At 48.0% G+C, this 125719-nt stretch overlaps 1 protein-coding gene and 1 pseudogene across 1 annotated transcript; both read right to left on the bottom strand.

The window, feature by feature from the left end:
* Positions 1 to 8971: 8971 nt before the first annotated feature.
* On the bottom strand, positions 8972 to 88052 carry LOC142591590 (inactive serine/threonine-protein kinase TEX14-like). Its single transcript, XM_075703899.1, has 13 exons — positions 87790 to 88052; positions 72559 to 72673; positions 61608 to 61799; positions 59848 to 60052; positions 56360 to 56484; positions 53762 to 54181; positions 46922 to 47085; positions 39393 to 39589; positions 25263 to 25417; positions 24103 to 24339; positions 19272 to 19332; positions 14648 to 14804; positions 8972 to 8985 (listed from the first exon to the last, which is right to left on the bottom strand). The coding sequence occupies exons 1-13, from the start codon at positions 87863 to 87865 to the stop codon at positions 8972 to 8974; spliced, it is 2118 nt and encodes a 705-aa protein (XP_075560014.1). The 5' UTR covers positions 87866 to 88052.
* Positions 88053 to 107127: 19075 nt separating this feature from the next.
* LOC142591635 (uncharacterized) lies at positions 107128 to 108382 on the bottom strand (annotated as a pseudogene).
* Positions 108383 to 125719: the final 17337 nt, after the last annotated feature.

Below are 125719 nucleotides of genomic sequence, written 5' to 3'. Positions count from 1 at the left end.
AACTTGGGTCACTGGGTATGTGCTGCCTTCCATCAAAATCACTATGTAAAACATATTGTCGCAGGTCACAAAGCGCAGGGGCTTTATTGTGGCAAGTAGCAGTACCACGTCGTACTCGAGAAGGACATGCAGGATGCAGGCCAGCACAAAAGAATGTTTTTCTTTTCTTCTTTACGGTGCTCGTACTCTCAAGTGACCTGGCCGTCGTCTCTGTCATCGTCGGGGTGTAGTTGGCACAAACAGTGACGCGGCATTACCCTCCCTCCAACGCGAGCATCATCCCGATACTCATCAAATGGTAGTCGTTTGACACGATAAACAGCTTGTCGGTGTCCACATCATTCAGAAACATACGGCTTCATGTGCACCACGTGCACTACCTCAGGCACCTGTTGACGGCATAGAGTTTCTCACTATAACACCTAGTGGGAAATCTGGCGCCATCGTCTCTGGAAATTCTTAAGGGGCGCCGTGCCATCATGGGAATGACGGTATGTGTTTGCGAGGCTGGTGTTGGCTGGTGTTGTAAGAGGCTTAGTCTAGAATGTGGATTTGGGAGCACAAATAATGCATTCTTAAAGTAATATCTTCATGAAATGTTTCAATTCACACATATTACATCTTTACTCACCTACAATGTATGACCAAGTGAAGAAAAGCAAGAACAAACGACAAACTGTTTCAAAGCGAGCGCGAATCTTGTCATCTGTTGTCCAACTTTAGCGGCCCGCTGCTACTTTTTACGTTTTATACAATTGTACATGCAATAACAATTCCTCATAGTTACATGTTTTTGTGCAATAATAAAGCTAAAACCGCTTTTTACATGCAGTTTTAGTAGAAAATGAATCATTGTGACAGACGGAATGGTGCTTGCCTGGCTCTCTGAGAACGATGCCAATCCGAAGTCACAATATACCGGCATTCCCATGCGTACCACAGCGCAGCAGCACCAGATTTCCCTCTAGGTAACATAGTAAGAAACTCTATGATTGACGGCGATTGGAGCAGCATGAATCGTCAGCCACGACCTCATAATTCCCATCACTAATATGTCACAGAACCTTGTATAGTACGAAGTATTGGCGTAGAAGTTTCTCAGAGAGGCTTCGGCATCGTACCGGATATCAAACCCAGCCTCTTTCACCGGATGTATAAACGACGAATTGGTGGTGGAGATGGTATAGTCAGGCATCACATTCTTGCTGTGTAGTTATCCTCACGTGTGCGACCTGTCAAGCTTCCCCGGTGCGCTCAGTGAATTCTGCGGCATCTTTGTGTGAATCATTATAGTCATAAGGCAGCATAGCATCAAGCATCGTAGTGACTTCGTGACCATGGATCAAGCCAAACGGTGTCATTCTGGTTGTTTCCTGGCGTGCCGTACTGTATGCGAATGTGACGTATGGCAATATTTTGACCCAGTTCTTGTGCTCCACATCGACGTACATGCAAAGCAAGTCTGCAATAGTCTTGTTGAGGCATTCTGTAAGCCCATTCGTTTGTGGGTGACAGGCTGTCGTCTTCCCATGCGCTGTGCCACTGAGCGTGAGCACAATGCACAAAAGCTCAGCTGTGAATGTGGTTCTTTTGTCGGTTATGACGACCACCGAAGCACCGTGTCTCAGGAAAATGTTCTCGATAAAGAATCGTGCCGCTTCAGCTGCAGTGCCACTGGGAATCGCCTTGGTTTCCACGTATCAAGTGAGATAGTCCATCACGACTATGACCCATCTGTTGCCGCTGTCAGATATTGGAAAGTGGCCAAGAAGATTCATTACAATTTGAGCAAACGGCATTTCCGGTACTGCAACGGTTGCGATAGCCCAGCGGGTTTAGTCGGAGGCACTTTGCGTCGCTGGCACGCAAGACAAGTTCTAACGTAATGTTTCACCTCTGCTGTGAGCCTGGGCCAGTAATACCTTTCTTTGATTTGTTCCAATGTTTGCATGTAACCAAGGTGGCCCAAGGTGGCTTCGTCATGGCAGGCTTGCAAGATTTCATGGCGGAGATTTTCGGGAACTACTAGCAGATAGTACTTCCCTGTTGAAGAGAAGTTCTTCCTGTAGAGAAATCCATTACGCAGACAGAATGATGGTAGACTCCTTGAAAATAATCTTGACACATTCGTAGCTCGCCTTTTCAAGAACTCTATGAGTGAGTTGAGCTCCCAGTCATCTTCCTGTTGCCGAGAGATGGCAGCAGCATCAACAACTTCTAAAAAACCTGCGTATTCATCTGCGTCGGCACTCGGCAGGTCAATCGGTGACTTCGAGAGGCAGTTGGCATCTAAATCCTGCCTTCACGATTTGTAGACTATTGTCAAGCCATAACCTCAAGCATGCCAAACGTCCAGAAGGCTCTTTCATATTGGTCAACCAACAAAAGAAATGGTGGTCGCTTATGACTTGAAAAGCATGGCCGTATAAGTACAGACAAAACATCGCGACTGTCCATATGACAGCTAGACATTCCTTCTCCGTGGCTGATTAGATGGACTCAGCACGTGACAATGCTCTGCTCGCATAGGCAACTACTCTCTCAGCACCGTCTTGCCACTGAACGAGAACAGCACCAAGACCAACGTTGCTTGCACCTGTGTGGATCATTGTTGATGCATCCTCATCAAAGTGGGCGAGCACAAGCGGAGTTGGTAGATGCTGCCATGAATTGTTGAATGCTGCTTCTTGCTCCTCTCCCCATACAAATGCAACGTCTTCTTTGTGAGGCGGATGAGTGGAAAGGCGAGGTTCGTAAAATCCGCGATAAATCGCCGGTAGTAGGCGCAGAGACCCAGGAAGCATCTGACTGACATCTTATACGTAGAAATTTTGCAATGGCTGCAATTTTATCCAGGTCAGGCCTAACATAGTCTTGACTGATGACATGACCTAGGAACTGAAGTTCTTCAAATCCAAAGTGACATTTCTATGGTTTCAGTGTAAGCCCCGTTGACTGCATGGCTTGAAGAACTGACAGCAGCCATTTTAGATGTTCTTCTAAACTGGCAGAAAAAACAATCGCGTCGTCGAGGTAAACCAGGCAAGTCTTCCACTTTAGATTGTATAGGACAGTGTCCATGAACCATGGAAACGTGGCTGGGGCCGAGCATAAGCTGAAAGGCAGAACCTTAAATTCATAAAGCCCATTGGACATCACAAAAGCAGTCTTCTCTCGATCACACTCATCCACCTCTATTTGCCAGTATCCACTTCTAAGGTTCAGAGAGGAGAAGTAATGTGCATGCTGTAGCCTGTCCAAAGAGTCATTGATCTGGGGCAGTGGATAAACATCTTCCTTTGTAACGTGATTCAACTTGCAATAATCAATGCAGAACCTCAACGTACCATCTTTCTTTTTTATAAGCACTACAGGTGATGCCCAAGGGCTCTTTGATGGCTGGATTTCATCATCCTGCGGCATCTTCTCGACCTGCTGCTGCACTGCCGCACATTCTTTCTGAGCCACACGATACGGGTTCCGTTGAATGGGTCTTGCCGTCTCCTTCGTGATGATGTGGTGCTTTGTCAGCGGCGTTTGACCTACTCGCGATGTAGAGGAGAAGCAGTCCTTAAACTCTTTGAGCAGTTCCATAAGATGGTGTTGTTCCGTTGGCGTTAAGCCCGGACCAATGTCAACAGCGGGTGTACATGGCGTTGTGTGAGCCTGGGCTTCTTCTTGCATGGAAAAACAGTCTTGAGCACGGACAATTTCATCTAGGTATGCGACAGTGGTGCCTTTACTGATGTGCCGACGTTCGTTTGTGAAATGAATCAAAAGCACCTCCGCACGCTGCTCTACTAAGCTGATCATACCACAGGCGATGGCAACACCTTGGCGGAATAGAAGGGCAGTTACGTGTGCCGCTACTGCGTCTTCTTTATATTGTTACGTAGGAAGACGCAGACGAAAAGCTATGTACAAGTATACCGTATTTACCCGCGTATAACCCGCCCCTGCGTATAACCCGCACCCCTAACTTTGAACTCGGCGGAAAAAAAAAACAAAAAAAACTCGCGTATAACCCGCACGTTTACCTGAAAAAAAAAAATGAGCGCTAGAAAGATGCAACTCACACTCAGTGATCATTTCGTTTTCAGAACATTTATTCAAACGACCGCCACCACGTCACTGGTTATCCGATTCTTAATCGTCGCCGCTCTCACTACTGCCATCCGAGGCTTCATCGCCACTCTCAAAGACGTAGTCGTCCTCGGAACCATCCAGACTATTACTGATCGCACATTTTTTAAAGCTTTTGCGCACCAAATCGGCCGGTATCGCTTTCCACGCATCCACGATCCACTGGCACAGCAATGGAATATCAGGCCTTCGCACGCGTCCCGTCGGTGTGAGGGCGTACATGCCGTCGGCCATCCACTGGGCATACAGCCGCTTCACGTGTGCCTTGAACGGCTTGTTCAGGCACACGTCGAGTGGCTGTAGCATGGACGTCATGCCGCCAGGTATTATGACGAGGTCGGTGCTGGTCTCGGCAAGGCGAGCCTTCACCGCATCAGTGCAGTGGCCTCTGAAGGAATCTAGTACAAGCATCGACCGGCGTGCCAGCAAGGCACCTGGTCTTCGCTCCCAGATTACTCGAAGCCAGTCACCGACTAGGCCACTGTTCATCCACGAATTTTCTTCTGCACGCACAACGATTCCTGGGGGCAGTGGAATGCTAGGCAGCGTCTTGCGTTTGAAAATCACATACGGGCGCAGTTTCGTGCCGTCAGCCAAAGCGCATAGCATGACTGTGCAGCGCAGCTTGGCATTTCCGCCGGTCAGCACGCTGACTGATTTGGAGCCCTTTTTTTCCATGGTCGTGTCCATCGGCATCTCAAAGTACACAGGTGTTTGATCAGCATTTCCCACCTGAGACAGCAAATAGCTGTGCTCCTTCCGAAGTGCGATCACATATCGTTGAAAGTTCAACAACTTTTCCTCGTAGGCTTCAGGAAGCCGCTGGCACATGGTTGTTCGCCGCCGCATAGAAAATCCATGTCTTCGCATGAAGCGCTGAAGCCATCCACGGCTTGCACGAAACTCACGTGGAATGTTCAATTCCCGGGCCAACTTCAGGGCTTCCATTTGCGCCATCTCAGTTGAAACAGCGTGGCCACGACTTCTCTGCTCCTCAATGAACTTCGCAAGCTGCGTCTCGAGGTGGGGGTACGCGCCAGTCTTCGGACCCCGAAACGCTCGCCTGTTCCGGTTCGTTGCTTCGAGACTCTCTTTTTTCTTCCTCCAGTCGCGAATGCACGACTCGTCGACGTCATGCTGTCTTGCAGCAGCTCTGTTGCCGATTTCTTCGGCAGCGGCTATAATCTTTAGCTTCTCTTTCGCTGTGAAACACTGCCGTCGAGTCGCACTCATGATGCCAAAACAAAGCAGGCAAACAGTGCAAACTGGGGTAAGTACACTAAACAGCGCCTAACGCGAGGCTCAACAATGCTGGCCTTTCGTTGGCCCTTCATCGGCTTGACAAGCGTCGATGACGATGGGGATGGCGGACTACACGGGGAGGCCGCCGCACATTGCGGTGAAGCCGACCCCCCCCCCCCCTCCCAAGGAAAAAATTCGCAGATAACCCGCACCCCCACTTTTTAAACGCGTTTTTTCACATTTTGGTGCGGGTTATACGCGAATAAATACGGTATTTACAAGAAAATACGCTGCGCTTGGCCAAGAGGCAACAGCCCGCGCTAGCTTCTAATCGTAGTCGTCGTCTTCTTACTGCTCGGCTCTTCGTCATTGGAAATACTATCCTGTAGCACTACCCCCGGCGGCAAAAGCACCGTCCCGGAGCGACTAAAGGCTGGAGTCTGAAGCAGTGTAGTAGGTCTTGAGTCTACTGACGTGCACGACATCACTAGATGCCAGAGTAGATGATGAGGTTGAGCTCACAGGAGCAATTTCGTACGTCACAGGCGTCACCTGGCGCAGAGCGTGGTAGGGCCCTGTGTATCGCGAAAGGAGCTTTTCTGAAGGTCCGACGTGATGAGAGGGTGACCACAGGAGCACGATTGCACCAGGCGAAAGTTGTACATCACGGTGGCGGGCATTGTACTGACGCTGCTGCGTGGTTTGCGAGTCCGTAAGTTGAGCACGGGCAAGCTGGCGTGCATGGTTGGCGAGGGCGACGGCGTCACGCGTATACTCGGTTGTTGAGATCGCAGCAGGAGGAAGTACCGTGTCAAGGGGCAAGGCCGGTTCGCGACCGTAGAGTAGATAAAATGGAGAAAATCCGGCGGTGTCGTGCCGGGAAGAATTATAAGCAAATGTGACGTAAGGAAAGGCAACGTCCCAATCGTGGTGGTCCCTCGAAACGTACCTGGACAGCATGTCGGTAAGAGTACAGTTTAACTGCTCTGTCAGGCCATTGGTTTGAGGATGGTATGAGGTAGTCAGCTTGTGTTGAATAGAGCAGGAACGCACAATGTCGGCGATAACTTTCGAGAGAAAGTTACGACCACGGTCAGTAAGCAGCTGTCGCGGGGCGCCATGCACCAAGATAATGTCACGCAAGAGAAAGTCCGCGACGTCAGTGGCGCAACTGGTAGGGAGAGCCCGCGTGATAGCTTATCGGGTGGCGTAATCAGTTGCGACAGCTACCCATTTGTTCCCAAAGGATGACGTGGGAAAGGGACCAAGGAGGTCTAATCCAACACGACAGAACAGTTCCACAGGGACGGTGATCGGCTGGAGATGACCGGAGGGTAGCACCTGAGGTGTTTTCCGATGCTGGCAGGGATCACAGGCAGCAACATAGCGTCGTCGGAGCAAGCGAGACCAGGCCAATAGAAGCGGCGGCGGACGCGGTCATACGTGCGGGTTACCCTAAGATGTCCTGCAGTGGGTGCGTCATGCATCTCAAAGAGCACAGTCTGTCGTAGATGTTTTGGCACGACAAGAAGATCAGGGCCATCAGGGAGGAAGTTCCTTTGGTACAGAATGCCGCCCTGGAGGACATATCGGCGAACGGATGCGTCGGTAGGTGTAGAGCGCAGACGCTCGATGAGCAATTGCAGCGATAGGTCTCGGTACTGCTCATCGGCGATGTTAGCGAAGGCAGACACAGAGAAAATGCTGTCGGCGGTACTACTGTCGGTGTCGTCAGGCTCATCTACCGGGTAGCGAGACAGGCAGTCAGCGTCCTTGTGTAGTCGGCCAGATTTGTAGGTGACAGAGAACGAATATTCTTGATGGTGTAAGGCCCAGTGACCAAGTCTCCCTGTAGGGTCTTTCAATGAGTATAACCAGCAAAGCGCGTGATGGTCTGTGACAACGGAAAAGGGTCGGCCATATAAGTATGGGCGGAACTTCACAACCGCCCAAACTAGGGCCAGACACTCATGCTCAGTGATGGAATAGTTGCGCTCCGCGGGCAAGAGGAGCCTGCTGGCGTAAGCGATAACACGGTCGTGGCCACTCTGGCGTTGTGCCAGCACTGCGCCAATTCCGTAACTGCTGGCATCAGTACGGACTTCGGTAGGTGCAGAAGGATCGAAATGGGCCAGAACGGGAGGTGTTGTGAGAAGGTCGATTAGAAGCAAGAATGCAGAGGCCTCGTTATCGCCCCACTGGAAAGGGGCGTCTTTTTTCAAAAGCTCGGTTAGTGGTCGAGATGGCCGCGAAATTTTTCACGAAACAGCAGAAGTACGAGCAAAAGCCGATGAAGCTGCGCACATCCTTGACACAGTTTGGAACAGGGAAGTGCATAACAGCATGAATCTTGCCTGGGTCCGGTTGCACTCCGTTCGCATCAACGAGATGTCCAAGGACGGTAATATGGCGGCAGCCGAATTGGCACTTCGATGCATTGAGCTGCAGACCGGCTCGCCGAAAAACGTCCAGGACTGCTGAGAGGCGCTTGAGGTGCGTAGCGAATGTTGGGGAGAATACTATAACGTCGTCCAAGTAGCACAGGCACGTGGACCATTTGAAACCGTGAAGAAAGGAGTCCATCATGCGTTCAAAAGTGGCAGGAGCGTTACATAGACCGAACGGCATCACTTTGAATTGATAAAGACCGTCGGGTGTTGCAAAGGCAGTCTTCTCGCGGTTGAGATCGTCCACGGCAACCTGCCAATAGCCGGAGCGAAGGTCAATAGAGGAGAAACAGCGAGCACCGTGAAGGCAGTCAAGGGCATCATCAATACGAGGTAGGGGATACACGTCCTTTTTGGTAACCCTGTTAAGGTGCCGATAATCCATGCAAAAGCGCCATGAGCCATCCTTCTTTTTTACCAGCACAACAGGTGATGCCCATGGACTACAGACGGTTCAATAATGTTCTTCACAAGCATATTGCGAACTTCGGTGTGAATAACTTGACGCTCAGCCGGTGATACTCGATACGGGCGGCGATGAATAGGAGGGGCATCGTCGGTATTAATGCGATGTTTGACAGCTGTTGTTTGGGCCAAAGGACGATCGTTAAAGTAAAGAATATCTTGGTAGGAAATCAGAACGCGGCAGAGCGCACGAGCATGCTTGGAAGGCATGCCGGGTGCAATCATTTTCTGTAAGTCGGCGATGGTACAAGTTGCCGACTGCGACGGTAGAGGAGGATCGGTTGAATTGTCGTCTACTGAAATTGATGCTACAGAGTGATCCTCGAATGAGCAAAGTTGGGCCAGAGACATCCCGCGTGGCAGCACTTGTGTCGTCAAGCCAAAATTGACCACTGGCAGGCAGACGCAATTCGCCGTAATAGATAAAACTGTGTGAGGTACTGTGATCCCGTGTGTAAGGAGGACGTCTTGCATAGGAGCCGCGATGTAGTGACCGTCGGGGACTGGTGGGGATGACACGAAGTCAACGTAAGTCAGTGCCGAAGGTGGCAAGCGAACGAAGTCGACGGAACTGAGGCGAGTAGGGTGTTGTTCAGTGGGATCCAGAACAGGCAGGTCGAGGCAGAGAGTACTGGCGGAGCAATCGATGAGAGCAGAATGTGCAGAGAGGAAGTCTAAGCCGAGGATGACGTCGTGGGGACAGTGAGCGATGACTGTGAATAGCACGATTGTTGAGCGATCGGCGAAGGAGACGCGGGCGGTACACATACCAATTACGGGGGCTGTTCCGCCATCGGCGACACGGACAACAGGCGTCGTGGCGGGCGTGATAATTTTCTTGAGCCGGTTACGAAGGTCAGCGCTCATTACGGACAAATGCACCCCAGTGTCTATGAGTGCAGACACAGAAACACCGTCGACTTGCACGTCAAGAAGGCTCAGATGAGTGGGCAACGTCAGTAGAGGATTTGGCGGCGTAGGGAGCAATGCAGCGTCACCTCGAGGCGCTGCATCGTCTAGTTTTCCGGCTGGGAGCGGCGTCCGAAGGGAGTCGGCGAATAGGAGCGACGGGGCTGGGGAGAGCGAGATTGTTGTTGGGGCGAAGGCGAACGAGAATAGGAGCGGTTCGGTGTAGGAGAATCAGCGGCGGCGTTATAGGGACAAGAAGGGCCACCTGGGGGGCGAGAGTAGGCGGTATAAGTAGACCGGGTCGGGGAACTCCAGCGACTGCGACAGTGCCGAGAAATATGCCCGATTTGATGGCAGTGGAAACAAATGGGCTTGTCGTCAGCAGTGCGCCATTCAGATGGGTTGCGGAAACGTGGTGGGTAAGAAGATGCGGGACGGGGCGGAATCGAAGAAGCCGGGCGGGTATCAGGACGATGGGCTGAGCAGATGGTGTGAAGACCCATGTTTTCGAACTCTTGGCGGACAACTGCCTGGATCAGTGAGACCGTGACTGCAAATGTGTTGGTGGGACTGGAGTCGAAGGCAGCCGGATAGGCGGCCTCAATCTCGCGCCGGACGATCCCGGTAACATCGACAGTGTTGTTGGGACGAGGAGTGTCGCCACAGGAAGATGTCGCTGGGGTGTTGGGCAGACGGGCAGAATGCTGGTCAATACGTCGGCTTTTAGCGAGTTCCAGGCGGCGGCACTCTTTTATAACAGCATCCACCGTCGCTACGCTGTTGCAAACGAGCAAGTTGAAGGCGTCATCGGCAATGCCTTTGAGGATGCGGGCAACCTTGTCGGACTCAGTCATGTGGGTGTCAACTTTGCGGCACAGAGCCAAAACGTCCTGAATGTATGTGACATAGGGCTCTGTTGACGTCTGCACACGGCCGGAAAGCGCCTTCTGCGCGGCAAGTTGGTGACCGTAGGGGTTGCCGAACAAGTCTCGAAGCTGTGTCTTAAGTGAATCCCAACTAGCGAGCTCATCTTCGTGCGTGCGATACCAAACTCTAGGTGTGCCACCGAGGTATAAGACTACGTTGGCGAGCATAATAGTAGGGTCCCACCGGTTATTGCGGCTGACGTGTTCATACAGGCTGATCCAGTCATTGACGTCTTCCCCATCTTTGCCCGAGAATACGCCAGGATCCCGGGGAGCGGGGAGAGTGATGTAGGTCGTCGAGGTGGCAGCAGGTGACGGAGCCGGCGGAGTCGGGTTGTCGTCGCCGGGAGCCATGAAGGAAGGCTCGACGTACCGTCCACTGTGAAGCTCTGTGACGAGGTACAGGGAACGTCCACCTCCACCAGATATGTTACGTAGGAAGACACAGACAAAAAGCTATGTACAAGTATATTTACAAGAAAATACGCTGCGCTTGGCCAAGAGGCAACAGCCCGCGCTAGCTTCTAATCATCGTCGTCGTCTTCTTACTGCTCGGCTCTTCGTCATTGGAAATACTATCCCGTAGCAATATTGTGCGCCGCAACTGACGGAAACAAGTCTGCTTGATAGCGGCGGTATGCACATGTCATCGTCAATAACACGTAAGGCTTGGCGATGGCTGTCTTCGAAGGATTCACATTTTCATCAAACAGGCGGCGTGCAGTGGCATGTGGACTTCCCTGGTAGCCAGCTGGACGATGAGGACAAGAACTATAAATGTGTCCTGGCTCTCCACAATTATAACACAGTGGTCACCGATCTTCAGTGCGCCATATATCGGTCTTGCATAGCTGGGGACACCTTACAAGTTCCCGTTGGGCCCAGGCTGCGACAGGAGGCTCAACGGTACTGCGACGGTACTGTGGTGCCGGTATGGAAAACAAGGGGCGACAAGCAGTGTCGGCATAGCTGTATGCGTTCGGCTGGTATGGCAGCTCGGAAGGCAATGGACGACGAACTGCATCGGCGTAGGTGTAGGCGTTAGGCTGGTATGACATCTTAAGACATGGCTTGGAAGGGTCAAACACCTGTAGGAGTTCCTGGCGCACAACTTCAGTGACGGAGGCAACCGTGAACTCCTGTGGCGGCGGTGCATGTGCTGATGGTGCGTGCCTCGCGTTCTACTTTGCAATTTCCTTGTGCACAATCTGTTGGATCAGTTAGCGTAAGCAGGTCTTAACGCCATGGCGAGTGCTGCGGCTCATTGTCAGTGCCCCAGCGACCAAGCGATCGTACTGTTGGTACCGTTGCTGCAGCGCCTGCTCAATTGCCGTGGCCTACTTAATGAGCTCGTCCATGGTTGTTGGCAAATTGCGCACAAGGCCAGCGAACAGCTGTTCTTTGACATCTCGCATGAGATGGCTCACCTTCTTTGCCTCGGACATGTTGGGATCTGCGCGGCGAATGCCATATCTTCTGCAAACATGGCGACACCTTCATTTGGCTGTTGGATACGTGACTCAAGCAGGCGTTGTGCATTTTCACGTCATTTGTCTTCCCAAATGCATTGAGTAACCAATGGGAAAACTCGTCCCACATCGTCAAACTTCCCTCGGAGTTTTGAAACCAAGTCCTTGCACTGCCTTCAAGGGTGAAATAGACGGTGAAAAGCTTCTGGTCGGGGCACCAGTGATTACATCTAGCTATCCGTTCATATTGCTCAAGCCAGTCTTTTGCATCTTCATGCATGTCACTGTGAAAAGGGTCGGGAACCCGAAGATTTGGGACCGTTACTTGTGTTGGGCTGCCTGATAGTGCCGTTTCTGGAGTTGGGGTGGCCATTGACAGAGCTGATCCTTGTAAGAGAACAAATTCTTGGCTCAAATGTAGCAGGCGGCTGTTCGTGCGGTGTACAGGTGTCTCGACGTGTGAGTGTCTTGTAGGGCTGGATGCAGGGCTGCTTGAAGGAGTACCGATCATGAGGCGATGGTACCCAGCACCTTCACCAGTGTCGCAGGTCATAAAGCACAGGGGCTTTATTGCGGCAAGTAGCAGTACCGCACTGTACTCGAGAAGGATGTGGGGGATGCAGGCCAGCACAAAAGAACGTCTCTTTTCTATTCTTTATCGTGCTCGTACTCTTGAGCTACCCGGTTGTAGTCTTTGTCGTCGTCAGGGTGTAGTTGGTCCAAATAGTGATGCAGCAATATCAACAATTACACAGTAACCAGCAGATTGTCTGCTAATAGCTATATATTTGCTAATCATCTCTAAAGGATAGATGCGCCGACAATTTTATTTCATTCATTCCAGCAGTTCATTTCAGTTGGACGTTAGCACTGTTTTTAGCTTTTGTGGTTCAAATTGCAGCACTTTGCTCACACACAACGTCCAAGGAGGTTGTCCGAAATGAGCTATGTGGTGTCAAATGTGCGCAAAATAATGAGACTGGTGCCGTTAAATAATGCTTATACCTGGCAGGATCAGTGGAAGATCCAAAGTTATTTGATTTTTCATATTAGCGGGGGTTATATTAATGTGCCTATAAAATGTGCCTGCACAGGGTAATTGGGGATCACTGCGAGAGGCATTCATCGAGCAGTTGACGAGCATTAAGATAATGGCAGCAAGAGATGTGAGAAGGCACCCTTCCAAAGTAGGGCAATACTCCAGATGATGCACGCCTAGTAAACTTGGAACAGCTTCATAGAGTGCAAATTTCAGGGACATTTGGACAAAACAGCTCATTTTCAACCTAGCCCTTTCCAGAAGTTGTACCCATTTGACCACACACATTTGCAACCAAAAGAGAATGGACAGCGCACGCTAAGACAAGTTTCTTAGCAGCAGTCTAGGCATACAGTCTGTAATTTGCTGTGCAAGCACTAAAGGGCACACGTCCCCATATGCCATTTAGACAGCAGGCCTCGGTTGCGAGTGTGCTTATTCCTGCATCAGCAGTTTATCAGCAAACAGAGGTAATCTCTCCCTTCAGAGCTTCACTGACAAGGATAATACAAACAGGACTAAGCAGGGGGGGGGCGCTGAGAAGGCGATGAATCAAGTGCTCTGTCTTCCTGTGCATTTAGTACTGGAGGTTCCATAATCTCAAATTTCTGATACGCTCGTTGAAGCAAAAGGCAGATGAAGCATTTGCTCCCCACTGCTTGCGCTTTTCATGATAGCGTTTTCCCAGTGTAGTTGACACCATCAGCCACGGGGGCGGAGTGGATGCGAAACGTGGCTATCTTTACTTCGTACCACCATGAAGGTGTCGTCCAGGCAACGTGAAATCGTATCTGTCGTCGCGTACTCTCTAATTCAACAAAAATTTTACTCATCTGAATTTGCTTTTTCTTATAGCTGATAATTCGGAAAATCTTGCAGGCCCTTCTGTGTAAGAAAAATCCCAAGGCATACAGTTTACGCTTGTTACGACGGACCCACGTACAACAGAGTTTCGAATATAACGGACCATATTTCAAACTTAGTTTGGTCTGCCCATTTTATTAATGCAACGAAGTTTGCTTTTAACAGACCGTGCTACAATGGACGATTGACTACAGCGGATGAAATTAGCGGCAATTTTTGTGAGATTCGGGCATATAAAATGGCGTTTTGCCATGTCTGCACGGGCTATCAACTGATTTGCGAGGGTCAGCTGATGATTGCGGCTCAATATCTTGCGCGCGAGGGAGGAAAGCAAGGTGGAAGTGTGCCGTCTGTCACAAGCGAGGTACGGGGAAAGAGTGGGGGGGTCTACTCCGGTGGCTGCTGTTAATGGCACGGCCGCGTGGGTGCCGTATCTTGAAAGCGATCTGCGATGTGGACAACATGCACCCAGTGCCGGTAGCTTCGCATGTGCTGTGCTTTCGACGTTTAGTTTGCGTTGAGGTGAGAGACAGCACGAAGGTAAATTCGCCCGCTACTGCTGCTGCGCTTATCTTGCCTAATTTGCTACCGCAATCGATGCTTTGCCTTTCGGGCAAAACTGCGACATTTTTGTTTGTTTTTTACTTCGGACGTTCATCACTCACTCTTTGCGATAAAGTTGTTAGACATCGCGACGAAAGTTTTGGAACTGAGGCGTCTCGGATATTACGGACTTCGTATAAAACGGACATTTTTTGTCCAATTATCAGGGTCCATTGCAACGAGAGTCGACTGTATAATGAAACAAATGGCCCATTTTGCCAACTTTGTTACACTGATGTTTAACCATATACAAAGCAATTATTTCATAGGAAGCCGTGCAGATCAACCACTGCACTTCAGAACGCTGTCTCTGTGACCACACCACTCGCATAGCTCCCACAGCATTGCCCGGCATGTGTGAAACTGAGTGCAGAATACAGGGACAAGCATGTTTTTTTTTTCTTTTTTTTTTACTCCTTGGGTGCAGTTCTGGGTCCCGTGCAATGTGACACTTTAGTCCATATGCACTAGCTTCATTTTCTAAGCTGTGTGTGGGGTAACGTTCACCGTGTACCTTGTTCTGCACGCTCCCAACCCTCACCTTGGCGGGCACTTCTTCCGCGCCGAGCAGCAGGTTATCCGAGAACTGCGACGAAGCCCTCAGGTTGCCAACCGATGTCGGTCTGGTTCCGGGCACAAAGCCCCTGGTGCGTGGTCGCAGTGTCGGCGGGGTCTCTGGATCTGTCTGAGTGCATGCCTGTGAACACATGACTAGCTCAGTTTGTGCTGTCCTGCCATCTGTTGATGACCAAGTGCCATCAGTTGGGCTGTATGGCAGAGCAGCATGCTAACAAATTCACAGTGTAAAAAGACGAATGCAGAGAAGGAGAGAGAGAAAATAGAGCAAGGATAGGAAAAGGCAGAGAGGCCAATAAGACAGGTATTTGGTTTGCTACCCTACAACAGAATAATGCAAAGGGAGAAATAGAAAAAAGAGCACGGAGGAGGGTGCGCAGGACTGCAAATGGCCATTCATGCCGGTGCACTTCAAAGGCTATACTAGTGCACAAATAACCTTATGCACCAGCAACAGACATGGTCATAATAGTTGGATGAAAGACACGAAAAGTACCGACTCCTAATTGGGGTGCGAATAACTCGTACTCCTTCCTGCATCCGCTTTTTAAGCCTCCTATTGTAACCACAGTTGATTCAGTACCACTCGGGAGCTCCTGTGCCCTCTGCCATGTGGTGTACGCTGGCTTGTGTGTGTGCCCAAATCAATATACCTGGGATTGTGCAACATACACAACCAGCACTGCTTTAGTAGCCATCAAAAACACAGGTGAAGAGAGACGGAAGCAGGCAAAGTAAATCTTTGGGCAGTGCTCCTAAAGGTACTTGTTGCATTGCCAGAGACCGAGCAGATGCCAATTGCACTCAACCCGTGCTGCGCAGGAACTTCCCTTATTCCAATGTATCGTATGTACATATAGTACAGTTAGAATTAGTGCCACCTCTTGGTAAATGTTTGAGGTGGATTATGGCGAGGGCACCTAGTGTTAGTATGGGTTACTACAGTCTAGCCCATATCACAAACATGTGCATTGCTTTCTTATAAAGGTTAGCCTTTTAGCATCATCTTCATCACCGTATGTCCTCGTGCGTCATATTCACCAGCACTGTGCATGTGCACGTGGCTTGAGGCAGGGAGCGTGCTTTCGTTCTCGATCAGGCTGGCTGCCACAGCCGCCTTACTCGCCACTTTGCCTTCGCTCTTCCTTTAATAAATGTGGGGACGACGGCACAGCTTGTCAGCTGCCGTCATGTCATCCTTGCAGTTTACGTCCTCACATAAGCTAAGCACCAGCGCAGTCTCTCTCTCACACCGCTATTCTGTTCGCACTCACATTTTGCCGTCCATGACACAAACCGAATTGCATAACAGTCTACTTGGGGGATCTGAAATGCTTCGAAGGCCATAACTTGAAAGACAACATAGTGTCGGATGTGGCTGCAATGCCTCCCGTGCAAGTTCGTGTCTCGTGGCATATACTGCACAGGACTGTGACCATTATTTATGCCACAAATTGGATTAAATGCATGGCCCACAGTATATGTAGACGCAGCTATGGAAAGCACGCTTCTAGAGTGCTGCTTGTGCACTGTGGTCCAATTTTCGCTGAGCAACACAACAAAATATCTTAGTCATTCTTTGTCAAGAGCTTAAAGGCCAATTGCAACAAAATTTCACTTTAGCCAAATACGTTATAATGAGTACCATGTGCCACTGAATGAATCTTGGCAAAGCCCCGCAGTGCTCATAATTATATATATTGTCTATATATACATATAGAGAGAGATATGTCTATATATAATATAGAGAGAGTACCCTTTAATCAAAGGCAGAGATTTTAGCCGGCATACAGACATCACTGACATGCTGCTCTGCATGGGCAAGGGAATTGGGGAAAGAAAAGGAGGAGAGAGGGCAAAAAAAAAAAAAAGTAAAAGAAAATGGGCACTGAGTTTTCCGACTCGTGGGCAACGGCGTGCTACGGTAAAGTCCTTCAGTGTATGCACTGTCCCACAATGAGGTGACAGAATTAGCTGCGTGAAAGGTACATAAGGGTGACAGAGTAGAACTAAAGTTTGTCAAGTTGACCAATGTTTTATAAGCATGTGAATAAAAAGTTCATCACACGCCTCTGTCGTGTGAGGCAGGTTAAAGGGCCTAAGATACAGTCAAACGACAAAGGTCTCTGCGTAAGCGGATGCATGCAATGTTCATAGATTGCAAGCTCGTCGGCACACGCTCGACACTCAAACAGGATATGCTACACGGTTTCCTTTTAGCCACAGTTGTTGCAGTGTCGACTTGTGACTTGACCGAAGCGGTACCGTAACCCATTTCCATAGGCGGTGTTCAGGCAAACACTATGATATAGAGTTTCCAAATGGCAAGGAATGTTGGATGGGAGTCTGGATCTGAGATTTGGGTCGATTGAGTAAAGGAAAGGGTAATGCTGGGTTGGCAAGCTCCACAGCTGGTCCTTTTCTTTGGAAGGAAATCTTTTAGCTAGTCGGGAAGCTTAAGATCTAGTGAAATAAACCCGCTTATAGTTTTGGTGTTGAAGACCTTTGCGTGCCGCTTCACCTGCTTTTTCGTTGGCCGGAATACCTCAATGATCAGGTGTCCATTGAAATTTGATACAGTGGCCTGATGCAATGGCCAAGGGATGTAAGTACGCAATGTCGAAAGAAACAGGCTGATGATTGTTTTTTTTTTTTTAACAGACTGCACGATGTTTGTAGTGCTCCCTTAGAGTCAGTGAAAATCGCCCATTGATCAAGCGCTTGGCACAGTATATAGAGGACAGCTTCTTTGATACCGTGAAGCTTTGCTGTCGTTGAGGATGTCCTCCGTAGCAGCCGCTAAGAAAGCATTTGTCCTGTTGAGGGCACGTAAAGACCACGGGAGGAAGTCTCCCGAATGGTTGAGGCATCAGTGTTCAAACACACACACACACACACACACACACACACACACACACACACACACACACACACACACACACACACACACACACACACACACATACATGTATGTATACACATATAGTCTTCTTATTAGAAGCCTTCAAAGAACACCTAAGCAGACAATGGGTGCACCTAGGGGTTGCTGCCAATATTACACAAGTCCTAGCATGCCATCTTTGAGACTTTTCAGCGAATCACAGGCACTGGCCTCGCACCACCGTGCCTGGAAAATGACAGAGACCAATCAGAGTTCGTAGTTATCCGAACGTCTCGACAGCGCTTCGAAGCAGCTGCAGTATTTATGCTAGGCAGCAGACGCAGGTACATGCGATTGCGCACAGCTGTACTGGACTATGCACTCACGCTCAGTCTGACCGTGTTGCGTTGTGCAAGGCTTTGTGCTGCACAGGCTTGACTGACGGACAGTAGCCAAATACAGATTGCGTATTTTGAAGCACTGTCAATAGCAAATGTGTGGTATGGACTTATTTAGGAGGTCATGCCGAGGATCTGCATGTTAGGTCATACGTCACTTTCGGCAAGCGGTAAGGACTGTGTGGTTTCAGCTTCAGTGTCAAAAATGGCTACTTTTGCTGGCATTTTCGGGACACTTCCGCTCGTATATTAAACATAAAATCTTGCAAAGAGGCTCTTCTATACCTACATTATCTTAAACTACATTTCTTACTCTGCCCAAATTTCATTGAAGTTGGCCTTTAAAGCCGGGTGCACATTCACTTGCTAGCTGTGTTTAATGTCCATAAGGACATAAACATGACAAACAGGCACAATAAAATGGCAGCAATAATAAAGACACTCAAGGCAATCTTTTTCACTAGTGGCTCTGGCAGCTTTGGTTTGTTGGCGCACGTCTCCTTTTCGAGCCTGGCCACGGCTGTGCATCGCTGTCAGCGTGGCAAAGCATATATACACAGACTTAGCCCCGTGTCTTGGAGGTAATTTGCTGCATGCATGCCAAGGGTGGGCATGCCAAGATGGCGTGGCATCGTGCGCACTGTCTTTATGCATATTTACTACCGGAGACTGCGTAATCTCAAGTTTCGGACATGCACTGAAGTGAAAGGCAGAAAAAAAAATTAGCTTCTCACTGCTGCGCTTTTCATGACGGCGTTGTCCCACTATTGGAACCACTATCACCACTATCAGTCGCAGGAACAGAGTGGATGCGAAAGCGTGGCTGGCTTTGCTTCGAACTGTGATGGGAGGATACCGTCTACACGGCACAAAACTGTACCTTTCATTGCCAACTAAAATTCAACAAAATTGATTTTTTTTAATGATAATTAGGACAATTTTGCAGCCGCTTCTGTGTAAGCAAAATTGATTGGCGACTGTACTTATTAGCGTGAAAGGTGGAATTCTAATATATAAAGAAATTTGAGATAAAGCGAATCGATGATTTTATTGGCTTCATCATATCGAGGTTTAATTGCAGCTGCAACTAACAAAAAACGAGCCCCTCAGTTCACGTTCTCATTCATTATCAGTACAAATATCAGCTAAAGTATTTACGAGTTAAGTTATTACAAAAATGCGAGACTTACAAATTTACACGACAAAAATCAAGATAATTCCACCACTGCACCCTCCATTACGAACTACAATTGAGGAAAACAGACAGTGGAGTTTATGATTCAGGGACACTGCAAACAATAAGGCAGACCTCATAGGAGGGCTTGTCCACAGGCCTTGACGAGAATGTGGGCACCTTGGGCAAGTCCGTACTGCAAGGCAGAAAAAAAATTAGATCGCACTCTCGCAGCGCAATTCCACATTATACAGTCAAACCCGCTTTGAACCGAGAGGCTTACGGGATAAAAATAGCAGCTAATTCCGTGTGCCCAAATTCGCCCTCAACAAACTTTTGCGATGTGGTCGTTATATATGAATTTGTTCTCCAGTCAAGGAAAGAAGCAAGGAAGGATTTCTTCACTGCAAAAGGGAATCAATAAGCCTATCCACCTGACACACACCAGCACATGTGGGAAAACTACAGTTAAACCTCAATATAACGAAATTCTTGAGCGTTTAACTTTTCATAACCTCTTGCCCATAAAACACCATGTATTTAGAATTTCAATATAACTTAGTGTGTTTGTATGCGATTTCAATGTAACGAAATTTCACTGCCGCCGCAAAGGAATGAGGAGACAATAAATGGAGACTTCTGTGGATGCAGATGGTCATATGGTTGAATTTCAAGTGGCTGCTTGCAAACGCACCTCTGAAATTGTGTGCCACGTGACAAGAGCGACTGCCGAAGTGGAGCCACATCATGTTTCGTGTAAAGTCCAAGTGCGATAAGATCCTTTCATGCTCCACACACTGTATGCTTTAGGTGAGAGTGAAAGTGTGTGAGGGTGAGACAAGATGGTGGCTTCATGAATGCCGCCTTCCGCAGCGAGCAAAGAGAAAGAGAGGGGTGGAGCTCGTTTGCAGTAATTGATAAAGCACACTTAAGGGGGCGGGGACTAAGTTCTCGCACATATTAATTTCTTGCAGGGCGTTTCGGCCCTGGCTGTGCATGGCTTAAGCGCGGATGCCCGCATACGCAGCCGTGCACCCTGCTTTAGAGGTAATCTGCTGCGTGTCCGAAGAGTGGGCGTGCCGAGACGGCGTGGCATCATGTAAGCTATCTTCGCATGCATTTAACATGGGAGATTGCGTAATATCTAGTTTCGGTGACCCGTTCCAATGAGAGGCAGACAAAGCATTCGCTCCCCACTGCCGGTGCTTTTCGCGACAGCGTCGTCCCAGTGCGGGCAACGCCACCAGCCACAGAGGCAGAGTGCACAAGAAAGCGTGGCCGGCTTCGCTAAATTCGTACCACCGAAAAGATATTGTCGACGTGCATGGCTTGACACCGTACCATTCGTCGCCGACTCCCAAATTTATCAAAATGAATTGTTTTCTCGTTCAAATTTGCTTTTTTACGATTGCCCGATAATTCGGAAAATTCTGCGGCCCCTTTCCATGCAAGAAAAATTGATTGGTGACTGTACTTATTAGCGTAAAAGATCAAATTTCAATGCAATGAAATTTCCAATTCTACCGACTTCGTTATATTAAGGCTTAACCGTAGTTGCACACGTGCAAGTGACCCAACGGCACCTCAATTCAATACGCTTACGATACACTTCTGGCAAGAGTCTGAGCCTTCATCTTGGTAGACAGGCACAGCACAAGATGACACACAAGAGTGCACAACAACAATCTTGCCCTGTCACATGTGCTGTCCACTAGTTCTTATGTGTTGTCTTATTGTGTGCCATTTCCACCATGATGAACCTGTACCAACTAAGCCAGTAACAAGTCCTATACAGAGGATTCGCTCGTGAATGCTCGAAATAAATGCATAAAGAAATAATAAATAATAAATCTCACGAATGCTGCATTTCCAGTATGCAGTAGCTCTGTGATGGTGTCAGCAGATTGCCAGAGTCGATGTATCTACTGTCCAGTTCGTTATGAAGAACTAATATTACATTACAGCCGGCTTCCGTTAATTCGATCCCGATGGGACCGACAAAACTGGTCGAATTAAGCGGCAGGTCAAATTAACCAAAAGGCAAAAAGAAAAAAGAAGAAGCCGTTAACTCAGCAGTATTTCCCTTTCAAATTACCGTATTTACCCGAATGTAACGCGACCCCAAATGTAACGCGAGGGTCGACATTGCGAGGGCGAAACCAGGAAAAAAAAGAACACGATTGTAACGCGAGGGTTGACTTTGCGAACGCACAAGATCAAAGAAGCAAAAACGTGAATGTAACGCAATAAACCGAAGCTATAGAACATGAATGTAACGCAGGAAACAAACTATAGGAAAAGTCGAGAGCAGCTTTATTGAAGTACCTGCAAACTATGCCTAATCTTCATCCTCACTGATGTCGCCGTCGTACTCACAGCTGAACTCCACTTTGTCACTAGTTGTTTCCCACAGCAGATTGTCCTTACTTCCGTCGAGGGCATTTAAAATAGAACTCTTCTTAAAAGCGCGGTAGACTGTTTCATGAGACAGCCCGTACCAAGCAGGTGAAACCCACTGGGCAACAGCAGATGCACTCGGGCGTTTCAGTCTCCCTGCAGGTGTTGAGGTAGATCCACATTCAATCCAGTCCCCATACAGCTGCCGCAAGCGATCCTTAAATGGCTTGTTCAAGCAAACATCCAAGGGCTGAAGAATGGACATCATTCCAGCCGGTATAACAACCAAATGCGTTTGGTCACGCTGCAGCTTTTCTTTCACGCCGGGTGTGGGCTAGGTGACCTCGAAAAGAATCCAGCGCCAATATTGATTCTGGATGCAGCAATGCACCTGTCCTTCGGTCCCAAATGCTGGAAATCCGATCTACGACGAGTTCCGAGTCCATCCAGCCTTTTTCATGGCAGCGTACGACAACATTGTTCAGAAATGTTTCTTTTGGGATAGTCTTCCGGCGAGAAATTATGAAGGGAGGGAGCTTGCGACCATCAGCCAAACATGCGAGCATAACTGTTATCCTATTCTTTTCGTTTCCAGTGCTTCTAATTCGAAGTTCGTGTTCACCAGACTTGTGCACTGTCCTAACCATCGGCATATCAAGGTACACGGGGGTTTGGTCCGTATTCTCGATGCGTCCAAGTGGCATGTTGGTAGAACAGCGGAGATCAATGACATACTGCTGAAACGCGAGAAGTGTCGACTCGAAGTCCTCAGGTAGTTTTTGACAAATTGAGGTAGTGCGTCAAAGGGAAAAACTGGCCCTTCACATGAACGTCTGTATCCAGCTGCGTGATGCCTTGAATTGGTTTGGCGCCAAACCCGCGTCTTGTGCAAGTTCATGTGCTTTGCACTGAAACATTTCAATGCTTACACTAAGAAGCCGGGAGCGTTGTTCACCAACGAAGTCCGTAAGACGACGCTCCAAATCCAGGAACTGGCCTTTTTTGGGCCCACAGAAACCTTATGTATGACTGTTGCAATTGAACAACTCCTGGCGATGCTTCCTCCACCCCATCATGGTCGATTCGTTGATGTCCAGGCTTTTTGTGGCCGCTTAGTTACCAACTTTTTCGGCGAGTAGAATAGCATTGCGTTTGAAGCCAGCAGTATACTGAGTGCGAGAGCACGCCATTTTGGATGTAGGCACATTAAGCAGGCAGGAACAGACCAACATGCCGAAGCGCTGAACAGACAATGCGGCTATGCACTGCCTGAGGAGTCGGTGGCGTAGGTCCTGTGGTACTATCGTGGAAACAAGTGCCCAGGACCCGCTGCCAGTGGCCCAAATGAATCGCTACGTCACTAGAATCACCTAGTGGTGAGAAAAAGGCCCATCCATTTCGCGCACCAATCATTCGACACTCACGCAGGCGTTTGGTCCCTCCAAGGTGACTCGTCCCTGGCGCGCTCTCGTTGGTGTCGTTTGCTCTGCCTTTTTCGCGACTCACCCTGGCCCTGATTCACGTATTGGTTGACCGCTGAATTTGGAGCGCGCGATTTTGAAGGAGCAGGTCAATCGACATACATGTAAATGCGGCACATTAAGCGAGCTTAATAATGAGTGTTTGGTGCCATTCTTAGCATTTTTATACCTGGTATTCGAACGCGGGATTGACTTTTCACTTTTATTTTTGGTAAAAAAACTCGTATTACGTTCAAGTAAATATGGTAGTTACGCCGCAGTAGAGCCATGAATGAAGCATACCAAGTGGGAAAGTTGCCACTGTTACGGGACATAGCATGTGTTCCTCAATTTAGAGACGCACATGCACCATCCCAGGTTACAGTACAAGTACAAGATGCCTAATAAGTTTGCTGGCATGCCTTCAGAGCTTTAGACAGACCTCCATTCTTTTGTTGGCTTTAAGTATCCCCTTGCCTTTCAATATTTTACATCTTACCACCTCCTTTTCCCTAACTTTCCAGAAACATGGATGGCCTTTCTCCACTTCTCGATGCACTGCACCTGCGTATAATTAAGGAACGCATACTATGTCTTGCAACAGTGGCCCTTTTCTATTCTTGATATGCTTCACCGCATAACATGCTGTATTGAGGCAAAGCTGACCAGTTAATTAGAATGATCTTCCACAGACTGATTTTAAGATGGAAATAACGGAAGCTTGGGTCTGTAGAAATGCATGAGCAGCAGCCGGAATCTACGGTCAAGATCGAATTAACCGTAAAAATCAAATCTGCCGGAGTCGAATTAATGGAAATCTACCGTAGTACTGTCGGTCAGTAAGTTTTGCGCTTTCGATATAAAGGATAATTTGCTTTAACTAGGTTCATTATATTCGGGTTAGACTAAGACATTTGGTCACGGATGTAACTGCGTTCCAGAGCAAGCAAGTGCAATAAGTTTTGCCACAATACATCAGTGTTATGCAGCAAATAATAAGGATGCTGCAAACGCAGTTATATCGATCCACATGTTTTACCAAGGTTCAACTGTAAATAATTCTAAGCTGGAGAGCATCATTCAAGCCAGAGCCTTTTTTTCTCTCTCACGCAAAGTCCATTGGGTCCAGGCTGGAGGAGAGCGATATCTGGTCAAACTTGCTGCCCAGCAAGTCCGCCTGAGCCGACGCCGCAGTGGCAGTAAAGCCTCCCCGCGGTGGCTGCGACCGACTGGGCCGCCGGGGTGGAGTGCGGTGCAGGGGGGCCGCTCTCTCCTCATCCGCAAGGGAGATCAGCTCCTCCACAGTGTCCGACACGTCATCTGCAACGGTGGAGGGCGCACGCAGCCTGCAAGCAATGCACACACTGTTAACACATCGTGTTATGTGCAGTGCTGCACCGCACTGTACTGTGAAGTTGCTGCAACATTGCTTTCTGCAGCGATTATTAAACAGTACTTTGTTTCGCTATGTTTGCAAAGTCACGCTGCCATTTACAACTGTACCCACCATCCACAAGACCCCGAAGAGAGCTTACATTATGATAAGTAAGATTATTTCAGTGGAATATTGTTAGTTCTAACTGTGAGAATTCTGAAGTTTGGTTAAAATAAAGTGAGGTTCCAACTAACAGCAGCTCTTTCAAAGTCTTTGACACAGTTTGTGGGTTAATTACCGCATAACAATCCTGTCAGATGTGCTTGAACACACACAGGCAGAGGCTGCTACAATAAGACACATGATGGCCTTAGCACATTGTGGAAAATTCACCCTTAAAAAATTTGATGTTTAGCAAGGAAAAAAAATTTGTACTGATTGACAATAATTTGTGCGAAACAGGCACTAGCACTGGAAGGCCAAATGTGATAATAATAGCGCACCATGTACAGGGCTGTCCAGTGTCGGCGTAAAAATGTGTAACATGCCGCTTGTGCTGAGCAATTTGCGAGTCATAAGCACTGCGTAGCACAGACTCGGTGCACTGTGAAAGCACGAACAGCAGCACAAGTGGAGCTTGCGCCAAGTATGCTAGGGTCCAGTACTTTGCAATTTGTGAAATCCTCAGTCATCGTCATTGAGATTTTCATTTTCTGGCACCCATTCTGTAATTTGACACAAAGGATAAAAAGGGAGTACTGAGGCAAAGCCACCACTCTGAATGCTTGTCCCACGACATTCTTGTCACGTGCTTTTATGTTGTTCCCACTGTTGTTCAACAACATATTCTACCGAAGCCATTTGGCGGGCCTTCTCTTCTAGCTGCGCATTCACCTTATCGTGGTCGGCCGGTGAACTAAGGTGGCATGCTCCACTTCGACGGTCGACGCCTGGCGCGACGGAAGTGGCTTGCCAGGCGTCGACTTGATCCGGCATGTGTCGCCTACCTGCTCCAACCGCCCGACGGCAAAGCCCATGTTGCCTTGGCCCTGCATAACACATGCCATGCCAAAGCAAACACCGAGTTTACTAACACGCATACTTCCAATGGACCAAGCAGCAAATTAAAGAGATTGTGCATCGAAAGCTTCCGGGCACTGATCGTACATTGTGCATTGTGACTGGATGAACGCACCATGCTGCAGAAATACAAGCAAATTGTCTCTAATGCCCAACAATCAGATTCCGGGGAATTCGAGCTTTTGTCTCTCCCAGCACTGCATCCGGTCACTTACTTTGTTTTTCCCCATAATGTACATGTTTGAGATTCTACGAGAAGGAGAATGTGTTCCACAGCTACAAAATATCCATCCGTTCACTTTGAAGATTCAAGTTGAAGTATTAAAGACGAAAATTTCAGTTATGACCGCATTTATTTTTGTAAAGTGGTTATCAGTAGCAATTTTGCACGATCTCTGAACCTGAACTGCAAAATATCCATCCGTTCACTTTGAAAAGATTCAAGTTGAAGTATTAAAGGCGAAAATTTCAATTATGACCGCATTTATTTTTGTAACGTGGTTATCAGTAGCAATTTTGCACGACCTCTGAACCTGAACTGCAATATATCCATCCGTTCACTTTGAAAAGATTCAAGTTGAAGAATTAAAGACGAAAATTTCAGTTATGACCGCATTTATTTGTGTAACTTGGTTATCAGTAGCAATTTTGCACTACCTCTGAATGTACTGCTGAATACCGTGCGTCAAAAACCCAAACTTTCAGTTTGAGTTGTGTCATTTTTTTCATACCTACATAAACACTTTCTTTTTCAGTGATATGTTTTAGTACACTCTTAAAAACATGTAATCTTTACCTTGCTGATATATTTGGACAGATTATAAAGAAAAAAGCAAGCTTGAACTTGTAATACCTTTGACTTTACATCGCCACGGATATCAAATCAGCATGTGGCTCGACGCAAGTAACGCAAATGCAGGGTAAAGGGTAATTACTGTGCGAAAGCGACATGAAGCGTGCTTCATTGGTGTGTCTTTTCAACTTATGTTTGGTTGACCATGGCCCAAATACGTATATACTAGGCGGTTGCGTACTGAAATTTAGAGCTGTGCTTCCGACTACTATTCATGCTACGCTTGCTTGCCTTGCAGAGCGCTTATAGAAATGTCCCGAGGGCAACGTTTTGGTCGTTCACTTTCAGACATGTTTGCATTGCTTGGTTTCTAGCACACGTCCTCAAGTGTCAGAGATATTTCTTTTTTGCAATGGTTATCTCGAAACTCTCTAGCGGCATTATGTTTTTGGCACTTTCGTGGTGCGAGAAGCTGCCTGAGCAATTTACCTATCAAGATGAGCAGTCCATCTCGAGATTCTGCTTGTGTGGATTTTCTTTTAGTAAATATATTTAAAGGCAGCTAGAAAGTACTTGCTTTCTATCTTGAATCTCCTGGCCCCAAAAGCAGGTTCTGGCATGCATAGGTCAGCATTGTGGGAGAATACTCACTCACTCGCCATAATTTTTCCAGGCCCTGCACTCACTAGCGTTCACACTCCCCTCCGCTCACGCCTTTCAAATGAGTGCGAGCGAATGCGATGAGTGTGCTGCCCTCTGCCGCGCGCAATTCAGACTGAAGCTTCCAGTTTAGCCCCTACTACATCTGTAGTGCGAGAAGGCACTGTCTTCGGGCCAGTTTTATTTTTAATATACATAAACGATTTGTCTTCCCAATTACATGGTAACATCCATCTATTCACTAATGATTATTTTTCGTACCGTGAAATTAATTCCAGCGATGATTACCGTATACAAAATTCTACATTTCTTGGTGTCAGGAGTGGCAGATGACTCTAGATGCCCAAAGTAATGCTAACAGTAAGTAAAAAGAAAGATTTCTGATTTTACTTACGTTATTAATGACACACCTCTCACTTGTGTATTTCAGGGCAAATATTTAGGTGTCACTTTAACATGCACTCTGCGATGGGAAACCCATGTTAACAACATAACCTCAAGTGGAAATCAATGTATATGCTGAGCACCAAAGCGACTCATCTTTCTGAGAAGATGCCGTCGTCTTGCGCCAGGAGATAATCTGCTCGTCTACAAAATGCTTGTTTGACCAGTGCTGGAGTATGCATGTGTTGTTTGATTTACGTATACAAATTAACTCATAAGAGGGGATGCAGAGGAAGGCAATGAGGTTCATTTATATTAAATACAAGTTAATGGATTCATCGACTGAATTATTAAAAAGAGCCGATTTAATAACACTGCAAAGTAGAGTAAAACTAGCATGACTAAAGTTCTTGTTTCAATTTATGCATGGTGACAAAACCATTGACACCTCCGTATGAAGTTGTTCTATGTCAACACACCACAAGCACTCTAGAACACCTAATGAATACACCTTTAACTCAAATTGCTTTAAATATTCATGTTTCCTTAAAACAATTAGAGGATGGAATGAACTTAGTCCTTCGATTACTAATGCTTTATATTTAAATAATTCCATGACTTCAAGCAGCCACCAACTTCAACCGCGTTCGCTCGGAGCATTGCCCCTCGTTGTTCACTGAGGAGGGAACAGCACGTAGACATAAAACACACTGATTTATTACACTGCTATGGGCGAGCGAACATTAAGCAGCAGAGCACCGTAGTGTATGCCAGCAACAACAAAAGTCAGAAGCATTCTTATCTACAGAGCAGTGCGTTCTTTTTTATATCCCTTACGGGGAGCTGTCTTCTCAGCACTGAAATCTGGAACAAACAATTCCAATGCGTCTTCATGCTTTGAAGGGCGCATTGGCATTATTTGTGTAGTCGCGCGTGGCATGCCCTCCATTTGGTGTATTTGAATGAAAAAAAAAAGCTATTGAGCGCCGTAGCACACGTGCATAAAAAATGTGCCGCGGGCACAGGCAAAAGCAAAAGCAAAAGCAAAAGCAAAAGAGAACACTGTGCACATGACATGGGGGATGAGGTGGGGGAAACGGGTAGTGAGCTGGACAAGTCGCCATAATAATTTTTAAAAAGCTGCTTTGGAGAGAAGGTGCCACACGGCTGCTGTTCCTGTTGCCCTGACGACGCAAACCTGTCCTGTTTACTCGCTCGTCCTGTGTTGCACTGTTTTTGTTTTTATTTTAAACAACCATGCGCGCCGCAACTTTCCTAAAGTATTGCCCGCCTGTGAAAGGGCCTTAACTGAAGGGCACCTTGGCGCTAGTGTCGAAAAGAGCAACTGCATTGACTCGACCAATGGGATCCATGCGGAGATTCACACGATGGTCTGAACACGAGCACAGTTGGAGTGATCTAGAATCATCCATGCCTGGAATACTGGGAGAGTGTCCAGAGCGTCGGCTCCCGCGTAAGGCTTTTGCGGGGAACTGCCGTGCCACTGCCGTGCCACTGCTGTGCAGGACCCGTGGGCTTTCTGCACTAGGGAAGTAAGTGGAAAGCAGGGGCGTCTGCTACGCGCTGTAGTTTTCTTGCGTTCAGTTTCTATGCAAGACACTTGGAGGCTATTTAACTTCAACTGTGCGGTACGGTGCGGAACTTATCCACCTTTAAGAGTTGTCTAAGTGCGGGAGCAGCAAGATAATGAAAAAATCATGTGTCGGACAGCATCAGCGCAGCCTAGTTCCGGTGCTAGAGTTTGGAAACGGTAATGTGGGAGCTGTACGTGCATAGAAATACGCAAAATGAAGTCGCACGCACAAGGAGAGACCGAAAACAAAGTTATTCACATGGGTAATTAAACAAAAGGGTGTAATTAAGAGTAATGAAAAAAAAACTAAATTGCTTGCGCAGTCAGCTGCAGTATATAGGTGCAGTTACAGCTTCACTCACCACTACGAGCTTTCCAGTAACGGTTTACAGTGGTTTACAGCCATATCCAGATGTCTTCATTCAACAATTTGTTAGCCTCGACTAGTACTTTATTACCCAAAGAGCACCAAAAGAGAGAGCTTACAGGAAACAAGATAAAGAGCAGAGACGGCTGTAGCGCCATAATCAGGTTAGCTTATTTCACTTCAGAGATAGCGTGCAGTGACGACTTTCACCATGCTTAGACAAAGCTTGTATTAAATGCAGAATTTTGAAATAAAGCAATGCCAGGTAAACTTTATTCCACAAGGTTTTACACAAAAGGAATGCCACAGAAAGAGAATTAAAGGCGTAGGTATACTAGCATTCCTGCTGCATAAATGAAACAACTGCCGAATCAGAAATACAGCAAGCAATGTATACATTGCTTGCTGTATTTCTGATTCGGCAGTTGTTTCATTTATGCAGCAATTTCTAAGCTTTGTGAAATAACATTTACATTTGTATACAAATGTAAATGTTATTTCACAAAGCTTAGAAAATTGTTCAGGAACATAAACCTGCTCTATATAAACAATAAATACAATCAACAAATATAGAGATCTCCCATGTTCCGCACCTGACAAAAATATAACAGGAGCCAACAAATATTCATTATAAACAGGTACACAGTGGACATATCGGAGTATGCTGGTGTCAGTCATGCATCGGCTTTGTGTCTTTCTACAGGGATCACTGTACATCAATCAAAAATATCCATCCAAGGTGCTGGGATGGCTTCACCATAGAAAGTGCAATAGATGAGAACGTTTAAAACATTAAAATAATCCAGCCTCACATACAGCAGCTTAACTTCAGGTATTTTGAAGGTTCATGATGGTTAGAGTTTGCGCGTTTCAAAGACTGAAAAAAAAAAAATGGCGAAGAGTAGTTACATAGAAAGCAATAATCTCAGCTGCAAGTGAGTGTCGCGAATGGGGCACCCAACCGCAACTTTCCGCCTTTTCCTGATGAGTTCAATAACATGCATTCATCACATTTTCGTGATGCTCCTGAGTACTGAAACACCTTGTCAAAAGGTTCTCAATATCTCTGATAAATCTGAAGAGATGGCCAGACGGGTACAGCAAGTCCCCCTTGTCCTGCAGCTGGACATGTGTAATCAGCTGCGTTCAGATGACTAACATGTTCTTTCTTGGTTAGTAGAATATCGCGACAGTGTTCACACTCTCTTTTCAGAACAAACTTCCTAGTCACACAGCCGCAAATGTAAAAAATGAGCCTTTCATCACTTTAGTGAGACACGCATTCAGCGTGATCCGGTTCTGCACCGGACTGGTTGCCTTCTTCTATCAGCCTTTCGATCAAGCCACGTTTTCTGGCTTTGCACCACCTGCATCAGCTTGAAATCATCATTGGCTCTGAATTGATGCAACGATGCAATGCCTAGCGATTCGGCGGAGGCGCGTAACTGCAGAATGAGCGAAGAGAAGAAAGTAAAAAAACATTGGGAGCGATGATGCCATGTGGGGACACCATTACACTGTATGATAGCTCAATATGAGAAGCGAGAAAGGTTAGGAGACTGGAAGTGATGATGTAATGTGGAGACAACATTAAGATTATGCCGTATGACTAAAAAGGTGCAGGGGCTTTACTTTACGTATGATAGGTCAATGAGAAGTGAGAAAGAAACGAGGTCTGGAGGTGATATGACACGGAGACATCCGGCCAACCCGCCAGAAGCATTGAATCTTACATCTGCGTCATCTGCATTTGTCCGGCGCCTCCTCTTTTTTGGAAATTTTCTATTTATACACAAATTTATTTTTTTCTAGATTGAAATGAATATATAACCATTACTGGCCCAGTTGTTTACACATTTATTATGCGAAAGTTACATAACCTGCGAGCCTTCTAACAAATCATCAACATGTAAGTTGTCTCATGCAATCATATGCAAATGGAACGTCAGTGGGATAAGAGTTATTGCCTAACGCAGGATTGTTACGCAAACTAGCAAGCACTTATTGTGCGTGACGATGTTTTGTGTGTTTGCATTAAATTACCACCCTTGATGCACTGCAAATATTTCTATTCACTTTAAATATCAGTACTGCTATATTGCCTTGAATGGCAGTAATATGTGAAAAGTTTACGACCTTATAATGTGATTACAACTACATATTAATTGATCAGCAAATATAGTTGCTATGCACGTCATCTTGTGCTTATTCTATTTGCAGCACGTTCACATTCATCATGCCGCACTTAACTAAATGCCTCCACTCACAATGAAGTGCACGCTGAATGTGTGCCAGAAACAGCTCTGTAAATGCGCACCATTGCGGTGACAAACCTGCAAGCATAGAAGGAAATATAAAAAATCCCCGTATTTAGAGCATACAAACGCATTCTCTGTGTGACGAGTCACTACAGTATTATCTTGTAGTTGTGTCATATATTATAGGAGCTAAACTATTGCAATGTTGGCTAATAGCAACCAAATATCAGCTCAAAGCAGACGCCCGCCGCTTTGACACAGCTTCCACAGCAGAGAAAGCTCGTGGGTGCGGCAGAGCAGCGCGGCGGCGTGGCAGTTCTCCGAAAAAGCTTCACCCTGCCGGTATTCTAGGTCACCCTAGCACGGTTTGTTCCAATCAGGAACGCAGGTGCAAGATTGGACCATAAATGGGCATAACCGCCTTGTGCATGCACCTGCAAGCACCCGGCGCCAACTTGTCGTGTCGGCAGACGGGGAGAAGGGGATAGCATCCGAAGGAAGAGCAGGCGCCGCTGGTACACACACACACACTCACACATACGGCTTGCGTGACTTCGAACAGTCGTGCCTCTGCGGCTCAGTAGAGCGTTTACTCTTCCCGGTCCTATAGCGCCGTCTGCAAAGATCTTCCCATGCCTGATTTTGAATGTCTCTGCGCTTTGCGCCCGCACTAACAGCAGCCACACAAATGAAGCGTAACATTAGCTGTGGTGGAAATTAATGAACATGCTGAACAGTTTGTGAACAATCTTTTTTAAAAACTTGTATCAGAATTTTGGTTGAATAATCTGATCGCACCATCGCGCATCCTGTCATTGTATTTTTCGTGATTTCTATTTTTTACTCACACCAAGCGTACTGCTATTAACAATTTCATGTATTAATTCTGCTAGTGTTTTAGTGTTTTCCATTGAATAAATTACTTGATTGTGCTTCTTTTGTATATATATGTATGCCCTCCGTGCAATGAGCTCTTGTGAGATCGGCAGTGTTCCTAAATGAGTAAGTAAACGCTACGCGACTTCCGTTTGCCCGCTTGAGCGCATTCAATCCGCATTCTTTTCGCTGCAGGAAAGGAAATATTTTTGCACCCTTGGCCCGCCTAACAATGAGGATTCAGCGGAAGAGCCATTTGCCCAATAAATGCCTAGAACATGAAAAAACTGTATAAACTACAGCACTGTGGTACGTGGAAGTTTCACAGGGCTGGAGAAGGTGCCCTGGCTTCAAATCACTTCTGACTAGCAGCAGACATCCAACACAACGCGACCAAAAAAAAAAAAAAAAAAAGAAAAAAAATGAAGAAACAGATATTCTGCCGAAATGCACTAAAATCACTTGCTTTGGGCAGGTTAACAGCGCTCTCTCATTGTTTCTCAAGTATTACAGAATATAAAATACAATAAAAACAAATGCGCAAACAGCAGAACTTACTATTTAATGACTCAACTTGCACAACTCTATGGAAGCTGCTCTACGCCTCCCGAGTGCCGATACTGGGAGGGCGCATGTCAAGCGACGAGAGGAAGCCCGCAAGGCGTTCGGGATGAGGAGACAAGCCTCTACGCTTAGTTTTTTTCAGCCCAGAATAAGCTAGTTCATTGGAACATTTTGCAGATTTTATTTCACTTTGCTACCAAAGCAGTTTTAGGTGGAAATATCACAAACGTGGTGAACAGCCCAAAATACCTGTAATCCTAAAATTTACACCAGTAGGCACGTCGAACTGAGCGTAATAGAATTCGTTGGCTTTTGTGTTTGTGCTATCGTTTGAGACTATTCTTGTGGTTCTGACAAGTGGCTTTTATTTTAAAGCAGCACTGTTAACCTCGAGGACATGGGTCCGATCACCAGACATGGCAGCCACATTTCGATGGAGGCCGAATACCAGAACCCAAAGCATTCAAAGTTAATTCGGAGTCCGCCACTGTGGCATGCCTCTTAATCATATCGTAGATTTGGAAAGTAAAACCCCGAAAATTATCTGAGAAGTTCGCTGAATCATGCGGAATACATACACCATAAAGGCAAAATTTTAAAATACCCACCCCCCACCAGCTAGCCCCCTCTCTTGCTACACCTACGATCACCGGAAAAGTACTTGGTCGAGTTCTAGTGGCATGCTCATCAGCCTGAGTCGTGAAGATGGCTATTTGTTTTTGTTTCTCGCGGGGCCACAGAAAATCTGGTGTCGGCGTTGTCGGCGTCTGTTGCCCATAAGCGAAAATTTCTGTTTAAAGGCAATGAATAAATAGATGTTAACCTGAAAATAAAATTGCGGGCTGGGGTTTCGACCCCAGGAACTATGGGTTGCGAAACCAGCACGTTAACCCATTACGCCACTGTCGGTCAATGGTGCGCACGTTCCTAAACAGGGTTTTATGTGAAGAAGTAGTTTGGATGCGGAATGTGCACGTGCCTTCGATGCTGCATCCACTTTCTCTTCGATAGGGTCCCGCCAACAACCGCCTCCAATGATTTCCACTGCGAACGCAGCACGTTTACACTATTGCGTCCCACTTTTAAAGGGAATTTTAACATCTTCGATTGTTGTGCTAGCTGTGATATACTCACTCATGTTAATAATCACGTCTACTCATGCTCACCCACTCACCTTCGTACTCACGCCTACTAACACTCACGAGCACTTACATTCATACCGTCAATCACACTCATATCCAAAGTCGCCTCAACTCACAAGCGCTCACTCACATTCACCAGCACTCAATAACTCAGGTTCATGCTCATCTCCTCTCACCCATGTTCACACTCACCAGCACTCATACTCACGCTCACCTCCACTAACTCACGAGCACCACATTCACACTCATTTCCACTCACACTCACAAGCACTCACTCACCTCCACTCACACTCACTGACACTCACTCGCACTCAGTTCCGCTCTCACTCACTCGCACTCACCTCCGCTCACACTCCGGTACTCACTTGCACTCACACCTTTAAAACTGGTGCGAGTGAGCGTGAGTGAGTGCGCTGACCTATGCTGGCATGCATGTCATACGCTTTTAAAGCAAAAGAAGCTTTACTGGCCGCAAACTTGCGGTTTCGCCGTAGCCGTGCTCCAAGGAGGCACATCACGTCACACCACGTTCCTCATCGTTGCATTCGCCTCCGCTCGCTTCGCCAGCTGTGTCGCATACCTGATAACATGTTGGGGGATTGAAAAGAAGAGCTCGGATGCGCCACAACCACAGTTGAGGCGGCAGTATGGACAGCGACAATTCTGATAATCAGGAGAAGGCCTGGAACCAACATCGGAACGAGATGAAGAGGAAACGAATCGTCCATGAAACAGACGAACAGCGTGCCGAACGACTGGCTAAACGCCGCAACATAGCTAGACAACCAGACTAACCTGGACTTGCAATCAAGATTAACCAAGGCTAACCATGCTATGCCTTAGCTTTCGCTACGTATGTCCCGGCATAGTTGAGCTAAGCCACTGCCAATTTATTGGTCATTCGATTTGTAAGTGACATCATTACCTCCTACTAATAATATTTAAGCATAACTGTGGCATTGTGACTGTTAGTCATTTTCTGAGTGTTAACATTTTTTCCTCATTGCTTTTGTTTCAGTGAAGTTGTCTCTTCAAGAATTTTTATTGAAGTTCTTTTTTTTTAAGTATCCCCGTTAACCTGTTTGCATACAGCTAGAATTTGCAATGAATATTTTCATACATGTGCGTGGCTGAGTAGCAATCATCTTTGCAATAAAGCTTTACCAATTGTATAAAAACAAAATAATGTTGATAAGATATTGAGCCTCATTTGTGTGCTTTACCTATTGCTTAATGAACTCACTTTCTTCATGTAGCCATTGCACGATGTGCAATAATTCACAAGGATCATAATACAGATATACGATTTTGTGAGCCCAGTTTTTACATTTTGATGAGCGCTAGGACTATACACAAAAGTTGACAGTAACACTAGCATACACTAATGAGGATGAAGGCGAAACCCGGGCACTCCCAAGACATTCATTAAATTACTTGTCATTATCGTTCGAATGCATTTCCTATTGCTTGTTTTCTCCCACTAAAGGTGGTGGTTTCAATTGTTAATTAACTTTGCCCTAATTAACACCAAATGCAGTGCATTTGACTCCCACCAAAGGTTGAGTTCGAGTGTCTTTAATTCTACCTTAATCAACTGTGCCTTAATTAAGTGCCCTAATTAACACAATATGTTGTGGAAGCTCAACCTTAATTACATATGCCCTAATTAACTTTGCCCTAACACCCATGGTCCTGGGTTCGACTCCCACCAAAGATTGAGAGTCTGAGTGTCTTAATTGACTCTTCCTTAATTAACTACCTTAGTTAATTTGCCCCTATATGCTGTTTTAATTAACTTTACTCTAAATAACACCGGCCATTGTGGGTTCAAATTATTTAACTATCTCTTAAGTAACTTCGCCTTAATTATCACCAAAGATAGTGTTTTCGACTCAACCTTGACCGTGTTTGGTCGTCGGTTCAAGTGCCTTCACTTTGCCTTAACACCAAAGGTCGAGAATCCAACTTCCTTCAAAGGTCATGGGTTCCACTCTCAACCTTCACAATGTCAATTGGAATCCTACTTGGAGATATTGGTAGTTCGCCCATATCTCCAAGTGGGTTCGACTCCCACCAAAGGTTGTGCATTAGTGCCCTATTTAACTCTACCTTAATGAACTGTGCCTTAATTCCCTTTGCCCTATTTAACACCAAAAGTCGAGAGTTCGAGCCCAAAATTTGGTTGCTATTGAATTTTGGTACCATAATGCCAGACATCAGACTTTTCTATCCATGAGCCATCTAATGATTTCGTTAATAATAAGATACCTCATGAGTGTTGCAATTTATATTTTGACATTTACACGTTAACAAAACGTTTCAAACAAGGTCACAAGCTACTTGCCGACAATAGTGGCATTGATGTGCCTCAGCAGATGTGCCATCGAGGACAAATGAAATGCGAACAGTGGAGCGTGTGGCCGAAGGCATAATTATAAAGATACAGTGCATGTCGCTGGCCAGTCATTGTGCACAAATCTGGGCATGTGGTTCTCGCACAGAGTGCAGTGCTGCTCGTCATACTGCAACAAATGTCAGCCGCATTTTGTCCGAAAGTTGTTTTCTCATCTCTCCATGGCAGTGCCACTCCCACCTCGCAATACACGGTTATGGTGGCTAGCAACATCGCCGCATCTGTAGCATGATACAGCTGGTGTGCACCCAGTTTCCTATCACCCGTTGCTTTGCTTTTGTTACCACCGTCAAAGCTGCCAGCGTCTAATCATAATTTGAGTAGCACCAAAAATGTCTTGCACTAGAGGAGCAACAACAGTGCTAGCCGCCTTAACAGTCATCGCAGGCAGGAATGGCACTGCAATGGCGGGGTGAGAATACAAGCTTGAAACAAAATAAAGGTGACATAATTGCACAAGGGCAAGTAGCCCCGCATTCCGCGTCGAAACCACAAGCGGATGCACGTGTACGATGATGGCTGGTCGACGCCGCACACTATGTGTTCAGTTATGCTTTGGCTACATGCTCTGCTCTTTGCATTTCATTTGTATTTGATAGTACATCTGCTTTAATGCTTCCAGGTATGCAGTTCATTATAGCCGGAACAGGAAAGATCCATTAGATGTTTTATGAACCTCCTGTATCCCTAAAAGGAACGTCTATTAGAGGTCACTTATGTCCAGCTGCGACATCCTTTTAACGTTACAGCAACGTGATCTGGGTGGGACTTAGATTATCCATAGTGCGTATTTGTAATGTTGTTTGGACAAATATAGACATATATAGGATAAGTAATGCCTAAAACTGGATGTTTTATGGACATCTATGGGACATAAATGGTTCAGTGGGTAGATGTCAATGCTTCTTCAATGCGTTGACTGCTGTGTTGATTCAGTCTTCATGTTTTACAGCATAGATAGCAGTCATTTCGTCAACAGTGGAGGGCAGGATTTGTCACGGTCTTTGTTTTCTAGACACAGGTGGTAGCACTTTCACAGTGCTCAAAGGCTGTCATTTTGAAATCACACATTTTTTGCGCCTTTTGGCAGATAAGGAATGATGGCATCTGCCACTGACAGCTCCCATCTGAGTCGCACGTGCAGAGGGAAGCCGCTGCTCGACCGTGACAGTGAAAGTAAGAATTAAAGCGATGCACAAGAGTTTTTTTCTTCGAATGATGAGGATGATCAGAGTCCTCTGGATCGCGATGTTATAGCGATGCCTTTTCTCGATGCTAATGCCTTTCAGCACCGTTTGTGTTCATTAACGGGGCAGAGCATTGAACGGGGCGAAATACGAAAAGTGCCTAAAAACATTAGCATTGAAAAAGGCATCGCTACAATATAGCGGCCCTGATCATTTTCAGGTTTAGGTGCAAGCGATGTGGCGAACCAGTCTGCCTTGTTCCGTGCCACATAAGGTTTCACACACTTCGTGACCTCCCTTAGAATTGCAAGAATGTATGAAAAACTTTATTCGGTAAAGTTCTTTGCTTTGCAGAATAGGTGATTTTGAAACACAGTAAAATAAAGCATTTTTCCTCGCTTCTAACTGTACCGTTGCGGCAATGACAAGTCATAGATATTGCATAGTGTGGCTGTAAAATGAGGTTCTTGCGCTTAAATCATGAAGCAAATTGGCTGGAAAAGCTTTAGAAGAGTTTTCGATGTAGTGAAGTTTGAAAATGAGCAATTAAAAAGAAAGAAAGACAAGACCACTTTTGGTCAAAATAACAAAACACTTAAGGGGTTAAATGTGACACTGAATTCCGTCATAGTGAGTCACTGTGTTTTTTATCATGAAAGTGAGCAGTGAAAGAAAATATCTCTCAAGCATTCATACCATTACGTGCCATCATACCGTTACCTGCTTTCCAGTAGCCAGATTTAATTGTTATAACAGACAATGCGGCATGGGAGCACTGCAGTAAGCGGTCTATTTTGCAATAGAACAGACAAAAGTTTATGGTGCATAGGTTGTTCATTCATTCATTCATCCAATACACTGTTAAAACTAGTATCTTTATAAGTGGGTTCGACTGTATTATAAAAATTGGAGGACACAATTGGAGGACACTGCGTTTGCCACAAGATGGCTCTGCGTGTGCGCAGAGCGCAGAAGAAATGCAGTGGAAACGTACTTCGCTACTCGTGTAACTGCGGCTTCTGTAATTTACATGCTCATAATTACCGATATACACCGCAGTATAACTTTCTACGGCACATTTCTAAGGCAACAGCGCATTCACTAGAGGAGCTTTTGTCACGCTTTGAACCATCGAACTCGTGGCTGAGTGGTAGCGTCTCCGTCTCACACTCCGGAGATCCTGGTTCAATTCCCACCCAGCCCATCTTGCAAGTTGTTTTTTATTTATGAAGTGCCTTCCGTGATTTATCGCTCATGGCCAACGCTGCAGACACCAGCTTTTCTGTGACACGAGCTCCTTAACGCTATTGCGTTAATAATTCAATGTGAGCTACCATTTTCACTTTAAAGCTTGTTGCAGCAGGTTGAATACAGGCCCTTTCGATGAAAGGCGACGTGTGTTCCGACACATTCACTGCACCCTAAGCACCACCTGCCGCTACTGTGATCACCATCGGGGTCACCATTGGGGTAGGGCACGTGTATGCTGACCACCAAAGTTCAAATTTATCCGATGAAGGCCAATTTCAGTATCGAAATAACTAAAGTTTAGTCCCACAGAATTGTATGGTCGCCGGCTAGGGCATTCTGTTGGGATCGAGGTAACCGAACAATCGAATTAACCAGAGGTAAATTAATGAACATACACTGTTTGTGCAAGACAGAAACCCAGAGCTTTTGCAATGCACAAGCATCACAGTGCCCACCTCCTGCACAGCTGCAGCCAGCGCCTGGTACACATCCTCGAGGTCGGTGACCCTTTCGGCCGGGTCCAGTGCCAGGGCCGTGTGCACCAAAGTGTCCAGTGGCGGCGGGATCTCCGACCGGTGGGACAGCCCTCGGCGCTCCTGCGTAACTGCGCACTCCACTGCAGCACGCTCGGCCGAGCCCCATGGCACTTCCTCTGCACGCACGCACCATCGGGAATTTTGTTTGCTCTGTACATCGGCTTCAAAGCCAACTCACACGATAGGCGGTGCCACTGCCTCCCCAATAGTAGGGAGCCTTCGCATGCACACCTGCTCCCTCTTTTAGGGTGCTGTCAGCCACTGGAAGGGTACTTGCTGCCGCCCACTAAATGCTGGGCAAAGCTTTCTGCGAAATTTAGTGACTTTAGAGACTAAAAAAGGTGGTTTGCACAGAAGCCACTCAGACCATGGTCCAGATAAGACAGTTCCTGCAATCATTGGTACCGTTCAAGTAATCTAGTTTCTTGAATAAACATTGCATCGAGCCACCAAAATAATATAGCACATGTAAGCTCTGCACACGACGCATTCACCTACAGTTAAACAGAATAATACAATACACCTGACTGAAGGTACCGGCCGGCACCTACACATTTCTATGGGCCCAAGCTTCAGTTTTGATTTCAAAATTGGCCTTTGCCAGATAATTCAAACCTTGCTGGTCAGCTTCGCCTCAATACAGCCATGTTGTGCGGTGAAGCATATGCAATTCATTGCGGTGATGTATACCGAGAATGGAAAAGGGCCATTGTCAAGGGTCCTAGTATGCGTTCCTTGATTACATAGGCATGCACGCACCGTCTGCAGTCACAGTACAACCACCTATATGCTTATAAGCATACTGGCAGCCACTCAGAGCTGTTGGTGATGTTGCTGTGACAATTTGAGCCCTTGTTTCGCCCACCATGTGTGTCTCGTAGGTGAGCCCATTAACCGTGCCTTGTACACGTTCCTTAAAGGGAAGCTGAAAGCTTTTCTGGAAAAAATGAGTAAAGAGCAGTACGTCATCGTTCTCAACCCTCTGAATTCGAATATTGCATCGAAATTGAGCAAAAGAAAGTGCAAACAGATTTTACTTCGACGAAAAGTGCAGCAGCAGACTCAGGGCAGCTCGCGCTCCTCGTTTCCGCCTGTGATTGGTCGGGCGCCTCGTGACGTCAAAAATGGTGTTCGTCCGGACCGACTGCTGCTGCTACACACGAAGCACGGTGCAAGGTAGTTTGGTGCTGTTTTGCTGAGACGGTCATGGAAAATTTCAAGAGCTTGCGTTTCTCTGAGGAGTTCGGCGTTAAGTCCAAACCCCACGAGAGCGATATTGCGCGCAACGGAGACGCGCGACGGCTTCGAACGACAAAACAGGCCGTCGCTTGAACAGATCGCTCGGTGTTGTTGCTCAGTCGCTCGTTTCTAGAAATCTAGAACTCGTCACTAGTCGCCCGGAAGTTCTATGAGCGACAAGCCAATAGTGCAAAGCCAGAACTGGATGTACATAACTCAAATACTACTGTTTGTTGCACGGAACGAGCAAACTATCGAATATTACACGTGCAAGAATAACAACCTAGTGCAAGGCCTTCAGAAATATTTTATGCTCCTTTTTACAGTAAAATACATCAACTTAAATTGATAAAGCACGCGTCATGCTAGTTTCGCGCATATATTGCTGCCCCCATACCGGGAAGTTGTTGCTCACAGCCATCGCTAGCGTGGAGTTCGGCCTGTAGGCGACGAGTGAATGCGACAGCCATCGCCTCGCTTGTCGCTGTCACGTGCAAGATCACTTGTATGGGGTTTATACTTGTACATGTACCGTATTTATTCGCGTATAACCCGCACCAAAATGTGAAAAAACGCGTTTAAAAAGTGGGGGTGCGGGTTATCTGCGAATTTTTTCCTTGGGAGGGGGGGGGGGGGGTCGGCTTCACCGCAATGTGCGGCGGCCTCCCCGTGTAGTCCGCCATCCCCATCGTCATCGACGCTTGTCAAGCCGATGAAGGGCCAACGAAAGGCCAGCATTGTTGAGCCTCGCGTTAGGCGCTGTTTAGTGTACTTACCCCAGTTTGCACTGTTTGCCTCCTTTGTTTTGGCATCATGAGTGCGACTCGACGGCAGTGTTTCACAGCGAAAGAGAAGCTAAAGATTATAGCCGCTGCCGAAGAAATCGGCAACAGAGCTGCTGCAAGACAGCATGACGTCGACGAGTCGTGCATTCGCGACTGGAGGAAGAAAAAAAGAGAGTCTCGAAGCAACGAACCGGAACAGGCGAGCGTTTCGGGGTCCGAAGACTGGCGCGTACCCCCACCTCGAGACGCAGCTTGCGAAGTTCATTGAGGAGCAGAGAAGTCGTGGCCACGCTGTTTCGACTGAGATGGCGCAAATGGAAGCCCTGAAGTTGGCCCGGGAATTGAACATTCCACGTGAGTTTCGTGCAAGCCGTGGATGGCTTCAGCGCTTCATGCGAAGACATGGATTTTCTATGCGGCGGCGAACAACCATGTGCCAGCGGCTTCCTGAAGCCTACGAGGAAAAGTTGTTGAACTTTCAACGATATGTGATCGCACTTCGGAAGGAGCACAGCTATTTGCTGTCTCAGGTGGGAAATGCTGATCAAACACCTGTGTACTTTGAGATGCCGATGGACACGACCATGGAAAAAAAGGGCTCCAAATCAGTCGGCGTGCTGACCGGCGGAAATGCCAAGCTGCGCTGCACAGTCATGCTATGCGCTTTGGCTGACGGCACGAAACTGCGCCCGTATGTGATTTTCAAACGCAAGACGCTACCTAGCATTCCACTGCCCCCAGGAATCGTTGTGCGTGCGGAAGAAAATTCGTGGATGAACAGTGGCCTAGTCGGTGACTGGCTTCGAGTAATCTGGGAGCGAAGACCAGGTGCCTTGCTGGCACGCCGGTCGATGCTCGTACTAGATTCCTTCAGAGGCCACTGCACTGATGCGGTGAAGGCTCGCCTTGCCGAGACCAGCACCGACCTCGTCATAATACCTGGCGGCATGACGTCCATGCTACAGCCACTCGACGTGTGCCTGAACAAGCCGTTCAAGGCACACGTGAAGCGGCTGTATGCCCAGTGGATGGCCGACGGCATGTACGCCCTCACACCGACGGGACGCGTGCGAAGGCCTGATATTCCATTGCTGTGCCAGTGGATCGTGGATGCGTGGAAAGCGATACCGGCCGATTTGGTGCGCAAAAGCTTTAAAAAATGTGCGATCAGTAATAGTCTGGATGGTTCCGAGGACGACTACGTCTTTGAGAGTGGCGATGAAGCCTCGGATGGCAGTAGTGAGAGCGGCGACGATTAAGAATCGGATAAGCAGTGACGTGGTGGCGGTCGTTTGAATAAATGTTCTGAAAACGAAATGATCACTGAGTGTGAGTTGCATCTTTCTAGCGCTCATTTTTTTTTTTTTCAGGTAAACGTGCGGGTTATACGCGAGTTCTTTTTTTTTTTTTCCGCCGAGTTCAAAGTTAGGGGTGCGGGTTATACGCAGGGGCGGGTTATACGCGGGTAAATACGGTACTTGTCCCTACATGTACGAGCCTATTACGAAGAGCCAGCCTTTCCGAGAAGCAAAAAATGCTGGTGGAAGCAGTGCTTTCCACACTAACAAGGGTGAAGTGTTAGCATCTCCTTGTGTTGGAAATGTTCTTTGGCGAGTATGTTTTTTGCTAAGCTGCACTCAGCGATCCAGTGAGTACATTTCCGGGCAAACAACTGTAGTGTTATGTTCCTGCATGCGTCCTCGTAGAACGTAAGCGGTGATGCGATCTTCGGCATTTGTGCGCTTCCCCAAAGCTGTCGGCAATCTACACAGACAATTTAAATGCGGTAAAAGTATTACCAGCTGTTGTAGCACGTGTAGTATAGAACCTTCATCAGCGCGCCGGTTTCTCTATGTGCGCGAGAGAAGGGGGAGCGCAGCGTCCTGGCATGAGCCGGCTTCCCAACACATGCAAACTTTACACTTGCACTGCGTTATGGTAGCTGCATGCAGGCTGTTTCACAACACATGTGCGAATAGAAAATTCGCGGTGCTTGGTGATGAAACCTGCGTCATTGGTGGGACATAAACATGCACCTTCCGTTCAGCATGCTAACACGAAGAACCCGAAGCACGCGTTATTGATAAACTCTGGTAGTAATCGTCTTCACATAAGTGGTTAGAGCACAGCACTGTTGTTCTAGAGCGCTTGAAGTTCTTTCACTTCACAGCAGCCTCCCACTTAGCTGAAAGCTTTTTGCCTTGCGGGAATTAATGGAACGTCGGAACATCGCCACGGCCGCTGATGCTCGTGCAACCGTAGGCTGCACAGAACGCCGGCATGATCGGCCTACAAGTCCAATTGATGCTGCGCACGTCAACTACCACTCTACATACACACAAACAAAGGAATGCAGGGTCGAGCGAAGCAGATTAGGACGGCACGCACATAGAAATAAGCACGGTCGCAGAGACTGCAAAGGAACGGAACACCAGTGCTGACGTCACTACGCCGCAGTTTCCGGTCTCCGCTCACATTGTCAGCGTCAGCAGCAGTGCGCGGCGCTCGACGGGGGGGAGGAGCTACAGCGCAATTTTAACCGACGATTACGTCGCTCCTAAGCGAAACCCCCCCCCCCCCCCCCAAAATTTTACCTACATGGTTTATAAGGTTCCCGCATCCGTATGTGAGCGTCTTATTAAATTCGACAGACTCTTCAGCTTCCCTTTAATTATACATACACGCCCTACAATGAGAAGTGCAGAAAAGCCATCTGTGCTCTGGGAAAGCTAGCGAAAAAGAAGGTGGTAAGATGAAAAACGCCGAAAGTCAAGGGGACGCTTTAAGACAACAAAAGAGCAGGGATCTACCTAAACCTCTGTAGGTATGCCAACAAACTTATTAAGCACCTTGGTGCTTATACTGAGACCAGAGACAGCGCATGTGCATATTTAACTTAAGAAACACGTACTATGTACCATACAAAGAAGAATGCTAGGCGTAACATAACATAACAGACAGAAAGAGAGCGGTTTGGAACAGAGAGCAAACAGGTATAGGCCATATTCTAATTGACATTAGGAGAAAAAACATGGTGTTGGGCAGGTCATGTAATTTGCAGATTAGATAACCGGTAGACAATTAGGGTTACAGAATGGGTGCCAGAGAAGGGAAACGGAGTCGAGGATGGCAGAAGCCTATAGGTGGGGTGATGAAATTAGGAAATTCGCGAGTGCTAGTTGAAATTGGTTGGCACAGGACAGGGGCTTTGGAGATTGCAGGGAGAGGCCTTCGTCCTGCAGCGAACATAAAATAGACTGATGGTGATGGTGGTTATGTACCATAAGCGTGGCAACTTTTCCTGTTTAATATGCTTCACTGCATAACAAGGCCGTATTGCGGTGAAGCTAACTTCAAAGGCAATACTGCCATGTAGATCAATGGCGTGTTTCGGCATTCTTTCTGCCTTTTTTTTAATTCGACCAACCAGATAATTCGACCAGTCTCGTCAGTCTCGTCCGGATCAAACTTACAGAAGTCAGCTATACTGGCACATCGCTTATTACCGCACAATTCTAAACAAACATTTCTTTTAGATGCAAGTGTGAAAGCAAGAACAGTGCTTAATGCAGATCATGTTATTGATGTGAGATGATGACACTAGGCGCCTGCCACCATGCTTGTTGCTGCCAGTGTTTCGTGGAACATGCAAATGTAAAGAAATAAATTTCCCGATTAATTACAAGAAAAAAGCAAGAGATACAGTTAGACCGCAATATAGCAAAGCCAGTAAGATCAGCACTTCGTAATACCGAATTTTTGTTGTCCAAACAAGTAGTCGCTGAACCTTTCATATTTTTTTTTTTTTACATGGAAGGGGCTGTAATATTTTCAGAATTATCGAGGAATTGGAAGAAACGAATTTCAATGGGAAAAATACGTAATTTTGTTGAATTTGGGAGTCAGCGACCAAAGATATGTCATGCCGACGATATCATTTTTTATTCCTGGGGTGCTGTGCATCTGCTGTGCGTCATGCAATGGACCGTTACGCCATCTACACGGCCCATTTCAAACTGAAATTCGTAGAGCATGCCCTGAGCATAGGAACCATGCAGCTGGATGGCATATCAGCGTCGACACAATGTGTGTGCACTACTGGAGGAAATAAGAGGATGAGCTTAGGACTACAAAAACAGATTAACATGCATTTTGAGGACCAAAACAAGGAGGCAAGTTTCCTCAGGTGGAGGAAAAAGTTTTCAGCTACTGAAGAGGCTCCATAGAGGAGGCTGCGTAGTATCCCACGAGCTGATCTAAAACCATGTGCAGGCCATGTGAAAAAGGTCACTGCGCTCCCGCAAGTGATTTTGAGGCCAGCAGCAGTTCTACACTGTGTTTCATGCCATCTACCGAGCTCTGGGCCGCTCACCTCTTCCTGCTCTGTGTTGCTGCTTCTATTCTGCCACATCAGTCACACTCTACCCGCGAGTGTTCCATCTAAAGGACTCTACCAGTGTCGCCCCTTCCAGGCTTCAACAGCAACCTCGTGAGACTGTATAGTTTTTTTCTATTTTCGAACAATTTTGCATGTGTGGATCTAGTTGAAGATGTTCTTCGCGTCTCTATGCCGTCTAATATAACTGTCATGTGCTTCATAACCACACACCATCTCTTCCATCTTCCTCGCATCACGCTTTTTGCAACATGACAATCCTAACCACTACAGCGACACATATGACTATCATCTTGAAAAGCTAGTGGGCGTTGCCACGATAGAAGCATAGGTGTAATTATGGTTTAATAGTTCGAGCAGTGGGCTGCTGTGCTGGGGCAAAAGTTCAATCCCACCATCGGGTGCATGATTAAATTCTTTTTTAAAGGGTGAGCTATTCAGCAAGATAGCATCACCGAACAGTCACAGTCAGGAAAGGACGGGAGTATTCGCAAAGAAATCTTCATTTTAAAACAATCACAGTGAAACGAACAAGACCACAAAGGCAATGGGAATTTTAAAGCTGCCTCTAAACTGCTAGTGCATGAGTGCGGTGTGATAAGTTGCTAGACTAGTGGACAAGATCCCTGCTGTCTCCTCAGCCAAGAGGGGATGCTTTGTACTGGTGCAGCAAGGTGTCTCTCATCCCCCCCCCCCCCAGCAATGTCTACATCAGTGCCTTTGCCCCAAAAAGGTGCAACATTAATGTCATGTGATGTGCACTCCTTCATGCAAAGTGAGGAATTTCTCCTCAGTGTGATTAATCACTTTAGGATTGAGAGGCTTGCAGGCAACCTTTGTGCTGAAGCAAATTGTCTGTACTATAGATAGGCAACGTCAAAAAACTACAAGGCAAAACTACATATTCTTGCGTAGCTTCAGCTGCCACAGAAAACACCGCAGCTTCTACACTGCAGCATGGAGTTGGTGAGACAGAGTACAGCAGTGAAGACAGCTACAAAGAAAGACGGGAACCCCTTTGTGCGTACCTGTGAAGAGCTCCCACAGGACACCACAGAACTCGTAGAGATCGGCCGTTTTGGTGGGACGAGCGCCAGTGAGCACCTCAGGGGCAAGCCAGTGGCAGTAGAAATCAAGGAAGTCGTCACCAGGTGGACTGTACGAGGCTGCATCACCACCCTCCGCATCCTCACTGCGACCATTTGTACATCAGCACAACTGAACCACTATTCTTGCTTCTTTAAGTAGTGCAGCGGTGCACCTACAACATACAGCCGAACCGCACTTTAACCGAGTCAGCATGGAAATAACTATGTTATATTCTATATTCATCATAAGCATATTAAGTCAACTTCCGTTAATCTACTTTCATGGGACCGATGAAATAGATAGAATTATCGAACAATCCGTTGGATTATTAAACAATATACAGAAAAATGACAAAACCTGCTGCTGATTCATTTGGCAGTACTTGCCCGGTTCTAACACGACCCTGAATTAAATACGCATCCACTTTGTGTGTCAAAAGTAGTAAACTAATATAGAAATGACAATAAAGTGCCTAAACTAAGTAGAAATTCAACGTTCAACCAATTTTTTAGCAAAAAAAGAAAAAAAACTTGCACAAGGCGGCCACTTTCCTTAAGTCAGCTTTGCCACACGGTTTATGATAAAGTCACCTTTGTTGCAGGACATTTGTGTTATGCGGCCAAGCATGCAACATTGCAACGGCTGGTTTAGTTTTGTGTCAAGTTGCACCTTGCAGGAAATCTCCGGCCCAATTTTCTCTATAAAAAGGCACATATTACAAACGGGTAAATACTACTCAGGAAGCTCAAGTTACCTACTCGCTAGCTTGACACAGCTTGACCAGGCTAAAAGCAGTTAGCGCTAAGTCAAGGTATAGTTTAGACATCTTCAAGATGGCTAGCACTTGATGTCTCGAAGCCATACACTTCTAGCCATCATCAAGGCATTTAGTTAGAAAAAAACATACATAAAATATTTTGAAGCCATTGTCACAGAAGATCCAAGGCAGCCTCAGCGTATATACAATCAATATTGTAAGTGTTCTTGTAAGAAATGGTGAACTTGAAGCTGATGTGACACCTGGCTGTATTAAGCAATTTATGAAATCTCAGCTAAGGCCAGATAAAGCTCATATTAGCAAGCACGCCCAATGGCTTTGGCTTTTCTGTTGCAGCATCTACATGCAAAACTTCATGAAAATTGAAGCTTGTAAAGCAGTAGTTCACAAATATTCGAGACACAGCTGTTCCGAGTGCCAAAAAAAAATATATGTTTACATATTAGCTAAATAAAACTTCCTAGAGCAAGGTTAGAAACTTAGTAGTGTGGCTATTTTCAACTTTAAAGCGTGAAATTTAGAAAACTTACCTCCAAATCACAGTGAACCTTAAATTAACTTTAATTTCATTGATTCCGTTGTATGCATATTTATAAAAAGAAAAGTTTTGTTCACATAAGTTACCCTAACCTTCATTCTGTTTTTACTGAATCGTTTCTGCATTGCTCTAGCCCATGTGACTGTCAAGACAGCTGTGTCACTGTAGTGCAGTGTCACCTAGTGTTATCTCAGAGAGCAGCGCTTAATGGAAGCTGATGTATTCTGCTTCTTTTTCCAATTTTGTTTTTTGCTGCATGCCACATATTTTTCTTTTTCAGAGCACCTATCTTCACTCGGAGGCCACACATGAAAGTTCATGTTAGCTATCATTTATTACATCACATTCTGTGCCATGATAGAAGCCTGATGCCCCTTTTTCCCTGCAAGAGGAAAACCAAGGAAAACCTTAAATGAAGCGATGCATAACTGCCATTGAGTGTGAGGTTAAATATATGTAGGCTTCATTTGGACGCACAGAAAAATAAAATGCATGACAATTTTTTTCTTGTGACATGAACAGGGCTAAATTAAGGTGCATTTAGTTTGTAGGATGGTCAGCTATCACATTTGCACTGTTCTCGCGATGTATATCACAAATAGAAGTTGTAGGGGCATGGGATAGGCTTGGTCTTTGCAGTCACTTAGCTGCCACACCCCCCTTACCCTTTCTCCATGCAATCCTCTAAACCATTTAGCAAGACCATCATGGTGCAACTTCATTCACTCCACTGACTAAGATATCAGCCACTAAAGCAAATAAATGTGCTAATACTTTCCAGGTACTCCTTTCAGTTAAAAAAAAATTATTGCACAAGGGCAGATGCAAGTCAAGAGAACGTAGCCATGTGTTGCTATATATTACTCCCAAGCTTGGGTTTAGTAGATGTGCTAATGCCCAAAAGAGTGGATGGAGGAATACATCCACAGCTCAATTTCTAGAGGGGGATTGTCGTGGGGAGATTGCGGGTTAGGCTCTCGCCATATGAGTCTCCTTCCACTTGTAAATAAGCCAGCACAAATTCCACTGGAAACCTGATTACAAATTTGCCCATCTAGTTACGAAGGTGAATTCTACATTGATTCTCCATGAATCCATGTTAGTGCCAGTTTCTTCATTTAAAACCATTTCATGGTGATGTTACTGCTAGGCACTTTGGCTTCCACGAGATTAGACCGTATCTAGTGCGACTACATTATACTGACATGCCCTCTCTACCAGCGTCGCTCTACATCATCTTGTGAGCTTTGCCAGTACCGCAAATCTTAAACACTCTCACTGGGTTACCATCTACTCCATTTGAATTCACTGGCATCGACCTGGGCCTCCATGAGCCACCCATGAGATTACCTCAGCCTCTCTGACTTTCTGGTTGGTGTTCTTTGTTGCTGTGTTGCTCACCCTACAGGCCGCATACTTGCTGGTAAGCTTCCTAGTTCTTTTTCCTCCACTGTGAATCAATGTTTTTTCTGTACAAACACCTGAAAAACTCTTCCAACCCATTTACTTTCTTCCATATTCCTCAGCCACTCTTCATAATCCATTTTACTGTCATCTTCTCTCACTTACAACGCTTGTCCAGCCCAATCATCCTGCACAGCTTCATTTGTAGTCCTCCCGTGAGCACCCCATGCGAAGCATCCCACTGACCTTTGGTTGCCATCGAGTCCTGATTGTAGCCGATTTCAAGCAAACAACTGCATTTCCAAATTTAAGACCTGGAACCATTACGCCTTTCCACATACCCCGGAGCACGTCATACCTATTGTATCCCCATAGCACTCTGTTTCATTATGGCTGCATTTCTCTTCCCCTTTGCTGTTATTGTTTTTTTCCTGTTTCCACATATCTATTGCCTTCGTTTATCATATACCAAGGTATTTATATTCTTTTACCCAAGGTATTTCCTGGCACTGAACTGACATTGTTCTGTTCACTGTTTTCATTGAATACCATAACACTTAATTCTTTTAATGCTAAATTTCAGACCTAAATTCTCGCCTTCCTGTCCACAGATAATATGTCCAGAGATGTCCACCAGGCCTAGCATATCACTTTGCTTGTCAGCTAGCAACACAATGTCGTCGCATAAAACAAACTTGGGAGCTGCTGCTCTACTACTGTACCTGCCTGTTTGTACGAGCTATTAAACCCAATATTACCATATTTTGCTCGATTGTAACGCGCACCCGTTTTCCATGAAAAAAAAAAGGTAAAATACCGTGCACTTTGTGCTTTCATATAGAAATACTATTTTCTCTCATTTGGAAAAATCAGATTTATTCCCAGCACACTAAAGCTGCGATGAATAAGAACACAATTGGAAGCAGCGTACCTTGCCGCCAAGATTTTCACTGCGCCGGTATGAGTCGTGTGGGGCAAGAGACATCACTCGTAGTCGCAATCAGAAAACTGCTTATTGCTATCAACAGAAGCTATTGCTGATGTCGCCGAAGTTTGGAGCGAGCTGCCACAATTTCTGGAAGCCGCTGACGGGTCAACGGTCAACGAGTTTGGTAGTGTGGACGGTGGTGTCACGACCACAGGAGAGCCCGAAAACGAAGACTACATTACCGACATCGTACCGAACACGAGTGAAAGCAGGCATAACGAGGAAAGCAACGACGATTCTTGGGCCAATCCACCGAGGTTATTGGTGCACTCGCACTAGTCCGGTGCCTCTGCGCGATGTGGAGGTTGCTTCGACTTTTTAGATACTGGAGAAGTGCGCAATGTCGCAGACAGCAAAGTTGCCCAGGCGGAAGAAGATATAGGACTGTTTCATGCGAAACTAAGCTAGTTTCATCAATAAAATGTTTTTATAAATGGTATGTGCTTTTACGACGTCCAGTTCTTTTGCAGGCTTATATCGAATTATGCCCTAGCTATAACGAACTGATAGGGGCTTTTTTGCAAGTTCGATATAACTGGGTTTGACTGTATTGAACTGAGCACCTCATTGGTATTCAGTACAGCATAAAGTCACTAATTCGTTAGTTTCAGAGGGGAAAAGCACTTCATTCTATCAACATAAATGTATTTATAATAAAAAGTCTTTCCAGCTGTAATCAATGCTAGCATACTAATTTGGTGTTCCCTTTAATAAGAGCAGACTGTGCTGTACTGTGTCTTGATTTCTATGCACCCAAGTTGCTGATAGCTTGCTACACTCTTGTTGTGCAATGCCAGGAGACTCCCAAGCATGTGCAGAGCCATGTTTTCTTGTCCAAAATTTGTAAGCATTAACCTGGGAAAAATTTCTGATATTCGATTCGATATTACCTTTTCTTTTCTTGATTCGATATGCGATTCGAAATATACTATTCAGTATTGTCACAACCCTATTAAATACCATAATTAAACATTGTGAGCGACGGTTATTGCATGAAAACCTTCCTAAGGTGGGCTAAAAATAAGCATTTTCGTTGCGAGAAGACATCTGCCTAACACATTCTCTGTCCCTTATAAGCTCTACTGAGAGAGATGCTGCCAAAGGGATCGTCATCGGAGTCAGCATAGGGGCCAGGCGCATGCTGACTGCTCAAGTCCAAATTATCCGGTGGTGGTAAATTTTATGATCAAAATAACAAAAGTTTGGGCCCACAGAGATACATGGGTGCCGGCCGGGACCAAATGACTGAAAAGGTTGAATTAGCCCGTGTCAAATTGATGAAATTGCCGATTCATTACATGCTGGCATTTCAGATTCACTTTATGTTTGATAGTTCGTTATATCCAAGTTCGTTACACTGATGTATGACTGTACAGTTGAATCCCTGCATAACCGATATTGGTTCAACAATACTTCTGGCAGAATAATTTCTTTTTATTTGCTATCAATGTCCAATGGAACTTAACGCCACTATGAGCACACTTTTATTTCGATTAGATTTTATACGCAACTGCACACAGCCACCCATGAAAGAGAAAATATTAGTTATATCTCAATATAAATGAAGTGAGTAAAATTTTCAGTATGCATCATTACTTGAAATTTTGTTATACTGAAATTCAACCATTTATGCAAATTAGCACAGTTGTAGATGGATTTTTCTTACACAGAAGGTGCTGCAAGTTTCCTAATTATTGCGCAATCGGAAAAAGCAAATCCGAATGAGGAAAAAACTTCATTTTGATCTTCACATCGGCATTACAAAGTGAACCCAGCCATGCTTTCGCATCCACTCCGCTCCCGTGACTGATAGTGTCGCCTACAGTGGGACGGTACTCATGAAACATACCGGCAGTGGGGAGCCAATTGGGACGTTCTGCCCGGGTTCATGAATGAGAGAGGCCTTGAGGCACCCTCCGTTAGGCAGACGCTCCGCAGCGTGGTGGTGATGGATGATGACTGACCACCGAGCACCTGTGCTTGTCGGTGTTTATTGGGTGAGGTGACCAATGTTGCCTACGGAGCATGGCGGGCCAACGAAGATTATGCCCGAGGAGGCGTGACATGCTTGTTACACCAATGCTTTGTCTACTGCTCGCTTCAACAAGTCTCTGAAACTCAAAATTACGCAACCTCGAGTACTAATTGCGCAGGAAGACAGCGCACATGAGGCCACGCCATCTTGGTACACTCACTCGTGCCAGCGCGCCAGATTACGTCTAAAACAGGCAGCATATGCACTCAGCCGCTAGAAAAAGAGATGTGCACCAACCTGCCCCCCACTTTATCCCCCTCCTTCCAATCGTGTGCGCTTGATCGCATTACCTCAAACTCCCTCCCCTCCTATCATTCCCCCTTGCTCGCATGGGAAAACGGTACTCCTCAAGCTGTCATGCTCCTCGGCTCACCTTCGCACGCTTTCTCTCGTGCCCAAAGCATACAGTGCACTAGGCACAATAGGATATTATCGCACTTGGACTTCATACGGAACACGATGCTGCTCCGCTTCAGTTCACAACTGTTCCTGAACACAGCAGATGCCCTGAACACAAGCAGTATCTTCTGCGACGACACAGCACCAGACAGTTTGTCTAAACAGTGAGCGCCGACTGCGTGCACAGCGTACAGCTGAGCCGGGTATGCGTAAAGGTCAGTGGGCCAATGACATGAGTGTGGTGAGCCACCCAACTATTCCCGTAGCAACACACCATGTACTGCACTGAATTGACCCAAGAGGCATCATCTGCTTTTGTAGAATTTCAGCAACGACCCTGGGCTGGATATGTTGAACTAGTTCCTGCAAAACATTCTGGTTAAGCTTTGGTTTCAAGATGGCAGGAAAATGTAGCTTCGGTTCTGGTACAGCTGAAAATAGTGGCTTAGCTCAGGTTTTCCAGTTTTGCTTTGGTTCAATTCGACACCCTGGCATACAGCTGACCCAGCTCGTTTTTCTCTTAATGTGAACTAGAATATCAGCTACACCCATTTATTCTTCACTCCACACCGCTATCACCCCGTTTCTTAACATTACGAGCAACATGGTACATTACAAGAGAAACCTAAACACCTACCTGCGCTGCACAAACTCAAAGTTTCCGAGCTTTCCAAGGCACGGTGACACCACGTAGATGCAGTGCGAGGACACACATCCGTGCACCCAGTGCCTGCTGTGCAGGAAAAGCAGCGCCTCACATGCCTGCTGCAACACGAGGAGCAGACGACTGTGGTCGAGGGGCCCACGGGCAAGGAGGTGCTGTGCATTGTGCAGGACGTCGAAGAGGCTGCCGAAGTGGACACACTCAAAGACGATCAGCATGTCATCCATGTTCTGCACGGGGCTCACAGCCAGTGGCCACAGCAGGTACGGGTGAAAGCTCAGCCGGCGGATCTTCTCCAGCTCGGTGATGAGGATGTCAGAGCCGGGTCCCCGACTGTGGCTGCCGTTGAGTGAGGATTTCTTCACAGAAACCTTCAGCTTGTCCCAGTACATGCTGGCGTAATAGATGGATGCACAATGGTTAGTACATTTAGATCTTGCATCCAATGCAAAAGTACCTGCATTATATGCAATATTCATTGCAATGAACATGTTATATTTACTTTGTTACACCTGACAATAAACAAGAAAATTGTCATCCACCCGGAATGTAGCGCAGATTTCAAGTAAATCCATACGGTTTGTGCTATGTCAACAATATCTTCACATTGGCGGGAAGACAGCACACTTGAAGCCACGGCCACCTCAGCTCACTCAAACTTTGCACCCACCACAAATTACCTCAAAGCTAGGGCACACAGGCTGCATGTGTGTGCAGCTCCACTGACAACCAGATGCAGCTAGAGGAGGAGGTACACATCCACCTTCTTCCCTTAGCATCTGCTAGATCACATTACCTCGCTGCTCCCCCATCCCACCTCCACACAAACGAGAAGTGCGGATCAAGTCACCATCCTTTTCGGCTCACTTTCGCACCCACAGTACATGGCCAAAGCCAGCTGAATGATAGAATGCCTGCACACTCTGCTTTATGATGTCATGTTAACAGCATTGAATCTAATATGAATGCTTCTGTGTAATCCACAGTGATTTTGACTTCACCCCTTTCAGCACACCCAGCTTCGCAGTGAAAACTTCAGCCCTAGGTCACGGAGTAAGACATTTAGGAGGTGAAACTCCAGTCAGTGTGAGCGAGCGTGGGCGACCAGATAAAGTCACAATTGTTGTATGCGCCGACGGAACCGTATACAGTGGCAGCGCCATGCAGCGCGTCGTAGAAGCCGCAGCGAAAAAAAAAAAAAATGCAGCACCCGGGCAGGCGGCTCCGGCCAACTCCGGCGCGCTCTCAACGGCGGTAATATCTTTCCAGGCCGCCAGCACGATAACGGCTCCGCGGGCTTGTGACCTTTTCTGGTCGCCGCAAACAGCGGAGTTTCCACTCCTAAATATTTCTTGCTCCGTGCCCTAGGTGCATTATGCTTTAAGAGCATAATGCACAGGCCTTGTGATATGAAGGTGCTGTTGATATGGTGCTTGGAGCGCAATAGGATCTTACCAATACAATGCTGCGCTTTGGTAGCCACATTTCGTCGCATGGCACGCGATTTGAGAGATGCGTTTGCAAGCAATGGCATGTAATTCAACGATTTGACGATCTGCATCTGCAGCACTTTCCATTTATTGCCTCAATATTTCTTTGCAGCAACAGTGAAATTTCATTATATTGAAATCATGTATAAATATATTTTTTTATATTGAGGTTTAAAAGACATGGTGCTCTATGAAAAAGAAGTTCCGAGTTCAAGACATATGTATTATATATATCTTAGTTTAACTGCATTTCTCATTTTACTCTAAAAGCTGGCACGGTGATCTGTATGTTCTAATATCATTATCAGCCTATTCTATGAGAACTGCGGCATGAAAGCCTCTCCCAACGATCTCTATAATTACTGCCATTTCACATTAACAACTGTAACTGACATTTTATGTGCACACCAATTAGAACCAGAATCTTTATAAGTCAATCAACACCCTTAATAGTGCAAAAATAAACATGCCACTGCCACACTTTCACTCGCTACAGTACATCTTAGGAGTGCAAATAGTAGTCTTGCCCACTTCAAGTAATCAAACAACACATAAAGGTATTTAAACACAAATATGTATTTTATTTCTACATGGATAGTCACTCATTACTTCTTACCAATACATTTCCTTACCATACGGAATTTGACACCACACTTGACCACACTTAAAAATTTTCACACCCTAATTGGGACATCAATCTTGCACAGAGTTCCCTTGCTCTGCTCTAAAGGTATACTTTCTTTTCAGGAAAGCTATGCCATGCTGATAGCTACATGCAATTTGTGACCTGAAACTGCTGGGAAAGCAGCATATAAAACAAAAGAAATGCATGCAATGTAGACCACCATTATTGGGACAAGATGAGCACAATTTACTCTGAATGCACACGGTAATTACAGCAGCTTTGGCCCACCCATTTAGCATTATACTTCTTGGCCAGCTGGAAGACAGCGACCGACAGTGACCACAGAACAGGTGCCAGATATGAGATATAACTAGAATAATGACAATTTAAGAGAGACGTGCATGCAGAGAAAGGCCTCTGAAAGGCAAGAACGCCACAATATACGTGTATACTGACGTCTGCATGAGCGACTGTGGCCCACTCCAGGTGATGTTGTTGTCCTCAGAGTTGTACAGGTAGTTGCTTGCTACAAATGGCACAAATGTGGTGACACCAGTCTCACGGGCGGGGCTGCAGTACACCTGAAAAAAGGGTCGAGGCCGCTCTGGGCATCAAGTGCTGATGCATGGCCACACAACATATGAGTACACACATTTTGCACCCACTTTGATGTTGCTTTTTCCTTCAAATGAGATTACATTACATTAATGAAATTACATTACATGAAATTACATTCGACGTGGCACATCAACCAACTAGCCAATGCTGTCACGATAATGGAAGTATCGGCTCATTTGTTATTATCCACAGTAGATATCTGCTTCTGCAAGCTTACTGCCAGCAGTAAAATTAACTGACACTGTAAAATTACATTCGTATTGACATGTGATCGAGCATTGTGTGTCTATATCTTGTCACAGCAAGCTGTTAGCCAGTGTGCAAATGACATTTACCATTTCGATGGCTCAACTATTTGTCCCCCTGCTGCTGAGATATTTCATCAAACAGAGGGGAAGTAGGTTAATAAAAAGGATTGCCCTGTTACTCAGTACAGCTGACATGGTCATTTGTGGCAGCGTTTGCTGGCAACAGCCTTCGGAAGCTTTGACACTGAGGAGCCATTTTTGGGAGAGGAACACAGAATGGCTGAGCTGAATAAAAATTGCGCAAATGGCTGCTGTGCTGCATACCAGCTTACTGCCTAGCCTATTGCCTGTTATCACATCCAAAACACATGTGCAGATGCCAATACTCTTCAAGGATAATAAAAAGCCTTCGCAACACTTTAAAAGAATGTTTTAGCTAGAGAGGTTACATTAGAAACCATTGGTGGTGATTACCAAAGACAGGGTTAACTCCTTCAAAATAGGCTGGTATTGCACATATTATTCATGGTAATTTCTTTAAATCATGGAATGCAATGCACACTCAACTGAATTACAGCAAATTTGAAACAGAAAATCTATTACTGTCTTTGACCATTATCAATGGTGTCTATCAAAATAGTAAACAAATTCCACATAAGAATGAAGCAAGGACAACCTCGCAATACATGTGCAAGACAGTGGCACAATATTCAACGATTACCACCCCAATGCGAGAGAAACTGTGCTAGTGCTGCAGATACTACTAAAAGTGTGCCTCCTATTAACCTTTACTCTCCTTTGCATAAAACTCTCTCTCCCTAGCGATTTGGTTCGAACCATGACCAACCCCACATGCGTGGCGTGATAAGCAGTGACTTGTACACTGGTGCAACCACTGAGTTAGCCCTGCTGATCCCCAATGAGCGCTGGCCTCACTGCACACCCCATCACAAACCAATCACTTTGCACTGCCTCACCACACGCCCCATCACAGTCCTATGTACTACTCCAGCCATATTGCTAACTAGAACCGCGAGCAACCATGCGTTCAAGGATCAGGCGTTAAAGAATCGGGTCAATTCAAAGAGTCTAATGCTTGAAATATATCACTCGACATTGGGCTTGTGCGAATTCAATATTTTTTATGCTATTCGATGTTAGCTTCTGCTTGAATTTCTGTACTCGAATTTTTCGAAGTATTCAGAACGAACAAATACACATAATTTTTCGCATATAGGCCACACCTCCAACTAATACACCTTGAAAAAAAAAAAAAAATATGCGCATGTAACCTACAGGAATAACAGCACACAATGACTACACGCAATTCTTTTTAAAGACAGCCCTCCACTCGCAGATGCACAAATCGTCCATGTCATATCTTAGGCCGGCTCTATCTCCGCCTCCCCCAAACACTCCCCCTCTTCGGCGGAAATGATGGGGAGAACTTTGCCCTGAAGGTATTTTCATGGCAGCATGCGCCACGCTACCGTGAAACCACACCTGAGTTAAAATGCGCGCTGTCAGGAAGACACATACAAGTTGAAATTTGCATATAACCCGCACCCCGATTTTAAAGCGAAATTTTTAAACATTTTCGATGCAGCGCTAATCAGTAGCCTTGGTGGCCGACGCCCGACAAATCTGCACTGGTTAGGCCACAAGGCCCTTGGATGTTAAATGTTTGTTGCGGGAAGTTTGCTGGTGATCGGGTCAGAGATATGTGCAGGAAAGAGCGAGGACCGCAAAAGCAGCGAGCGTGCCTACCAAGTTCGTACGTGTGCTCGCTGGACGGAACGGGTTAGGCTCGCGTGTCGACGGAACACGAAACGCTACCGGGGCCTCAATCGCCCCAGAATTTCGACTAAGCACAACAATGAGCAAGAGCCTGTGAACAAATCTTTTGTACTGCTGCTGCAGTAGTAAGAAATGTTGAACTGCCATGTTTTTGCGTGGAATAATTTTTTATCTGAATAACGGCACTTCGAAAATCAAATTACCTGATTTCAGAGATGAACCGGGTTACTTCTTTTTGGCTTCTTTAGTCAGCATCTGGCACTTGTATCAAGGATTTATGCAAATCCCACAGCTATTCGAACTAATCGCTTTGAAATTATTCCACACTAATTACTATTCGCTTCGAGCCAAAAACTGATATGCGCACAAGCCTACTCGACGTATACAAGTGGTATGGAAAGGCAGGCAGACACAATTCGAATGAGAAGGACAATGCAAACACAGTAACAGTAAAGTTCTGTTAATTCAACTCCGGTCGACCTTTCGGTAATTAATTCTGAGCGAAGGTCCCGGCCGGCGCAGATGCATTTTCCTATGGGGCCAGAGGTTATTTCAACCCTAAAATTGGCCTTGGCCGGATAATTCTCACTGGACCAGTCACCCTAAGGTGATTCTAACAGCGGCCCCTTTGGTGGCAGCGCCTATCTCGGCAGGGCTTAGGGGGACAGTGTATGAGTTGAAAACATGTCATCTGCCGTGGGAAATGTCTATTTCAGACTTGCACTAGAATTTTCAAGCGACGACCATAGCTCAATGTCTGTGTTTATCCTATCCTAAAGCAGAGGTTCCTTTCTTTTTTAGAAAAATTGGGCTGAAAATTGCCTGTGCAATGCAATCGGACACGAAACTAAGACCAACTTCTCAGCGTTTGTATGCTTCACTGCATAAAAAAAAATACATTGCACCGAAGCAAACGTCAAGTTAGTGTGGCAAAGTTGAGTTTAGGAAACTGGCCACCATTATGCAACACACAGGGCCAATATCTCCTGCAAAAAAAAAAAAAAAAAAAGAAACGTCAGTGTTTGATTTCGACTTTGTTTGGAAGCTTTAATGGTTACTTTTACGCGTTTTCTACTTTGGACATACAGAAAGCTGGTGCGCATTTGACTCGGGGGCATGTTAGTAGAATCTGGCAAGTACTGTCCAATTAATTTGCAGTGTGTTCTGGCATTCTTTCTGCATTTTGTTTAATTCAACCTGCTGGCTAATTCATCGGTCCTGTCAAGGTCGAATTAACGAAAGTCGACATATCAGCGCCCGGAGGTGAATCGAGAGACTTACCACCCCGAATCCTCCATCAGCGCGGATCCTTTCGCCGTACCAGGGCCTGCGGGGCGCCGTGGGCCGACCGACCAGGCGCCGGCGCAATGAGGCGGCCGCCGCCGCACCCCCTCTGCCAGGCGAGCCATCCACGCCGGTCCCACCACCCGCCGCGTCATCGTCCAGCAGGGCAGCCGCGTCGCCGAACCGGTACGCCAGCGCGCGCCTGCGCAAGTTACCGGTGCAGATGGCAAGATAGTCTGCAGAATCAGTACAGGCTTCACGGGTTTCAGAATTTTTTTTTTTAATACTTGGGAGTAAAAATATTAGAATATTAGTTTATTTAGCAATGACAGGGTAACCCAGCGTTTCCCTTTTTAGCACTTCAATATTTTAAAACAATGAATACTATGAAAAATTATAAACATTCAAATTTTGCTGGATACAAATTATGCTGAGCTCGCAGGCCAACTACGGGAAGTTTATCTGCAGCACCGAAGCGTCTGCCTGTGGTACATGCGCCTGCATGTCCCTGTACTGGAGGTTCGAACCATGGAGTAAGAAAGCATGGACGTCACGCACCAAGCTTTGGGAATCCGGCCTCTTCTAACGCCACCGCTCTCTCCGTCTTCAAGGCCTATCAGGTCAATAAGTGACTATTAGCTGACAGAAAAGTTTCAAGCCCTGTGGATCTATATTGTCCCTATACAATAATGGCCACCTGTCTTGCACGCCTTTTCCTTTGTTTCCAGTTGCACGCATGCTACTCTGAGCTGTAGGTAACAATATTAGCCTGGCATTGCGCTCTTAATTCACAGGAAAGTATCGAGCACAGTGCCTGAACAAAAGCTAACGCACATTGCAATTAAGACAGATTGTATTATTTATTGCTTGGGGACAAGAAATTGAGCCACGAAGTGTGCAAGTTCCTTTTAAAGATTTTAGTATGTTGCAAAAAAAGATAATCAAAATGCCTCGTCTGGTATAATTCACCCAGAGAAAAATATATGTGAAGGCTGACAGTCTTAAATTTAGGTTTTTTCTGGTGCCAGAACTACGCTCTCATTATAGAGTTTTAGCATGTCCGATACTTGAGTAAACGCAAGCTGACTGGGCGTTTTACGTGATGAACGGAGGCGCAAACATGACTGTCTTGCTCGGTGAAGCCATCTGGTGGCGAAGAGCTCAGACAAACGCAGAGCTAATATTGCAGTGATCAAGTGTATTCTACTTTGCTGCTGGTATACATGTTTGGCAACGGCATAATCGCGTTGTTGCCGAAACATTACACTAGCAGCAAAGTTAAATACACTAGGTAACTGCAATATTTGCTGTGTTTGTCTGGTTGAGCTCTTCGCCACCAGGTGGCTGCACTGTGCTGGCGGCTAACGTTCACACCTCTGCCCCTCCAATAAAATGCCCAGCCCGCCTACATTTACTGCAATACTGGACAAGCTGTACACCATGTACACAGTGATCAGAACTTGAGATAAATCTTGACCACCCGAGTTTCTTCAATGTGCACCTAGACCCACAAGCGTTCTCGCCTATCTCCCCCGTCGAAATGAGGCGGCTTTGAGCTCAGCAACGTAACACTACAGCCACAGGGTTCCCAGGGCGGGTCGTCGCGAGACATCAAGAGAACAGGCATGCCCACGTTGTTACAAATCTCGCTCGCAGGGCCCAGATTATACTGTAGAGTCGATGACATTGCGCCCAAGATTGAAAAGTGCTGTTCGCGTGCGTCAGCACAAGCAGAGAGAGAGGCAGTGTGCCCGTACTTGGTGTTGATGAAGGCGACCAGCTTGCGCCGGCACTGCGGGTCAGCGTGTCCCAACGCCCAGTCCTGTGGAGTGCGGCCCGAGGCGTCGCGTAGCCGCAGGTCCCCGCCACACTCCAGCAGCTGCTGCAGGAGGCCCCGGCTGCCCCGGCGGCACGCCGCGTGCACTGGAGTGGCGCCCCCGCTGCATCGGCTGTGCGCGGATGCATAAATTAACTGCTTCGGCGCTTTTTAGGAAAGTCGCATCGTTCCAGCTGCCAAGAGGAGTAGAAGTGAAAGTACACTCACACAAACAGCACTGCACAGATTAGCCCAGTGCCAATAACATAATAACTTTCCAGCGCAAGCTGAAAGGCGGCACACCAATCGACAGACCTTTGCCTAAGATGTCATATTGGCAAGATGTCTTTTATGCAATAGCAATTACAGTTAAATTTCGGTATAGCAAAGTTGGTGAAATTGGCAATTTACTTTATTATATCGAAATTTCGTTATATTGAGCTTCAATATTTTATGCAAATTAAGTACAGTCCCTGATGGATATATTTTACAGGGAAGGGGCCGAAATATTTTTTCCAATTACTGTGAAATCTTAAAAAGAAGTAAACCTGAATGAGAAAAAAATATTTTTGCTGAACTTGAGAGTAGGCGACGAATGATACGGTTTCATCGCCGTGTCAATATCTTCCCACCGGCGGTATGAAGCGATCTAACCATATTTTCGCGCCCACTCTGCCCCCTGCAATGGAACAACACCATCATGAAAAGCACCGGCAATGGGAAGGGAATGCTTCATCTTGTTTTTGCTTCAACGGGTCTCCGAAACTTGAGATTACCCAACGTTCAGTACTAAATGCATGGGAGCAAAACGCACGACGCCACGCCATCTCAGCTTACACAGGTGGTAGATTACCTCTAAAACAGGGCGCCCGGGCTCGTAGTTCTATTTACGCCCAAGCCCTGTGCTGGACCGCTGTGCCGTCATGCGCCGCCCACACGTACCACCTTTCTAGGTATTTTTCTGCCAAAGCGCCACGGCACGTGCCCAACAACTTTCTAGGAATTTGCTTTTGCGTTCCTGGCTGTGCCTGGGCGCACAGTCTGCTCGGGCCAGCCCGCATTCGCAGAGTTTAGGCGGTGTAGGTAAGTTTAAATTTTAAATGCATAAGCCTTTGTATGCTTACCCAACGGGACAACTGACCCTTCGTCCGTCCCGTAATAAGACGACTGCTTTCGAGATAGCGGCCGTAGTAGCGAGCGAATTTGCCTTTGCGATGCCTCCCGTTTCTACGCCAACAAAGTCGCAAAAACACAGTGCTGATGGCGCTCTCGGCAAACGCCTCACTCTGCTACTTTTGCAGATCCCTTTCAAGTTATCGGCACGCGTGCCTCTTCAACACGTAAGCAGTGAGAACACAGCGCGCTAAGCTATGAGCAGTCTGCACTCTTTGGGGGCATCGCAGGTCACACTCAAGTTGCGGCCCGCACGGCAATGCCAAAAGAAGCCGCCGCCAGAGTATGTTCACGGTTCAATAATGGTTCGACGCAGATGGATAAGGCATTAAAGAGTGATAACGACTTATAATGATCGAAACATCATAAGCGCACCTAGCACCTCTACCGGCAGTACTTTGCAAGCGTTATCAATGCTCCTTGCACAGCAGTCGGCAATACTTCGTGTCGCCACTGAGCTGTCGTTAGTACTGACCTAATCAAGTTTCATAACGTTAGTAATGACACCAGGCTGTGGGGAGATGAGCAAGTGGCATAATGCTAAAGCATACTTAGTTTAACTCCCAGGGGAGCTTCTGCGCCTTGCTATTCCGGCGGGAAGGGAGAGTGTGATTTCAAGATCGACGCTTGAGCGCAGCGATGATGTGGCTCATGGTGCAAGAAACCCTCCATTCCCCACGGTTATCCCAGCTTTTGTAGATCGAAGGGGCTCGCACACCACGATTAACTTCTTATCACATCCCTTTATCCCCTTATCTAGTGTGAAAAATTTCGTCCAGTGTTATTTCAGTTTCCGCACGCAAATCTTATTTCAAAATGCCTAGGTGGCGTGTTTTCAAAAACATTTTTTCTTAGTGACAGCTGGGTGACCAGATTGTGCGCCCAGGCATAACATCTCCCTAGTCCCACCAAGTACTTACAAGGATCTAGGGCGCTCATCGTGGCGCTTCGGGGAAGAATTACCTAGAAACGTGGTACACGTGAGAGGCGCATGGTGGTGCAGCGGTCGAGCACAGGGCTTGGGCGTAAATAGAAACACGCCTCCCGGGCTGCGAATGTGCTCAGCCACGCTGACAGCCATGCGCAGTAGCGGCCGTGCTAGAAATGAAGATGCGCGCCACCCTGCCCACCATTCTTCGCACCCTTCGGGCGCGCTTAATCGCTCGCGAGATACGGCTGGGCAGCGTATTTACAAGTGCTAGTAGGTACAGTGGGGCATGGCACTTGCGGAGATGCTGGACGTGTACGCGCATGCGCGAGTAAGAGCAGGTGCGAGAGAGAGAAAATGTGGGGACTTATGTTCCTCAAATATATGACTCTGCCTAGGCACTACGGAGGAGTTTCTTAGCATGTGTTCTATGCGTTTGTCCCAAGTCGTGTTGTCAGTAGTCGCGGGGCGTGGTAGTGCTGAACTTAGCATCGAAAGTTGGCGGCTGGACGTAATTGTACTTATTTAATCGTGTTTTTTTACTAATTAAAGCCACATTTCATTATTTAGCATTTGTGGCAGTGCCTCCAGGACACCAAAGCAGCAACGGGGACATCAAAGATAGAACCCGTACGGATTGGTCCGTGGGTTGGGGCTCACAGACGCCTCCGCATGCCAGGAGGTGTTCGCATTAAAAATTGGCTGTTTGCTATCGCATAAAAAATTGGCCGCGGAGGCCGAAGCGTGCCAGGGGGTGTTCGCATAAAAAATTGGCTGCCCGCGATAGCGGACAACCAATTTTTTATGCGAACACCCCCTGGCACGCTTCGGCCTCCACGGCCCCAACCCACGGGCCGCCCAGCTTCCAGCTTTGATCCCCCTGCTCCCGCTTGGGTGCCCCGGAGATCCTGCGCCGCCTGCTTTAATATAACCTCAGGTGCTCTACTGAGGCCTCTGTTTGCCGTTTATATGTGCCCTCCTGGAGAGCTAAGTGCTCGTAAAAAATGCAATCTACCGTCTGAACAAAAAAAAGGGACGCGCGACTTATACAACACCAATCAGAACCTTGCTCCTTCAAACACAGCTGTCACCAAATGGGGCGTCCATGCCCACTGCCTCCCCCGCGGAGGCAGCCAGCGGCGGAGCGTAAACAAACTCGACCGCACTCCGCAATGCCGGTATGTCTAGGGGGCAAAATACAAGACGCACTAAGAAACCCCCTCCGTAGTGCCTAGGCAGAGTTACATATTCAAGGAGCAAAGGCCCCCAGATTTTCTCACACCCGCTCTTACTCGCGTCTGTTCAGAAACGTCGAGCGCCGCGAGAAACACCATGCCCTGCTGTGCCTACTAGCAACATGTCTCCTGCCTGTCTGCGCCTAGCGCGCCTGAGAGCATACGCTGCCCGCGCGCCGTATCGGTTGTAACGGTGGTGTCGTTTAAATCTGGTGACATCCATTCTGCGCTAAATAATACGCCAATACCATTAACCAGTGTCCCTAGTAAGATCTTTTGAACATGTCATTTATTCTTACCTGGTTAACTTTCTCGAAGGTAATTCTTTTTTCACATCTCGTCAGCATGGCTTCAGACAGACATTCTGCTGTGAAACGCAAATAACTTAATTTACTAGTGAACTCTTAGTAGCCCAAGACTTTGGATTTTACATTGATTCTATATTCTTAGATATTTCTAAAGGTTTTGTCCTTGTCTACCATGAACTAGTTTATATTAAGCTCAGTAAACTAAATCATGACCCTAACATTCTTGCATGGATAAAAAAACTTTTTGTTAAACCCGCAGCAATTTGTAACTGCTAATGGCTACGATTCTTCTCTGTCTCCTGTCCTTTCAGGTGTGCGCCAAGGTTCTGTCTTGGGCCCCTTCTACTCTTCTATTAGGTTTTCTGCAGACGACTGCTTTGTATATCGCGTGATTTCCTCTGATATTGACACATCACTACTAGAGTCTGACCTTAAAGATATTTCTCATTTTTATACTAACACATGGAAAGTGAAACTCAACACAACAGAGTGCAAACTTCCAACAGAGTGCAAACATTCCAAAAACTCTTGTAAGCATAACAAACGGTTCCGCTCTCGAAGTGAGCACTTACACATACTTAGAGGTCCACATCAACTCTAACCTGCCTTGGCAACCACACATTAATTATGTTGCTAATAATGCTATAACGGCATGCTTGGAGGGTACCTACATGTGCCGTAACTTTTCAATGGCCCGTTCTCGTTAACTCCTTCTTTATAAAACTTCCGTTCCTTCCAAACTAGAATATACATCATCTGTGTGGCATCTATTTACTGAAAGTCTTATTACTCGCCTTGAATCTGTACAAAACCATAGCGCACGCTTCATTTTTTTCTACTACTCCCAACTTTCCAGCGTTTTATCTATGAAAACAGCGTTACGACTTCCGTCCTTTTCCTCACGCAGGAAAATCTTAAGGTTTACTATCATAGCCCTTGGGCCCTACAACATAAAACTATTCCAATATATTTTTATTCCAATCTCTTGACGTCAAATTTGTGTAACCGCCGACGCAAGCATTGGGCGGTGACCCGCAGGGTTGTCTGAACAGACCAATCAGACGCTCTTCTCATTTATAGAAGGTCACCTTTGTTTGCTTTAAAAAGAAATAACATTGCCTACACTGAGATGCTTGTCTTGTCTAATTGGCTGACAAGAGGCGAGGAGCACAATCAAGTGGAGAGGCATTCGATCGGGCCGAGCCAGTGGTCTGAAAATCGATAACAGAATGAAGCGGGTGCTGCCGGCGTGTGTGATTGGTCCGCTTTCCTTTACTTAGCTTGCGGTGGCTGGTCAAAAATCACGGCAGCATGCAACGAAAAGTTAAGAATGCCGCTAAAACGGATCCTCAGCATAGAAGAGTTGGCAGAGCAAGGCCGTAAACGTGCCAAAAGTGCTCGAAAACTTTACACGACCCCACAAATAGTATTATTGCACGCAAATAAACCCATGCTCTCTGGCAGCTGTGAGTAGCTTGCAGTGCCTGAGCGATCGGTCGCAGCCATCTTTTATTCCTTTCGCAACGGGGCAGCCTGCGGCTATTCACTAAGAAGTTCAGTTTTGTTCGGCATATTAATGCATCTTTAACGCGTACACGTATCTTTGACGCGGTGAGTTTTCATGGTTTTTTGACGTTTCGTGACAAGCAGGTGAAGTGGGTGCAGCCCGAAAACTTTTGACCAATAGCCGAGGTCTACTGGCGAAAAGGTGTTGAATCAGAAATAACTGTTTTTCTTTCGTTCGATCCAATCATGCATAATCAAAGTGTACATGTCATATCAGATGGGAAGCTATCATGGTTCGTGACGTTGTGCAACACAGGCGAAGTGAGGGTGGTCAAAAAAAGTTTTTGACCAATTGCAGAGGTCTGATTGCAGAATTGGAACAGAAAAGTTTGGAATAGCTTTCTGTTATAGCGCCCCTTGTCTTAAGCAAGAATTACTTTCCCATCCTTCATATCATATCGACCACCGTCATAAAGTGTTTGTTCGTCATTGTCACACTGACAGATTCTTTCGTTCCTCAAACTTGTAATGATTGGAACCACTTGCCCCCTCCATTGTATCTGTTACAGATCCTAGTGACTTTAAACATGCACTTGACTGTTTACTGTCACTCGCGTCTATAAAACCGTATGGGCCCTGAAGGTATTCAAATAAATATTTTTTAAAATATGTAGCGGGTGCAAAGCTGCGAGAACCAAGGTCTCTGGTGCTTTCATATGTACTGTCTTTCAGGGCACCCGGAGTCGGTCGCGTCATCTCAAGTTTCGAAGATGTGTTGAAGTGAGAGGCAGCCTGAATAGCTATTTCACCGCTGCTGTTATTCATCAAGCCAGTATTGCGACAGCGAGTGCTCGCGGTAATCGAGTGAGGTATGGTCATATTTGCCGGCACGAGCTTTAAACCATGCTTGCTAATTGAATTAGTAAGCAAATGTTTAATGCAATTTATACGGCCTATAAAACTACGAACCTTACTTCGTATAGTTATCTAATACTTCGCCATCGCTATAATTAATTCGAACTGAAACTATTTGTTTCACGCGAAGTAAAAAAAAATGTTGCAGCCATGCTGCAAATGCAGCCGAGTCGTTAATTCAAGCAATGTACGATCGTGACACAAAAAATCGAGCTGTGGTATGAGACAGCACTGCGCAGATGGAATCAAGCAGCTAGCACTACTGAGGATGCCAAAGCAGGGTGTCTACCAAGTTGACATTTCCAAGTTCCCTGAGTTTTCCAGGTTTTCCCTGAGTACCTTTGCGAAATTCCCTGAGTGACACAGAACTTCTATTCCTTTTGAAGTAAATATCTAGCATGCTCAACTTTTGTACAGCTTGTAAAATGATACGTGACGAAGGAAAAAAAGCTGGTGGGCCGGCTTCTGCTGCTCGCACGGGCTGAGCTGCTCTGTCGTCTGGACCTTCCGTTACATTATCAAGCTTATGAAAGCAACACTAATTTTACAACACAATGATACGGTGTAGTACGTTTATTGTGCCATTATCATTTGATTCACTTTGTTTTACTGAAATTACGTGAAGTCCAGCGGACCAGCCGCCGACACCTTCGTACGTGCGATGTTATGATGTTCGGAGCGGTTATGGTCCCTAGAATATTGTAGAGGCCATAGAGTGGTGAACCGCCCTGCGAAATCACATGTTTGGCGTGGATAGGGATCCAACGAGAAATCCGATCGTCAGGTGCGTCACGATCCTGCCTGATTGCCTTTCTTTTTAAATGCTGTAACGAGTTATAAAAGAAAGCAAATAATATTGAAAAAACGCATTTGTGCTTTATTTCACATTGTTTTAACTTAAGTGGAATAGACGCAGACCTGCGCCAAGAACATGCGCTCCAAGGTGCGAAAACCTGTGCAGCGCCGCCGGCCGCGGTCGGTGCCAGTGAAACGGAAAAGCGAAATCTGCACATGCGGAAGAGCCCTTCCACTCGGAATGCACGGCTGGCTCTCAATATTCTCGTCGACTGACACGCCTTCCCTCCCTAGCACAGAGTCAACTTTATTGCATTCCCGGGATGGGGTCAATGGAACGGGTGTCAGATCCTCTTCTGTCCCCCTTCATTGAGCGTCTTCAGCCAACCGGACTTGCACTTCCGGATCGGAGCTGAGCAGCGCGGTCTCCCACTGCACCGCAGACCCGATTTCTAAGGAAGAGTGTTCTTTCTGTTGGACGCGACTACATTTGAGGAGGCACGACCAAACCATGTGCCGAGGGTGCCTCTGCAGATTTTGCATTCGGCTGTATACAGTCCTGGGTAACCACGGCTGTAGGCCACGAAGGCGTTGGTCTGAAGCAAACGCCCCGCCACCGATCGCCACTTAGTTTAGGTTACGTGTGCTACAGGATACCTGGCCCTCAGGTGTCTATAATGATCAAGGGTGTCCTGATAGGACACCAGCCTGTCCCGCCCTACAGAGAACCGGTGAGGAGGAGTGGAGTGTATGTACACTATACCGTACGAGCGCGTACGTAAATAATGCGACCACGAATACAACTCAAGCGGGGATTGATCTCTCAGAAACAGGATATATATATATATGCTTAGTGCCGCAATACAACAGTAAATGATGCCTAAAATCCAACGTCTGCGGGCCTATAACACCATCTCACAAGCTGGTTGCAGCATAGCCAAAGGTACGAGGCGTATACAAGCAATGTCCTTGAGCAGCAGTATATAGTTCCGGGCGTAAATGGCTGATTATTGGCTACACTGGAAAGTTTTATTTTTTGCTAGCTACATGATACGGAACAGCGATACGTGACATGTTAAGACCTTCGCGCATTCGCGTCATATACCGAGAAATACTTTGGCAGTTACCGTCGGTAACCATAATAGCCACCTTCGCCGTGGCCACACGGCAGCGCCCATACAGCGCCGACAACGATCACAATTCGCGCTTGTTACTGGCTCTACATGCTGTTATCAAGAAACAAGCGGCAAAATCCGTCATCGCTACGCCACATCTCAAGCTGAGGTCAAATCATTAGGTATGTTTTGTCGTGATTATTGAGATCGGCCGTTTGTTTCCACACCGCTAGGACTATAGACACAACACCGAGCCATAAAACTGGTTTGATTTCTAGTTAGCAGATGGCACCACAGCATTAGCATTGGTGACGTGTCGACAATGCAGAACGCTATAAAAGCCTAATTGTTCACTGCATCATTAATTTACTACCCCGCTCTAGCGTGGTACGCATTATGGTCCTGACAGGGTGTCTACCAAGTTGACATTTCTAAATTCCCTGAGTTTTCCAGGTTCTCCCTGAGTACATTTGCAAAATTCCCTGAATGAGCCAGAACTTTGTTTTATGTTACAGGCTGACAACATGTTGCCCGATGTTGTCACTCTCTAGTAAGCATGTTGAAACGAAAAAATGACAATCCAGTTTAAAAAGTAAGGAGTAATATCTATTTTATTTAAAAAGAGAACAGAAGGAAGGTGTTAGTAAAATGCACAGCGAGAAAAATGGTAAAACTCATTCCAAATTGAGTCAAACATCTTCAAATACGAATATGAAAAGGAGATGCATACATAAGTAAATATTTTTGAATATGAGCTATTTCTATCAATTGATAGCAAAGCTCATCGGTATGATCGAGGCCTGAACTTTGTCACAACTAAGATTCTCTCTCAGCAGCAGGGAAGTCAAGCTCAACTGCCCTGACATATACTCTCTGCCAGTACACGTACATCATGTCGGTGTTGGGTTTCACTGCTTTAAAGAGTTTATTTTGGTTTGGATGAGGGACACCTGCATCTCGGCGTCAGCCAACACTTTGTTTTTTGAGCTCAAGCTCCTTCAAAGAGGTGGTGGCACGCTTTCTTTCCCGTTAATTCCTCAGTGCGTCGGCCCTTTCTGTCCTCATCCTCCTCCTGCCACGCATTCTTCCCATGGATCATTTGAAGGATCCTCTTGGTCAGTTGCAGTCAACGTCCGATTTTTCGGACTCCCTAGGGGCCGCAAAAACATCCGAAAAATCGGGCAGTCCGAAAAAAAATGTATGCATGTCTTTAACTGCCCTTAAGGGTTAAAACTGTCACAGACAGGTCCGAAAAAGCTCTTAAGGCCTGCCAGTACACTTGTTAGGCATATCGGTCCTCGTACTGTGACAGGAGACGGGGGTGCACGCGTGTATAATTAAGTAATACATACTATGTCCCGTGACAACTGCCCCTCCCCACGCTTGTTATGCTTCACCGCATCACGCTGCTGTACCGAGGCAAAGCTAACTTGCGGAGACTGGCATTACGCAACGCACTGTGCTCTGTGAGCTTCGGAGCCAATCGTGAGCACTACAAAGGCGGAGTCTGTGCCATAGCTGACAGCGGCGAATTCTTTCAATGAAAAACACGGCACCCCACGGCAAGAAGCTTAATAGCGAACGTAGAAGCAGCTAGGCCTAACGTTGCCGCGGTGGTGGCTACGGCTGCCAGCGGATCTGCGTGCGAGAGTGCCGGTTAGAGGCGGCGAGATAATCAAAATGGCGGCGGTGGAGGAGCAGGAGGAAAAAGCTTTATTTTGCAAAGGAATTTGGGACCTCTCAGGCTCCTTGGGTGGTGGCTTTGATTAATCCCATTTCAGACCTGCAGTCAGGGCAACATACATTGACTGTATGGATTACGTGGTGGTGCCGCAAGGCCGTGCGAATTATCAGGTATGTCCGAAAAATCGGTCGTTAGCTACTCTGGCAATACCTCGTGCCGATGACACGGCGTCAATGGCGATTCGTTGCGATTCCTGTTACTGGAGCCAGCATTAACACGACTTTCGTTCATTTTCAATGAAGTTACAGCTAATTTTCCCTGATACAAGCACAAATTCCCTGAGTTTTCCCTGAGTTTTTCCAGACTATTCAAATTCCCTGAGAATTGCCGGTTTTCCCGGTGTTCCCGGTTGGTAGACACCCTGGGTCCATGATGACGGTAGCGAGCAAACGCCAAGTAGACGTCGAGCAGACGCTGTAGCGCAGATGAACATATGTAAAGGCATTCGGCCGCATTATTTGTTAAACAGGTTGCAAGGTAACCAGAGAGAAAGCACACAGGTAAAGCGAAGCCCTGTTGTCGCATGCATGTAAACGCAGCTTATGGTTACGGCATCAAAACATTTTTTTTTTTGCGTCAATCCACCAACTATGGAGCACTTGACAGAATGGCAAGCAGACGCTGAGCAGACGACGGGGTGCGGATGAGCACACTTCGAGGGGCATTCGGCCTTCCTATTGGCTAAGAATTCGTGTAGCTTCCACAGTGCTGCGACCAGCTTGTGAGATGGAGTATATTGTTTTACTGATCGCTGCCGAAAAAACGGACGATTGCGTGCACATTTTACTCCCTGTCACTGCTGACGTCTTTGTCAAGGTCGGCGAAAGCGGCATCGTCCTCCATGACACCAAGGCTCTTATTGGCCAGACAGCAGTTCCCTAAAGCTGCTCCATAACGGTAGGCATCGCGGTGGAGCCTATATAGTTAGTGGTTCGGCTTCCGGCAGCTTGAAACGCCAGAAAAAAACAAATTAAAGCAATACATTCGTGTCACGAACTGGAATATAACACGAGAGGCGTTCTTAGGCCGCCAATTCCGAAAGAAAGACGAAAACTGTGGTTATGTTTGTGGAAACGGGGCATATACAGCTGCTATAGCGGATGACGGACCGCGCGCCCACTGCTTTGCATCGGCCACCAATCGCATGCGAGAGATTCTGCGGGACGCACTCACAAGTTCGGGTCAGCGCCAGCCTGCAGCAGGTAGGGGACGGCGCTGACGGGTCCATCGGTGATGGCCACGAACAGCGCCGAGTTGCCGCTAGGATCCACCGCGTCCACGGGGGTGCCTGCACGCGTCAGGGATACAGTATGTATAGTCACATCCATTTTATGCTTAGAAGAAAAAAAGTATTAAAGGACTCTGGTACAGTTGGCGGCTGTGCTTCTGCGGCACAACTTCAGGGACTGATATTGCGCTGTGCAGTAGATGAGGCTATTACAGCACAAGAGCTTCCATGGTGAGATATTTGATGTACTATGGATTAGTGTTCGTGTTTTTAGCGTCTCAAGTGAATACCGAGAGAGACAAGTGCTCCTCATTATAACAACTGAAATTTATGCTGGATAAGCGTGCACTTGTACGGAACACGCGCATGATTTGTGTGTCTGCAAAGGGCCTCACTTACAGCAATATGACAAGATGCCGAATGACAACACGGTGTTAATACCAAAGTACACTCTGCAGTCCACTAAACGCGTGCAATGTTTGATGGAAATGTCACTGATAATTTCTGCTCCCACATTCTTTTTGTTCATTCAATATGTCTCGACGCAATTACGACTACTTGAGGTTTTTAAGAGGCGCAAGAGTGTTGCAGCGCACGAGCCCTTCTCAGGGCGCTTACCCAAGTGGCATTACTCGTTCATCGTAGTCGCATCCGTATAGCTTTACGAAATGGCAGCATACAGTTATAAAGAGCCGTCAGTGCTGCATTTTGCTTCCAAATGTCCGAGTGCAGTGAAACCCGAATATCGAGAAAACTTCAGCTGATCATGCAACAAGATATAGTTTTGTATATAGATGAGTATATAGATGTGGCAATAACCGACCTTAATTTTTTTTCCTTGGCAAATTGAATGGGAGTTTATTACTCTGGAATAATTCTGAAATAATTGAAATTATTTTAGCCTTATGTTGATTAAGATTTAGGAACTAATTTCTAATTATTCAGAAAATAAAAGTATGGCATAGCAATTATCAAGTTATGTCTAAAATTCTAAAGTTTATAAAATAAAAAAAGTCTAGTGACGTTTCATTTCGTGAGCTACGCGTTGGCGTACGGTTGCTGTTCCGGTGTTTGTAAGCCATGCCGTCTTGCGCGACACACCCGCCTAACACGTTATTCGGTAGTGTCGTGGGCACACGCCTTTCGCCGGTCCCGTTCAGCCCGCTCGTCGATCGCCAGACGAACCCGGCACACCACGCACAGAGCCCGTAGCAACTGCCGCAGGAGACGATAACCCAGTGCGCCGCCGTAACCCTTTCGTGTACAGCTTGACCCCGGCGCTGTGTCCACGTGAACACTCGCACCGCGTCACGCCGACGGCTGCCCCCGGCACAGGGCGTTTCACACAACATTCTGCGCGCGCACGTTTCACGTTTGCCAATTTTAGCCCGAATCCAGCACCATAAAACATCAACCGCCAAAGCACATGTGGGTGCCCGCCTAACAACGATGGCTTGGTGTCACATTCAAGGAGGCAAACAGGAAAGAAACAAGCAGCCTGTCGCAGACCTCGAAAGCCCCAGTGCTTTCCATCATGCACGCGACCAGTCTGGCTGGCTGAGCAGATTTGGCATCCCGTTGCCGAGCACGAGGGTGCGGGTTCGACTGCCACCTAGTGGTCGCCCTCTTTGAGGGCGAACGGGAAAAAGGCGGCGTGTTTAGATCTGGTCGCAGGTTATCCAGCTGGTGAAAATAATCTCCAGTCCCACGCTGGTTTTGGAAGGTCAAGCGTCACCAACCGTTGCCTTCTACCGCAGGGTAACGACGAGCTCCAGGTATACCTTTGGACCGAGCTACTGGAATGGATTTGCAAGGCATTCTCTTGTTAATTGAGCGATTCACGTCACGATGTACACAGCACAGCCTCCGTTACTACACACGAGAAATTGCCGCTCCTTCTCAGGAGTCGTCCGCAGCGCTACGGAAGCTGCGAGACTCTTATTAGCCAGCAGGGAGGCCGACCCCTCGAGATGCGCTTATCCGCGCCGCGTCGTCTTCTGGGCGGCTGCTGAATTCGCGGTGTACGATGTGCATGCGCGAAGGTCCTAACATCTCACGCATCGCTGCAGCGTATGGTCACGCTGTTGTGACGGTGAAAGAATATAAAAAAAGTGTGAACTACGAAACTCGTTAGTGGGCGAACCTGTGCCTAGAAAACAGGTTACGCTCAAAGCACAATGATAGCGGCGAGCACAGTCGGCGATCGGCGAAAATCTGATCAGCGGGCAAGCGCGTCGCCTTTTATAGAGGAGTCGTCAAGGTTCCCGAGTAATCGCTGGTGCCCGCGTGTCGTCCGTAAAGTACTGCACAATTCGCGTCGCGCATACAATCAGATTCAGTGACAAGAGACAACGGATAGAACTATCGATAACGATCGAGGAGCTTCCGATACATGCAGGCTGGAAACAAACAGCGAAAAACAAAAGCACCCGTACGTAGTAAACAAAACAAACAACAAAGTTCGTCAGCGTGCGTAAAAGGGCTTAAAGGGACACTAAAGGTTACTATTAAGTGAACGTGGACTGTTGAAATGCCATCCCAGAAACCTCGAAACGCTTGTTTCGTGCCAAGGAGAGACTTATTTTAAGAGAAAATGCCTTCTGAAGCGTCCGCGTACCTCTAGCGCAGTTCAAATCGCCCGCCCTCCCATCGAGGAGTACTGACATCATGGTCTCATAGTGACGTTGCGCCATCCGTGAGTAGAACGGCGTCCGCAGACGGCGCTACGGCTTTTCAGCGCAAAACGCAAACGCGCGGCCAGAAACAGAGCCAAGACAGAGCCGACAGCAGAGCGAAAGCGGGAGTATGGTGGCTAGCGGAAGAAGAAACGCGCGACCATAATGGTACTTTATTCTACGACGCGAACTTCGACGCTCGTCGCAATGGACCCTGACAACGACAGATTGGCTCGCGATGCTGGGCTCAACCTCAGCGATTTGAGCACTGACGAGCGCGACGTGCTGCTGAGGGCTCGCGCTGCCGGCGTCGTTGCGTACTACGACGGCGGCCTCGACACCGGCTCTCCGGAGCGGGAAAGCAACGAGGGCTTCCCACCACGACATCACAAGGACGTGGCATTCTCACTGCTTGTTCGAAATGAAAGTTTCGCGAGCCAGCAGAACCCGCACAGCACGACGCGATAACGAAACTACTGAAACTCCAAAGCGTGCGCGGCGCAGAGTCGAGCGCGCAGAGTCGAACGAAAACGAAACCTTTCGACCACCCATACTACAGAAGGGTAACGTCAAAATGTTATTTTTTCTTAGAATTGAATAGACGTAGACAAGTAGCATTTTCTTCCGTCTTATAATCGAATGAAATTATATTTTCAACACGAGTAGTTGAGTAATAATAATAATATTTGGGGTTTTACGTGCCAAAACCACTTTCTGATTATGAGGCACGCCGTAGTGGAGGACTCCGGAAATTTTGACCACCTGGGGTTCTTTAACGTGCACCTAAATCTAAGCACACGGGCGTTTTCGCATTTCGCCTCCATCGAAATGCGGCCGCCGTGGCAGGGATTCGATCCCGCGACCTCGTGCTCAGCAGCCCAACACCATAGCCACTGAGCAACCACGGCGGGTAAGAGTAGTTGAGTATTAGTAACACAAATTATAAGGAGTGCTTTCGTCATCGGGCTAGTACCGGAATGTCGCTGGGGGGTCTCAAATCGTGTCGTGCGTTTACCTCAATTTCTCGGTTACTGAAGCTCTGTTCGCGATTATATTGACGCCTTAGACGTTCTAGAACATTGCTCTACCACTTTAACTTGACTTTCTGGTAACCTTTAGTGTCCCTTTAAGACGCACCACGTGGACCACTTCAGGTCGTGCGTGGCGCCGCTGTGATAGCGAAATGCCGTCTGGTACGACCTCGTACTCCAGTCCGCCAATACGTCGGACGATCTTGTGGGGTCCGAAACAGCGGCGTAACAGTCTCTCGCTAATCGGAGTCCAAACACGGTGGCCGGGCCGGTATTCCGAGCAGCGTCTTCGAAGTTTGTTGCGCCGGCTGTCGACCTGTCCGGCTTCTTCGGGCCCCGCTGGATATAGGTGGCGACGTCGAGACTCTCTTCGTCGCAGACATGCGGCAGCATGGCGTCGAGAGTCATCGTCGGGTTCCTGCCGTAAACCAGCTTGAATGGCGTAATCTGTCTTCTTTCTTGCACGGCCGTGTTGTACGCGAAGGTTACGTATGGCAGTACGGCATCCCAGGTCTTGTGTTCAACGTCGACGTACATGGATAACACGAACTGAAGAAGAACGGCAGATCAGGCGAGTAGGTGGTTTTCTATAATGTTTAAAAACAGCGTTAAAGACGTACACCGGACAACAGAAGTGTGTATCCCATGCTCTATTCTGTTGTCCGTTGTACGTCTTTAGCGCTGTTTCTAAATTATGGATAACATGACGGAGGGTCTTATCCAGGCTCTTTAGAGCGCAAGGCCATTCGCCTGCGGGCTTTAGGCGGTCGTCCAGCGGTGAATAGAGAGCTTTAGTTTAGGGGACGCAAGGCGTTGGGGCCCCTAGCGCTTGAGTGCGTGTGCGTTTGCGTACGCAAGCAGAAACACGTTATAGGTTAGCGGCCCCAAACGCAAGCCGCAGTGAGGTCGCATGCGCTCGCAGCGCCATCAACGTCTGATCTTTTCTGCGTTATCATTTTTTAAAACATGAAATCATGCTTATGGAGTAAAGCACATAAAACTGGATGGATGGATGGATGATTGAGGCTCAATCCTTTGAATCGGGCGGCGGCGCGCGCCACCTAGCCTTTAATGGTTCTATATGCATGCATACCTATGTATTTACTCCTTTACTTTTGCGTTGATATTATCCACCAAACAGATAGTCTCCGTTTAGTTATTTCTACCTGTTCAAAGTCTATTCTACTTTCACTGTCATTAAAACCCAAAGCTTTGAATAGTTCCCCGTTAGATTCAACTGCAGGGTGAAGTTGTTTACAAGCAAGTATCAGGTGTTCAGCCGTTTCCTCCTCCTCTCCACACGCCTCGCACACCAAATCTATCTCCTGGTATCTGGCTCGGTACGTTTTAGTCCGCAGTACACCTGTCCTGGCTTCAAACAAGAATGAGCTTCCCTTAGAGTTATCGTAAATATTTTCTTTGGCTATTTCTTGCTTAAACGTAGCGAACGTAGCGTAGCGTAGCTTAAACGTAGCGAGAGGTACGAGGAACGCTACCCCGCACCTCCAGACCGTATGTCACGATGTAGTCACGGTGTAAAAAAAAATTACCGACGATTACGATACTCCCTCATGCGAATTTTGAGCGCAGCTCTACCCGTGTTTTCATTTCGCGATATACTGGCCGGCGCAGACAATTTGCCTCGTGCCACACGTTGCAAACCAAGTGTGGCGCTACTGACTCGGCAAACGGGAGATCGCGAGAGGCGTGGGTGACGTGGGGACACGGTTCACGGCAGCCGCCGCCGCAGGAAGACCTCCGCGCCACTGGTCGGCTCGAGACACTCTGTGCGTAGTCGCGCGCTTCTTGCCCGCTTGGAAAAACACTTTTATGCAGCACGTATTGAGCAGCAGAAAGCTGTATCGGGGGTTTTTCCCGTTGCTCTACAATTTTCTCACTGACACTTTTCGTCTAGTTATTTCAAAATTTGATTAATTAATAATAGTTATCTAATCAGGGGGAATGCAAAAAAATGATCTGTATCTCCAAGCGACGGCAGACATTACCTTGGTTCTGTCCAGCTGCGTGGCATTTGCATACTTTTACATCTCGGTGCACGATAGTTGGGACACCCTATATATCGGTCTGTACGGCCAAGGCTGAGCAATCTTTTGTTCTACGTGTACGCTGAGCGCGTAACTTCAATCAAATAGCGAGTTCGGGACAAGCGCCCACCAGCACCATTGCCTCGCACTCGTGCGCACAGTTCCACTTTAACGACGCACGTTCATGCTGTTACGTTGCGGAAATCGAGCGATCACACGTGAAGATGTGTTTGCAATATTCGCGAGAAAGGCAACGATACATGAACGCGATAGCTGCCGAGAACGATTTCACCTTGGCACGTCAAATCGTGGTCTTCTGTCTTTGCCTTCGCTATTTCTCGCGCCGTAACGTATAACCCCTGAGGCGCGGTCTCGGCGATAACTATAAGGGAGTGGAACTCGCGGCGAAGTCAGGCTCGAGCCTGGACACATGCGCAACGTCCGTGGAGACACGCGAGTCCAGCGGAGCGATCTCGTAGTTCACATCGCCAGGCTGACGCAATATCGTGTAGGGCCCTGTGTGAAGAGGCAGCAGCTTTTCAGACAAGCCGACGCGGCGCCACGGTGTCGCCCACAGAAAGACAACGAAGCCAGGGGAAAAAAATCGAGTGGACGAGCGGTTTCGCCGAGATCGCTCGTCAAGCGACGGAAACGGGAGCCCAGTCCGACAGAGCTCCTCACGTCCGCGGTGAAGACGGAGCACGAACCTCGTCCGGGTCAGGTCGAGCGTGACTGACGACATGGCCAAGAACTGTCATTTCAGGAAGTCCAAAGCGCCACTTGGAATGAGTTCAACTGCAGGCCCGCGCGCCGAGAAACGGCACGAGTGATCGACAGACACGTTAGATGACTCGCAAAAGCTGGTGAAGAGACTGTCACACCGTCTGGATAATACAAACGTGTAGACCATTTATAGACCGTTTTTTCGTAGGAGCCGCCATATTGTGAACGCAGTGGCGCCGCCTATGAACAGCGCCATACTGGCTTGGGTGAAAGCGGTCTTTTGCATGGCAGGTATACGCTCGGCGGTACGTTCTGGCGTTTGTTTTCGCGGTCGTGTGGTCTGTTTAGTATGACATGCGTCTTCTACGTGGTAAACGGTTCTGTGAGACGTGCTGAAGTGGTTTAAGGCGTCATGGCCGGAATTTCTGCTGGCGTTGAGGTGGACGGAACACGCAGCGCGATGTGCGCGCGCATATTTGAGCCTACAATCAGCCTCGGAGATCAATTGTGTATTTCTGAATGTTCCAATCACTAATGTGACCTTATTGCAGTATTATCCTCTACTTCTAAGCTGCGGTTTATGAGCCATGAAACATACGCGACGATCGTAACAGCGTGGGTACCGTTCTGCTACGATGGGAGCTGTGCTGTTATACTTTGACAAGCGTTCAAACTGTTCGCTGCAGGTTTCATTGCGTGACTACTTGGTTGGATGGATGAGGTTTCCACCTATGAATAAAATAGTTTTGGCTAGTAATAGCAGCATACCTTATAGTCTGAATTAAGCTTGTCCAGCAAAGCGACTATTTACGAACTGCGCGAGCGAGCTAAGCAGTGGTAGGTGCTGGATTACAGATATCTTTGTTCTATATAGCGCATGGTCCAAGCATACGGCATCAGCGGTTATATATTTATAAACGTTGTGCGGCATTAGCCCGTTTTCTCTTGCTTTTTAGAGAAAGAGGATGGTAACAAATTTTTTTTTTTTTGCGGTTGTGTTCGTTCAGTTCTCTACGACGCGCTCACACGTATTACGGAAATCTTGCGCTGAAAAATAGCCATCGCATTCTTTTTCTGCGAACCCTCTCATATATTATGGCTGTATAACAGCCAAAAAAGGCAATGCCGAAGCACACAGCTTATATATGTATCGTGCTGGCTCACCAACCGCAGTGATCGCTGTGTTGAGCAGCACCATGGGCCTCATGCAGCAAGACATATGGTAATTTGAAGCATACTAGACTTGAAATGCGTGAGAACGATGCCAGTGCATCACAAATATTTGATAAAGCCTGCCGCTCAGATGGTTCGTGGTTGCCTTAGGTTGGCCGTGCGCGAGCATGCGCCCTTATGTTTTATGTTTTACTCCCTACGCCAATCGATCAGACAGTGAGCTGATTTACCATTTAATGCTGGTAATGCAGAGACGCCGGCTTTCTTTGTTGAATTGATATCGATGTAAGCAAAATAGTAAACAAACACGCACCGCGACTGATAATGCGCGTACATCGCGGCTGATTATGTGCGTCACATTTTTGCGCCCCTAAGACATATTTCTGCCTACAGTATAGTTACTGATGCACCGAAAGGCTTCCCTGCCGACCTTATATGAACGAACATGGCGTAAAGTTCACAAAGTAAGGTCTAAAACATCTCGAAATCGTTCCGCAGCACGCGACAGCAATACTTTCAAGCAGCGCCGCGCCGGATCGCCCAAGCCAGAGAGGAGGAAGAACTCTCCGCGCGCCCTATCCTCCTCGCCCGATGAAACGGTCTATAGCTACGACTCAAAACAGCAATGGGCATTCCTTGGATGCTTCTCACGGGGCAGCCTTTTCATTGGAACCCGCCCAGACGGATACGGGGCCCCGACATAGACTGTGACGCGCAAACAAAGGAGCTCACTTCGAGGCGACAACAGCCGCCGCCCTCCATGGAAGCGGTAACTACCGCGAAGGCCACTCTCCTGACGCTGACAAGCTGCGTATCACGAAAAGCCCACTACTTGATGCATGGGACCAACGTCGAAGACTTCAACGGGAACTGCGTCGACTCGAGGTTCCCAAACTGCCACGCGGTTGCCTCGTGTGCAGGGGCGATCGCGCAACCCGGCGGGACGGTGTGACGTCGTAGGTGGGATTTGGCGACCGACTCGACGACTGTGATTTGACAGAGACACATCCGTCACAGTGCCTAGTCTAGTCACCTAGGGAAATAAGCTGCCTCAAAATCGCGCGCGCCTTTGGTGCAGTGGTCTGTCCTGACGTCTGCCGACATGGGTGTCCTTGATGTCCTGTGCGCAGACATGTAGTGAGCTCAGACATTTAAAGTGCTCCTACATGGGGTATAGGCTGCCATATGTGGGGTCAGTGTAGAGAATCAATAATAATCCATTTTCATTTCGCTCCTATCCCCGGACGTACTCATCCGTGAGCCTGGAGGATTCCTGGCCTAAGCTCTATACGCCGATCAGCAACAAGCCGCGAACTGAGGAGTCCATCATTCTTTCAAGCTTGCCAGGGCAATACAAAGGCCGGACGGCGTAAGCTTGAATTGGTAGATGCCGTCATGTGTTACGAAGGCGATTTTCTCACGGTCAATGCCATCTACTGATATTTGCAAATAGCCAGATCAGAGGTATATCACGATAAGTACTTGGCTCCGTGCAGGCAGCCCAAGGCATCATAAGTATGCGGCAAGAGGTAGACATCCTTGCGCGTTACATTATTGAGGTGTCGGTAGTTGATACAAAAGCGCCAGCTGCTGTCCTTCTTGAATAGGACAGCAGAGGACGCCCACAGACTTGAAGGTGGCTCAACGACGCCTTTAAATAGTCAGTCTTATTGACTTAACGTATCACTTGTCGCTGAGCTTGCGAAACACGGTACGGACGGCGGCATATGGGATTGGCGTCTCCGGCGTAAATACGATGGGTGACCACTGACGTCTGGGCAAAAGGGCGGCTGTCAAGGTGCCGGTGAAAAATGTCGCGGTAAGTTTCAAAGAGACGGCGGATGTCTACAGCTTGGGCAGGAAAGAGGTTAGGCGCTACTAAGTTCTTGCTAAGGTCTCTTACTAAGTTCCTCTATAACTATAGAGTCGGTGAATCGAAAGAGCCTGTAGAGGGCGAGGAAATTACAGCGTCAAGTGCCGATATATCGCAATCGTTGGCAGGCGAGATGTCGGCCAAAGACATACCCTCTGGAGACATTTGAGTCAAGCAGCTAAAATTAAGAGGCAGCGAGGTCTTATTGCGTGTCAGAGTGAGCATGGTACGGCGAACAGTCAAACTCCCTTCATGCAGTATGTTAGCCGCAAGACATAGTACATGGACTTCGCCAGGAACAGAGGGGAAACATCAGAGTGACGTGCGTAGTTACGTCAGGCGACAGGCGGATGTCCTCGGGAGAGCATAACACCGTGGTTGTGCGACCGGCGGACTATGGCAGCCGTGGGGCAATTCAAGCTGAATGACACTAGACACCCAGCTAAAAGAAAGTTGAATGGGGCGACAAAGTCTCAGGCGAGTATAAAGCCGATGAGCGACCAACTGCGTCGTCGCTATTGGTCGCTCATCACGGATATGTGCGCGCCAGTGTCAGTGAGTGTTGGTACACTGATGCCATCGACTAAAACGTCCATCAAGTTCTGTTTGGTGGCAAAAGCGATGAGGACTTTGCGGTCGAGTCGTCCATGCAGCGTCGCCTCCGGGAGCTGCACCGCTTAGCTTTGCGGAGACGGACGTCGGGACTGCGTCGGGAACGGTGGTGAACGGGGAACTACGCTGCGGCTCTTCGAGTGGGGACCGATAAACGAGAAGGGCTCTGTTCTGGGCGATAACTCGCGGCCGCAGAGGGGACAGTACCGTTATTACAACGACGAGCAACATGACCAACACGCCGGCCGGCAATACAGATTGCCCCATCGTATGCGGTTCGCCATTTAATTGTATTTCGGTAGCGTGCAGGATACCGCTGATCAGTGGAAGGACAAGGATCACTAGAAAGCTGTGAAGCGGCAACGGCACATACGGAACCAACTCCAAGGTTACCAAGTTCATGGCGAGTAGAAATCGCCTACAGATATGGTACTGTAGCCCAGTTGTTCGGCTCACTGGGAGGAGAAAGAAGATGCAGGAGACATGGCTTCAAGTTCTCGCCGCATTATCCGCATCAGGTCGTCTGATAATGATGGTCGCTGCATTCTTAGCCTGTCATCGCAAGAGGACGTCGCAGCTGTGTTCGGTGGACGTGCGAACGGCGTTGCAATGCGGCGGCTCTTGGCCTGCTCAAAGCGCTGCAGCACTCTTATATGGTATCCTGTACTGTCTCGCAATTTCTGCAGATGAGCAGGTTGAAAGCACCGTCAGCGATACCCTTCAGTACGCACCCAAGCTGGTCAGATTCTGCCATATCGCTTTCGTGGCCAGCACCTCCTGGATGTAAGAGAGGTACGACTCTTTGGACGCGGATCCTAGTTCTTTCACAGCGGCGCTCTGCCGCCTGGCGGGACGGCCAAGCAAGTCCGTAAGCTTCTGCCTGCACGTGCCCCAGACGTTAGGCTCTTCTCTATGGTTACGCTGCCACACCTTCGCCGTGCCTTTTAAATAGAGCACCAAGTTAGCCAATTGACACGGTAGAGATTTCTTTCACCGCAGTCGGTTCTTTAAGGTAGTCAATACACACCGATTCAGGAATGAAAATACGAAGCGTACACTCCGTGTCGCACACACACAAACAATGGTTTATATGAATTCACCGTCATATAACTGGTAGCAAAGACTAATATGGACCGCTGCTAAGTATGTAGTCTCTAACTAGCCTGCAAACTACAGAATTAGGTCATCAATATTTACACATCACCATGTGATTACGATTACGAGGATTACGAGGAGAAGGCGTTTGATTCAGTCCAAACCTCAGCAGTCACGGAGGCATTACGGAATCAGGGTGTAGACGAGCCGTACGTAAAAATACTGGAAGATATCTATAACGACCCCACAGCCACCGTAGTCCTCCATAAAGAAAGCAACAAGATCCCGATAAAGAAGGGCGTCAGACAGGGAGATAAGTTCTCTCCAGTGCTATTCACAGCGTGTTTACAGGAGATATTAAGAGACCTGGATTGGGAAGAATTGGGGATAAGAGTTAATGGAGAATACCTTAGCAACTTGCGATTCGCTGATGATCTTGCCTTGCTTAGTAACTCAGGGGACCAATTGCAATGCATGCTCACTGACCTGGAGAGGCAAAGCAGAAGGGTGGGTCTAAAAATTAATCTGCGGAAAACTAATGTTTAACAGTTTCGGAAGAGAACAACAGTTTACGACAGGTAGCGAGGCGCTGGAAGTGATAAGGTAATACATGTACTTAGGGCAGGTAGTGACCGCGGATCCGGGTCATGAGACTGAAATAATCACAAGAATAAGAATGGGCTGGGGTGCGTTTGGCAGGCATTCTAAGATCATGAACAGCAGGTCGCCATTATCCCTCAAGAGAAAAGTGTATAATAGCTGTGTCTTAATTACCAGTACTCACCTACGGGGCAGAAACCTGGAGGCTTACGAAAAGGGTTCTACCTAAACGACGCAGCGGGCTATGGAAAGAAGAATGATGGGTGTAACGTTAAGGGATAAGAAAAGAGCAGATTGGGTGAGGGAACAAACGCGAGTTAATGACATCTTAGTTGAAATCAAGAAAAAGAAATGGGCATGGGCAGGACACGTAATGAGGAGGGAAGACAGCCGATGGTCATTAAGGGTTACGGACTGCATTCCAAGGGAAGGAAGCGTAGCAGGGGGCGGCAGAAAGTTAGGTGGGCGGATGAGATTAAGAAGTCTGCAGGGACAACATGGCCACAATTAGTGCATGAGCGGGGTAGTTGGAGAAGTATGGGAGGGGTCCTTGCGCTGCAGTGGGCGTATCCAGGCTGAAGATGACGATGTGATTTGGAGCGGGGCGTCGGGCGAGGTCACGGGCGCAATGGTGCAGACTACGAGTGGACTGCTGCTGAGGTACCCTAGATGGAGTGGGGAGGCTTGACGACGTGGCCCGACGGAGCATGAGCGTAAGCCAGGAGGGAAGGCCGGGAACATAGAAGCTGTAGTCGGTAGTGGACGCCCCGCAGACGAACACCAGGCATAGGCAGAAACCCGTGCCCATGGTCCGAAAGGCTACCGTTGCTGCCTTTTCGCCTCGGCTTCCCCCTTTACAATGGCGCCACTTCCGCGTTCCACGCTCGCGCCAATTGGCTCAGGGGCAATTCTCCGGTTGCCCATTGCCCGACCATGCTCGCGCCTTCATCGTCGTCGTCTTCCGCCTTCTTGTAACACAGCACGTGCACCCGATGACGCCAATACAATCGTTGTGTCCCATTCGTTCTGGGCACTCACGCGCGGCGATCGCCTTCCACGTCGAGGTGGCCGGCGCCGCAAAACATTGCCGGCTCAGGATCCGGGACAACCGCCGGGGTTGTAGGCGTTGACGTGGCCGCCCCGTTTCGGCCGTCACGCGGAGATGCGTTGTTGTCTCTCGCGGGTACCCCGCACCTCCACCAATTCGTTACGTTGCGGAAATCGGGGTATCACAGGTAAATATGTGTTTACAATATTTACAAGAAAGGCAACGATACACAAACGAGGTGGCTGGCGAGACCAATTTCACCTCGACACGTCAAATCGTCGTCTTCTGTATTTGGCGCCACTCTCGGTTGCGCCGCAACAATATTCAGCATTCGCGGATGCTCGAACTTATTCGCACTCAATCAAGTTCGTACTCACGTCCACTCTCGTTCACTGGCAACTAACCCGTTTTCATATTCGCGTCAGCACGCACTCCCCGGTACTCGTCTTAATACTCATGCCAACTCAGAGTGACAAGTACTCACGCTCACGTATACTCGTCGGCACTCGCTCACCCTCGGCGACTGGTACTCGCACCTACTCACCTCTACCAGCATGCGTTCGTACGCCAACTCACTCTCCCCTGCACGCACTCGCTTTCATAAACACGCAGCAGGCCCACTCACACTCGCCGACAGCCACTCGCGTTCGCACCTGCTCACACGCAGCGCCACTCACTCGCGCCCATTCACGCCCTTCGCCACTCGAATCACAATCACGATGTTGAAATGAGTGCGAGGGAATACGAGACTGCACACGTGCATGTGCCGCCCTATGAGGAGCAGCTGGCGCATTTCCAGGCAGACACTGCACGGGCCTGCCAGCGATCGGCGCTTTCATGCACTGCACGCGACACTGCGCCCATTGCTCACGACAATTGTCGGCCGGCTGGCCCGAATAAACACCGTGTTCCTTAAGCACGACCTACTGTATAAAGAGTAGGTCGTGTCCTTAACACTGCAGTGCCGGCAAACCGGCAAGTCGGACCGCGTCAGCCAAGCCTTCGCCTTGACCAACCTCTCAGTGCGGGGCCAAACATTTTCACAGCTGAAGTGCACGGACAGGAGTTTCCGAGCTGCGGCAGTCGTGTGCAGGCGCCTGGATTTTGGGATTTTGACTCGCTTCAGTTGCACAGAAATTTTAAAATTGTTTATCAGATTACTGCACTAACTCTAATTTCCACAAGCACACGTTTCACGAATCCGAGCACCTTACATTCTGCAGGTATTTTAAAATTTACGGAGAAACTTATATTAGTGGTCCTCACAAGGATTCTGTGCGCGAACCATGCCGCTCTGCTAGTTTTATTCAGCGACAAGCGGGCGAGACAGGCAGAATTAAGGAAGCAGTAAAAAGCTACAAAGATACAATTGCGGCGGCTCATTCGACGCAATCGCGATGAACGGTACAGACCAGTATACGAAAATCAGCTTTAGGACAACGATCAACAAGAGGCGAGGAGAACGTAAACACGCGTTTCCTGTTTACTGAACTCAGAATTACTCATGCACAGATGAACGCACCGACTGAACCAATCGAACACACATGCGTAGCGGCCTCAGCCGTAAGGTGCACACCCGAGGCCCCACAGACGCTGCGACAGGCACAAGCGCGCTCGCCGGACACGTCTCCACGAGCCGCCGCAGAGGTGGGCCAGGCAGACACGTGATATTGCGACAAGTTACTGCGCTGCGACTACAGCTCAATTTGGCACCAAGCGTACCACGCACTGTGATTAGCATGCCACAAACTGTGACGAAAACGCGACCACGTTATGACACTACAGCGCTGCCGCAACCACTTGAAACGAATGAATGACCGGCGCTGGCAACCCCATTCACACGACAAACGAGCTCGCGCGCACGGAAATCGGTACTTGATATCGAAGTAAAGCGTCAAACATCGTCGAAAAACACTACAGCTCCACGTCCCATGCGTGTGACCGTTACACACAAAACCGCGGCGTTTCAGCACGCAGCCATCGCCTACACTTGTTAATGCGAGGCATGGCACTAAAAACTACGTTAATAGCGTTACCTACGAGAGTCAACGCAATGCTGTTGCGGCAGGACGGGTTCACTTTTTCGCATAAGCCCGCTCACCATGATTAAACATTGTGACCGCGTTCGTCTGCACACTTATCACAGAATGTACTGAAAGCAAAAACGAAACACAAAGGGGCTGGCAGCTACAACGCCATAGCCCAACAAGAGGCATTGCCTTAAGCACGACAGATAGCTTAGCGCAAGACGCCGAAGGTGGCCGATCGAGCGAGAACACGCCGACAACAAACCGCGCTTACCTTCGGCGACGAGCCGAGCGATGAGCCGGCATCTGTCGTGGCGCACTGCGTCGTGAAGCTTCGTGCTGCCGGCCATAGTCCACAGAAGCGCGCACCTGCGAAGTAGTAACGGAACAGAAGACTGCCCAACGCCTCGAGGAACACGGGACACAAAGAGGCTCCCTCGGCGTTCGTTCTCGGTGGCTTCTTTCTACCGTGGACGTGGAAGAGAGAGTTGCGCGCGGACTGCACCAACGCCACGTTGATTCTGCGCTAACGTGTGGAGAGGGAAACGACTCGGGCTAACCGTGGGCCGCGCTCATTGGCGGCGGCTGCTTCACACGTCAAATTCAAAGCTACTGGCCTACCGAGCCGCACAAGGGACGCTGCGGCTGCCGTAGAAAGGGCGCATTACTTTATTCGTTAGCGGGCGTTCTTTCTGTTGTCGTAGCTCGTCACCTTCCTTGTCTTCGAGCGCACTGCGCTGTGCCAAAAAACGTTATTTTATGAGAGCTAGGTGATGTAACGTAGCCATTAATTTCGATCGATTATTTTGCTGTTCTCGTCAACCACCGCTCGCGAGCGGCTGATCCTAGTGATAATTGGGCCGTTCGCATCATTGACGAAGCGCAAAATGGCAAAGTTTATAATTGCTACTGTATGAACGTTAACCCCGCCAAGCTGAATCCAAATGGATGAAGATTTTTTTGGGGGACGCGTAACAGGCTGACGCTGAGTAGTCGTTGCCAATCCAAGAAAACGAGACGTTGTTGGAGGAGTACGGTATAACGGGACTCAGAAGCCCGCGTGCAGTTTACGTGGGGGTGGATGTGCGAACACGCAGTCGGCTTGGGCCAAGGACAGCCCCCGAGCATAAGCAGCCTACGATGCAGTTTGTCTAACTGGAAACCGCTACTGGCGCTGCTTGCAATGTAAATGACGATGATCGCGTGCGATGGCAGTTCTTCTGAAGTGGGAGTTGAGTGTGCTATTACAGACAACCGTCTGTGCGCCACGGATGAAAACACGTTGAGCTACTCGGATCGAAGCCGCGGTTACAGTTCCTGGCTTAGCTGGCGGCATTCTGAGTAGGGCGGAATGCGAAACTGTCAGTGTTTAAGGACGGGATAATGTAACGATTATGCGTAATGTAACGTGATAATGTAATGCAATGAAAGATGTCCTAATGGGAATATGCGGATAACTTTTTGACTATCTGGGGTTCATTAACGTGCATCAGAACCATGGTACGCGAGCGACTTTTAGCGGTCAACGTTTCAGTTGACCAGCTTTCCGAGGCCTACATTAAATATATTGTCAAGAGGCGTTATAGTTCAATTGATGAAACGCTCAGATAGCAGAGCACCGCAGCGAGAGGACACAGAGCTTCGGCAACACAGGCCCAAGGCTTCCAGCCACTCGTTGTCGTCGTCTTTCTCGAAGCAGTGCCTGCTGCTCGTCCTTCTCCAGTGCAATTGCCTCCCTGGAGTAGAGGAGCCGTCTCGGCGACCTACGGGCAAGATAGCACACGTGAATCAAAGGAAGGCTTGAGCCGCTGAACGTGCACGATTTAGCGCCCTCGGCGGCGCTTATCAGAAGGCGGCTCAAGGGGTTCTACCAAATAGTTCACAGAACACGCTTGATTGACGACACGGTAGGCACCCTGGTACTTGGACACAAGCTTGGGTGAATGTCCAGGGCTCTGCTGGTAGCGGAAACCCAGAGCCAGACTAGTGAGTCAGGGGCATAGGGTGCCGGAGAGGAGGGAATATACCGAAGGTGCTTCTGTCGCTGCTGATCGTCTGAACTAAATGTGCGGGCGAGCTGTCGGCACTTTTCCGCGTGTGCAGCAGCCTCGGACAGGGTAGTAGCCTCTGTTGTGTCAGGGCGATACGGAAGGATGGTGTCCATTATGCAGCAAGGCTCGCGTCCGTAAAGAAGAAAGAACGGGGAACGACAGAAAGCTGAGCTAGTTGGTAGGTATTCATTATGGTATAGTATGGTATGGTATAGTATTCATTATGCAAAGTCATTATGCGTTCGTGTTGTCCACTTCTCTACTCTTGTGTCCTGTCTGCACGCATCACTTCTATTTTGCATAAAGAACGGGGAAAATCCTGTAGCGGCCTGTGTGGCGGTATTATAAGCGTCGGTCACGAAGGGTAGAATTAGGTCCCAATTGGTTTGGTCAGATGCGACGTACATGGCTAACATATCGCCAAGAGTGCGGTTAAAGCGCTCAGTCATGCCATTAGTTTGCGGGTGGTATGCAGTAGTGGTACGGTGAATTACGTTCGGCATTCCTTGAGCAGGGCTTCTATAACATCAGAAAGAAAGACGCGGCCTCTGTCGCTCAGCAACTCTCTGGGGTCTCCATGGCGAAGTATGATGTTACGCAGAAGGAACCAGGCAACATCCCGCGCAGATGCGTTAGGCAGAGACGAAGTTTCCGCGTAGCGCGTGAGATGGTCTATCGTCACTATCACACAGCGGTTGCCATCTTAAGTACTCGGAAGCGACCCATAAAGATCAACTCCGACCCGGTCAAAGGCCCGTCCTGGACAAGGCAATGATTGCAGTGGAGCAGCTAAGGCATGAGGGGTATTCTGCGGCGTTGGCAAGCGAGGTAGGAGCGGACATGTTCGCGGACGAATCGGTACATCCCGCGCCACTAATAACGAATTCATAGGCGCGGGTATGTTTTTAGTACTCCTGCATGTGCGCATTGCGGGTCATCGTGAAACGCTGCACATATGTCCGAACGTGGATGCCGAGGAACCACGAGTAACCATTTACGGCCGTCCGAGGGGTAGTTACGGCGGCATAGGAGTCGGCCACGAACAGCGAAGTGGTGTGCTCGACGGCGCAATGCACGGCCAGTAGAAGGCGCTGATAGCATAACAACAATCCATGGATCCTTCTGCTGCTCCGAAAGCATATCCGTGGCGGTGAGGGAGGACTCGCATATTCGTACTTTCTGATAATTGGACACTGGGGAGCGAGACAAGGCATCCGCGTCCGCATGTTTACGGCCAGAGCGGTACAGCACTCGAATATCATACTCTTGGAGGCGAAGCGCCCATCGAGTGAGGCGACCTGAAGGATCTTTCCAGGACGACAGCCAGCAGAGTGCATGGTGGTCCGTGATGACGCGAACGGGCGGCCGTAGAGGTAAGGACGAAACTTAGTTATAGCCCAAATGATAGCCAGGCATTCTTTTTCTGTAATAGAACAGGGAGTGCGCGTCTAGCGAAGGCAACAACGTATTCATCGAAGCCAGTCTTTCGTTGAGCAAGAAGAGCGCCAATGCTGACGCCATTGGCATCCGTGTGTATTTCTGTCGGTGCGCTTGGGTCAAAATGTCGGGTTATGGGGGGTGAGGTTAAAAGACGACGCAGCGTCATGAATGCGGCATCGCAAACTGGCGGCCAGGCCAAGAGGTCGTGGTTACCTGCGAGAAGCTGCGTCAAAGGCGCTATTATGGTGGCGAAACGACGAAAATAGGAGCATAATTCGATGAAGCTGCGGAGTTCTTTCATGGTCTTCGGTCGTGGGAATTCGGCCACGGCTTTGAGTTTGGTTGGACCTGGGAGCACACCATCTTTTGAAACAACGTGGCCAAGGATGACTAGCTGCCAAGCGGCGAAGCGACACTTCTTTAAGTTGAGCTGGAGTCCAGCATCGGCAAGGCAAGTGAGCACGCGTTTCAGTAGAAACAGGTGAGAAGAAAAGTCCGGGGAAAAGATGACAATGTCATCGAGATAACAAAAGCATGTCTGCCATTTGAGGCCCCGGAGAATGTTATCCATCGTTCTTTCAAACGTTGCAGGCGCATTGCAGAGGCCAAAGGGCATCACGGTAAATTCATATAAGCCGTCAAGCGTAACAAATGCTGCTTTCGGGCGGTCTGCGTCAGCCACCGGGACCTACCAATAACCGGATCATAAGTCTAAGGACGAAAGGAATTCAGCGCCTTGGAGGCAGTCCAGTGCGTCGTCGATACGGGGAAGAGGATAGACATCGTTCCGGGTTATCTTGTTGAGTCGTCGATAGTCCACACAAAAACGAATTGCCCCACCTTTCTTTTTGACTAGGACTACCGGAGAAGCCCAGGGACTGTGTGATGGCTGTATCACGCCGCGTCGGAGCATGTCTCCTACGTGCTCATCGATGACACGACGCTCCGTCGGGGACACACGATATGGACGTTGGCGTAGAGCCGCGTGGCTGTCGGTGTCGATGTGATGAACGACCGTGGAGGTACGTCCTAAACATTGTTTTTGGAAGTCGAAAGAAGTTCAAAATTGGTTAAGGAGGTCGACGATCTGTGTGCGCTGACTCAGAGTGAGGTCGGGATCAATAAACGGAGCAAACGTTCGGTCACATGCCGGCGCAGGCGCAGAGACAGGGAGAGCCATGGCGTCAACGTGAAGAGGAGTCATCAGACCGATCGTAGACAGACAGAGCTCGTGTCGAATTCAGCAACAAAACCGAGGCACTCGCCATGATGTAAGCTTGATGGACACGAAAACGGATTCTATACGTAACGTGCGCTGGAGCCCTGGCGAAAGGGAACGAGGGCAAAGGGAAGCAAGAAGGGATGACGGCGTGCAGCAAGTAGAGGTGGCGTGAAAAGAACTGTAGAATCGTAGAAAGCAGCACAGGAAGCGGGTACAAGGGCGGAAGAGAAAGGAGGGATATCAGTGTCGGTGGCGACGAACACTCGAGCAGAAGGTGGAGGCGAATCTTCAGAAAGACTGCCGTAAAATGGAGTGAGCGTAAGTTCTGCACGGGCACAATCAATATGATGATGAGATGAGATGAGAGGAATTCCCATCCTAGAATGATGGCATGAGAACAGCGGGGAAGAACAGCAAACTCAATGTGGTATAAACTGTCTTGTATGGCGACACGGACGGCACATGTTCCTAAGGGCTCAATTGGCTCAGCGCTTGCTGTCCATAGCGAAATGGCAGAAGACTGCGTCGTGACTTTTCAGAGTGTACGGCGAAGCTTGTCGGCAATTACGGACACTGCGGCACCTGTGTCGACAAGCGCGTGAACGGGATACCTTTGGCAAAAACTTTAATGACGTTCGTAGGGAATAAACGAGGGCTTGAGCAGTTCGATGAGATCGCAGTTCTTGCCTCCGGAACTGCGCCTTTTAGTTTTACTCCACAACTGGAGGTCGGCGGACGATGGGGAAGAGGGAACGTCGACGGGGAGGTGGAGACCGACGAGTGTTGAAGCTTTGGGGAACAGGAGATGAATGAGCGAAGTGCGGAACTGGTGGCGAATAGCGGGACTGGGAGTCAGGAGCATTCCCTTGAAGTCTCGCAGCATCGGGAGGATACCAACCCCGCCGGCGGCAGAACCGTACCACGTGGCTAGCAAAGCCACACGCCAAGCAAATCGGTCGGTTGTCTTGGGTACGCCAAGCTTTATCAGCAGGGGGCCTAGGTACAGCGGTGCACATTTCTGAGCTGGGCGTAGGGGCTGCGGAGGCGCGCAGAAGCCGCTTCTGGGCAAGTAGTTCGCAGCTGGAGAAGGCGAGGCGTGGAAGCCGCTTGTGGGGATGTAGTGCGAAACTTCAGGCGGTGGCCTTGGCCTGGCGACGACGGCAGCGTACGTGAGCGGAACCGGCGCTGAGGGTGGCTGATTAGCGAGAGGTAGTGCGTCGCTGACTTCTTCATGTATGACGCGTCGGAGTTCCGGGGACAAAGAGGACTCAGACGACTGGGTAGCAGGCAGCAGTGACGGTTGGCGCGCGACTTCTTCGCGAACGAATTGCTTGATTTGGTAGAGGAACGAAGCGCCGGCGGGAGCAGCACTGGAACTGTCGGTTGAAGCCGAAACCGTGTCGTCGGGCGCGGTAGCTCGGCGCGTAGTAAGGCGTTGTTTGCGGAGCTCATCGTAGCTCTGGCACAGTGTAACGACCTCGTCAATCGTTTGAGGATTTTTCGCAAAGAGCATTTGGAAGGCGTCATCCCCTATGCCCTTCATGACATTCTTGATCTTTTCAGAGTCGGGCTTGGCGGGATTAATGCGCCGGAAAAGGTCAACTACGACTTCAATATTGCTGGTGCAGTTTTCACCCTTTTGCTTAGCGCGACCACGCAAGCGTTGTTCTGCGCGAAGCTTGCGCATAGCAGAGAGACCGAAGATTTCTTTGAAACAATGGGTAAATGGTGTCCAGGTCCATGGTGTCCATGGTCGTCGTTGCCACTGAAGACCGGAGGATCTCGTTGGCGTAGAGCACCGGAGCAGACGACAGGAGATGACAGGGGAGGATCGGGTTGCGCGGCGTCCTGAGGCATGGCAGTGTGTAGTGACTTTTGAAGGAGAGGAAGAGAGAAGTGCAGTGCCTGAGGCATGACAGAAACGGTAGGGAGCGTCCGGCTGCGGAGTTCCAGGTTTGTGAAGGGCCCGGCACGTCCACCAAATGTCAAGAGGCGTTATAGTTCAATTGATGAAACGCTCATATTGCAGAGCACCGCAGCGAGAGGACAGAGAGCTTCGGCAACACAGGCACAACTGCTTTTTGCCAACATTTTCGGATGTTTTTCGATTGTGTACCCCTGAAATTTCTACATTTTAGGATCCGTGAAGTCAAGAGGAACACGCCGATACCCGAATTTTGTGGGTGGGTGGACTTTTGTGACATTTCTTGCCATTTTTCTTTAGACTACGCCGTGACTGTTTGCTGAGCCTAACCGTGTTAGGGTTCGCGAGGCGAGGCATCGCTCGCCCACCTCTTCTCGTCGGAGGCTTCTCCACGGACTTTGTGATGGAGTGTGAGGTGTAAGGGGAGTTTGTTTTTATCCTCCGAGGACTTCACTAAAGACTCCGGGTGGCAGCTCGTTGCTGCCAGACGTTCTTCAATGAGAATGAGAAACGCGGCCAATGCCAGTGCGGCCGACGTTTAGCATAACGCCGGTTTCAACGCTCGGCGTCGCGCCGACCGCGCGGGCATTAAAAGCACGATCATTCGAGGGGCCAGGATGCCTCCGATGCCCAAGGAAGAGGCAAAGATCGCCGTGCGGCCCAGGGGAGGCCTGTGTATCAGCAAGTGCGGACCTACCGCAGTCGCCGACGCCATATGGCAGACTGCCGGGCTTGATTCGGCGTCGCGGGCACCGACACGATGTGTCCCAACTTTCAACAAAATATAATGGTGATCAGCACACCAAACAGGGACAACGCTGCACGCTACGTCGGCATCGAGGGAATCTCCATTACCGGTCAACGTATCGAGGTTAGCGCTTACGAGGTCATCCCCCATTACACGTGCAAGGGCGTCATCCGAGGCATCTCCCTTACCGACGGGCCCGCGGCGATCTACAAAAAGCTCGTCAACCCGAGAAATCCCAGGTGCGCTTTATTTCGCAAGCAAATGGACGTGTGTTACAGCTGCGGCATACTCGGGCACCGCTCCGACGTCTGCCCTTCGCCCAACGACGCCGTCTGCAGAGGATGCGGAGAAGCAAACCCCGACGCTCAGCATAGGTGCTATCCCAAATACAAGTTGTGCGGAGGAGAGCACCTTACCGACGCCAAGGAGTGCAAGCGACGATTTCAGACGCCGTATCTCGTCAGGCGCAGACGGGGGGAACGCTCCCGCGCCCTCAAAGCCGAACATTTACCGCCTATGGAGGGCGCGAATCAAGCCCGACAAACATCGCCTGAACGTCAACACGGTCGCAGCCGCTCCCGGACCAGGGGGACATCCAGGTCTCGAAGCCGCTCCAGGTGTCGCACCAGAAGCCGCTCCGTCTCTAGGGCGAGGTCGATGTCGAGATCCCGAGTCCGATCAAGACCCAGATCCGGTTCCAGGGGCGGCCCGGGTTCCAGAACCCAGCCAGCATCTGGACCACAGCTCGCCTCCACACGTTGCGGGAAGCCGGCGGCCCTCGTTTGGGCCGATCTGGCACGTCCCAAGCCCGATGCCAATATAGAAGCTGCTCAGGCACCTCGTAATGACCCGCACCCAGAGCAAGCTAGGGACGCGGAAGTCCTTCGCTTACGCAAAGAGAACGACGACCTCAAGAGCATGATCAAGAGGCTAGTTAACGAAATGGCAGAGATCAGGAAACTCGTTTCGAAGGTGTCGGATAACGGTGCGCCAGGCAGGGCCACAGAGACTCCAATCCCAGCACCGGTAGACGGTACTGCGACGTCCTCCAAACGCACAGCAGTAGTCAAACAAACAGGTGAATCGGGAGCGTTTTCCGCAGAAGTAAGCGAGATTAAGCAAACTCTCATTGGGCTGGCAGATGGCCTCAAACAGGTCACCGCTAGCGTCACTTGTCTCACTGATAACGTTCGCCAAATTCAGGTTGCGCTCGGAGACCCCAACAGGGGCCTCGGAGCTCTCGCTGATCGCACCGACGCCATTGAGGCGCGAATGGCTTCATAGGCCTCTGTCGTACAACCGCTAACCGTTCCCGCCATACTAAAGGAAGCTAGACTTCAGTATTCCATAAGGGCGGCGACAGGAGGTCCCAGTCTTTGCGCATGCCCTAACTGCTCCGTTAGGTGGTAGTCCGTCCAGTCCGCCATAATGGATCGGTCCAAAGAGAGTTTTCGCATTTGGCAATGGAACTGCAGGGGGTATTCTAACAAAAAAGCCCCTCTGCAGCAGTTTTTCAGGTATTTCGCTGTCAAAGCTCAAGTCATTGCTCTCCAGCAAACATTAGTCTCTGCCGCCTCGCTCCAGGGCTACAGGGCCTTGTCGGGCCGGACCGGGGGGCGAGGGATTTGCACCTTGATTTATAAAAGGCTGACTCATCTCACCCAAGACCTCAAGCTGGCGAGTGGTAGAATTGAATATGTCATGGTTGAGATCCTGCTCGATGTACCGCAGCGGAATCAGCTCAGAAACAGCGTGTTCGTCCTCAATATCTACAGCAACCCCAGGGAATCGCGCCAGGAGTTCAATACCATCCTCAAGAAAGCGACCGACTTGGCCGGCCCTCGACCTTTGGTCGTCGTCGATGACTTCAATGCACCGTACGGCATCTGGGGTTACGCCTACGACACTACCAAGGGTCGCAACCTGTGGCAAGACGCCAATGAGATGGACCTCACTCTGGTCACTGACAAGGATTTTCCTACGCGCATCGGCAACTCCGTCACCCGAGACTCGACACCCGACCTCGCGTTCGACAGGAACGTTGAGGACGTGGGCTGGGAGAACACCGCCATGGAATTCGGCAGCGACCACTACATTCTCGAGACCAACTTCAAGGTGTCTCGGAGTAGGATCAGGGAATTCACGTTCACCGATTGGGACCACTTTCGCAAGATTCGCGAAGAACCCGGCAGAGCCAGGGCACCCGCCACTCTCGAAGAATGGTGCAAAGGCGTCCGGAAGGACGCTTCCGCGGCTACCAAGAAAGGGGAAATCGATCTCGACGTCGAGCAGATGGACAGCAGACTTGCCCACCTGATTGAGGTCAAAAACGCCCTGCTCCGCCGACGGAAGGGTCAAAGGCTCAATCACAGACTCCGAAAAAAGATGTCGGAGCTCAACAAGGTCATCGATGACCACTGCAAGGCGCTATGCCAGCAGCAGTGGGACGAGCTCTGCGAATCCATCGACGGACAGATGCGCAACGGCAAATCCTGGGGTATGCTGAAGCACCTTCTCGACGAACGCGGCTCGAAGTCATATCAGAGGCATACGTTGGACCGGGCACTTCACGAAGCCACCAGGTCTCACACGGTCGATCTCTTCTCAAAAATCGTACAGAAGTACTTGCCCGTCAGTCGCGACGGAGATCCGGCGACCCAACACCCGGACTACCGAGGCCCTCCACGCCCCGAGCTGGACGAAGACTTCTCCGTCTTCGCGCTCAACCATCTTCCATCTTCGCGCTCAACCGAAAGTCTGTGCCGGGTCCGGACGGAGTCACCAACAGAATGTTGAGAAACCTCGCACGTCGATCGTCTTTCTGACCGACAAGATCAACGAGTGTAGGAATAGCGGCATTGTTCCTGCAGAATGGAAGATGGCCTGCACGGTGCTCATTCCCAAGCCCGGCAAGGCCCCGAACATCGAGAACCTCAGGCCGATTTCTCTAACCTCCTGCGTCGGCAAGGTCATGGAGCGCGTCGTCCTCAACAGGGTCAACGGATACCTCGAAGAACAACGAGGTTTAGACGTACAATATGATCGGCTTCCGCGTCGGACTCTCGACGCAGGATGCAATGAAGCTAATAAACCGTCAGATTGTGGATGGCCGTTCCAGAGACGTCAAGGCTCTGCTCGGTCTGAACCTCGAGAAAGCTTTCGACGACGTGCTCCACAGCTTCATCGTAAAGACCATTTCAGACCTGGGTGTCGGTTCCAGATTCCACAGCTACGTCAGGTCTTTTCTAACGGGCAGAAAGGGCAAGCTTCGCATTGGGGACTTCCGCTCCGACGATGTGCCCCTCGGAGGGCGGGGCATTACTCAGGGCGCCGTCATCTCACCCACACTGTTAAACATCTGTATGATTGGTCTTTCCGAGAGGTTGGCACACGTAGAGGGCGTCAAGCACACCATATACGCCGACAACATCAGCTTATGGTGCTCCGGCGGCTGCGAGGGCAGAATCAAAAAATCCATGCAGGAGGCGATCGACGTGATCGAGGAGTATCTCCGCCCCACCAGACTTCGATGCTCCCCCGCCAAGTCGGAGCTTCTGCTTTACAGAAAAGAGAAGGGAGGCAGACCCAAAGATTGGAAGCCAGTCTCCGAAAGCAGCATCAGCCTTCGCATTTGTGACGGGGCGGGGTGAAACCCATGGTCGACGTTATTCGGGTCCTGGGCATATTTGTCGAATTCAACGGCGGGAACGGAACGGCTCTCCGCAAGATCATCGCAAAGACGGACAATGCTTTCTGCCTCGTTCGCAGAATAGCAAACCGGCACCGAGGAATGAAGGAAAACAATCTCCTCAGGCTTATCAATGCATTCGTACTATGCCACTTTATGTACACAATTTCTATGCACAACTGGCTCAGAGCGGTGCGAGACAAGCTCAACGCTCTCATCCGCAAAGTGGTCAAGAGGGCTCTCGGGCTACCCATCAGGACCCACACCGAAGATCTCCTCAAGCTGGGGGTGCATAACACTGCCGAGGAGATTGCCGAAGCCCAAGAACGCGCACAACTCAATCGTCTGAGCACCACAGTGGCAGGTAAACGCATCCTCGAAGAGCTGGGTTACCACGCTGCGGGATTCCCGATGGTCAGTACCCCGATCTCTAGGTGCATTCGAGAAAAATTCGAAGTGGCCCCTGTGCCTCGAAACGTCCATCCCGTCCATAACGAGGGCAGACGCAAGGCCAGAGCAGCAGCCATCCTCAAACAGATCAATCAACGACACATTAGAGCAAAATACATTTCTTGAAAAGGGACAGAAGAAAGGGAGACAGTGAAGCGCCAAACTACCAACTGTTTAATGACAGCCTGAACAAATGGATAGAAAAAAATACAACTTCCGCTCATGCGCAGGGAGCCAAGGTGTGACAGAACAACATGGTCATGATAACATACTTTGGATGAAGCACATTTCTGCCGAATATAATACGATAGACGTATCGCTGACACAATCAGACCCTTTCTTTTTAATATAAAACGCTTCCAACAACTCGTTAAACAGTGCATTGAGGTAAGTGGTGAAGCTAATTTTGTGTCTAAAATGGAGATGTCGGCTTCGAATTTTGTTTCCCTCTTGGAAGCTTATCTCAACCGCACCTTTGTAACTTTTGAACATGGCATATTTTTGCAGAAAGAGGGCATCTGCATTGGTTCACGTGTAGCACCCATTTTATGTGACATCTTTTTATCCTACTTTGACCACGCACTATAATGTGTTTTTACTTCATCTCATCCTAATGTTCTTAAAGTTTTTAGATACGTTGACGATTATTTAGTTGTTATTGACAATAGATGTCCCTTGCCATGCCATGAAATGGTTGAGCAGCTTTTAGATGTTTTTAGAGCAAATGCAAAAGGACTTACTTTTGCTAACGAGCTTCCGAAGGACAGTTCGTTGCAGTGTTTAGACCTTAACCTAACACTTAAGAGTGACCACGTTTGCTGTGCGTACCTCCCTCGAGGTAAAAAAGAATTGCTATAATATGACTCAGCGCACTCTAAGACTGTGAAGCGTGGAATCGCCTTACTTTGCCTGGAATCGGCTCTGCGCAAGTCATGTGTGCATGTGATGCAGACGAGTTTTTTCCATCAACTTGAGATACTTCTAAGAGCAGGCTACCCTCAGTCTGTCTTAGATGCCGTGGTCGAGTCCCTCCTACAGAAGCTGAAAACTAGCGCTGCGAGTGGGAAAACGCACTCGAAGGAAAGGGAGCGAGTAAAACCAGAAGTAGTGCCTTATGTGCACCGTGTGAGTCATAACCTCAAGAAGGTAGCTACCAGATATGGCATTCCGGTTGTCTTTTCGGCTCCCAAGTTAGCTCAATTGTGCCCCCGGATCACACGCGAGGGGCCGCGGGGCGGCCAGAAGCAGCACGCCAAACATTTCAGGGACTGCGCTGAAGGGGTGGTCTACGAGATACCCGTAGAGTGCGGCAAGTCATGCGTCGGACAAACGGGACGTTGTATTAATGACAGACTGAGGGAGCACGCTGATAGCATCGGCAAGTGTGACAACGCGCATCTTCCTGCGCACTGTAAAGCCTGTCGTTGTACGCCATGCTTTGAACAAGCATTGATTCTTGGCAAAAGTAGGGACCAAACTGCAAGGGAGTTGTTGGAAGCGTTTTATATTAAAAAGAAAGGGTCTGATTGTGTCAGCGATACATCTATCGTATTATATTCCTCAGAAATGTGCTTCATCCAAAGTATGTTATCATGACCATGTTGTTCTGTCACACCTTGGCTCCCTGCGCATGAGCGGACGTTGCATTTTCTTCTATACGTTTGTTCAGGTTGTCATTAAACAGTTGGTAGTTTGTCGCTTCACTGCCTCCCTTTCTTCTGTCCCTTTTCAAGAAATGCATTTTGCGCCACAAAGTATACCTAGGAAATCTAAGCACCAACTTGCCGAAGAAGAAGTCCTTTTGGACATTAGAACAAGCTTCGTCGATGCCGCTGAGTACGGCGATGGGAAGACCTTTGTAATCGTTGTGGTCGACTCCAGCGGCAAGATTTCTAATAGCGCCTGCATTCGCACTTCAGACCCCGGAGTCGCCGAGCAAGCCGCTATCGCCCTCGCCCTGCTAGAAGGTCGTGGGACCGAGATATATAGCGATTCCAAAACGGCAGTTAGGGCTTTTCAGAAGTGTTGCATCACCAAGCAAGCTGCTCGTCTTCTTAGCAGCTCGAGTCGATATGCTCTCACGCATCATTCAATCCACTGGTTTCCCGCTCACGTAGGGTCGGTCGAGGGTGCTCCCCCGAACCTCAATGAGTCTGCTCACGAGGCTGCGCGTGACCTCACCGACCGCGCTTCCTCTGAAAGAAGCACCGACTCCCCTCCTACCTACGGCCACAGGGACGCTCCCGCTACTCACGACGAGATTATTAAAATCTTCTACACGTCTAGAAGGGTCTTTCCACCCCCTCACCCCAAGTTAAATAGGGCGCAAGCCGTTTCGCTTAGACTTCTGCAGACAAGCACGTATCCATGTCTGTACGTTCTCCACAAGGCTTACCCCGACGTGTATCGCGACGACGCCTGCCCGTCCTGCGGGCAGACCTCCACTCTAGCGCACATGCTCTGGGAGTGCGGGTCGACATACCCCAAGTTCATCAAGGAGGAGTGGGACTCGCTTCTGCGTAGGCCCGCTCCAGAAAAGCAAATACTGGCTGTCCGGCGTGCCCGCGACCGGGCCGGTGGGCTAGACCTGCCGGTCCCGACGTGGGACTAGCCGGGTGCGCGACGAGTTCGCGCCCTCGCCGGACCTGCAATAAAGTTTCTTCACTCACTTACTCACTCACAGGTACACTCACTCACAACGAGTGGGTGGAAGCCTTGTGCCTGTGTTGCCGAAGCTCTCTGTCCTCTCGCTGCGGATATATAAATTTCTTGCCCTTGAAGAAACTTCGTGTGACCTCCAAGAATTGAGCGCTGAAGTTGAGTATATACAGGACCTCATAGTAGGAGACAGTGCTATTTCACAGCCTCAGTCCTCTCGGTGGTGTAATCTTCCTTCGTACAATTGTTGAATACTTGGCTATCACTAATACTGCTTCACCTTTCCGGCGAAACTGCAGCCTCGATTTCTTTTTCTGTGTAAGCGAGCATAAGCGCTGCTGCGCATGACTGCTGTTGATTCTGATTTCGAGTTAATCCGGCTTGGTCTCATTTCAGTTACTGACTGAATTACACAGTGTTCCCAAATTATCATGCCCAAAGGCAAAAACAGAGCAGTTCTGTCACTCGAAGAAAACTTAGTTTCCAGTACAGTGGAGTAGCCGCCAGTAATTATTTCGTTACTGAGATTTAATTCAGTAATTGCAATTGATTAACTAACTCGAGAAGTACTGTCCTAATTTTCAAAGTGTCAATGAGGCATGTGTAGGCACCCCAAATGACATTTAAATGCGGTGTCTTTCAAGGCCGACTGATCACATTGATAACAAAAACTCCTTGATAACGCGGTCGCTTGATAACCCATCGACGACTTCACGCCGACGGCGAACGGGGGACCAGCCGTGACATCAAAACTGTCGACGGGCTATAGAGGCCGGTTGGTCGTTCTGTACTCAAGCGAACACAGCGGAGGAGTTAGATTCGGGAGAAAGACAGAAAGAAAAATATTTGTGGACTGACAATGACACAAAGATTAAAAGAAACAAAAAACACAAGAACCCTAACCCACATGCACTTAATCTATATCAATGATGAATACAGAAATGCAACGAGCAATTAACAGTGTATATAAACATTAACGCTACACAAGAATACACTTAACGGTTGTCCACTAAAAATAGTTCAAAAGAAAACAAATGATGGCACACGCATAGCCGGGCAGCAGCAGCAGCAAGTGCCTGTGGAGCTAGCGTGGGGTCGACGGCAGAGCTTTCCCGAAGAACGCTGGCAAGCCAATCTCGTTGCGGTGGATGCGATTGCCTGGATGGGTTTCCCGGGAGTTTAGGTTGAGCTAACTTGAGGGGAACTACCGCGAGCTTCGTTGCAGACGTTGGTTTGTCGTCTCTTACACCAACTGGTAGCTCGCATTTCAGACGCGGCTAGGCGGCCCAGGCGACTCTGGGCGGCACTAGCTCCTTGAGGCTTCTCAGCAGATTTCAGGCTCAGCTTCTAGACTATAGACTACTTCGCTGTGTTCGCTTGAGTACAGAACGACCAACCGGCTTGTATACCCCGTAGACCACTTCGCGCCAACGGCGAACGGGGGACAAGCCATGACACCTTATTATCTATGAATTCGTAAGCTCCGTAGAACATCAGCCTAGTGGACGCGTTCGAATAGGTATCCTTTTGCAGCTACGCAGTACTGTGTCCGTTTTATCACATCTTCAATGGCTTTCTTCATGACCGACGCCGGAATTCTACGGCAGACGTCCGTTATCCTCGCCTTGAACTAATCTATCGTCCGTCTCGGTCATGTAAGCACGATCTTTCACATAAACCCAAAGACAGAAATCTAGCGGATAGAGGCCAGGTGACATAGCCGGCCAATTTACAGGCCCGTGCCTTCCAATCTATTGCGCATGAAAAGTCGCAGCCAGTTAGTTTCGTGCTCGGCAGCTGCTGTGTGCATGCTTGCGCTCCATCTTACCCATACCCCAGAAGTGGAAGCCATGACAGCGGGACTTCGCTGAGAAACTCATCCGCCACGCCTTCAAGGATTTCGTTCACGTAACGCTGTCCAGTTTTTGTGTATGATCGAAGAAGATGGGACCGATGATAGCATCGGCGTAAATTCCGAATCACACATGGAGCGACCACTGGTACTGGCGCCGATTGCGCTTTACCCAGTGTAGATTGGAGCCCCTTCAATAGTGTGCATTATGCAAATTTATCTAGGCGTTTCTGCAAAAATTGACTGCATCTGTGCACGTGATCTTGCTCAAAAAGACCGGAGATTCACCGGCGTTTGTGAGGACCCGATTGAGAAATCTAGACGATTCTACAGGTTCCTGTCTACGAAGCATTGGTGCTGGTTAATGTGGTTTGTGTTAAAGGCCGTCATTTAGAATCCTCCAAACTGATGACCTTGAAATTGGTACCTGGGCGGCCACGTACCGCACGCTATTATGAGGGTTTGAGGCCATGAATGCTAGAACATCCGTACGTAGGCTGGGACTCAAAGATGGAGTCCTCCGCCGCTGTTTCTTGAAGCTGCCGGTCTGCCAGTCGTTGTGGTGTGAACCTCTCTTCTTGTCCTTTGTGTTTTTCGACTGGTTTTTGCCTTAAAGCATGTACCAACTGGCCCGGATTTCAACCCTTCTGCCGTTTTCTCTCTGGTTTTCGTAATTTCTGATGATAGTCGATGCCTTTGGCCTACCGCCACACCTCCATGACTGATATATATATATATTTGTGGCCTTCCTCTTGTTGCCATTTGCAGATCCCAAGGCAAGAATCATGTTTACCTTCTGCTCATCAGAGAAACGCATCGCGACTGGGACGAAAAACAATGCACCTTTAAACCTTTGCACTGAAGTTGTCAATTCCCTTTTGTACTGATAGGTTTTGTAGCAAAAAAAAAAGAAATAATCGTGCACTATATCTACGCTAAGACAAAAGCCATCACAGCTTGTTTCCAACCAACACCAAACGCGACGTATTACTTAGGCCGGCCGCGGCAGATAAAGCACCAGCTCGACCACAATGTTTTCTTTATTTCCTTTATTTCGTTCTGGATAACTCAGAGAGAGCCTGTTCGAGGGCGCTGCTTTATGTTCCAGGTGGGAGCGCAGTCGCATGGTATTCTCCATATCTCACGGGGTTTATTTTTCAGTCAGAAAAAAATTAGTCCGCAATTAGTACATTGTTGAAAATACCGCATTTCGATGACCCTTGGCTATGCCTTCAAATGCCTCATTGACACTTTGATAATTAGGATAGCACGTCTCGTGTTAGATAATAAATAACAATTACCTAATTAAATCTGAGTAACGAAAAAATATACTCGTAGCTACTGCATAGTACTGTAAACAATATGCACTAGGTTTTCTTCCAGTAACGTGTTGCTCTTTTTTAATATCTTGGGGCATGATAGTTAATTGGGACGCCCTATATATATTTATGACATTTTCATTCAATTGACGATGTTTCCATCCCTAATAAATGTCGTAAAATATTATAGATGTTTTTTTTCATGAGTCCTTTGCATTATTTACTGGAAAGAGAAGCAATACTGGGACTCACAACATTCACGTGCATTTCACACACCATTGATAAAAGACTGATGAAGGGGTCACTGAAGTCTATAGGTAATTTTCGTGGTCAAAAACGCGCGCAAATAAATTTGAAGCGTGGTGAATATAGAGCAACATATATTCATTCTCCAAGCATAGGCTATCCATACCTTTAGAAATAATTTTGAATTGGCTACCTCCATCTCTTTCAAAACTATAATAAACGTTGTCCTGTGTGTATATTTAAATATACTGTGTGTGTGCATGCTGTTTACAGTGTAAATTTAAAACAATGTTCAAGTGAGAAAATACGGATGAGGCAGCTGCCGCCAGTGCTTCTAACGCGCATGTCCTCCATTTGTTATTATTTGCAGAAATAAAGCGAAAGTATGAATTAAAAGCCGTCCACGTCTACGCCAACAATGATGCAATAAGCCTTTAGCCCCAGTAAAATTTCAAGTGAAAAGGTCGAGGAAGGTCAAAAGAAACCTCAAATTATGTTAGTGACAAAGCTCTGGTAATGACACTCTAGGTGTGTGTGAGGGGCGGGCTCAGCACCCCCCTCCCCCTCCCGCAGTCGGCGCCTGTGACCGACGGTGAGTCAAGACGTTTGAAACGTTTGTAAACGTAGCCGACAGCTAATCCTTGAATTTTTTAGTTTTTCTGAGTAACATGAGTAATATAAGTTTGCATGAGTACTGCATACAGCAGAGTTGCCCTGTATCCGGCGGTGAGGAGGTGGCACTTCACTTTTCGCCAATAACTTGCTATATTTTGCATGTCAGCGCCCATGACTGGGTCCACAAAGTTCACGCTGTGGTTTACTGTCTCCCAGTGCAGAATGAGGCTCGCTCCGTTAGCATCCACTACATTTGGGATACAGTGTATGCGGCCCATTCGTCACTGTGAATAGTGGTCCCCGGTTGAACATTGGCTGCAATAATGGGGCGTCGCCGCGTCTCGTCGGTCTACCTCAAAAAGTTGCAGCTCCCCTGTGATCGCGCAGACCATGCCGAAGACCCATGTTCCAGGATTTGGCTTCAAGCGCTGTGCTCCCACCGCGCCCCAGTGCCAGGCCGTGTCCGGTGGCGTCATCGGAGCACTGGGGCACCTGCAACGACCTGGGGTTCAAGCCGGACCAACCAACCTGCGAAGGCGAAGTCGTAACATTATATAGGAATATACAGAATGGACGCCGGGGTGCCTTCTGGTGCAATAGGTGCCGAAAGCAGTTGTCGCAATTACACGGTAGTGGTGCACTGCGCAGGCAGAGAGGTGAAGGAAGTTACTTCACCATCGCCGAATGCCTCGGCCGTCCGAACGTCCACTTCTCCAGGTGGCAAGTAATTTGGCTCACGCACTGCGCGAGCAAAAGCATAGACGCGTGGCTGTTGAAGATGACCGGCGACTTGTTTACTTTGTCGGAGCACGCCATCACCGACTGGAGGAACTACGCTCGTGAGATCGTGCAGGACGATCTGCCGGCGCGCCCTCCACTTGGTGGCCCCGGAAATGTATATCGTGCGAATTGACGAACGCCTTCTTCGTGGCAAGCGAAAGTACAACCAAGGCCGCCTTATGACGGGTGACAACGTTCCGCCGAGCCGCCAAAATTACGGCGGTGCTGCAGATCATGGACAATGGGTATTCTGCATGGTTTGCGCGATCCAAAAATGTGGAGCCAAAGTTTTTCTTCATCCATGCGCACGAGCGTTTGGTAGAAGCCATGACGTCACTCAGGTGTACTTAGGGGAGAGTAGGGAGGAATGGGACACTTTTCGCAAATATATTTTTAGTTTTGTTTATTTTGAACGCAACCATATCTTTGATATATTATAGTACAAGTCGAAACATGCTGCACGAATTCGGAGGATCGAGCACTGGTTACCACTTCTGGCGCAGCTTTAAAAAATAGTTTCTAACAGCTAAAATCTGTGCCATTCAACCTCTCCCTTTAGGTGGAGTGGGACATCATTTGGAAGGAATGGGACATCTGTAATGCGTTGGTTCCAACGTCTTCAGCGAACATTATAAGCCGATAGGTCAACATCAAACTTCATGCAATATTGCAGACGCTTTGTTCCTCCGATAGTTTTTGGAACTGGCAGCTTCATCACTATGTCTGTGACTGGTACAGTTCCTATATCTTTATGAGGAGGAAAGTAAAATTTTGAGCTCTCTTCTTTCTCTCGTAGGAAGTGGACACACACGTCAATGTTGTCACTGCTCTCGATTTTACCCGTGTAATAGACGTCAGATTTTTTTTTTTTGCTAAGCCCGATAAGAACAAAGTCACCCTTTGTCCCTCGAACAGCTTCATTCGGCCAATCGGCTTCAGAAATTTCCTGCCTCTCATTATAGAAATCAGACATGTCATCTTCAGAATCATCGAATGCGACGGCAACAGTCTCTGCTTGAGGAACTGAAATCCTTCCGAAGTCTCCGTTTCTTTTCGGGACGGGTAGTGGCGGCTGTGTTAAGCGCTCTCTTTTTCAGGCTCTGTCGCGAAAACCTCTGTGCAGCTTCTTGTTCAATCGCATGCTTCTCTAGTGTATCTGTAAGGACTTTTGTCCTACCTTTCTTCCTTCCTTTTCCCCCTGTGTTACTTGGTGCAGCTTTAGGGTAGAGCCTAAGATCGCTTGAAATTTTCGGCTTGAAGATGCCGTTGACAACGAGGCTGCTTTATCGACAGTGCGCGTGATGACATCTGTAGGGACGTTTCGAGCTCTGTCGATGTTTGTCTCAGAGCTCGAAACATTTTCCAGAAGACTTGAGTTGTTTGTTTCCCTGATGACTGTGGCTGCCCGCTGTGACACCTCTCCACCTGGGGATGTTACAGGTCGGTCAGTTGCTGATGACATCGAGTAGTGATCCGAAGGGACGGATTCAATATTGAAATGCCAAATGCTCGTTTTATGAAAGCCCGAGATTATGTTCTTTTGTGTCGCCGTTAATACGTAGGCGGTTCCCACTAGTTCTCCAACATTGTAGATGGAGATAGCCTTCCCTGAGCTATTTATGAGACAATCATTGCAAGCAGCGCTGTACCGACATTTGAGTGGTCCATACATGGACACCAAGTGGCTGCAGGCGGTGGATTCAGTATGGGGGAAAGGTACGCAGGATTAAACCACTCTCTTTGGCCTTGTTGATGGTGCTGATGCTGACATGGCTTTCATGATTGTCAAGATTTAGTAGAATGGGTGCTTCCTTCGAGTACTTTGCACTTCTCACAATGTGCTCTAATGTCAGTAAAAACAGTTCGCCGGACATTCATCCCGACTTGTTTGCCAAACCAAGACTTCCGGCTGGGGCGTCTTTCAGAAAAAAAACTTTAGATCTCACCAATGGAAAAATTAACACTGGGGGCAGAGCGTTTCCTATGGCATTGACAGTGCACAAAACGGTTACCAATTCGCCGCGATCTGCTGATGTGACTTGACCAGTTTGCTTTCACCAAGTGCTGCTATCTTTGTTTGATTGTGCCCACTTGTGAAGCCCGTTTCGTCACTATTGTAGATGCGGTGCGGAGTTAGCTTGTATTGATCGTAGAAGCCTTTCAGATTTGAAAGGAAAGCCTCGACGTTCTCATTGAAGCTCGCTGCCCTACCTAGACTGGTCGCTTCCGGCGATCGAAACGACAGCTCTGGATGGTGGTCCATAAAGCCCATAAACCAGTCTCTTCCAGCTATCTTGTTGACATCCCATCATCATCATCAGCAGCAGCAGCCTGGTTACGCCCACTGCAGGGCAGAGGCCTCTCCCATACTTCTCCAACTACCCCGGTCATGTACTAATTGTGGCCATGTCGTCCCTGCAAACTTCTTAATCTCATCCGCCCACCTAACTTTCTGCCGCCACCTACTACGCTTCCCTTCCCTTGGAATCCAGTCCGTAACCCTTAATGACCATCGGTTATCTTCCCTCCTCATTACATGTCCTGCCCATGCCCATTTCTTTTTCTTGATTTCAACTAAGATGTCATTAGCTCGCGTTTCTTCCCTCACCCAATCTGCTCTTTTCTTATCCCTTAACGTTACACCCATCATTCTTCTCTCCATAGCTCGTTGCGTCGTCCTCAATTTAAGCAGAACCCTTTTCGCAAGCCTCCAGGTTTCTGCCCCGTAGGTGAGTACTGGTAATTAAGACACAGCTATTATACACTTTTCTCTTGAGGGATAATGGCAGCTTGCTGTTCACGATCTTAGAATGCCCGCCAAACGCACACCAGCCCATTCTTATTCTTCTAATTATTTCCGTCTCATGATCGGGATCCGCGGTGACTACCTGCCCTAAGTAGATGTGTTCCCTTACCCCTTCCAGTGCCTCGCTACCTATTGTAAATTGATGTTATCTTCCGAGTCTGTTAAACATTACTTTAGTTTTCTGCAGATTAATTTTTAGACCCACTCTTCTGCTTTGCCTCTCCAGGTCAGTGAGTATGCATTGCAATTGGTCCCCTGAGTTACTAAGCAAGGCAATATCATCAGCGAATCGCAAGTTACTAAGGTATTCTCCATTAACGCTTATCCCCAATTCTTCCCAATACAGGCCTCTAAATACCTCCTGTAAACACGCTGTGAATAGCATTGGAGAGATCGTATCTCCCTGCCTGACGCCTTTCTTTGTTGGGATTTTGTTGCTTTCTTTATGGAGGACTACGGTGGCTGTGGAGCCGTTATAGATATCTTTCAGTATTTTTACATACGGCTCGTCTACACCTTGATTCCGTAATGCCTCCATGACTGCTGAGGTTTCGACAGAATCAAACGCTTTCTCGTTATCGATGAAAGCTATGTATAAGGGTTGGTTATATTCCGCAGATTTCTCTAACACCTGATTGACAGTGAGAATATGGTCTATTGTTCAGTAGCCTTCACGGAATCCTGCCTGATCCTTTGCTTGACAGGAGTCTAAGGTGTTCCTGATTCTATTTGCGATTACCTTAGTAAATAGCTTGTAGGCAACTGACAGTAAGCTGATCAGTCTATAATTTTTCATGTCTTTGGTAAATAGCTTGTAGGCAACTGACAGTAAGCTGATCAGTCTATAATTTTTCATGTCTTTGGCGTCCCCTTTCTTATGGATTAGGATTATGTTAGCGTTCTTGCAAGATTCCGGTACGCTCGAGGTCATGAGACATTGCGTATACAGGGTGGTCAGTTTCTCTAGAACAATCTGCCCACCATATCCTTCAACAAATCTGCTGTTACCTTATCCTCCCCAGCTGCCTTCCCCCTTTGCATAGCTCCCAAGGCTTTCTTTACTTCTTCCGGCGTTACTTGTGGGATTTCGAATTCCTCTGGACTATTCTCTCTTCCATTATCGTCGTGGGTGCCACTGGTACTGTATAAATCTCTATAGAATTCCTCAGCCATTTGAACTATCTCATCCATATTAGTAATGATATTGCCGGCTTTGTCTCTCAACGCATACATCTGATTCTTGCCAATTCCTAGTTTCTTTTTCACTGCTTTTAGGCTTCCTCCGTTCCTGAGAGCATGTTCAATTCTATCCATATTATACTTCCTTATGTCAGCTGTCTTGCGCTTGTTGATGAACTTGGAAAGTTCTGCCATTTCTATTCTAGCTGTAGGGTTAGATGCTTTCATACATTGGCATTTCTTGATCAGATCTTTCGTCTCCTGCGATAGCTTACTGGTATCCTGTCTAACAGAGTTACCACCGACTTCTATTGCACACTCCTTAATGATGCCCACAAGACTGTCGTTCACTGCTTCAACACTAAGGTCCTCTTCCTGAGTTAAAGCCGAATACCTGTTCTGTAGCTTGATCCGGAATCCCCCTATTTTTTCCTCTTACCGCTAACTCATTGATCGGCTTCTTATGTACCAATTCCTTCCGTTCCCTCCTCAAGTCTAGGCTAATTCGAGTTCGTACCATCCTATGGTCACTGCAGCGCACCTTGTCGAGCACGTCTACATTTTGTATGATACCAGGGTTAGCGCAGAGTATAAAGTCTATTTCATTTCTAGTGTCGCCGTTCGGGCTCCTCCACGTCCGCTTTCGGCTATCCCGCTTCAGCAAATACTATTTCAAGAGTATTTCATCTTCTGCTGTGAAGACCATTCCGCAGGCAAAATTGGACTTGAACAACATGCTGCCTCTGTCATCGCATTGCTTGTACTTCACTGCTCGACCAAGCGATGATTTTTTTTATTTTAAGAGCTTCCGATACGTCTCTTATATTTTTCTTTTCATCGCACACCAATCTCACAGCATCCAACATCAAACTGTTCGATATTTGCGCTCTGCCGGAATGCTTTGGCATCTTCTTCAAAATTGGAATAAATCAATAATCTGCAAATGTAAATATTCATGCATACAAAGCGCTTAAGTTAATTGCATGAACTTAAAAGCACTCCAGCTGCAGCCTACTATTCATGCGCTTATGCCGGGCTGCTCGCAAATGTGCAGAGTAATCAAAGGTATTTAAGTGGAGCGACATCGCGCTTTGTAATGGCCTTTTCATTTAGCGTGCCAACGTGATTTGTCATGTAGTTAGCCTGGCTGTTACTTATTCTAATTTTCACGGCAACGAATATTTATCAGCTTAAAATGTGACATAAACATAAATGACAGCTTTCGGCGGCAAGTAGATGGCGGCAATCTTGAAAAACATGGCGCTACTTTTATTTCATTATGGGTTTTAGCCTAGCCGCCTTACCTTAGCTCACCATTAGAACACCGTACCTATGTATAACGAGCCGAGAAGAGCTTAGGTCGCCCTTAAAAAGGCAAGTTCTCTTGTCGAAAGTCGGCTCATGCTGTCACCTTGCTCTGGTGTTGCTCATCGTCTTGAATTTCCATCTCGCGCATTCCCCGTGTTCTCCCTTGCTCATCTCCACTCTTACGACGCAACGTATAGACGTATATATATATATAGAAGGGAGGAAAGGCAGGGAGGTTAACCATGTAGACGCGCGTACGATTTGATGCTCAGCACTGGGGGAAGGGGTTCACGAAGCAATAGACCATTCAATAAATGTAGGCTTTATTAGCCTTGTAATTTGTTTTGGTTCCTGATCCGACCAGTGTAAACCGTCACCAGCCCTTGCTGGCCGTTATCAATCTGATAGGACTCGATTGAACCCTTATCAACCTTTATCGGTCGTTATCAACCTCATCGGACTCGACCCGACCCGTATGTGGCGTTAGCCTTATTGGCTATGATCCGACCATTGTCAACCCTTAGCGGTCCTTATCAAGTTTATTAGAATTACTTCGATCTTTATAAGCCATTTTCGCTCTTTAGCACCTTTCCCATCCGCGTCGAACCATTATCAACCGCGATCAGACCCATATAACCCCGCGTTACTCCTTACCATCCTCATGAACTCACTGACTGCTTATCTCTCGGTGTTGCGCGACAACACAGACAACGCGGCACAAGACATTCATGTGGTTCAGATATATTCGCCTTGCGTAAGATTGGGTGTTGAGCCCGGTGGGTAAGACACCTTACTTCAGAGCGCAACTCGTCAGCGATGGTTTTCCTTGGTGAGTCGACATATTTAACAGGGTTCCCTGTCAGAACTGGCGTCGATGTGCTTGCTTCGCTTTATCTGAGCGAACGTAGTGTGGGGAAGGTGAAGGGGACAAAAAGTTAAGGCTGACCAGGCGTTCTGGCTGACGCCCGATTGTCTGTTTCTTTAGCAATTATATTGTTGCGTGTGGAAAGACACAGACAGAAGAGGCTATTTACAGGCTATTTACACTGGGACTAGGCAGCCAGGCCGACACTCGCTCGCGCCAAGCGCACCGACCAATTTCATCGTCGTTCTCGCGGCGGATCGTTTGTTGAGCATCGCTCTATGATATCGTAATACTACTCCCTCCCCCCCCCCCGGCGGCAAAAGCACCGTCACGGTGCTGTTAAAGATCCAAGGCGCGTGGAGAGTTGTAGGGCTTGAATCGGGCTACGTGGACAACGTAACTGGTTGTCACAGCGGAGGACGTAGTGGGCGTGGCTAGAACGATTTCATAGGTGACATCGGTCACTTTGCGGAGCACGCGATATGGACCTGTGTAACAAGAAAGAAGTTTTTCACGTAGGCCAACTTTACGCGAAGGTGACCAAAGCAACACGAGGCTGCCGGGCACAATATGGGCATCACGGTGATGGAGGTCGTAGCGTTGCTTCTGCTTGTCTTGAGACACTTGTAGACAAGCGCACGCAAGTTGGCGAGCATGGTCAGCATGGGCGATTGCATCACGGGCATAATCGCTAGTTGAAGCTGTGGCAGACGGAAGCACAGTGTCCAGTGGTAGCGTTGCTTCGCGGCCATACAAGAGGTAAAACGGCGAAAAGCCAGCAGTTTCGAGACGGGAAGAGTTGTATGCAAAGGTAATGTAAGGTAGAGCCAGGTCCCAGTCACGATGGTCGTCTGAAACGTATTTGGATAGCATGTCTGTAAGGGTGCGGTTCAAGCGCTCAGTGAGGCCGTTCGTTTGGGGTTGGTAGGAGGTGGTAAATTTATGCTGTATTGAGCAGGCACGAATGATGTCGTCAATGACTTTGGCCAAAAACGTACGGCCACGGTCTGTTAGCAATTGACGCGGAGCACCAAGCATCAAAATAATATCATGTAGGAGGAAGTCCGCAACATCAGTTGCGCAACTGGTCGGAAGAGCACGGGTTACGGCGTAGCGGGTCGCGTAGTCCACCGCGAATGCAACCCACTTGTTACCTGATGTAGATTCCGGAAATGGGTCGAGAAGGTCTAAGCCGACACGATGAAAGGGCTCGGCAGGGATGTCGAGCGGCTGCAGGTAACCAGCGGGGTGCTGGGAAGGCGTCTTGCGTCGTTGGCAAACTTCACAAGCGGCGACGTAACGTCGTACGGAACGGGCAAGACCCGGCCAGAAAAAACGGCGACGTACACGGTCATAGATTCGAGATACGCCGAGATGTCCTGCCGTTGGTGCGTCGTGGAGCTCTTCTATAACGGTTGAGCGGAGGTGTTTAGGTATTACAAGTAGCAACTCAGAGCCGTCCGGATGAAGGCTATGACGGTACAGAGTACCGTCGCGGAGGACGAAGAGGCGTAGAGTAGCATCGGCTGGAGAGTGCTCAAAACGGTCGATGAGTGCTCTGATGTTGGCGTCACGACGTTGCTCGTCGGCGAAATGAAGCAGCTGCGACACAGAGAATACGCAAAAAGCACTGGCAATATTAGAGGAGTCAGAGTCGTCAACAGGGTAACGCGACAAGCTGTCAGCGTCATGGTGCAGGCGGCCAGACTTGTACACCACGGAATATGAAAATTCTTGTAGCCTCAAAGCTCATCGACCAAGCCGGCCTGTAGGGTCTTTTAGCGAGGAGAGCCAGCAGAGAGCATGATGGTCAGTAACTACGGAAAAAGGGCGACCGTAAAGGTAAGGACGGAGCTTCGCAACCACCCAAACAACAGCAAGGCGTTCTCGTTCCGTAATGGAATAGTTACGCTCTGACGGTGCTAGAAGACGGCTTGCATAAGCAATAACGCGATCCTGGCCACGCTGACGCTGGGCTAAGACGGCACCTACGCCATGACCGCTGGCATCTGTACGCAATTCTGTAGGGGCATCAGGGTCGAAGTGGGCGAGAATTGGTGGTGAGGAGAGAAGAGTGACGAGACGAGAGAAGGCGGCGGCCTCTCCAGTGCCCCACGAGAACTGTACGCGTTTCTTCAAAAGATTAGTTAGGGGTCTAGCAATTACCGCAAAACCTTGAACAAAACGACGAAAGTACGAGCATAGCCCGACAAAACTTCGAACGTCTGCGGCTGTCTTCGGAACCGGAAAGTCTCGGACAGCGCGAGTTTTGTCGGGATCAGGCTGTACTCCGGAAGCATCAACGAGGTGGCCCAGAAGAGTAATTTGCCGGTGGCCAAAACGACATTTGGACGAGTTAAGTTGCAGCTTCGCCTTTCGAAATACATCAAGTATAGCTGTTAGACGCTCAAGGTGAGTGTCGAACGTTGGGGAGAAGACGATGACATCGTCGAGGTGGACCATTTGAAACCACGGAGCAAGGAGTCCATCATACGCTCAAAGGTGGCAGGGGCGTTGCATAATCCAAACGGCATTACTTTGAATTGGTATAGGCCATCAGGTGTGATGAACGCGGTTTTTTCTTTGTCCATATCGTCAACAGCAATCTGTCAGCATCCCGAACGAAGATCAATAGACGAGAAGTAGCTGGAACCGTGGAGGCAGTCAAGGGCGTCGTCTATACGTGGGAGCGGGTAGACGTCCTTCTTAGTAATGTTGTTCAGATGGCGGTAGTCTACACAGAAGCGCCACGTGCCATCCATCTTCTTAACCAACACAACAGGTGACGCTACCGCGGCAATTGAGCTACCGCGGCGCGGTAGCTCAATTGGTAGAGCATCGCACGCGAAATGCGAAGGTTGTTGGTTCGGTTCCCATCTGCGGCAAGTTGTTTTTTCATCCACTTTAATTTCCATTAATTTATCGTTGCATTATTTCATATATTAAGCACAAGTAATTTCCCCTATGTTGTCCTTGGTGTCAGTGTTTGTTGGCTTCTTATGATATGATTAATAAAAATCGGGCCCCTCGGTTAACCCCTTTCTTCTCGTTGATATATATATATATATATATATATATATATATATATATATATATATATATATATATATATATATATATATATATATATATATATAAAGAAGACAGCGGAGCTAGGCTGCTGGCTGGGTGAGCGCAAGGGAGCAGAGACAGACGAGGCAGAATATAACAGCCAGCCAATGGCCTCATCATATCTCTTTTGTCAACATCAGCATATGTGGCTAGGCACAGCAATGTCTCTATATCATAAAATTATGCAATATCCATGCTGAGATTTCCGAAGTATACTTAGGCGTTTGTGGCGAAATGTTTGTCATGAAAAGGGACAGAAAAAAGAGAAGACAGTGAAGGGGCCAACTACAAGCTGTTTACTGACAGCGTCAAAAATATACTAAAGAACAACAATTTCCGCGCTTGCGCAGAGAGACAAGGTGTGACGTATAACAACAAACTGATGACATCATAATTTGAAGAAAGCACATTTCTTCAGAATACAATATGATAGATGTATCGCTGACACAGTCAGACCCTTTCAGAAGATGATGCTAAGATCATCTTCTGAATTCCGCCATCTTTGTTTCCCATCGAATAATAATTGATGTCCTTCAAAGCAATTGGAAATTTCCTTTACAAATTTGAGATGTCGCATACCGCTTCCAAATTTTTCCTTACGCAGGGCTGGGGCGGCTTCCACGAACATTCAATAACAAAATAAGGAATTTAGGAACGCGTTCTTACATCTTCCATAGACAACGCCTAGTCCGCACAAGAACGTGTTCCTAAATTCATTATTGTTTTCGTTATTGAATGTTCGTGCAAGCTGCCCCTGCTCTCCTTGTGTCCCCTCGATGTTCTTTTTGCGATGCACCTTAATCTGTTCCACCTGACTTTCACTCGTGCCGTCGAATTTCTAGACAAAGAATTAAAACACAATCGCCAAAACAGCGTCCTATGTTCTCGACTACGAATATGCCTTTCCCGCCGTCAAAAAAATCCGACCGCATCTTTTGCGCATGTGCACAAGTATTGAACATTCAGCGAAATATTGACACGTGTACTTGTTTGTCTATCCTGGCTTCCCATTCGAGCTCATGGAGAGTAGTGGCTAGCAGGGCGTGGTCGCTGCCTAGGTACAGAATGGTCCAGCTAGCTTGGGGGATGTTCCTGGTGATAGTTAGCGTGGGGTTGGTATCTCTTGTAACACTTCTGCCGAGCATCGTGCTATTCCTTGGATCGGTTACGGGTGTGAGGTACATGTCCTCAATAAACTTGTGAAGCAGGTTCGCCTGGAGTTGGTATACGTGTAAGCCCCGAGGGTTGGGCAGCGTTGAAGTCACCCACTATTAGCAGCGGATTGTTGCCCGCTGCCTGCGTGGGTTAACCTGCTTGAGGAGCATTTTCTGCCTCTTCGATCGGCAATAGATGCTTGGATTGGATTGGGTAGCCTTCTTTGGTGGCGCGTACCCACTTCGGGGGATTGGCCAAGATTTGCATGGTATTAGGAAGATGTTGGTAGTACAAAAGCTGGTCAAGTGAAGACGGATAAAAATAATGCTTGAAGAACTTAAGAAAAACGTCTTGAAACAACTATGAATTCCTCCGCGACTGAGCAGACATCCCTGTGGTAGTTGCCAAGAGAGGAGGTTCCTAGAGAAAGGATACTTAAAAAGGAAAAATTTAAACCAAGTTGCGTGAACGTGGGTTTTATAATATTTTCCCTTAAAGCGGAAAAAACGCTGGCAGAATAAGAAAAAGATGATCGATGGTTTCATCTACCGCACAGAAGGGGCACAGAGGGGAGGGTGCCAGACCATCCCTGTGACGATAAAAGTTTGGCAATGGTGTTTGACAGACAGCGTAACAGGGTAAAAGTTACTTCAGTTTTTCTGGTGTGAAAGGGATTTTTGTGCCAAGGAAATAGGAAGTGTCGGTAATCTGAAAAACTTGCTATCTCTGGATTCAAAAAGCCTAGAGCAATTGCATATCTCCTGTATCTAGTAGTAGTTAGGTAAGCTGATGCAGGAAGTAAAGATAGTACAGCGCCATTGAGGGCCGCTCTCGCGAGACTGCCAGCCATCCCGTTCATGTATAATCCCCTATGACCAGGCACCCAAAATAAACTAATTAAATTTATGTGGTCAGACACTAGAAAATTAAGTATACGTAAAAGGCTAGCTATTTGTTGTGAGCGATGTACATAAAGATAAAGAATGCATTATTATCACTGCTGTCGATATTGATTAATTTAGCTTACGTAATTATAACACTACAGCTAGAAATTCAGCCAGAAATACAGATAAGTAGTCCGGAATCCTAATTAAGAATGTCCACTCTAGAGCATGAGCGAAAATGCCAACTCCAGATTTTTCTACACACTGTGAGACGTCTGTTGCGATGACCATATTTATACCTAAACTCAATAAATGACCTTGCAACAGTCCATTTAATATAATTTGAGAGAGAAATTTTGCATTGTTAGGGTAGATGTCCTAATAGATGATTTGTAGACTCTCTCGCACATCACAAACTTCCTAATACGCACGTACATTTAAGGGTTTAATCAATGTTTGTACAAAGGCCACCTGTGGGGTATTAAACCGGGGCCAGTGTACTCCGAAATATAAAGCAGGCTGGGAAATGAATATGTTTTCCAATCTTCTAACAGGGGATTCGTACATATTTAAGAATGTTTGCACCATCAGCAACTGAAATCTGCACAAAATTAGGGCAACCTGACTTCTTGATGCAAGACATTACTAGCCACAAATTTCGGTAGTCCGCCGCATAATCGCAGGGCTTCCTGCTCAATCAGAACAAGGGGGCGTAATTTATAAGCTGGCACACCAGAAAAGAGCACACATCCAAATTCTAAAATGGGCCGCACGTACATTTTGTAAATCATTAGTAGTGGGTCTCTCTGCATCCCCGACCGACTGTTGCATAGCTTACGTAGCTTACCAACTGCTCTCACTCCTTTTTTAAGTGTATGGTCAATATGGCCAAGCCAACTGATGGGGCCGTCATACACTACCCCTAAGTACTTCACTGACTACACTTGAGGTGTAGTCTCGATATGGTAGGATAGCGATATATTAACGAAAACCAATATCGAGCATTTTCTCACGTTAAGTGAAAGGCGAATCTTGTTTAACCAGCTTACTATGGCGTAGAGATAGTTCTGTAGTCGATAATATAGGGAGTGATTATCGCTGTCTGCTGCATAGGAAGCAATATTGCCGCGAGTGGTGCTACACACCGGTAATTAGAGAAGACGAGCGCACAGCAAGACAAACGTTTATTGAGACGAACTTGTGCCCCCACATAACCAAAAGCAACTAGCCCAGTCGCAGCAACATATGCGAGCATGGACAGCAATCGTCAAAGAACGAGCATCCCCTATCTGCGGGCAGTATTTAAAGGCTGTGAAGGAACGTGCGTAGAACTATCGCGAGAGATAGCGCGAGTTGCCTGCCTGATACGATGGGCCCGTCGTAGATACGAGGCTATCGCGGTAGGTTTGTGCGAGTGTTCACACGCGTTAACATCCATCAATCGAACGCCACTGGCACAGATGCGAAGCCCGAAAGGCCCGTGGCAATATCGTCTGCGTATACATATGTTTGTACATCTGGATGCGGAGGAATGAAATACATTAGAATGTTAAATAATAATGGAGAAGTGACAGCTTCTTGAGGAACACCTCACGATTGATTATGTATGCTCGAAGAAAAGCCCCTTACAGAGCAGTAGAATTTCCTCCCATTTAAAAATTCACATATCCAGTATTCAAGGTAGAACTCTAGACCTCGCAATATATCCGATAAAATTACATATTCTACACTGTCGTATGCTTTGAAGATGTCTTGTGTCACAATAGCACCTATCTGTCTTTGGCGCCATGCAAGTTTTATTCTACTTTCTAAGTCCACGTGCTCAACGGGAACACTTCTTCGTTACTTGCGGAATAGTTTTCAGTGAAGTTGCAAGCGGTTCGGATTCTTGGAGATGGTGTTGGACTGCCGCTAGCTTCTTACTGTCTAGGGCGTGAAAGCTGTCACCCGTATCGGTGCCATATGTGACGCATACGGCTAGAGGGACGTGAGTGTTCAGCGCTTCAGTGTGTTGAGTTCAGGTGTTCTTGTTGACGTACAGATGTCACACGTAAGAGGCATGTGGCGAGAAAGAAAGGAAGAGGACGATGTGCGCGGATCCGTACAAACGGCACGAGCCCTCGAGGCGCGTGACCTAAGCTGTGATCAGGAGAGAAGCGGCGCTGAGCTGGCATTATCGACGCGGCTGGAGGTTGGAGCGTCGGCATCGTACTGGCGACGGGAGCCATGAAGGTTCGGCCAAGTCCGTGACGCTGGCAACCCAGGGTGCGGCCGTCGATCTCGGCGCAGTTCGAGCGAAGCTCCTTGGACCTCTCACGGCGGTGCCGGACGCTCCAGCAATTGGATCCCCCTTCGGAGGCAGACCAGCACGTACGGTAGTCCCCGGGGCGTCCAGCCGGCACTCGGAGAAATAGCGGAGGAACCCGGAGTTGGGCCGAGCCAGCGAGGCCGGAATGCCACGTCACCGACAGAGTTCGGGACACCGACATCCGAGACGGACGAGCTGGCCGGCCGATACCAAGACAGCAAAGCTTGCGGAGTCGGCGGGAGCACCGACTAGGACCAAGAGCTGACGCGCATCGGACTTTGAGATACGTGCAGCCACATAACTTTGTAAGAGCGTTTCCTTTTTGTTAGCGCGGAGCCATAGGCCAGGGTTGCCGGACCTTAGCGCAGAACGGGCTAAGGACTGACGTGGCCGGCAATTAGGACATAGTCACCATTAAGTGGGCGACAAAGGTGCCGATTGCTTTTTATGGCGTTGCATTCCTTAGGAGCGTTGTGTGGAGTTAACTGAGGTTTGAGTGTGTTTTATTTTGGCTTTGTTTTGAGTAAAATCTATTTGCTGTGCTCGCCTGCGTCTCCCGACTCCACCTCTCCCAACATCCGCACGGCCCCGAGATAAGCGACAACAGATATACTGTGTCAATGACCCGTACTTGTTCTTATAGCCCCTGCAATTCCCCTGTCACACCGTGGTTTCGCCTGGGGGCCCCCGAACTTACTGCATAGATGTTGAGCAAGAGCCGTTTTGGTTGTTAAGGAGGGATGATGCTTGTATTTAGGAGGGGTTCAGATGAGTCTGGGAAGTCTGGTGGGGTATGTATGGTAAGATGCTTTCTTGGCGCGCTCGTTTTTCGAGCTTCCAGGGGCTAGTATGCATTCCTATAGTCTCGCAATGCGTTCCGCTATCTGAGTGTTAGATTGCTTTTGTTGAGCTGCGAATTATTCTTGTTGTGCCTTTGGCAGTTTTACAGCTGTGAGTTGTTGCGTAGTAGCCTGTATAGATGTTTGGAGTCTCTGAATGGCCTTTTGCTACTACTGCATCTACTCTACCTTTCGGGGAGGGGCACATTGGTCCGGTATGGCTCCTTGTGGTATGGTAGGCTGCGCGGTTGCTCCTTGCGGTGTCACATTTGGAGTGACCGTGTGCGCTGGCTGCTCTTCCCGTTTCAGCTTCTCGGGGGCTGGAATTAAAGCCTTAAGTCGCGAGGGACGACGACGCTCGCCGCAGAAATGGGCGCCTAAGAACTGCGCTTTAATATGGAAGTCGCAGTTTCGCCAAAATATCGAAGCATTTACAGCGATAGCAAAGCTTTTTATTTATTTACTTATTCCAAATACTCTCAAACTTGGGCTGTCCAAAGAGCCCACGATGCGGCGGTTAGGCTCGGCCTACCAGTCCCCACGTGGCAGCGGCCCGCAGCTCTGCACTAGGGAGAAGCTTCTCAGGACCTTGTAATTAAAGTTCTTTGTCTGTCTGTCAAACAGAAATGCATTCTAGAAGGGAGTAGTTACAAAGGAATGGTAAGTTATATAAAGTTCAACAAAAGAAACAGTAACGCAAAAGCTATTAAAGCGGAATACAAGAAATAACTACAAAACAAACAGCGTGATACAAACAAAGTGACTCGCTATATGGCACAGTTACAATGAAAAAATGCAAATAAGGATTTTCATAAGAAAGCATCATCCGTGATAGAAACAAGATTTGCACAAAGGTGGTTCCAGTCACGTGAGGTGTTCGGTATGAAAAAGTTTAGAAATCTGTTTGTGTGATAGGATGCACACCCTACTTTACTAATGCAACAATAATGCAAAGTACGAAGTAACATTTGCAGTATTCGCTGCCATAAGAATGTCAGCCAACATTTCCTTACTAATTAAATTAATAAGCATTGTAAGCAGTCATGCGAGCATATCTCACACAATGAAAACGGACACTTGCTGGTTGCCACAACGCTGGCGTTACGAAGAGTGCTGGCAGTAGAGATAAACGCTTCGCGCTGCTCATCGCGTTACGGAGGCATCAGCCATCTCGGCTCGTCAAACTTTGCACCTGCCGCATACTACTTTGCGAGATACGGCGCGTGGACGGCGTATGCGCTCAGCCCCGCGGACAGCGATGCGACGCCACGGTCGGGCTAGAGGCTCGTGCACACCAGCCAGCACTCCTCGCGCGCGCTTGACTGCGTTACCACGTGCTCATGCCCCACTCACCGCCTTATCCTAGTGCGCGCATGATTTCGTGACCTCCAACATTGGGTGCGCTTGAAAATGGGGCCAGATCAAGCCGCCATTCTCCTCGGCTTACATTCGCGCGCTTTCCGTCCTAAAGACACGTGGCGCGGCGGGCGCGATGAAATCTTATCGCACTTTGACATGGAACATCGTAGCGACGGCGCCTGGAATATGTTAATGAAATTGCTATTGCAAGAATAGAAGAGGTAAACTGTGCAATTGCTCATGCTACCACGGGTCTTTTAATAATGGCGCATGTAATCAGATCCTAAAAGCATTTGACTTTATTGACCGTCTGAGGTCTAGACTAAAGCCTGTGCCGAAGCGGCTCACTACGGAGAAATCGCCGCTGGGCAAGTGGTCGTCGGCATAGTTATGGCGGCATGTCTGGCACCGTTTAGGAGAGACTCCACCATTTTTCCCTAGCAGTGGCTTAGCGTTAAAAAAACTCGCATTCTTCACAAGCGGGGTCTTGTCGTCCTGGCATTCAGGGGGAGATGTACAAAGGTTGCAGCTACCTTTCACAGAAGGGACATAGCGTAAACCATCGGTTTCGAGCTCCAAAGTGCGGCCGACGGCCCATACATGCTCACTGCAGGTTTGACATATATAGATGAAGCCCTGCGTGTAGCGAAGCCAACCCGCCTCCGTGTTCACGCTTCATGATTTGACGGGCAGCCAAACACCGAAGCTGGCGCTGCGATGAGTGCAAGACTTCTTGCGTACGCACCCTGGTGCACGCGCACCATCAGGGTGGAGACGCCCCTAAAAGTATTGCCGCCATTTACCACCTGAAGTACGGCTGACCACGGTTTTGATTCTCAAATCGGCAATCATGTGCCCAACATTGCGACGCCTCTTGTAACGCACTGACATGTCGCAATACTAGCGTTGCGAATGTTCGCATTTCTTTATCTAGCTTTACTTAAATTGGCACGGACAACCGGCATGCACCTTCAATATACATGTTGCATTTTTCATTTATTCAAGCACAGTACGTTTATCTCTTTGCAGCTGCATGTCACACGAAACAATTCTGGAACACGGTCGCATATGCTTGGTCGCAGCATCTCACAACAGGAAAACGAAGTGAATTAAGGACTGTTATTGCCCGCACAACTCTATGATTTCAAGCACGCGTAATGCCGAGTTTGTGGGCTTGGCTCTCGCCAGCAGCGAGCAGCTTTTTTATTTCACTCGCATTTCCCTTTATTTCATCAGTTTTACACTTCAAAAAAGAAAAAAAATCAACTAGTGTCCGCTATGCTTTTTTTGGCTTCATCATCCGTTGGCTTAATGTGGGCATGCTTTATTATAATTCTATACAGCACATGATACGCTATTGTACGCTTTTAAAGTGTAAAATTAAAAACAACTAATGAAAATTGTCTACAAAAGGATGTGTAGAACACTCTCTTCGGCATAATTTCGCCGCTGTTATTTTCTATTGTCCAACAGAAATAATTTTCTCACTGCACAGCGTGGCTGATAGGATCTCGCAAGAATCGCGATCACGCAGCGCTGAACTTCGTTCACAATCCAGCTTTCGTTTCTCAACTCAACATTTTCTGGTGGAAGACGTATTTGCGAGCGATGTCGCTCGTGGACTGTTGGAGACGCTTCTCGTGGCCTGCCTGCGCACGGGCCCACAAAGGTATCGATAGTCTCTGAATGCAAAGAACAAGTACGCTCCTTCCAGTCCCACCAGAGCGTTCACAACCAGGTCGATTTCCACAATGGCAAGGAAGTATCCAACAAATTCCAAGGCCCATGTCGCGCCCATGATTATCGCAAGACGCAGGAACAAAGTTAGGTGATCGTTTTGGAAACTCGCGCGAATTCCGCTGCCCTTCTCGCGCGATCGCGCATTCGACGAAGTTCGACGTATGTAACAAACTGTTCTCACGTACAGCAAGACGCAAAACAGCGTCAGTGCAGCCATGGGTGCAAGAAAGTACAGAAAGTGACCCCCGGTGGTGCCGATCCAGCAAGCTCGAACGCCGTAAGCGGGCGACAGAGTGGAGTCAGGAGCAGTTCGATCCACGACAAAAGCCACGGCAATGACAGCCAGGGGCAAACCCCAAGAAATGCAGCCGTAAGTCAGAAGATCCCGTCCATGTGATGAGCAAACTTTCGGGGCGGTTACATTCCTCCAAATATCGAATGAGAGCACACTCGTCCAGGTCATCGTCGAAAGGAAACCGTAATGAATGACCACCGCAGGTGCCACACACTGTTCTGCGCTGAGCTGAGAAAAGTTGATGATCAAAAACATAACCTGGCTGAACATAAGCGTCACACAAAGGCAAAGCGCGCACTTAGACGGAAAACTACGTGCTTCAGGGTAAGCGCAAAACACGACAACCTTTAGAACGATGCAGCATATGGACAACGACATGCTGGTAACCGTCACATACATGTAAACATAGTAAAGCTCAATTCCATCCTTATTTCTTTGTGCTGTGGTGATCGTTCCCAATGTCCGAGTCTCGTTGCCAACAAGCCCACGCCCAGAACTCGGTGCTACGCTGTGCACTTTTGGCCTAGGCATTTTGATGTAGCACTGCCCTTCATATTCAGCGTAACAGCCCGGCGAGCTCCTCACTGGCCTGAACATGGCCGCCAGGCTAGGCATACCACCTCTAAGGAAGGTTTTTTTTCGTGAACTTTTCTTATAGGCTGTTACTCTGGTACGGCTCACGCGGATCACTTCTGCGCAAGACAAACTGGCCAATTTTTCACCGTTGCACATGGCGCAATATACATTTTTGTAGATTTTGCTGCCTTCATGATTTCCCTGCACTACCGGCGCATAATACGTCTTGCATTTCCAGTACACGCTTTCTGGAACGTCTTTAGCGCACGCGTCATCTATTGTTCGAGCGCACGGTCTCAGGTGAAGGGCAGGCTTCTGCAATACGGCATCCGGTACTGCCACCGAGATTTTTCGGTGGGCTCCAGGAACCAATGCGCTCCAAAAGGTGGCATCGACGATGTCTTCATTGCAGAGTGCGCAGAAGGCATTTCTGAAACGATTGAGAAAAAAAATGAATAATTTGGCACATATTGAAATGTAAACCGTGAAGGTGGACGTGTTGGATTTCAATCGTTTGTTTCTTCTGGGCGGTAAGTACAGTACTGTGGTTGTTTAAAAAAGACTTGACTTTACCAGTACATACCAGTGTGTAGCTTTCTCAAGATGCGCACAGTGTTGGCATAGCTAATGTGCACTTTCTCTATATTTATTAATATGTTGTTACAAGTGTCAGCTTTGCATTGCAGCCCATGTTTTGATATAATGCATGCAGCTTTTTTTTACTCAAGCAGCGTACTGTCACTTGATGAATAAAGGCAATAAATCCCCTAGGCAACATACGGGCAA

This window comes from Dermacentor variabilis, chromosome 8 (assembly GCF_050947875.1).
Source record: "Dermacentor variabilis isolate Ectoservices chromosome 8, ASM5094787v1, whole genome shotgun sequence".
Taxonomy (NCBI): Eukaryota; Metazoa; Arthropoda; class Arachnida; order Ixodida; family Ixodidae; genus Dermacentor; species Dermacentor variabilis.
The sequence above is the reverse complement of the archived record's forward strand: the minus strand, read 5'-3'. Positions and strand labels throughout refer to the sequence as shown.

Coding starts and splice junctions, on each gene's coding strand:
- LOC142591590 (XM_075703899.1), bottom strand. CDS start 87,865: ATGGCCGGCAGCACGAAGCTTCACGACGCAGTGCGCCACGACAGATGC. Junction 61,800..72,558: donor GCTGGCGCTGACCCGAACTT/GTGAGTGCGTCC, acceptor ATCCGCGCACAG/CCGATGCAGCGGGGGCGCCA. Junction 39,590..46,921: donor CCTGTGGGAGCTCTTCACAG/GTACGCACAAAG, acceptor GCGTGCGTGCAG/AGGAAGTGCCATGGGGCTCG.